The sequence below is a fragment of the Monodelphis domestica genome, chromosome 3 (genome assembly GCF_027887165.1).
Source record: "Monodelphis domestica isolate mMonDom1 chromosome 3, mMonDom1.pri, whole genome shotgun sequence".
Taxonomy (NCBI): domain Eukaryota; kingdom Metazoa; phylum Chordata; class Mammalia; order Didelphimorphia; family Didelphidae; genus Monodelphis; species Monodelphis domestica.
The window spans coordinates 326,683,081-326,827,259 of NC_077229.1; the positions used below are offsets into that span (position 1 = coordinate 326,683,081).

Genomic DNA, 144,179 nt, shown 5'->3' on the forward strand with positions numbered 1-144,179 from the left:
GAGAATCTTAGGATCCTCTTGTTCAGTGGTTCTCAACCTTTCTAATGCTGTGACCCAGCACTACAGTTCCTCATGTTGCGGTGACCCCAAACCAAAAAATTATTTTGGTGGCTACTTCAAAACTAATTTTGCTACAGTTGTGATTTGGAATGTAAATACCCAATATGCATTATGTATTCTCATTGCTACAAATCAAACATAATTTAAACATAGTGATTAATCACAAAAACAATATTTAATTATATGTTGAGAAATATTAATCCAGCAGGAGGCAGCCTGAGTGCTGGGGTGGGAGGTAAGACCTGCCTGGGGAGGGGGTCCGCAGACGCTGCCTTCTTCTTCCTGTTGTCTCCCTCCAGCTAGAGCTGAGGCTTCACTTTGCTGGGGTTACTCAGCTCCATTATCCACTCCAGGAGTTATCTGCTTCAGGACTCATTCTTAACCCCTCAGGAGCCAGCGCCCAGGTGCTCTCTCTGGGTCTCTCTTTGAGTCCAGTCTCCAGGCAACAGGGTAAATCCATTGCCCCTCATAGGGGGGAGAGCTGCTAATAGGTAACTAATATTAGTACAATGTGTGGGCAGCAGGGTCCCCGTTCTTTCAGAGATCTTGCTGTAAAATAGTGTGATTTCTCAGCGGCTAAAGCCATCAGATTTGTATTTTCCAATGACTTTAGGTGACCCCTGTGTTTTGGTCATTTGACCCCTGTCAGGGTCGAGACCCACAGGTTGAGAACCACTGCTCTTGTTGATCTCCTATTTCATTCAAGGAATGGAGATGTTAACTGCTATCTCATCTAACTCTATGAAGAAAAAAGCAATTGAGATAAAGATGGAAGCCAAAGGGTGGGGGGGAGGGGTTTGAGGGGGACAAGAAAGGTTGGGATTCCCTAGCAATAGTCATTCTTCTCACAACCAATCCTAAAATGTGTTCTGGAATGGGCTATTAGTAAAATATTACGTAAATTCTTAAAAATCCAAAACAGATTTATCATTATAGTGGAGCAAAGTAATCAGGGTAGAGCAAGTTGAAGATGATTTTATTTATATTTTCAAAGAATATTACACAATTTAAAAAACCTGAAACATATATTATTTAAGATATGTGTGTATATTGGGGGAACCTTTTTGGGGGATTGCTTATTAGAAGGATTTATCACAATTTCTTTACTAGCAAATTCTCTGAGTCTATGTAAAATATCATTTTATGATGTTTTTTAAAAATATGCCTCCTGCAAAAAAAGTTAAATTTTAGAAACCAATAATAGTGTTGATAGATTTTGTTTTTCTAAGATTTGCATCTTCAGCTGGTTTGTAAAAACTGAGAATGTTTGTATACTTTTTCAGATCAGCTTGAGGCCTTTTGATATGAGATAGTCCATTCTTTCTAGGTGCACACCAAAGTCCTCAGAAATCCACAGCTATGCCATATTATTGAAGGTTATACTTCTGTGTCCCTTTACAAAAAAGAAGTTGCTCCTTGGCTTTGGAAATCTTGGGACAGAGCCGTTGGGAAGGATGGATATAGTCCAAGGGTGTTACTGGAATTAGGACTCTACAGGGCCAGGTTAGTGTGTAGATGGTTGTGGTTTGGCTTTTTTTTTTCCAGTTGCCTTTTTTCAAGTGTAACTGTCCCTACTTGAACCCCTGGCTCTCTGTCCTCTGTGTCAGGTAGCCTCTTGGCAGAAAGGCAAAAGTGAAATGAGTTTCATATTGAGGCTAGTTATTCCCAGTGACCATGTGAAAAGAGTACCCACTCTGAAGCCAGAGGGAATTAATTTTTTGATCCTGACTCTCATTTACTACCCAAGTCCCTTAACCTCACTGGGCCTCAGTTTCTACATATGTAAATTGAGAGGACTGGATTAAATAATCTAGGAGAATGGACTTGGAGCTGGAAGGAGCCTTAGATGTTATCTAATTTAATTTCCTCATTTTTTAGATGAGGAAACTAAAGACCATATATGCTCAGTCACTTGCCCAGGTAGTAATTAACAGAGAACCAGATTCCAGATTTGGAAACTTTTTTACCCTTAGAAATTTGAGGAAGCTTTCCAAATTGTGAGGCAGCCATGAGAGGAAGAAGAGAGAAGTGGACACACAATGAGGCCACATCTGTTTTGATACCAGCCTGAAATAAATTTTAGTTTAACCTGATAGGAATTTTTAAGCAGCTAACATGTATTATTCAGGTATTGGGAATACAGAGACAAAAACCCTATAATCTCTGCCTTCCAGTAATTTATTTTCTACTAAAAGAGAAAGATAGTGACCAGCAATAAGAAAATACAAACTACATATGATGTCCCAAAAGTATTAATGCAGCTTTAATATACTTTAAAGGTGGGACTTGAACCTAGATCTTCTTAATTCCAGTTACAGCTCATTACTATATAACTCCTTCTTTTAACCTTTTGTAGATTTAACCTTCACTAAGACTTTTGGTTTACTCTATACAAAGTGATTTCAGGGTGCTAATAATAAAAGTACTCACAATAGGGTAATCAGATACAACCTTGCATAGCATATGAACAGGCATAGAGAACACAACTGTAAATCTCCTTTGAAGAGCAGTCACAGGATTTCATAAGAGAGGCATGAATTAAGTAATACAAAATGTGTAAAACCCTTGGCCATATCTCATGAAGACCTGCCTAATGCATATTTGGAAAACTGCCTCTAAGATTATTAGCTTCTCTTTCATGGTTCTGCTTTGCAACTATAGCCGCCTACACAGGAGAGTGATTGGCTAGCTGGGCTAAGCTTTTTCTTAATCATCAGGGTCTTTCAAAAGTTTGTGCCTAAAAAGAAAGCCACCATATTCCAGGAGCGCCATTTTGGTCTAGATAGGAGTATTTTCCCATTGACTAGCAAATTGTTCATTCATTTATGGAATTATTCATTGTGACCAAGGGAATGAGGCACAAGGGAGTCTTTCTGGGTTTATTGCAGAGGGAGGGGAGCAAGTATGTCTGGTTCTTTGTACTCACTGGGAACCACCACCATGGCAACAAGTGGGGAGTAATACTTCAATCACACTAACATAAGGCATAAAGAATACAAAGGTAAATGGTTCTGGGGTCTAAAGGTAAACAATGTGGAAATGGGATTGGGGTGGTAGAGAGAAGCATTCAATGAGGGGAAGAAAATGGAAAAGGGAGAGGCACAGAGAGTGCCTTACATAACCATAACCATGAATTGAAATTTGGAATACTTGGGACATAGGACAGGAATTTGGGTTCTCACTTTTATTTTGGAGGGGAGACAGATTAACCCAAATCTCTGCCACCATGGAGTTAATTCAATAACATATCCACATCATTTCAAAGTTATCAACAACACCCTAGGGTTAGTACATTAGCATAACATTAGCCACTGGCAGACTGGGCAGTGAGCAGGACTGAGGGGCTCTTACAACAATGTCTTAGCTTAGTTTCAGGATGTCACTTTAATTATTTTCTGAGACAGTTTCTAGTGGCCTCTATGTTCCCCTAATAAATGAGATAGTTTGGGAAAAACTATTATGCTCTCTGAAATTATGGAACAGTCTTTATGTGACATTTAGGTTCCTATTTGCAATCTTACTTCCTACTATTGTTATTTTATGCTTGTAATTTACTATACTAACTAGAAGGGAACAGGCAAATTGAGGAACCAGAGGAAGATAAGATTTTCATACAACTAGATACAGCAATCTAAGGTCCTAGAATTTAAAGGCCCAAATTTTACATTTTCATGTTTGGAGAAGGGAAAATCTTGAGCAAGATACATTGGTTTCTCTGGACTTCCTCTATAGCCATTTGAGAAAAGAAAGATACTCCAAAAGATAAAAAATCTTTGCCTTCTTTTGTAGGAAAGGGACTTTAAAATTATATAACTGGAACTGAAAAGTACCTACAAGATTATCAATTCTAACATCCTTTGGTTTATAAATGAGTAAACTGAGACTCAGAAAAGTTAAATTAAATAGGTAGTAAGTTCTGGAGGTGAAATTTGAACCTAGGTCTTCTTGACTCCAAGACTCTTGTCCAATTGTCCATATCATTTTCATGATATTAACTTACACATTTTGGACTCAATTAATACTTAGCTAATATTTATTTAAAACACATTTCAAATTAGATGTTACCCTCCATCTGAGTGCCATGCATGGGGTGGTACAGTAGGAAATAAAATGGCACTGACTGCTATTTTTAGCATATGCAATTCTCTTATCCTTTCTTGGACATCAGTTTCTTCATATATAAAAGAGCTATTAGTAGTACTTACCATACTTCATGGGATTATTTTGAAGGTCAAATGAGGCAATATAAGTGAAAACATTTTGAAATTTTCATGTAACTATGCAAATATAAGGTATCACTTTAGAAATGGTTCCTCTTAATCTCACAGTTTTTGAAGTGCTAAGCATATTTTTCCTATCTCAGCAAAATCTCCTTTTTTCCAAGGGATCACTAATAGCCTTCTTTCAAGAATACAGTATGTAGAGTCAAAGAAAATAAGGTTATCCCAGCTCTGATTTTTACTACCCATATGACAATGAGGAAATCACAGCTCTCTGAAAGTCACAACCTCAGTCTCCTCATCAGTAATATGAGTGATTTAGACTAGAAGATATCTAATGTCCCTAAAAGTTCTTAGTCTTAAAAAGACCCTACTCCTTCTAGCAATGAGGAAATGAATTCCTGGTCTAGACGACTTGTCTTATCTATAGTTCCTTACTTCTGTCAGAAGGTTAAATGTTCCTTACATTAACTCTGTGAATCAAAGTAATATTCTCAAGATCAAAACTTTGTTTTTGCCCAAGGTAGTATCATAATAAAGACCTGAGATTTAATTCAGGTAGGGAACTGCTCAGAGAGAAAACATCTTCCAATTCAGACTGACAACAATTCTTCAAGTTAGCTTTAGAGGGTTACTCAGGCATAGAGAAGTAAAAAGATGTAGCCAAAGTCATTTGGTCATCATGTATAAGAGAGAAGTCTCAAACCTAAGTTATCTTGACTCTATCTACTCTTTACCCACTGTCACATATTCTAATCATTATCATAAGCATTATTAACTGGAATATTCTCCTTTCTTTCTCTCAGAATCCCTTTTTTAGTTCCTCTTTTGCTGTGTACCATGAATTTGCTTAGTTAGTTATGATACTGACTTATTCAGGCCAATCAAAAAGGTTCAAATCTTTTATTCTCAACATCAGAAGTTAGCTAGTATAGCATCGATGGTACTTTTTAAAAATGAATTTGACTTTGAAATTCAAGTGGAGAATATTGTGAACTATAAAAAGTAAGAAAAAGTAGAGAAAGGATCTGTATGCAGAGACTTCGGACTTACCAGTTCACTTATGACTCCATCAGTTTTCAGAAGTAAAACAAGATCCAAGACTGCTATTGGGCATCTCCTTGTAATCATTATAAGCTCCAAAGGAAATGGTGCTAGTGAATTGGCACAATGAATGGAAATCATAACTCATAATACAGAACCAATGTCCTGAGTTGTCCTTAATAGGCATCATGACATCTGAAATGTCATATTTAATTGGAAACATAATAATGACATTGATAGCCTAACAATTAACTGTCCTTTAAAAATTCTGCCATCTATTGTTAGATCTCAAGATTAAATTGACTACTGGCATAGTGCAGAGTACCATAATCAGGAAAAGGCATGTTTCTTACACTTGACAACAAACCAAAGCAAGCTAAATTATAACATTTCCTTGGCAAAAAGTTTAAAAATTGGTAATGTTTTAATTAAAAAATTAAATGGATTTGCAGTGGTGTTATTGTTATTATTGACACGACTGCCAACAATTTAGCTTTGGCCACAAAAACCAACAGTAAAAAGTTATTTTCTGTTAACTGACCCTACTCCTCAGTAAATTTGAACTAATGCAGAAAGTGTCTTTTTAATATGTATTTTCATGTGCCATTATGTCAACAAAAATTTGAAGTTGCTCATTTCTATATACAATGAAAGGTGTATTCAGTCTGTTATTATAGAACAGATGAGTAAGTGAAAATGACGTAAATGAATAAAGTACATTTCCCGAGGTCTGTTGAGATTCACTGTAGGATTTTCATGGTGCTGATTACCAATGGAAAGTAACCAAAGTCATGTAGACTTAGGAATCAGTAAGTCATAATTACTCAGTATTCATGAAAAGACTGAGCCACTTCTGTGCAAGGGTTCTATATTCCCTATTTGAGAGTGAAGGCAGCACACTGATGACATGATTATGCCACAGACCAAAGATCAATTGCAAGATATATTTTGCTAAACCTAGACAGCAACAAAACATAGCTTCCATAAATTCACAGACCAATTCATGGCTAAATATACATTTGAGATACTATACAAATGTTTACATTAGGATTGACAGAATTGAACTCTGAGAATTGCTTCTGACTAGATAAGAAAGGTGATTATATCTGTACTTTTTGAAAGAGAAGTTTTCATTGTATTTGAAAATCACTGCAGACTACTAAGAAGAGGAAGCACTCTAGAATACTAACAGTGCATTGTATAACTTAAATTTATTTTTTAATGCTTGAATTCCTTTAACTTTATTCCTACCCACTTGATTTAACAAAGAGAGCCAAGGGCAAGCTTCAGACAAGTTGTAGTAAGCCAAAAGTGGATCAGGAAACTTGGTTTGATAGAGTAAAGGCAATTTGTTCAACACATGGGAGCAGTGGTTCATCGTGTTAATAGATGCTCTGTAAGCTGAATTGTTACTAACAGATAAGCTATTAATTTAAAAAAGAAATTGAATCCATCTCATGGGATTTGTGGAAGGAATAGGTTTCTTACATATTCTCTTCCAGATGCTCTTTTTAGCTTGAGGCAGTCTTAATTTTCAAATATTCCAAATGTATAATTAAAGTTACAGTTTCACCTCGAATTTAAAATATTAAATCTTGAACAGACCTGGGCAGGCTGCTGCTTTGGCAAAAAGAGAAACGTGTATTGAATTCCTGTGATTTCTCCTTCAGTTGTTAGGCCTGCCATCTGGAGAGCAGTATACTTCCTTCTTCAAATCCAGCACACCTACTTCTTCCTTTCTGGCACCATCCTGGCCCTACTGTTCTAACTTCCTTCACATAGTGTTGTTGAAGCCAGCAACTTGTAGATGATTTTTCTTTTTTCCAGTGTCAAGAACTTTGTGTTACTCTGGATTTAGTACTACATACTTCCTGTTGTTCATTTTTGTGACTGAAATATTTCTTCCCATTGCATGAAATCTTTCTAGAGTAAAATGTTGACACATTTATTTGTATTTCTCTTTATATTCATGCCCCATTTGCTTAAATATGACAAATTTTAAAATACATTGAGTTAATTATTATTGTTTTTTTAGTTCAGAAACTTTCTCCAACAAAGTAACCACTTAGAAGATCTATCTTAAGGAGTTGCTTGATATTGAGCTAAATATTAAGTGATTTGTTCATGATCATACAGAGAGTTAGGTGTAGAATCTCTATCCAGATCTTTCTGACTCTAAGTCTCAATACATGAGGTCCTGTTGTCTCATTTACTAGAATAGAATTTTAATATTAAGGCATTTATGAATTGGTTTAATTTCACTTTAAAAATAGCATCTCTAAACCTCAGACAATCTGAGGGTCTCAAGCTTTCATTTTTTTATTTACTGACTTCTCAATTCCTGCTATCAATTCAACTGTAGACCTTCTATTGCCTGTATTACTAGAATCTAAGGTCCTTGAGGGCAGGGATAGCATCTTATCTCAGTCTTATTTTCACTCACAAAATTACTATGTCCTACAGTACTTAGCTTAGCACTGTGTTCTATAGACATTTGCTATTTTTGTCTATTGCAGGTTGAAGACTTGTGAAATTTGTTATGATTTTAAAGAAAATATCAATTTGTTATATTCAAGGATGCTTTATTTTCAAGTTAGCAATTTTTATATAACACTAATTAGGATGTTAGCTATTAACTGAATAAACAAACAAGTAGGTTAGGAACATAATAATTTACACAGATGCAATCTATTAATTTTCTGTTTCTTATCATATCTTATCTACTTATAGGAAAATTGCATTAGTCTTCACACACACATATACACACAAATACTAATATTCCTTCTTTACCACTTATTCTTGAAGCCAAACATGCATTTCAGCTGGATTCAAAAGTATGCCCTCCCTGACTTTTTCATAAATTCCATCCAACCTAGTCTTGTTTGTAGTCTCCATGGAAGTAAAATTTTCCCATTGGCAATGGATTGGTACCATTATCAAATGTATAAAAGCCTATATATTGTTTTTATGTGGGTGCGATGAAGAAACTTTCTTTGATCTCTACTTGGAATATTGAATTAAAAGATCAAATTTTTTGGCTCAACTTGGACCATGCATTGGCATATAAACCAAGTAAAATGCCTTAGTTTCAATTGTCTCATTCCTGAAAGTTTTGACCAACTTTTAACATCAATTTAGTTGTAATAAATAATTTTTCTCATATTTTTCCTCTAATTGACCCATATTAGTGTCCCAAATGTCAGAGCCATTTAAAAATAGGACCAATTATTATAGTATTATATGTTAGAAAAAGTACTGTTTCTCCTGATTAGAGAACTGCAAATAAAAACAATTCTCAGGTACTACCACACATCCTAGCAGATTGGCTAACATGACACAAAGGAAAATAATAAATGTTGGAGAGAATGTGGCAAAATTGGGACACTAATACACTACTTTTGGAATTGTTCATTGGTCCAACCTTTTTGAAGGGCAATTTGGAAGTATGCCCAAAGTGCTTTAAAAGAATGCCTGCCCTTTGATCCAGTCACAGCACTGCTGGGTTTGTAACCAAAAGAGATAATAAGGAAACATACTTTTACAAAAATATTTATAGCTATGCTCTTTGTGGTGGCAAAAATAAAAAAGGAAAATGAGGGAGTATCCATTGATTGGGGAATGGCTGAACAAATTGTGGTACCTGATGGTGATGGAATACATTTGTGATGAAAGGAATGATAAACTGAAGGATTTCTATGTGAACTGGAAAACCCTCCAGGAATTGATGCAGAGTGAAAGGAGCAGACCCAGGAGAACATTGTTCACAGAGACGGATACACTGAGGCACAATCAAATGTAACAGACTTTTCTACCAGCAGCAATGCAATGATCCAGGACAATCCAGAGTAACTTATGGGATAGAATGCTATCCACATCCAGAGAAAGTACTGTGGGAGCAGAAACACAGAAGAAAAAGATAGGATTGTCAAGTGTTTCAACAGGAATATGATTGGGGATTTGATGTTAAAATATCACTATATTGCAAATATGAATAATATGAAAATAGCAAAGGGATTGCTTATAAGCTCAGGGAGGGGGGAGGAAAGAGGGATGAGAAAAATCATGAATCATGGAAAAATATTCTAAATAAATAAATTTAAAAAAAGAAAAAATGTACTGGATTGAGAGTCAAAACAGGAATTCTCAGTTCTGGCTCCATTACTTGGGCAGTTAACATCTGTGTAATATTCTCAAACATACTTCCAGTCATCTTATTTGTGTTACTATTTAAAAAAAGGGGGGGGGATATGTATTTCATTCACTAACCTAGTTCTTTTTCTTAGGGAAGATTTTGTCCTTTTACTAATTACTGTTCTTTAGGATTCTACCCAACCTTGTCTCCAGAACTCAATTACATTAATTCTTTTAATACTAACCTGTCTTTTTCTTTACTTACCCTGAATTGACTCAGGATAATAGATTCGCAGTGACAAAGTTAGAGGGAACCTCATTTAGCATCTAGTACAACATTTAATCTAAATGTCAATTTTCTGTATGATATTAATGACAAGTGGTCAACCAATCTTTGCTCAAAGTGACTACCACCTTAGACAATCCATTCCATTTTGGAATACCTCTAATTGTTTGTGTTTCCTTGTATTAAAAATTTGCCAACTTCTAGTCACTTTTCCTAGTTGCATTCTCTAGGAACAAGCAAAACAAGTACAATAGCCTTTCTCTGTATGATAGCCCTTCAAATACTTGAAGATATGATCTCAGTAAATCTAGTTTTGGGGTGGAGAGGTGGAAGGAGAGAAAAACTAATTCTTTCAACTTATCCTCATAAACCATGATATTGAGGGATCTTTACCATCTTGGTAGCCATCATCTGTACATACTTCAACCTATCAATATCCTTCCTTAAGTGTAGTACCCAGAAAAAGATATAATATCTAGAAGTGATCTAACTGGGAGAGAGTATGATCAGCTTGTTATTTCCTTAGCCTTGGATGCAACACTTCTCTTAATGAAGCCTAAACTTCATTTTTGTCTACTTTTAGTCCAGGTTCTGGTAAAGAGCGTTTCCATCTTCTCACCAAAGTCAGCTGGTACACTTGCTCCCACTTCCTCTAGACTCTTTTAATAATCATTCTCTATTCATCTGCATTCTTTAAGTTCTATCTACTAGATGCTCCATGTTGGCTACACACATCTCTCATTAAACTCTATTACATTGTTGTCTTATATTTCTCTTCACCAGCATGCCCAAACTTCTGGGAAAAATCTACACTCGGCATATTTACTTACTCAGTTCTCACTCATTTTCCAACTACTTCTAATCTAGTATTCAACCTCTATATTTCTCTGTAATTGCTCTCTAAATTACAAATGGTCTTTTTGTTATTAAATCCAATGTTCTTGTGTCCATCCTTATCTTTCTTTGCCTCTCTGAAAGATCTGATACTAATGAACAACTCATTTTAGATATTTCCCCCTCATTTTTCTTATACTGATTTGTCTTGGTTCTCCCCCTATTTGTTTGATTTCTCCCTTTGTATTCTTTGCATCATCATCATCATATATGTCCTATTTCAGGACTAGGAATTTACCCAAGGACTCTGTCATCGTTCTTACTCTCTTTTCTGCCCATATTCTCTGTTGATGAACTCAAGAGTACACATGGGTTGATTATAATTTCCCTAAAAATGATTCCAAGACTTCTATAATGAGCCAGAGTTACCTGTGGTCTAGTCTCATCTATAAGAATATTATTAAAAAACATTCTTGAAGCATAAAGACATACATGGATTTAAAATCCAGGGCTAGAGTAGAATCTTTTATGTTTCATCTCAAGTAAAAAAGACAGGAATAGCAATCAATCTCAGATTGATTTTTTTTTGTGCTGCTTACAAACTATATACTCACAAGTTTTAAAAAATCTGTTACTGTGCTTATTATATTATATGCATATATTTATATTCACGAACTTTTTAGTCAATCTTTCTTGCTGTTGCTCACATACAACACTCCATCCTCCATATTTGTATCTTTACAGAGAAGATTGTTCCTGTGCCTGGAATATACTCCTTTAGCACCTCTACCTCTTTGAATTCCAAACTTCTTTTAAAGATCATTTCAAGTTCATAAAAGGAGCCATTTCTAATCTCAACTGCTTTTGTCTCCCCTAGACCTTAATTTACCTAGGATTTATTTGTATATGAAGCAGCCACAGCATAATAGAGATCTTGCTTCAGAGTAAGGAACTAGGTTTACTCTGTATAGGGAGTCTGATACTGAAAAAGTCACTTTATCTCTCAATGCCAGTGGTATCAAACCTAAATAAATATCCAATGAACCTACGAGAAAGAATGCTATCCATATCAAGAGAAAGAACTGTGAGAATAGGAATACAAAGAAAAACATGATTTTACTTTTTTATATGGGCATAGGATGTAGGGCTTTGGTTTTACAAGATTACTCCATTAAAAAATGGATAATGGGGGGCAGCTAGGTAGCTCAGTGGATTGAGAGCCAGGCCTAGAGATGGGAGGTCCTAGGTTCAAATCTGGCCTCAGACACTTCCTAGTTGTGTGACCCTGGGCAAGTCACTTGACCCCCATTGCCTAGCCCTTACCACTCTTTCTGCCTTGGAGCAAATACACAATATTGACTCCAAGACAGAAGGTAAGGGTTTAAAAGAAAAAAAGAAAAGAAAAAAGACTGGTCACAGCCAAGACATCAGGGGCTGGGAAGATAGTTTCAGGACAAAATGCTTTAAAGCATATGCTACACAAATAACATCACAGAGCTACCTGCCCTCACTCAGGCTCCAGACAAGAAAGGGAAGATACTACCATGGCAAAGACCTGTGAGCTAGTAGCTAAGAAAGAAATGACCAACTATATGCAGGAACCCAAATCTACTAGTGGCCAAAGGAATAAGCAATAGCAAAATAAGCTCTTGAACATGGATAATGTCTATGGAGAAAAAGAGCAAAATACAGAAGCAACAGCAGAGAGTGAAAAGCAAGCAAACATATCCAAACTTTTTTTTTTAAATGAAAATTGGACACAAGCTCTTGAAAAACTAAAAATGGAGTTCAAGAACAAAGTAAGGCAGATAGAAGAAAAATAGGAAGAAAAGTGGGAAAATGAAATGAACATAATATAAAAAGAAAATAACAGTTAAAAAACAGAACTACCCATATGGAAAAAGAGGCAGAGAAATCAAATGAAATAATAAGCAAATTGGAGACCAGAATTCACATAAAGGAAATCACATGATTATCTCAATAGATGCAGAAAAAAATTTGCCAAAATACAACACCCATTCCTATAGAAAACACTAGAAAATATAGGAATAAGAGGGCCTTTCCTCAAAATAATAGAGTCAAGATCGTGGCAGTTCCAGGGGTTTGAAAATCAAATCTAAGAACAGGACAGAGCTAGGGAACCCTCCTGCTAGACTCAACTTAAAAGGTATGCCCCCCGAAGTGCAAGCCCAAAAAAGCCTGAACTTCAGAACATGTGGGTTTAAGGGAAAGGAAAAATGTGGCATTTAAAAGAGTGGATGCCATAAACTGTAACAGTTAAACTGGTTGAGGGGCTTAAACTGTAGTGATTAAAATAGTGGAAGATATAAATTGTGATAGATATAAGAGTGGGTGAGTAAATTGTGACTGCAGGAAATGTGTTTTCACCACAGTGTCTTGTTTTAAATCAAATATTTAAGGTGGTCGCCAGGGAAATATTCCCAATTATGAATATACCCAAGTCAACTGGGTTTTATAGAGATTTTTAATTAATAATACAATGAGGAATCAAAGAAAAGAGATAGAGAGAGAAAAAGGAAATAAATGAGAAAAGAATAGGCTGGCCCAGGCAGCCCTGGCCAACCCAGGCCTAAGCCCTAAAAAAAAAGATCAGTCAGTCCTAATCACTCACCATAAGATCTGTCCAAGCAAGGATTCTAGTGACACCAGGCCAGCATCATCTCAGCTGCTTTCACCAGCTCCATCTGAATGTTTCAGAATGAGTCTCTTGAGCTCCTATCTGAGCTCCTATTTAAAGGGCAATTTCTCCTATGTCACCTCCCCTAAGTCCTTACATCTACCAATCACAGTAGATGTTTTCCAAAGGACAGCCCATTCTTAGTCCACACCTAAGAAGGTGTGGATTTTTGAGTAATTCACAACAGGAAAGCTCTGAGTAAGTTTTTTCCTCTTTGCTCCTTGTAAGTTCACAAGTTGCCTCACCTTTATAGGTACTTATCACCCCTTTGTATTAATTCTAAAAATAGGCATGGCTTAAGTATGGGTTTAAGTACTTTTCATTGTTCAGCAAGGAGTTTTTCCCCTAAAGCAGGCTTAAGTACCGGTGGAGTAGAGGTCTTCACATTTCTGATCTAAGGAGAGTTCTCACTGTCCCCATGTTCCCAATAAGGAATTGTCCCAATGAAAAATTCCCCAATGGGGAAATTTTAACATTCACAAGTCTGAGAAATTTCAAGATTCACAAAAAGGAAGGTCCCCCTCTGCCACCTACAGTGCTGAGCCTCTAGTGGTGGCTGGAATTTCTGGGTGGGCAAGGACACTAGTTTGGCACAGCTGTGCCAGGCTCAGAGGTTGAACACAGGTGTTATAGAGGCACCTGGAGGAGAAACACAGAGCAGGCCTAGTCACAGCCAAGATACTACATCTTGCCCCCTCCCCCTTATTGAGGATTTGGCCTCAGGGCACAGCCTACTTTGCAAATCAAATCCTCCCTGGCTCAATCTAATCAGTAGGGCAGATAAGAAGCCTTCAGAGGGAAGGGAGCCTCAAGCTCCAACACCCCTTCCCACAGACTAAATTGAGAGCCTTGCTAACTAAGCTCCAATGGCAAAGGCTGCAACAAATTATAGGCAAGTGAGAAGCCCAGCTCCTTTTCAGCTACTGCAGTCAGCTGGGGAAGATTTGACTTCAGGGCTCATTAATACTATTAGCCTAACCTGGTCAATCAGCAGAGCAAAGAAAAAGCCCCTTCAGGACAGAACAACCCAAACCCACAGATTTAGCAAATAATGAAAGGAGCAAGACTACAGGCAATTAAATGGGGGAAAAGAAGGGGGGAAATATGAGTAAATAGCAGAAAAAGAAAAAAGAAATTACAACCAACAGCTTCTATCCAGGCAATGAACAAAGAGCAAATGGAACAGAGGAGGATCAAGGAATACCAAGCAAAAATACAGAAATTCCAGCTAATTTGACACAGGATTTGGAAAAACTCAAAATACAATTAAGAAATTAAAAGAGGCAGAAGACAACTCAGAAAAGAACTTAAAAAGCAAAATAAGTCATCTGGAAACAGAAAAAATTGTCTTGAGAGCCAAAATTAACCAGCTAGAAAATGAAGCAAAGGAGAAGAAAGATCAGAAGGAGAAGGATGACCAAAAAGCCAAGGATGAAATTTAGCCTTTAAAACTAGATTCCAACAACAAAAAGCAAATGACTTCACAAGGCAGCATAAAGGTATAAAACAAAATCAAAAGAATAAAAAAAATGAGGAAAATATGAAACATCTCATCCAAAAATGGAAGATCTAGAAAACAGGTCCAGGAGAGACAACTTAAGAATCATGGGACTACTGGAAGATCATGACAAAAGAAAAAGCCTGGACGTCATTCTACAGGAAATTATCTAAGAAAACTGCCCCAACATTCTAGAGCAAGGGGGAAAAGTGGAGATTGAAAGAATCCACAGATCACCCCCTGTACTTAATCATCAATTGACAACACCCAAGAATGTTATAACCAAATTCAAGAACTATCAGACCAAAGAAAAAATATTACAAGCTCCTAAGAAGTCATTCAGATACCATGGAACCACAGTTAGAATAATACAGGACCTGACTGTATCTACACTAAATGACCAAAAGGCATAGAATATGATATTCCAGAAAGCAAGGGAACTAGATCTACAACCAAGAATCAACTATCCAGTAAAACTGACTATATTCTTGCAGGGGAAAGTATGGTCATTTAATAAAATAGAAGACTTCCAAGCACTCATATTGAAAAGACCAGACTTGAACAGAAAATTTGATGCCCAAACACAGAATTGAAGAGAAACACCAAAAGGTAAGTAGGAAAGGGGAAAAAAAAACAAAGCAAAACAAAAAAAACCAAAAAAACAAAAAAACCCTTTTTTTAAGGGACCCAATAAGTTAAAATTATTTATATCCTTACAAGGAAAGAGGATATTGGTAACTCTTAAAAATTGTTATTATCACCTGGGTATGTAGAAGAATTATACTTAGAGGGAACAGTGACAAATTGTATAGGATGAAATGCAAAGACATTATATATATATATATATATTTTTATATATATATATATATATATATATATATCAAGGTTAAAAAAAGATTTTAATACTAAGAGAACTGGGAAAAGATACAAAATAGGTAAATTTATATGTCATAAAGAAATTCATGGCAGGAGTGGGGGAGAACACCAATATACTGGAAGGGTAAAGAGTTGGGAATTGGAAATACTTAATTCTTATGCGCATTGAAATAACTCAAAGAGGAAAGCACAATCAGATCCATTTGGACAGAGAACTGATTTGGGCCCTATAGATAAGTGAAAGGGTAAAAAATGGACTGGTGGGAGTGAAGTAATACAAGGGAGGGAGAGCATGGGGGGAAGATTAAAAAGGCCCTAAAGAAAAACAATAGGGGAATAAGAAGAGGTAGGTGAAGAGAAGAAAAATAAGGGTGGGGAATAGGGGGACTGATTAAAAAACAAAACACTGATGTAGAAAGAAATAGTGAAAGAAGAAAGGGCAAGATTAGGAGTAGAAATCAAAATGTTGGGAAATACACAGCTGTTAATCATAACTCTGAATATGAATGGAATGAACTCACCCCCAAAATGGAAGCAAATAGCAGAGTGGATTAGAAATCAAAATCCTGCCATATATTGTCTACAAGGAACAAACATGAGGAAGGTAGACACACACAAGGTAAAAGTAAGTGGATGGAGAAAAATCAATTGGGCACTAACCGAGAAAAAGGCAGGAGTTGCAATCATGATATATGACAAAAGCCAAAGTAAAAATAGATCTAGTTAAAAGAGATAGGGAAGGTAATTACATCCTGATAAAAGGCAGTATAGACAATGAGGAAATAGTACTCAACATGTGTGCACCAAATGGTATAGTATCCAAATTTCTAAATGAGAAACTAGTAGAGCTCAAGGATGCAATAGATAGAAAAACTATATTAGTGGGAGACCTGAAATTTCTTCTCTTAGTCTTGACAAATCAACTCAAAAAGTAAATAAGAAAGAAATAAGAGATGTGAATGGAATTTTTGAAAAATTAGAATTAGTAAATATGTGGAGAAAAATAAAAAAGAACAAAAAGGAATACACCTTTTCAGCAGCACATGGTACATTCACAAATATTGACCATGTACTAGGACATAAAAACATTGCAAACAGGTACAAAAGAACAGAATTAATAAATGCAACCTTCTCAGATCACAATGCAATGAAAATAATAATTAGTAAGGGCACATGGAAAGGGAAATCAAAAATTAATTGCAAATTAAATAATATGTTCTCCAAGATCAGTTGAAGAACAAATCATAGAAACAGTAATTTCCCTGAAGAAAATGACAATGATGAGACATCGTTTCAAAATGTATGGGATGCAGTCAAAGCAGTTATCAGGGGGAAATTTATATCCCTGAGTTCATATATTAACAAATTAGGGAGGGCAGATGTCAATGAATTGGGCACTCAAATAAAAAAAAAAACTAGAAAGTGAACAATTAAAAAATCTTCAGATGAAAATTAAATCAGAGATCCTAAAAATTAAAAGAAAAATTAATAAAATTGAATGTAAAAGAACTATTGAATTAATAAATAAGACTAGAAAATGGTACTCTGAAAAAACAAATAAAATGGAAAAAGTATTGGTCAATCTAATTTAAAAAAGGAAAGAAGAAAACCAAATTAATAGTATCCAAGATGAAAAGGGAGACCTCACCTCTAATGAAGAGGGAATTAAGACAATCATTAAAAACTATTTTGACCAATTATGTGGCAATAAATATGACAATCTAGGTGATATGGATGAATATTTACAAAAATATAAATAGCCTAGAGTAACAGAAGAAGAAATAGAATACTTAAATAACCCCATATCAGAAAAAGAAATTGAACAAGCCATCAAAGAACTCCCTAAGAAAAAATCCCCAGGACCAGATGGATTCACAAATGAATTCTATCAAACTTTCAAAGAACAACTAATCCCAGTTCTATACAAACTATCTGACAGAATAAGCAAAGAAGGAATTCTACCAAATTCCTTTTATGACATAAACATGGTTTTGATTCCAAAGCCAGGCTTGTCAAAAACAAAGAAAGAAAACTATAGATCAATATCCCTAATGTATGTAGATCCAAAAATCTTGAATAGAATACTAGCAAAAAGACTCCAGCAAGTGAACACGAGGGTTATTTATTATGATCAGGTGGGATTTAAAGCAGGAATGCAAGGCTGGTTCAATGTTAGGAAAGCCATCCATATATTTGGCCATATCAACAAGCAAACCAACAAAAATAACATGATTATCTCAATAGATGCAGAAAAAGCCTTTGACAAAATATAACACTCATTCCCATTGAAAACACTAGAAAGTATAGCAATAAAATGGCCTTTCCTAAAAATAATAAGCATATATATATATACCATATATATATATATATATATATATATAATAAGCATATATATATATATATATATACCATCAGCAAACATCATCTGCAATGGGAATAAACTAGAGGAATTCCCAATAAGATCAGGAGTGAAACAAGGATGTCCATTATCCCCTCTGTTGTTTAACATTGGACTTCTCTATTAGAAGCAATGCAATGATCCAGGACAGTTCTGAGGGATTTATGCGAAAGAATAAAATCCATATTCAGAGGAAGAACTGTGGGAGTAGACATACAGAAGAAAAACAACTGCTTGATCACATAGATCAATGGGGATATGATTGGGGATATAGACTCTAAATGATCACCCTAATGTAAACATCAACAACATGGAAATAGGCTTTGATTAAGGACACATGTAAAAGCCAGTGGAATTGTGTGTAGGTTATGGGAGGGGTTTTGGGGAGGGTAAGGAAGGAACATGATTCTTGTAACTAGGGGGAAATGTTCTAAATTGACTAATTAAATAAAAAATTTTAAAAGAAGGCATTTCTTTCCATCCTTGATCTAGATAGTAATTTAAATTCAAAAGTTTTATATTTCTGACCTTTTACTTTAAAAAAAAATAATAAGCCATAATAAATGATTAAAAAAATAAAACCAATTGCAAGTGTCATCTGTAATGGAAATAAGTTATATGCCTTCCCAATATGATCAGGAGTGAAGCAGGGATGTCAATTATCACTACTACTTTTTAATAGTGTATTTAAAATGCTAGCATTAGCAATTAGAGAAGAAATAGAAAATGAATGGATCAAAGTAGGCAATGAGGAGACCAAGCTATCACTCTTTGCAGATGATATGATGGTCTATTTACAGAATCAACTAAAAAGATACTAGAAATAATCAATAATTTTAGCAAAGTTTCAGGGTACAAAATCAACCCACATAAATCATCAGAATTCCTAAGTGTTTCCAACAAAACCCAGAAGCAAGTGTTAGAAACAGAAACTCCATTCCATTTTTTAAATTTTTTATTTAATTGATTATATTAGAATACTTTTCTATGGTTACAAGATTCATGTTCTTCCCCTGCCCTCCACCAAAACCCTCCCCTTGCAAACACTCAATTCCTCTGGGTTTTACATGTGTCATTGATCAAGACTCATTTCCTTACCATTGATTTTGCACTAGGGTGATCATTTAAAGTCTATATCCCTAATTATATCCCCATAGACTCTTGTGACTGAGCTGTTGTTTTTCTTCTGTGTTTCTATTCCCACAGTTCTTACTCTGAATATAGATAATATTGTTTATCATAAGTCCCTCAGAACTGTCCTTGATCATTGCATTGCTGCTAGTAGAGAAGTCCATTACATTTGATTGTACCACAGTGCATCAGTCTCTGTGTATAATGTTCCCCTGGTTGTGCTCCTTTGACTCTGCATCAATTCCTGGGGATCATTCCAGTTCACATGGGATTCTTCCAGTTCATTATTCCTTTGAGCACAATAGTATTCCAATACCAACAGATACCATAATTTGTTCAGCCATTTCCCAATTGAAGGGCATCCCTTCATTTTCCAAATTTTTGCTACCACAAAGAGCAGAGCTATGAGTATTTGGTATAAGTTTCTTTTTTTTCCTTATGATCTCTTTAGGGTATAAACCCAGCAGTGCTATGGATGTCTCAAGGGGCAGGTAGTCTTTTAGCACCCTTTGGGCATAGTTCCAAATTGGCTTCCAGAATGGTTGGATCAATTCACAACTCCACCAGCAATGCATGCATTAATTTCTCAATTTTGCCAAATCCCTTCCAAAATTTATTACTTTCTTTGCTATCATATTAGTCAATATGGTAGGTGTGAGGTGATATGTCAGAGATGTTTGATTTGCATTTCTCTCATTATAAGTCATTTATAAGAGATTTAGAACACTTTTTCATATGTTTATTGATAGTTTTGTTTTCCTTGTCTGAAAATTGCCTGTTTCTTTCCCTTGCCCATTTATCAATTGGGGAATGGATTGATTTTTTGTACAAGTGACTTAGCTCTTTATAAAATTGAGTAATTAGACCTTTGTCAAAGATTTTTGTCATAAGATATTCTACAAATTTGTTGCTTCCATTTTAATTTTGGCTGCATTCATGTTGTTTGTACAAAACCTTTTTAATTTAATGTAATAAAAATTACTAATTTTACATTTTGTAATTTTTCCTAACTCTTGCTTTGTCTTAAAATTTTCCTCTCCCAAAGATCTGACAAATATTCTATTCTGTGTTCACCTAATTTACTTATAGTTTCCTTCTTTATATTCAAGTCATTCACCTATTCTGAGTTCCTCTTGCTGTAAGGTGTGAGATGTTATTTCAAACCCAATTTCTCCCATACTGTTTTCTGATTTTCCCAGCAGTTTTTGTCAAATAGTGAAATTTTGTCCCCAAAGCTGGGATCTTTGGGTTTATCATAGATTGTCTCGCTGATGTCACTTACCCCAAGTCTATTTCACTGATCCTCTTTTCTGTCTCTTAGCCAGTATCATATTGCTTTGATGGCCACTGCTTTATAGCACATTTTAAGATCTGGTACTACTAGGCCACTTTCCTTCACATTTTTTTTTCATTATTTCCCTTTATATTCTTGATTTTTTGTTCTTCCAAATGAACTTTGTTATCGCTTTTTTCTAATTGAGTAAAAAAGTTTCTTTGTAGTTTAATGGGTATGGCACTAAATAAGTAAATTAGCTTGGGTAGGATTGTCATTGTTACTATGTTAGCTTGTTCTACCTATGCGTAATCAATGTTTTCCCAATTATTTAGATTTAGTTTTAATTGCATGGAAAGTCTTTTATAGTTGTGTTCAAATAATTCCTGTGTTTATCTTGGCAGATAGATTCCCAAATATTTTATATTGTCTAGAAAGATTTTAAATGGAATTTCTCTTTCTAACTCTTGCTTCTCTTTCTAACTCTTGTATCCTGCAACTTTACTAAAGTTGACTATGTACTGCTTTGGCTGCATACCATAGATTTTGAAAGGATGTTTCATCATTGTCATTTTCTTCAATGAAATTATTAATTGTTTCTATGATTTGTTCTCTAACCGATTTTGGAAAATCATATTATTTAATTTCCAATTAGTTTTTTATTTGCTTCTCCATGTACCCTTACTGATTATTATTTGTATTGCATTATGATTTGAAAAGGTTGCATTTATTATTTCTGCTTTTTTGCATTTGTTTGCCATGTTTTTATGCCTTAGTACATGGTCAATCTTTGTGAATGTACCATGTTGCTGCTGAAAAGGTGTATTCCTTTGTGTCCCTATTTATTTTTCTCCACATATCTATTAACTCTAATTTTTCTACAAATTCATTCACATCCCTTACTTCTTTATTATTTATTTTTTTGGTTTGATTTATCTAGATTTGATAAAGGAAGGTTCAGATTTCCCACTAGTATAGTTTTCTACCTATTTCCTCCTTCAGCTCCACTAGTTTCTCCTTTAGAAATTTGGATGCTATACCATTTGGTTGAGACCATGTTGATTACTGATATTTCCTCACTGTCTATACTGCCTTTTATCAAGATGTAATTGCCTCCCCTATCTCTTTTAATCTCTTTTAATCATGTCTATTTTTACTTTGGCTCTGTCAGATATCATGATGGCAGCTCCTGCCTTCTTTTTCTCAGTTGAGGACCAATAGGTTTTGCTCCAGCATTTTATTCTTTCCCTGTGTGTGTCTACCTGCCTCATGTGTGTTTCTTCTAGGCAACATCTGGGAGGATTTTGTTTTCTAATCCTCTATGCTATTTGCTTTTGTTTTATGGATGATTTCATTCCATTCATATTCGGTGTTATGATTGTCACTTGTGTATTCCCTAATATTTTGGTATCCTCTCCTAGTTCTACCCCTTGTCCTTTTGCTATAACCTTTTACACCAGTGGTTTGCTTTTAATCAGTCCCCCTAATCTCCACCCTTATTATAGTTCCCCTTCTGCCCCCTCCCTTTTTGTTCCTTTCTTCTTATTTTTTTAGGGTCTATTAAGTTTCCTCCCCTTTCTCTTTCCCTCCCTTTTTTATGCCCCCCAACCCCCCCCCTTAGTTTTTCCCTTCTCACTTTCCTTGTATGGTAAGATAGAATTTGTTACCCCAATGAATCTAGATGCTCTTCCCTCTCAGAATTTATTTCACTTAGAGTAAGGTTTAAGTATTATCTATTAGCATTCTCTTCCTCTCCTCATAATAGTATTCTTCCCCTTTCTTTCCCATGCATCTCTTTGTGTGATATAGATTATCCTATTTATTTTATTCCTTTAAGTTTCTCTTGGTGCCATATTCTATTCCCCCTTCATTTTTATTTTTTTGTATATCATCTTAGACCACTTATTACTGCAATCTCTACCTATGAATGATTCTTCTAATTACTATAATAATGAATATAATTTTGGAGTTACAAATTACATTTTTTCCATATATTAATCTAAACAATTTGAAACATATATTAATCTAAACAATTATTGAAGCACGTAAGGAAGAAAGTTTAAATTAAAAAAACATTTTTTTCCTTTCCCCTCTCTTTCTTATTTACCTTTTCTTGTTTCTCTTGATTTTTGTGTTTGGATATTACACTTTCCACTTATTTCTGAGTTTTTCTTTACAAATACTTGGATATCTTCTATTTTTTTGAATGCCCATACTTTCCCCTGGAAGTATATAGTCAGTTTTGATGGGTAGGTGATCCTTGTTTAAAAACCCAATTCTCTTTCCTTTCTGAATATCATATTCCAAGCATTGTGGTTCTTTAATGTAGAAGCTACCAGATCTTGATTAATCCTGATTGGTACTCCTTGATATCTCTTTTTGACTTCTTATAAAATTTTCTCCTTAGCTTAGAAGCTTTTGAATTTGGCAATTACATTTCTGGGAGTTGTCTTTTGAAGATTTAGTGTAGAGGGTGTTCTATGAACTCTTTCAATGTCCATTTTGCCCTCTTATTCAAGAACATCAGGGAAGTTTTATTAGATAGTATGATGACAAGATTTCTGTTTATTTCTGGGTTTTCAGCCAGACCAATGATTCTCAAATTGTCTCCTCAAGACTGGTTTTCATGGTCTATCATCTTGTCAGTGAGATATTTTATGTTTCCTTCTATTTTGTCAGTCTTTTGACTTTATTCTTTATGTTTTGTGACACAAAACATTTGTGACAATGTTTTGTGACATTAGTTTCAAATTGCCCAATTCTGGTCTTTAAAGACATGTTGTCTGCTATAATCTTTTGATTTTCCTTTTCAGTTTGGTCTATCCTGTTTTTTGTGACTTCCAGCTGTTTAATTTGGTTTCCAGTTGGGAGCTACTGTCTTTTAAACTGTTATTTTCTTTTTGAATTATTTCCTATTTTTCTTTTCTTTCTTTTTTTTTAACCCTTTCCTTCCATCTTAGAATCAGTACTGTATATTGGTTCCAAGGCAGAAGAGTGGTAAGGACTAGGCAATGGGAGTCAAGTGACTTGCCCATGTTCACACAGCTGGGAAGTGTCTGAGGCCAGATTTGAACCTTGGACCTCCCATCTCTAGGCTTATCTCTCACTCCACTGAGCCACCCAGCTGCCACTTTTCTTGCCAAAATTCTCATCTTTCTCATGAGTTCTGATTTAAATTTTTTAAGACCTTGTGGCAAATTTACATTTCTTTGGAATGTTTGGATGCATTTATTTGTTTGTCCTCTTGTTCTGCTATTTCCTCTGTAGTGTGGATTTTTTCTTCATAAAAATTACCCAGACTCAATGTCTTCTTCTTGTTCTTCCTGGTGTTGGGAAGTTGTTTTTCCTGGGCATTGTTTTCCGTGTCTATACTGGTTTTTCCTTCCCTTTCCAGTCATAAGTCTGATTGAGAAGGGCAGATTATCTGGGTATGGAACTAAGAAGCATGGATTTTGTCTGAGGCAACCTCATGAGACTCTGCAGCTTCTACTGTTTGCCTCCCTTCTCTGTGCTATCTCCATGCCCAAGGTCTGCGCTCTTCAGCCAACTGAATTCTCAAGTCTAGCTGCTCTCAGGGGTAGGTCTTCAGTGGTCTCATTCAGCTGCCAAATACCTAGAGGTGCCCCTTTCTTGCTAACTGATTCTAGTGCACTGGCTCAGTAGGTGGGATGGGGGAGGGTTGATCAGTTTGCATTTTGGTGGAAGCTATTTCACCCCCTTATAGTTTGGAAATGCCCAAATCCCATGTACCTTCAATGCTGTGCCCTATGGTAGACTCCCTTTGTTTATATGAATTTGTTTTTTGGGGAGGACTTTTGAGATAGTCTGTTATTGGTATCCAATAAGGAGAGGTAGAGTCCTGTGTCTACACTGCAGCCATGTTTACCAAGAAGTCTCGAGACACTCTATTTAAAATCACTCTAGACAAGATAAAATACCTCGGAATCTACTTGCCAAGACAAATTCAGGAGTTATATAAACATAACTACAAAACACTTTTCACACAAATAAAACTAGATGTAGACAATTGGAAAAAAACACCAATTGCTCATGGGTAGGACAAGCTAATATAATAAAAATGACAATCCTACCTAAATTAATTTGCTTATTCAATGCTATAGCTATCAAACTACCAAAACACTTTTTTATAGAATTAGAAAAAAAATATTACAAAGTTCCTCTGGATGAAAAAAAGATTAAGAAAATCAAAGAAACTAATAAAAATGTGAAGGAGGGAGGCCTAGCTATAAAGCAGTGATCATCAAAATTTATATGGTACTAGCTTAGAGATAGAAGGGTGGATCAATGCAATAGTCTTGAGGTAAATGGCAGTAGCAAGATAGTGTTCGATAAACCCCCAAATCCCAGCTTTTGGGATAAGAATACACTATTTGACAAAAAATGCTGGGAGAATTAGAAAACAGTATGGGAGAAATTTGGGTTAGATCAACATTTTACACCCAAGACCAAGAATAATTTAGAAGGGGTAAATGACAAATATAATGAGGGAAATCATAAACAAATTAAGTGAACATGGAATACTATGCCTGTCAGAAATCTGGGAAAGGAAGGAATTTAAGACCAACCAAGAGTTAGAGAAAACTACAAAATGTAAAATGAATAATTTTGATTATAATAATTTAAAAAGTTTCTGTACAAGCAAAACCAAAACAACCAAAATTAGAAGGGAAACAAGAAATTTTGGGGAAAATTTTATAAAAATAACTACTGGTAATGGTCTCATTTCTCAAATTTTAAATCGCTAAGTCAATTGTACAAAAAATCAAGTCATTCCCCGACTGACAAATGGTCAAAGGTCATGACTAGGTAGTTCTCAGATAAAAAAATTAAAATAATCAATAAACACATGAAAAAGTGTTCTAAATCTTTATAATTAGAGAAATGCAAATCAAAACAACTCTGAGTTACCACTTCACACCTAGCAGATTGTCCAATATGACAATAATCAAAAGTAATAAATGTTGGATGGGTTGTGGCATAATGAAGATACTAATGCATTGCTGGTGAAGTTGTGAATTAACCTAGCCATTCTGGAAGGCAATATGGAATTATGCACAAAGGGCTTTAAAAGAATGCCCACCCTTTGATCCAGCAGTACCAAAGACATAATCAAGAAAAAAAAATACTTGTACAAAATATTCATAGCCATGTTCTTTGTGGTGGCAAAAAAACAACAAGTGGAAAATGAAGGGGTGTCCCTCAATTAGGGAATGGCTGAACAAATAGTGGTTTATGATGATGATGGGATACTTTTATGCTATAAGGATTGATGAAATGGAGGATTTCTATATGAACTCGGAGAACCTCAATGAACAGATATAGAGTGGAATGAGTAGAACCATAAGAACATTGTACACAGAAAGTAAAATGTGGAATAATCCAATATAATGGACATTGCTACTAGTGGCAGTGCAACAAGTCAGGACACTGCTAAAGGATTTATTGTGAAAGAATGCTAAGCACATTGATAGAAAGAACTATGGGAGTAGAAATTCAAAAGCAAATATATATGACATCACTTATCATATGTATATATGCGTATGTGATTCGGGGTTTAGGCTTTTAAAAATCATTCTATAGCAAAAATGAATAACATGGAAGTAGGTATCAAGTGATAACATTTGTACAACCCAGTGGAATTGCTTGTTGGTTCTGAGAGAGCAAAGGGAAGAGGGGAGAGAAAATGAATAATGTAAACATGGAAAAATATTTAAAAATAAAACTTACAAAAATTTAAAAAATAGCTAACCTTCTGTTTCAGAATCAATATTTTGTATTTTTCCAAGGCAGAAGAAAAGTAAGGATTGTCCAATTGGGGTTAAGTAACTTTCCCAGAGTCACACAGCAAAGAAGAATCAGAGGAACCCAGTTCCTCCCATCTCCATACCTCTTTATTCACTGAGTTGCCTACCTGCCCCTACTCCCTCCTCTTTAGGTAAAGTCTCATACCAGTTATTTCCCTTCAAATATTCAGTGATCCCTTTATCTTTTGGATAATGGACTTCCTTCCTCCAACCTCTTAATATGTTCTTTTTCCCTTATCCCTCTTTAGATAATTTTAATTTTCTTTTTCCACATTGAAATTACTCTAGTTCTTGAATTAAAAGGAAGGCTTAGTTCTACTTAATTACTGATAGAGAGAATAGGCATTCTTCAGACTCTTTTAGGATGGAGTCCAGTCTGTACTTCAAGCATAGATCATTTCTTGCCCATTGTCCGAAAGACAAATATTCCTTACTCTTTGGAGGTCACTGAGGTCACAAATTTTCACTAACCACCATCCTTTCTGTAAGCCAAATCCTCAGTGATTTGTTGTTCTAACTTAATTAGAAAGACTTTTCACTACTTTTGAAATGTTAAAAGGTGGGGTGGATATTTGTTTATTTTTTGCCTTAAGCAATAACTTGAAATTTTTCTATGACTGAAGATATGAAAAGCTTATTTTTCTTTCTGAATTTTGTAGTTCTAGCTAACAAAATTAGAGAGGCAGGGCACAGTGGATAGAAAGTTGGCCTTGGGGTCATGATGACCTGGGTTTAAGTCTTGCCTTTGGTACATACTGGAATGAGTTATTTAAGTTCTCAGTGAAAACTCTATAAGAATACATGTTGAATGACTGCAAATGCAAATTCTGTATCAGATTGTTTACCATCTCATGGCGGGGGAGGGATTGAGGAAGGATTATGGGAAGGAGGAAGATAATTTGAAAATCAAAATTCTAAAGAAAATGAATATTTTAAAAATGTTTTTACACATAATTGGAGAAACAATATTATATAAAAAAGGAAAATGACCAAAGAAGTTAGTCTAGTCCCTCATCTGACAGAAAGGAAAGAGAGCCTAAGAAAACTTAAATGACTTCCCAAACACATATAACGGAAAAGTGGAAGAATCAAGACTGACTAGTTAGTGTTTAGTATTGGGAATTAATCCATTAAACCATGCAGATTTAGTGCATGAACTAGAATCAGGGAGACACACACACACACACACACACAAATACATGCTGAAGAACAAAGGCGTCATGGCCCAAAACACACCTAATTGCAACTGAACCAGAATAAAATGTAATTTGGAAATATTTAACAAAATAGACAAAAATACAATAAAGCATACAGAATAATAGCATATGTTGGGTTTTTTTAAGTCAACATGTGGCCCAGGGGGATTCTAATGTATGGTTCAGTGGTTCTCATTTCTATTTGAGTTTAACACCACTGCTGTAGAGCATTGCCAATCAACATTAGTTTTCTTACTAGGAAACTGCCTATCAAAGCTGTCATGAGTCTGAGCCAAAGACAAAACAAAAGAAACAAACAAAATCTCATGCATTTAAGTTCTAGGATGTCACAGATAATTGCTTTCCCTTTATGTATGATTGTACTTCATACACATTGTTTACTTATGCTCAATCCACCGATGTATTGCATTTTCCTGGATTAATGAATGGCTTCGATTTATGTTCCAATATTACACTTGGTAATTTTGGAGGGGTTCCTAACTATAATTTCATCAGTGTAGGAGATATTTGGTGTGGAAATGCTTTTCACTGATGTAGACTAGACACTTGTCTGTAATTTCAGCTTATCTGTTTGGGTTACTGAGAAGTAAAACGACTAGTTTATGTATTTATCCACAGCTTATATGTATCAGTGCCAGGATATGAACCCAAAGTTTCCAGATTTCCTGCTTCATATTATTCCTGTCATTTGCTTGAGACCTAATGGTGAGGAATAATCTTAATTTCATTTCTTTTATGGCATTTCTATAGTGTTTCGGGAGTAATTTTCGATAACCAAACGCATTTATAGATTAAATTTGTTTTATGATTTTGCCTTTGACTGCCAAATCTTTGCTTTACAAATATTGCAAATATTCCTTTAAAATATACATGACACATTTTTGGGCAAAAATTTAACGAATATTAATTGTTTCTTCTGTTAAATATGTGTTCTTTAAATTTACTTTTAATTTACTCTCTTATTACAGATTATTTAACATCACTTGAGTATTGTCAGCTCTTTCACATAGGAAAAAGCCCCTTTTGGAGAATTAAATTTGATGTTGAAAGTTTGGACATTTTTCCTTTTTGAAAGTTCTGTTTCCAATAGTCCTCTATATATTTTAAAAACATTCTTGTGCCAGGTAGGTGTCTCAATAGATAGAGATGCAGGCCTGGAGAAGGAAGTCCTAGGTTCAAATCTGTCCTCAAATATTTCCTAACTGTGTGACCCTGGACAAGTCATTTAACTCCAAATGCCTCGTTCTTACAATTCTTCTGCCTGAGAACTGATACTTAGTATGGATTTTTAAAATAGAAGGTAAGGGATTTTCAAAATATAATAAATAAGTCAATAAAAGCACTCTCTAATTTAGATCCACTGAGAACTACTTTTCCAGATCAATGTCTTCTAGAAAGAGAAGAATTCATTTCCAGAATGCAGTTGCAATATACTTTCTAAAGCTATAATTATCATTTCTTAAGGCTTGTCTTCAATCCGGAAGATTACTTACTACAAAGAGTAAAAATATATTCTTCTTTAACATGGAATAGATAGTTTTGATCACTTTCATAGTTCCCATTGCTAAGTAGCAAATTTTAGTTATACACCTCTTGATGAAGCAGTGATTACCAAAACCAGGGATATTAGTTCAGTCATGATATAATTCTTTTCATATATATATATATATATATTTTTTTTTTTTTTTAAACCCTTACCTTCCATCTCGGGGTGAATACTGTGTATTAGTTCCAAGGCAGAAGAGCAGTGAGGACTAGGCAATGGGAGTCAAGTGACTTGCCCAGGGTCACACAGCTGGGAAGGGTCTGAGACCTGACTTTCAATACACTGAACTACCTAGCTGCCCCCTCTTTGCACATATATTTTAAATAGAAATATGAGAATCAGAATAACTGATGAATAAACTGCATTTCTTGGAGATACTATGAAACAAAATAATTTTGGGATAGAAGCTGACAAATAAACACTTGATAGGCTGAAATGTATGACTTTTATTACAGATAATAGATAATCACTGGATAGAATGCTAGACCTAGTGTTAGGAAAACCCGAGTTCAAATCCTGTTTCAGAAATTATTGTGTGACTCTAGACCAGTCAAACTTCAATGTGTCTATTTTCTCATCTATAAAATGGAAATTTAAAAAATCAACTACTTCTCAGGGCAATCATGAGGATCAAATGAGATAATATTTGTAAAACTGCTTTTTAAATCTTAAAGTAGTCTATAAATGATAACCTTTATTATTATTATTATTATAGCAAATCTCATTTTGAAAAGTTTGTATGATTTAAGAAATGTAGCAGGTTTTTACTTTTTCAGGACTTGGAATATGAGCCTGGTGATAAACTTTTCATCTGTAATTGGAGGAATAAATAAGTTAATATCAGGGCAATTAATTCTTCAGAGGAACTCACAATTTTTAAAAGAATTAAGACCAAGAGAGTTTACAATGAGTTTCAGTAGAAGCATTGACCATGATAAAATCAGATATTTGAATAAAAAATAATTAACTAATTAATAATAATCATTTATTAAATTTGTTATTAGGCATTATGTTAAACCCTAGAGATTCAAAAGCAGAAATGAAAGCTTCTGCCCAGAGGGAGCTTGCATTCCATCAAGAGATGTACTAAAATATAACTTCCACTAGTAGTTTGGCATGTAAGATTTCCTTGAGTTATATTTGAAATCATCATTTTGTTTATTGTATTTAATTAGTCAGATTCAGTGTTAATATATCGCAAGACGATGTAGATCTGGGTTCTAGCTTTCATTCAACAAACATTCAGTGCCTATAATGTCCTATGCACCTCTGTTTTCCAATTTTCTGAGTGTTTGTGAATACAAATGAAGTGTCTTCCATAATGCTTCTGAAAACAGGATTAAAACTAGTTATTTTTCAAATAAATGTTTACATTAAAACTTTTTTTGGGTTGGGGAGAAGACTTACTGAGTCCATAACATTTCTTCTCTAAGCTCGTTTGTATTTAGTAATTTCTTGTTGATTTTCAACCAAGTTCCAGGCATGTGAATAGTAACCACAAATTTCTTCAACCATTGTTTTAGTGAGAACTCTAAGAAATATAAGGTCTTCATAGATCCATTACACACTTAAACTGGAATAATTTCATTCCAATTGTAATTAAAACAAATTGTAAGTGATATTTAATAGGAAATTTCAAGTCACAGATCTACAGAATTTGAGAGCTGGTAGGGATATCAGTGGCCATCCAGTTCAAACCATGCAATTTTAGGATAATGACATTACATAATAGATATATTTTAAAGAAATTCTAGAAAAAAAGGAGAAAAGGGAACCATAGACAAGTTTTATTCTTTCTTGCACAGAACTAAAATCTACATCAGGCAAAAAAGGAAAATTCATTACTTGGTAGTAGAAAGACTTGCATTTTTGCTGTATTTAAAACTTGTTTTTAATTTTTTTTTCAGTTTGCAAATTAAGCATTGAGGTAATGTCCTCAATATAATATTAATCTAGCAATGAATTCACTAGAAATTAATGAACAGGATACAGCCAGTTAATTAGCATTGATATGATTCCTGCAGTGATGGAACTCAACAAATTTTAGGCAGGACATCTTGCAGGGGGTAGAAGACAAAAAGATATACAATACAAAGACCATTCAGGGAACTTTCAGCTTAGTGGAGGAAGTCAACACACAAAAAGGTGAAAAGTGTGATGGTTTGAGGTTGGGAAGGAGGTATCCCAGAGAGTCGAAATGATGGTGGAGTCAAATACAAGCAGCGGTAGGTTATGAAGAATTCCCAGGACTTCTGAGCCCTTTTTTAAATAGAAGCTTTGGAAGGAGTTTTTGTTACTTGCTCCAGTCCTTCAATAAGGGATATAGAGGATACTGGAGTACTCTTATTACCAGTACAGATAGATGAAAACCCTGCTTGATGCTGAGTTGCCTGGTTATGAGCTTTTTTCTGGGTAGGGGTGTTAGGGTGTGCAGGGGCAATGGGCTGCTGATGGTAGATGAATCCAAAAAATGCAACTGATGGGAAATGAATATCAAAGAAGGTGTACTTACAAGGATGATAGTTGGAAGAAAATATAAATATATATTTACAAATATATAAATATGCACAAACCTGACTTTGAACAATGAGCTTTTTTTCTGGGAAGTAGAAAAAGCATGCACAAAAACTCAGCAGGAAGCCAAAGATAGAGCCATCATGGGGCTAATAAAATAAAATATAAATAAAAAAAATAAAAATAGAAAATAGAAAAGTAGTTGCAAATGGGGTCCAGAAGTAGGAACTATAGTCACTAACCAAAGAGTAATTCCTTCTCCATTCATTGTGAAAGGAATTGCTTGTACACAGTATTGTTTATAAGTGCATGTCAGTAGTGTCCTTTTTTAATGTGATGTGAACTTACTGTGCTTCTGAGACAGAATGTGCCATTCTAAAAATTAAATGTTATACAAATTTCCCCTTGATATGTGACCAATGAGATCACCAGGTTTTAAAATTATTTATTATAAGGGAGGCATACAAAGAATACAATTTTTAAAAAGGGGTCTGGTATCATTGAATCTTTTATTTTATCTTTCATTATTGGATCTTTCATTGTTGGATCAAATTTATAACCAAATTATATTAACAAGAAAACACTTTTAAATTTGTCTCGTTCATTTCTCCTTAGATGAACAAATGGATGCTTATTGTTTTGTGAGAGTTTATGGTAGATGGACAGAGAAAGACGATTAGACAGAGAAAGACGATCAGACAGAGAATGAGAGAGTGTCTTAACCACAACCCTGTGCTGGTATCCTTTTCCTGTGCCTCAGCATTCTAGCACTCCTTTTTGTGTCTTCTTTCATTAGAATGTGTTCTCTGAGGGTAGGAACTATCTTGCTTGGTTGTATTTGCATCCCTAGTGCTCAGATCATATCAAATATTTAATAAATGTTTCCTCCATCAATATATCTTTTATTTTATTCCTTTTATTTTTATGTCTGTTTTTTTCTAGTATCATAATACTACTACATTTAATATTCTATGGTCACTATACCTTGGAGGTAAGAACTCTGAATGGGAAGGAAAGCAAAGCCTATGTACCAGATCTAGTGATGTGGCTTGTATACAAACAATTCTAAATAGCATTTAAGTACAAAAAACTCTATGTGAGCACAATTCCTAGTTTATATCAGAGTGAAAATAGAAGTAGACAAAGCTGGGTATTTCTTGGTAAATTGCTTAACTTTTCTGCAGCTGTTTTCCAAATGCCCTTATTTATAAAATGAGAATAATACCTATAAACATGTGGTACAGTTGTGGTAGAGAGATTATTTTGTAAGCCTTAGAGAACTGTGTCATTGTGTTTACGTATATGTGTAGCTACATGGCACAGAACTTTAGTCCTCAGATACCAATTCTTTTCATATATATATATATATTTTTTTTTTTTAAACCCTTACCTTTCATCTCGGAGTGAATACTGTGTATTAGTTCCAAGGCAGAAGAGCAGTGAGGACTAGGCAATGGGAGTCAAGTGACTTGCCCAGGGTCACACAGCTGGGAAGGGTCTGAGACCTGACTTTCAATACACTGAACTACCTAGCTGCCCCCTCTTTGCATATATATTTTAAATAGAAATATGAGAATTGGAATAACTGATGAATAAACTGTATTTCTTGGAGATACTATGAAACAAAATAATTTTGGGATAGAAGCTGACAAATAAACACTTGATAGGCTGAAATGTATGATACCAACCAGCTGTGTGACTCTGGGCAAGTAACTATACTTTTGTCTGCTTCCATTCCCTAATCTGTAAATGTTGGGGTAATAATAGCATTTAACTCCCAAGGTTGTAAATATCTATATCTATATCTATATATATATATATATATAGAGAGAGAGAGAGAGAGAGAGATTGCTTTGCAAATCTTAAAATTGCTATATAAATAACAGCTATAATTATTATGAATGTACCATTTTAATGTCTTAAAACTCTGCTAAATGTGTCACCCTAGGACCCTTCAAGGGAGAAAGAGTATTATAGGCTTTGAGTTGTTGGAGGGTGCTCCTGCATTTGATAGGTAAAGGGGGGTGGATCAGGAGGTGTATGGGGAAAAGGGTGATTTGTTAGAGTAAATGAGACATCTACAAAGTAACTCAGGTTATTTGGTTCTATAATCTCCATGTATCAATAGTCCTCTGGATTTCCAAAAAAGGAAAATACTTTAATTCATAGTTGAGGCCCAACATGTGCTCTAAGTAGTTCTAATCAGTCCAGAGACTCTCAAAGGCAGTGAAATTAAATACACTTACTGGTTTGATCAGTGATTTTATCCCTATAGGGAAGAAATTTCTTCTATCCAAGGCAGCAACTTCTCTGCAACTTGCGGTCTTAGAATTACCTCACATTATGTATAGTATTAAATATATATGTATATATATATATATACATATATATACTCTCTTATTAGTCGACATTGATTTTTCACATTTTTAAAGATTAAACTTCAAAGATAAGATCAAAAAACTAGATAACGACTGTAAAGAAGAGGAAGAAAAAGAGATAAAAATGACAGAGGTAAATCCAAGTTTATGACTTTTTTTTTTTTTTGTTCTAATTTGTTAGGAACTATACTTGCTTTTGTCTTTTTTGTATTCAGCTGCCCCAAACTGTAAAATGAAGGGCTTGGTCTAGCTAATCTTTAAGGTCTACTTGGGATCCTTTTAATGTGGTTGAGAAGCAACACCAGGCATGGACATTTCCAGAGAGTTGGACGCCACAAGTGCTGTGCCCATCGTGGAGGAGGAGAAGAACATTCTTGCAAGAGAAGGATGCAAATATATGTATATATATACATAGATATCTATATACATAGATAGATAGATAGATAGATAGATAGATAGATAGATAGATAGATAGATACATATATATATACATACATACATAGATAGATAGATAGATACATATATATATATATATATATATATAAATTCAGCGTTCTTTCTAGAGTTTAGCGCTTTAATTTATCAACTAAATAACAATGAAGTAGTTTTTAAAAAAGGTTCCCAGTAACACATTCATAGGGACACACACCCAATAGCGGGACTTAATAACTTTTAAATGGTGCCAGGCACCCGGGAGAACCCTGGTTAGAGATCTGTTGGGAGCAAAAGGCTAATGCACATGGAAAGGAGTGAGAATCCTCAATCCCGGGAGACCACGTATCCCAAGGACTGCCCCTTACAATCCCCCTCCTTCATTCAACCTTCTCGGTCCAGATCCTCTTCCTTTCTCCTCACCCTGCAGGTTACCAGAGCAGAACTAAGTGACTAAGAAAGCTTCCCAAAGTTACTATGTTGTTGGAGGCTAGAGTACGTTCCGTGGCGAGTTAAAAGGAAGAGAGAGGGGACTTTCCCTCTTTACCCCCCACCCCACCCAACAGGGTCCATCTAATCTCCTTCCTCTATCCCTCTAGAGGACACTCAGTACCCGCCAGTTTTAGTGCTAGTCTGAGCAACATCTATCCAGGGGAGGAGCACAAAGGAAGAGTAGCCTATGGCTGCAGAATTCTTTCTGATAGACCCACTTCTCACCTCCCCCTCTCCACTCCTCTTCCTTCCCTTCTCTCTGAACTCCCCCTCCCCACTGCCAGACCTCCCACGCTTCCTCCTTCTAGCCCCACTGCCAGCCCAACCAGTCGGAAGCTACGAGAAGAGGTCCAGCCCCGCGAAGGCGGGAGTGATCTCCTAGCTCCGAGAGGCTGGCAGTCAGGCAAGCGGACGGGCAGGCGGGCAGGCGGCCAGCGCCCGGGTTGGAGGTGGAGGTGGAGGTGGAGGTGGGGGTGGGCGAAGAGGGTGAGTGCACGTCACGTGCACGTTCCCCAGACCCAGGATAAATGTCCCAGAGCAAGAAGGAACCCGGGAGAAGCGCTCAGAGCAGGGGCTGGGAACCGAGCAATCCGAGTGGAAAGAAAGACAGCGAAGTGTTCGAGCCTGCCCCAGCCCCTGCTTTGCTTTCTCTCCGCGGCCCCTCGAGAGATAAAGAGCCCAGAAGGCTGGGGCGCCCACCCTGGCAGCCGAGCCAAGCAGTCCCCGCTCCACCCCGGCTCCTGACTTTGAACTTCCAAGCGCTTTCCTTCCCAGCCAACTTCTTTCGAGGCTGCCAAGGGGGCAGCTGAGGGCGCTTCTTTCCTTCCGGGCGAGTGCAGCAAAAAGCCACTGCTTGGGCTTTCCCTGACAGAAGGCATCTTTGATCACAGTCATTTGTGGACCTTCAATTTGGGTCGCTAAGAAATCGGAAAACTCTACTGTAGTTGGGGGAGGGCAGGCAGACAGGCAGGCAGGCTCACAGTAGTTCAGCGTCCTAGCTCTTAACAGTGGACTTCACGCTGGAGAGGTAAGGGCTTTTTTTTTTTTTTTGGCCAAGAACTCTACGGACAGTAGGAGGTAGCATCTTCTCACACCTTCTTGCTTACCTTTAATTTCTACATTTTTTAAAAGGTAGTTAGTTAATCTATAGGGAATTAAAGGCAATGGAGGATACAGTCCTTGAAAAGTAGGAGATTCTCAGGAGTTTTTCTCTCCTTGGGAGAGTCGTTCTCTGGCTCTTCTTTTGTCTTGTTCTTTCCACTTTGGGTTGGTTATCCATGAAGTGCGCCCAAGGGAGTACGGGAGGAAAGAGGGCACCAGAAGTCACCAACTGATTTAGAGAAAGCTTGAGCTTGCGACACCTAGGAGCCACTGGCAGATTCGTGTGCGGACCATGAGAAAGGCACACACTTTCCAGGGAATAAGGATTTTCAATTCTTTGGGGAGGGGAAAAAACAAACAAACGATACACGTGGGCAGGATGCTCTTTGAATTGGTAGTGGTAGTTGTAGGTAGTACAATTCAAATCCAATATGCAAACGTATGTAAAAAAACTGCATTATGAATTTATTTAGAAAGAGTAGAGTGATAGCTTCTCACCACCGTGCTCCAGAAACGAAATGTGTTATTTTTTTAATAATTGTCACCAAAGGCATAGACTTTAAAAGTTCCCTCAAAAACCAATCCACCCAATCATTGAGTTTCTTTATCTTCAATTTTTCACCTTCAAAACTTTGCATCAGCAATGCCAATATTTCATGTAAAGTTGATATGATGGGACTTCTCAGATTTGGGTGCATCTTTAAAATGAATGTGAGAATGTTCAGTTTTTACTGTTGATCTTAGAATGTTATAATTTAAATATGACCTAAAACGAAACTAATTTGATTGGTAGTGCAGATAATCCTATCTTGGGTTTCACTTGTACCATTACCACCATTTTGAGTTATCTGAAGTCTTAAACTTAAAACTTTTATTTCTTCTAGTTTTTCACCTATTTAATTTTTAACTTAATGTACACAATTTGGAACATAATTGCACAAAAGCGCTTTTCTATATATACGTGAAATCTATGTTATATAAAGTTATAATAATGAAGATAGCTTATTTAGAAACCACAAATAATGGATGTCCCTTTCCCGGCAATTTATAAATCGTTTTCTCTCTTTTTTTTAATAATGAAAATTAATTTCATCCTAAACTTGTACCTTAATCACTTAAATTTCATTCATGCCTTTAGAGACAAGGAGTGGAAGGAAGACTTTACCTTGGAGTTTATCCTAGGGGAATACTGAAGTCATTCATGATGAAGTGTGCAGCACAAGAGTGGCTCAGAATAACTGCATTGCTATTCATTGCTAATACTATTCCAGCAATGATTGTTCCCAATGCTACAGTTTTGGAGAAACTTTTGGAAAAGTACATGGACGAGGATGGTGAGTGGTGGATCGCCAAGCAAAGAGGGAAAAGGGCGATCACAGACAATGATATGCAGAGTATCTTGGACCTTCATAATAAATTAAGAAGTCAGGTGTATCCACCAGCTTCTAATATGGAATATATGGTAAGGACATATTGGGAGTGGTTTTCACAGAGAAATGTTCATTGATGCTTTCTTTCAGCACCACAGTTTAATGTCCTAGTGGTTATTTGCTAAGTTACACTTTGTAAGAAGTATAAAAAGTTTTCTATGGTAAACTCTCACACTGATTTTTTATGTTAACTTTTTATGGGTTTCTGTTATTTGTATTAACTTCTTAAATTTAAAAATGAATAAGCTTTATCTGGCTAAATTATTTGAGTCCTTTTTATGAGAAGATACTGTCCAGTTGGTCCATTTTCTTTTTACAGTTCAGAGGCATCATCCCTTAGGAACTTAAAGTAACTAGAGCACTTGAAAAGATTTAGGGCTATATAATAGGGGAAAATATACTTCTTGATATAGGTCACTAATATGAATGTTCTGGTAAAAATTAAATAGATTTATTAGGAATGTTTATCTAAAGATTTGACACATTGATGTTTTTACTTCATATCTATAGTGTCTGATTTGCAAATATTTATAATGTGAGTATACTTTAGATAAAGCAACAAGTATAGAACCATATATTCAAAGAAGCTTTCCCCTTTTTTCCCCTCCAATTGTTTTAACTTATTCCCAGAGCAAAATAAGAAAGAATAGGGAAGTAGTTTAAATTTTTAAGGCCCCAAGGGTACACAGAAGTAAGAAATTGATTGGTATCCTAGTGACTTAGAACATTAAGCACTTATTGAACATTCCATTAGCAAGGGATAGTGTTAACAATAGAAATATATGATAAGACGTTTTAAATATCGATGATGTTTAAATCTGCTTTGAAATCATTGACCAGTGGGTTAGCTTTGGGTGACCTTTTCAAATTCTAAAGGTAAAGATGTTTAAATCATTTGCAAACATCCCAAAATGATCTCAGAACTAATTTCCATGAGTTCTTAGGATTCAAATATTCATTTAGCCAATTATGAAGGAAGGCTTATTCTTTTAAAAAATAATAGCATTTAGGTTCAGTCAAAAATGATAAACTTACTTATTTCAATGTATTGAAAAGAAAACAGAAGCCAAGGTTATTTTTTTATGGATAGTATGTGTTGCCTCAAATTTATGTTTCTTTTGTGAATGTTAAAGCACACCATTTCTTTTGTATTTCATTGCATAATTCCAAATAAGCTTCTCATTGGAAAGAAAAACAGAAATACTCTTTTTTAATTTGTACCATATATGCTTCTGGGCATCTGAAGAATGAATTGATTTCTAATTAAAACAAGATTACAGGCTGGTGCAGGGAAAGGGGAACTTTTTAGGAAGATATTTAGAAAGATGATCTCCAGATTCTCAACATAGTTTGCAGCTTTACATTGCAGAAACATACAGAAGTTATAAAAGAGTGTAGTTCTCTCTATTTGTATGTATGTGTATGTTTTATATCAAAATTCCAAAGTTAACAAATGCTTGTTGTAGGAAGTTTGTTATAAAAGTTTAGATATCCTCCTTGTTTAGTTTAACTGGTTTATCTTAGCCTTGAAGTGGAGATCCAGAAACCAGACAGGATTTATGTTATGTTGCCTCTAGATACTATTAACACTGGAACCATGACTTGGCCATTGACTTGACTACAGAAGAGTTCATTGGCAAAATAAAGTAAGAGACTAGGTTTTAATACTGAAATATAGTTTCCAGATTATAAATTTAAGGGAGAGTCTGACAGATAAATCATGCTTCTGTTTTGATATAATACTAAATAACCTATGTAACTATAGTTGTTGATCAATTTTGAAAAATTTTTCTTAGTTATTTAATAATTTGTTTATTTAAAAGTAGGTTGTTATGATTCCATTTTAAAAATCTACTGCAATGTACCTCATATCATTTATTTTGGCTTCGTGACCTACTTTTAATCTTTTGAATGGCTACTAATATCACTTATTTTAGATAAATGTAGGCCTTTAAACACATTTTTAGTCACGACTGATCAGCAACCACTAGTAGTAAGTTGAAATAGAATTAGCAAACACAACATGTTGGGAAGAATGGAAATTATTTGATGCTCTTAAAAGGCTGTAACATAATTGGAAAGATTAGCCACTTTGGATTTTTTTCAAATTATACTTAAAACAAGGGGATAGAGAGAATAAACTACATAATCAGAAAAGGTTTCTTGGAGGAGATGGGTTTTAGGTTGGGTTTTGAATAAGGGGATGCTAGATGGTTAGGGAGAAATGGAAAGAAATTCAATAAATAGCCAAGTTATAAATGATTATGTATTTTGCAGTGCACAGGAAATACATTTACTTATATGGATCAGAGCAAAATTAAGAAATTAAGGAGAGCCTTTGGATGACAGTGATGATGGATGCTCTGGACCAACTGTTGAATGTTGAATGTCATGGTCTAGCTGAGGAAGAAATATTTTGAAATAGTGTGGAGAATGGATTGCATTGAGAAATTAGAATGATTAGTTGGTCTCAATAGCTATAATTCAGATGACTTAGTTACCATGGTATTCGATGGAAAGAGAAGATAAAAGATTTTGTAGAGAAAGAATTAGCAGTGACATTGAATGCAGATGATAAATGAGAGGGAGATGGTAAAGAGATTTAAAAATTATGAACTTGTATGATAGAGATGATATTTGTGCTATAGATAGAGAAAAAACTGTTTTAAATTTGATTTGTTTTGTGGATCCATAGAGCTAAGCTATGAGTTGTAAACCTATAATTACATAAATATAATAAGCTTAAACTCTAAAGATGCACATTTGAAAATAATTTGAGTTCAGATTTTAACACCAAATTTCTAAGTCATTCCCTTTTCCCCAACCTGCCAAGAACTTAAAACAATTATAAATTATAGATTTGTTAGAGTTCAGATAATGGGGTAGGCCAGAATCTAAAAAAATAAAAATTGTTAAATTATGGCAGGTGTACTAAAGTGGACAATTGCCCCTGATAGATCTGCTTATCCATCACTTCTAAAACCCTACTGCCAGACTCCCAATTGGGAAAGATATTGACTGGCATATATTCCACTCTCTCTCTCTTTCTTCTGTGGCAGACCTGCAGGAAATGGGTTAGAATTTTAGTATACCATTTTTCAAGTATATACTGACATCTGACTCCTAATCCACTATTCTTTTTACTAGTTAACTTTCTATTGTGAACTAAATAGACAGTCATGTATAAATATTTGTCGGATTGAATTGAATTCAGCCCAGGGTCCATTTTGATAGATCTGATGCTGCAGTTGAAACTTAAGGGTTTCCAAAGTTATTGTGAACATCATTTCCTACTTACCCTTCATGACTCACCAAGCAATCCTTGAAGCTTAGGGATGGCAGAGCCTGGTGAGGTTGACCTTGACATGTGCCAATGTGGGCAGTATCCTGCTTCTTGCTTAGTGCGGCATCTGCTCAAAGCTGTGAAAGTTTAGCCTGTGAATTACCCTGCTTCCTTTCATCAATTCAGCCTCTTTTGACACTATTTATCATTGGTGAGTTTCTCTTATAAGACAAAAGCAAAAATAAACTATTAAATTATGCCTAATCTACATCTTAGAGTTTTATTCTTCATTTACTAAAACATACAAAACATTAATTGAATCTTTTAATGGGTTTTAAAATATTTTATGGTTTTATTAATATATTTTGGCATATTCCTAACAGTTTTCAGAAATGAAATATTTATACCTCCCATAGAGGTTTAATTTGATATATGTGTGTATGTATTTGTGTATATATATATACATGTAAATAAAACATCAAAATAATATTTCTTATTTCACTTAAATATTTGCTGGATGCCTACTACGGGAAAGGCACTGTGCTCTAGGTAATTACTGTTACTAACTAGTCAGAATATCATTACAAAAGCCAACAAAATTTCATTTTATTTTTTCTAAATGGAAATTAATTAGGTTTTCTTTGAAGCTGTCACTTTGATATCTGTTGTTAAGTAGTAATGTAGGTATAGGTCCTTTAAAAAAAACTAAACCTGTTGAACAGGATTTAAAACTCTCAAGAACTGCAAAAGAAATAGTTTCATTTTATGAAACCAGAAGACTTTAAGTCAAGGTATTTTCAGAATATATTACATTGTAAGGCAGATGGTAGCATAAGTTGGCAACACTGTGTGATTATAGCAAAGTCATGTTAGACATCATAAAACCCTAAAAATGGAATGAATAGGCCTGAAGGTAAGTTCCAGTTTTTCAAGTTGGGGACAATAATTACTAGGCAATGAGAGAGATTACTAGACTGGGAAAGTACAGGAAAGAAGTAGGAAAGCCACAACAAGAGAGGAAGAATCTAGGAGTGAGAAGCATGTTGCAAATGCTTTGAAAGTATTCCCATTGTTAGTATTTGCATGCCATTAAGCAGCCCATGATCTTAAACTCTTTCTTATAAAAATATTCTTAGTTAAATTATTCTAAAACATTTCTCAAGGGTATATATTGGCATTTTTTAAAATGACAGTTGGAGGAAATATTGGATTTGCTTTGAAATAGTTACTTAACATTCAGCTTTACTAAAATGAACTTGTCCATAAAGAAAGGAATATTTTTAGCTTGAATTATTACATTGAGAGGAAGCATGACTTACTGGTTAGAGAACTAGAACTGGAATCAAGATGCTCTGGGTCTGAGTACTGCTTCTGATACCTGCTACCTGGAAATCCATGGGCAAGTTGATTAACTTCTGTATTCTAGGTAACTTCCTAATGCTATAAATTAGAGATAATTTACAATTCTGTATCTGTAGAGGGAGTTCCCCACGACTGTCAAATTATCCAGATTCCCTTCCCCCCTATTCCTCAAAAACAAAAACAAAAAACTCACAATGACACTTCTTTAATTTCCTTCAAGAAATTTTTTTTGCATGTCACATTTACATTATCAAGATTCTCTCTATTTCTGACTCCTATAATTATTTAATCAAATCAGTAATGTGTCCACAAAATATATATTTTAAAGGAGAACATCTGAAATACTAATATTTCAAATATTTCAGGGATGTCTTGTAAATGATATCATAGTTGCTACCCCCTAAAAGAAATGCCTTTACTGGAAATGACAATGACATTGTGGTTGAAATTGTGTCCATTAAGATTTTATAACTGCGTTGATTCACTTTAGGAATTGACTCTTTGAATGTATAGTCAATATCTCAATTAGAGAAGCATTACTTTTTCCTTGTGCTTTGAGAGTCAAGATTAATTATGGTAAAGAATATATTTTGGGAGGGCATGGCTGATCCTATTGATCCCATCTTGGTATTATATAATTCAAGGTTTGGTACATATCCCCAAATGACTTTAGTTTTCCTTTGTAAATCATTATGGCTTTGTCATTATGAATTTATCCAATCCTTTCTGGAATTTATATATTTCTTTTGTGCAACCTCTTAGGAGAACACATTCTCTAATACCTGTTATAGAAGTAATGATTATTTTTATTTTTTTACAGAATTGCTATGTTAAAGTTTTTTTTCTGTTAAAAAGAATTTAAAATCTTTTTGATTATCAGATTTTTTCTTCTTAAGTCTGCTAACTCACTAAAATAAGAGAGTACAGAATCTCTGTGCCATATATAAGCATAGTCAACATTGGCCATATCCAAAAATGTGTTTTTCAATCTGCATCTTAGTCAATCATCTCTCTGTCAGTAGTTGGGCAAAATTATTTAGTCCTCAGAAATCATGACTGATCATTTCATTAATCAAGTTTCTTAAGTCTTTCAAACTTATTAGTTTTTATAATATTAATGCCATATTATATATTGTTCTCCTGGCTCTGTGTACATTTGGCCTTAGAGTACTTTGCTTTAGAATTTGCTATTATGGGATTTGGTTAATAAGAATGTGGTTATCATTTCCATGCAATTCTAGACATAGCAGGTGCTAACTCTAATTGTTGAGACTGAAAAATGATAATTGAGATCCTCATAAAATAGATTCTCTTGTCCCTTGGCTATTTTAGTTGTCTTTTTATGGACATTTTTTGTTTGTTTTGTTGTATCTTGAGGTATGATAGGCAGAAGAGCATAATTTGTATTCCAAAAGTTCATTATAGCAAAGATTTGCCTTTGAGAGGACCTAAGATTTGTTTATTTACTCCAAACATGTGAAGCTTCCTATTAGAGAATTTCCACTTATGATAGGAGGCAGATTTGGCATAATAAAAAAGATTCTGGATTTAGCATTAGAGATCTTCCTTTACTGACTGGTCCCTGAACTACTATTCTAAACCTCAATTCATTTTCTCATTTGTAAAATAAAGGCCTAATCTCCAAGGTCCATTCTAGTTCTAATGTCAGTGAACCAAGGAAAGGATTATAATGAGCCTCTTTATTGGATGTTATAATTAATATTACTTCATATATTCTAGAGAAAAAAACATGTATTGAGGGGGATAGGAGAGAAGAGGAAGAGAGGAATAAGCATTTATGTAGAGCCTACTGGTTGCCAGGCACTTTACAAATATTATCTCATTTGATCCTCACAACATTCTTGTAAAGTAAGTGTTATTAATTCCATATTTCATGGACATTCGAGTTGATGACTTATGTCTGTGTAACTGAATGAAATGTTTAATTGAATTCCTAACAAAGAGTAGGTTATTTCAGTTTATCATGTGATAATGCTTTGCAAGAGTGTTTGGTATTTTTTTTTGTTGTTGTTGTTGGTTTGGTTTTTTTTTTTTACTTTGCCAGGAAAAAGTCACAATCCTTTTCACTATATTTATTTTAAGGCACTTTCAAGGCTGTTAAAAGAAAGTAAAAAGGGGTGGGGCAGGTAGGTGGTTTAGTGGATTGAGAGCCAGGCCCAGCAATCCAAGAACCTGGGTTCAAATCTGTCCTCAGAAACTTCCTAACTGTGAGTCTGGGCAAGTTACTTAACTCCCATTACCTAGCCCTTACTGCTCTTCTGCCTTGGAACTGATATAAGAAATTGATACTAAGATTTTAGGTAAGGGGGAAAAAAGAAAAGAAAAGAAAAAGTAATAATAAATAGTTCATATAAAAAAATTAGAACCCTGAATGTGCATTCTCATGAGTGGTTCTTTCAGCAGAGATTACATCCATAGAGTAATGAATTATTAAGAAATATGGAAGTAAATAAAGTAGTTATGACTCAGTTGATGATCCATGCTTATAATAAAGTCCATAAGATCAGTGATCCAAGGATCTGGGGTGTATTAATCATGGGCAGGTCCCAGTGTAACCATTCCCTCCATCAAAGTATATTATAAACTATGTGTCTTAATAATTAATTAATTAAATAAATAATAATAAATAAAATGCCTTAATAAATAATTCCTAGAGAATTGTTTTAAAGACATGATAGTTACAACCTAACTTGGATCATACATGATCAGAAGTAGAATTTGCAACCAGCCTAACAATGTTAACACTGTACCATACTGTCTTCCTCAGGTCATTAATATCTTTTTTTCTTAGAAATTTCTTAGAAAGGAATGAGGAAAAGGGAAAGGAATGGATGTTTTGTAAGAATGTACAATGTCCCAGACACTGGGATAAGCATTTTACAATTATTATTTCATTTGAACTTCACAAAAACATGGGGAGGTAGGTGCTATCATCCCTATTTTTACCATTGAGGAGATTGAGAAAGAGGCTAAATAACTTGCCCAGAGTTACATGATTAATGTCTGAGACCAGATTTGAGCTTAGATCTTTCTGTTCTAGTGTTCTACAAATGGAATTCCCATCTATCTCTAGAAAGAATTAGAATACACCAGAATCACAATGGCCTAGAGATTATGTAGTCTAAACTCCTAGTTTTGAAATATATAAACTTAAAACAGAGTATGCAGTTGTTGTTTAGTTGGGTCTGACTTTTCCTGAGCCTTTGGAGGTTATATTGGCAAAGATACTGGAGTGGTTTTTCATGTCATTCTCCAGCTCATTTTATAGATGGGGAAAGGAGGCAAATGGGGCTAAATGACTTGCCCAGGATCACACAGCTAGTGACTGAAACCAGATTTAAACTCAGGAAGATGAATCTTCCTGACTCCAGGATCAGCATTCTAAATTCTTTGCCACATAGCCACTCCAGAGAGGGCATATGCTACATCTTCGCCTTTGCACAGATTTTGGAGGAGCATTTTCTGTCTCATTTCTCATTCACTGTTTTCTACTTTGTCAGGTTTCCTGAATTAGTGCTTATAATAATGCATGGATACTATTCTTAATTATTTTAATGCATATTTTAATGGGAGCTTACATTTAATGGAGTCATCAATTGCTACAAGTGATGAGTGGCAAACAGCATAATGCTTATACCTCAAGTACCTCTTTGTGTTTAAAAAGCAATTATTTATTAGAAGAATTTCCTTTCTGGCCTATCATTGTGGTTTTTCTTTCCCAAGAGAGTGTCACTAACTAGGAGAAAGCATGTTTTCAGGTGTTTTAATGCTTAAGGAAATTATAAAAAAATGCATTATAAGAATCAGTCATTTCCCTCTATCTTTAGTACAATAAACTTCATCTTCAAAGTCAAGTCATTGACTGTGAATTAATTCTCTTTGGTGTAGATTTCTAGGACAGTGGTGGAATCTTGCCAGAGGTATTTTACCCAATGTGGAAATAATATTTTCACCACAGATGACTTGTTGGTCATGAAATCTCATAAGATTTTGCTGCCAACAGAAACATGTGGGTGGTGTATACAGGCCCAGGGCCATCTTGGCCTCTCTGCCAGTAGGATTTTTTTTCCCTCTGATGAGGATTCCATCCATAGGCCCCCGAAGTCTTAGCATTCATCTATGGAGCAAGGATATAGGATGTTTGAGCCAAATGGAGTTGTCAATCATGTATGTATTCACATTTCAGAAACCTGGTCAGTTTTGGGTGAGTACAACTTAAAAATGTCCTCTTCCAGGAGTCTAGTAGTATTTACATGTAAATATATTTATTTCTTTTATTATAGTAGTTTAAATCATCAAGGAACTTAAATGTAATAGGGTTCGATATTATATAGTTGTTATTTGGAACAACACAATTCTGTCACAGAACTTGACCCAGTTTCTATATAATATTATTTCAAAATGCCAACTAGTGAAAACACTTGAGGAAAATAAAATTAGTGACAGTATTCTCTGTAAAAATAAATCTCTGATCATAGAGAGAGTTTAAATATATTTTTTAAGATAAGACAACTAATTTAAAAGATTCTTCCTGTTAAGGCTATCCTTTTAAATCAACGAATATTACATTGTGTCAGGAATTATGCTAATGCTAGAGTATATAAAGAAAGTAAAATAACAATAAAAGCAAGAACCCAGGCTTTTTCTCAGAGAACATCCTTTCTAATGGAGAAGTGTATGAAAGATATGAAATATCAATATTGCCATCATTCAGCTAAATTATTATTAATTGGTTTTCATTATAAATTAAAATACTATAACAACACTAGCTAAGTACCTCCTATGTGCAGAGCACCATGCCCAGTGCTGGGGGTACACACAGTTTAGATAAGACTGGGCCTAGCTGCCATGTAACTTAGAACTTGGAAGGCGGTATGGGTAAGAGATGTTATGAATTATTTGTATCCGTATTTGTTTATACTTGCATTAGAGAGTAAAGGGCCATATTTGCAAGATCCTATGGCTGGTGGTTGTGGAGAGGTAAGGAAATTTCTTGATTGACTTCAGCAGGAGGAAATCAGAAAAAAAAGGAAGATGGTGTTTTATGCTAACTTTTGATGATATGTCAGATTTCAAAAATTTAAAGGCAGCTAGGTGGTGATGTCCTGGAGTCAAGAAGACTAGTTCAAATGTAGCCTCAGACACTGACTAGCTGTGTGAATTCCTGCAATGTCACTTAATCTCTCTAACTCAGTTTCTTTAATTCTAAAATAGGGATGATAATAGCAGTTAACTCCCAGGGTTTCAAAACTGTTTAACTCACCAATCAGGTTCAAACTGTTCGGATACTTTTGATAGAGGTAATCAGTGATGAAGTGAAGCTCAAATGTGAACTTTCCTTCAGGGCCAGGCACAAGGACACTAAAGAGACTCTTATTCTAAACATAAAATATTAATTGAAATATATATGGATAAATAAAGGGTTTCTAATTCTAAATCCACCCAAATAAACTCCCTGGTTCCGCAAGGAACTGCTTTTCCTGTGTTTCACAGGCTACACTAATCCTCCCTGATCTGACTGGCCCAAATTTATACTACCTAAATAAAAACTACCAGTAATATCCTTATAAATCTTAACTTCGCCTTCAAATTATAAAATAGCAAAGGCTAGCTGGTTGAGTCTCAACAAGAATCAAGTTAAGACTCTGAGTCTGTCATAGTCCAAACCAAAGACCAGGTTTTTCTTTGGTCTTCTCAGAGTTAAACAATCTATAAAACCACAATAGATATTCAATAGTGTTTCCCAAGTTCGGAAAGGAAAACACTGAGCTCCTTCAGATCTTTCCCTCAGAGAGAGAGGCAAAGATGTTACCTCCTCCAGCCCTGAGAGAGAGTCTGTGAGAGTGTCTGCCAACTGTCAGAGAGCAACTCCCAACTGCCAGAGAGAGTAATTGACACAGAAAAACAGTTATAACTCACATCTGAAATTAACATGCTCTCTCAGCTCTGCTTTAAACTCCAGTTCTTTTCTCAAGCCAGTGACTTTACTTCTTATCCCTAAACTAATAAAACAATACTTATTTTCTAATATCATCCTTACAGTTGTGAGGACAAAATGAAATAAGACATCTTTCAAATGTTAAAACATGTTGTAAATGCTACTATTAAACTTTACAGAATCTTAATTTTTAAAATGTCATTTTCTACCTTTTTTTCCTTCCAGTCCTCAGAATTCATTAGAGTGTGATCTGCCTTTTAACATGTTTTAATACTTTTTAATTTATCCTCATTTTCTGATTTATATGACTATTTCTTTTCTTTCCTCTTTCCTTTTTTCTTTTTAATTATATTGTGAACCAGAAAAAAGGAGCAAATTTAGTAGAAGTCCCATTACTGGAGATTTTCCTTTAAAATTTTTTTAACCTATAGTTTTCACTTTTGCTTCAACTATTCTAGTTGAGACTCTCAAAACTTCTTTCTTAAGACTACTGTAATGATATACTAACTGGGCTTGACTGCTTCCCAACTATATTCCCCCTCTAAATCTTTCTTAACATGACTAAGTAACTTTATAATGCTCTCTCATCTAACCATATCAGTTCACTCTTCCTGAAAATTGTTGGTAGCTCCCCATTGCATACTGAATGAAGCATAAGCACCTTATTATAACATTTTAACCCCTCCTCATCCCCTCTTTTGACTTCATATTTTATCTTATAGTATTCCCTTCATGCATTCTGTATCCTAGACAAACTGAACTATAGTCAGCCTTAACACTGTTCTCTGTTCTCAAGATGTCCTTTCCTATCCATCTTGAATGGAATTAACTCTTTCTCTTAGTCCAGCTCCTTTCCTTGTTGTTGAATTTCCTTCTTTCAAGATGAAACTAAAAAACAGCTAGTGAAACACTGGATAGAGCACCAGACCTGGAATCGGGGAACTTGGTTGAAATTTTACCTCAGACACTTTCTTTCATTTTCCTTTATACACCCTGACTGAAGGTAATTTTAGCTTTCTCAATTGGCTTGTAGCAACTAGTTGAGAGATCTTTAACCTTATCACATTTCCCCTTTTTTTCTTTTCAAATATAGGCTGCTTCCTCCCCTATTAGATTGTGGTCCACTGAGAGATATGGTAATATCAGACACACACACACACACACACACACACACACACACACAGAGCACCAGTGATATCTAGTGTTCATGGTACACTAAATCAATAATATTACCTTAACTCCTCTGACGAAAAATAGAAGAAAAGGAAATAGTTACACGAATCATTATATATATATTAACATATATAATATATATATTGATATAACTATATATATATATATAAAGTGATATCAATTGTAGGAGACAGGAGAGACCATGTAGTCCAAGCCATTAATTTTTATAAACCCTTACATTTTGTCTTAGAATTAATAGTAGGCATTGTTCCAAGGCAGAAGAGCAGTAAGGGCTACATAATTGGGAGTAAATGACTTGCCCAGGGTCACACAGCTAAGAAGTTTCTGAGGCTGGGTTTGAACCCAGGACCTCCTGTCTCTGGGCCTGACTTTGTGCCCATTGAGCCACTTAGCTGCCCCCAGTCCACTCGTTTTAAAGATCAAAGATAGTCAATGTGTTGGGATCAAAGTCACACATGTAATAAGAATCCTCGGAGTTGACAAGAGGCCCTGACTACAGAGCCAATACTCTTCTCACTTTACCACTTTTATCTTAATCCATTGAAAATTAAAATATTCGGGTCTTTTCTGGTTCTTTGGCCAGCCAGTAATGACACAGGATAGGAATTATTCTGAATATTTTATAAATAATGTATTCTTATCAATGACATTGAATGTTTTATTGATAAAAATTATAGATTTCTAGATAAAGGGTCAGCAAATTATGGTATATAGTTTTTGTGAGATGAGTGAACTGACAAGTATTTATAATTTTTAAATTTTCATAAAGTTATATTTGTGTAAATCTATATGCCATATATGTGGTATTTATAAGTAAAGTTTTATTGTATTTAAAATAAGAATGATGATTCATAAAAGGAGTCCGAAGTGTGACGGGACAGGAAGAGAAACAAGAAAGTGCAGTATCACAATTACTGGTAGCTGGAATTTCAATGTGGAATTCATGAGGAGATGTTGACCAAGTATCAAATACTTCAGAAAGGTTGAGGCTAGCGAATACTGAGAATCATGAGATTTGGCACTGAAGAGATCATTGGCTTATAAAACAACTTAATCACACAAGCATATGTTAGGTAAGATATGGTAAATAAGAAGTTCATGTAAAAAAAAAAGGTTCCTGAAATTTTCAGAAACTCAGTGAATTAGTTAGCATAATGTGGTCAGGAAAGGCAAGATGAAATTTCATTAATAGATGTATAATGCTTTCATTGAGAGGAATGATCACCCCACTGTTCTGTCTCATGAAGAGACCATTTATGGAGCATGTACCCAATTTTAGATACATTTTGGAAGGAATATGAACAAATTGGAGTATACCAGAAAGGAGTAAACTCGGTAGAGAGTAAACTGGAAACTGTGGTATAGGAAGATTGACTGATGGTACTAGAAATGTTGAGCCTGGAGAAAAGAAGACCTAGACTGGCTATGATAACAATCTTTATACTGTTAAAGAAAATCTTGTGGAAGAGGAATTAACCTTTCTTCATCAGAGATTATAAGGGGAAATTAAGACCAATGGTTAGAAGTTACAAAATAATAAAGTATGAATCAATATAGCAAAATACTTCTTAAATATATTTGGTTGCCTCAAGGTGGATAATGAGTTTTCACTGGAAGTCTTCAGAAAAAGGCCATATAGACAGAAAGCATGATTTGAGTAAGAACTGGACCAGGTGACTTCTAATGATCCTTTTAGCTTTTAAAATAATTCTCAGTTATCATTGAATAAATCATTAAGTATTACTGAAGTATTAAAATGAGTCCATGATCACTCTTAGATTATTGAGGGATAAAGACACTTGCCCAAATTCCCTATCATTTTATTTCTAAAATATGATTAATTGATTACCTCTCCCTAGTCACCTTGGCCTCTGATGAAACTTTTTGTTTTTGTTTGTTTAACAGTAACTTGAGGTTTTTTTTTTTTCTTAATGGAGACTTATCCATAGCATATATTCAGAATTTACACATTGTGTTAGATTTATTCTACTTACCTAGTTATCATATATAACTCCAGCTTTGAATGTTTAGTATTGTCTTTAAATTATAGTTAATCAATCCAGTTATTAGATTGCAGATTTAACTTGAGAAAATCTAGGAGACTGATCATATTCAAAGATAGTTTAGTGGTTACTCTACAGCAAGAGAGAGGTCTTTATTTACTTATTGTAGTTATATCATTGGCTTTGTTTTTTTCAAAACTTTTTTTCTATATCTTTCATGAAGACATGGAAATTATTATTATCAAATTTTCAAATGTCATCAATTCAGGAAGAATAACTGAATGAATCAAGAGGCCTACATCCTCCCCCCAATCTAAATGAGTTTAAAAAATTCTGAATTTACGGTAAAAATAAATCTTACATATTATAATATGTTGCAAGCTTCCTAACTCAGAGAAAAAAGAGGTGATCAATGGCTATTCTATGTGGTGAAGTTAATAATAAATGAATAACTAAGGTTCCAACTGGGTAACTTGCTTAAGGACATAAAGAGAAAGTAAGTAGTAGAACCATAATTCAAACTGAGGTCCTGGGACCCCATGTCTAATGATCTTTCCATTATACTGCACTTCTACCAGATAGCTATATAATATGTAGTTAAATGGCTGTAATGTAGAAATAGAAGTAGATTTAGTTCATCTAACTCCAAAAAGCAGAATTAAAATTTAAAAAGTGATCGTGATTTAGGGTTAATATAAAGAAGATATTTCTAACACTTGATATAATGGAAAGCACTGTACTTGGGGTCATATGTTCTGTATTTTTTTCTTAGCTTTGTCACCTACTATAAATAACTTTGGGTAAATTATTTCCATTTCCTCAACCTCAGTTTCTTTAACTGTAAAATATAGATATAATGATTTCATCACTCACTTTTAAAGGCTGTCTCAAGAAAATATTTTATAAAATTGTCCAACTTTTTGGCTTTTTGGAGTTCATTCCTTTTAGTACAGTGTTTGTTTTTGCTAGCCTGTAAGATCACCATACTAACCATTTCATTGGATGAGAAGAAGAAGAGTGGAATGGGAAGGAAAGAAGTGAAATATAGTTATAAGGCATAGAATTAAGGGAGTGCTGGAACAAGCTAAATTGATGAGCCAATCACTTCATTTTCATTGTGATTTTTTTTAAATTAGCAAACACTATAAATGAGGGCTTGATTTATTGCTTTGTTGATTGTCTAGACTTAACGTGATGCAGAAAATTTTAATAATGCAGTTTAAATTCAAATGTGCTATATTTACAACTTTTTTTTTTCTTCTGAAAAGTTATTAAACTTCTTCATAGAGCTTGCCCTTCAGGGATTTTATATTTGACCTAGCTGTACAGGCAGCATAAATGAAATAACAAAACACACAGAACACTATAATTAAATGCTCAAATATGTAATTTGAAGCTGCACTTGTAAATTTTTTTCATATAGATAACTTCCAGGTAAGGAAACTAGCAATGCAGGTCAGCTCCTTATCTAAAATTCTTAGGCAGTTGGCTTGAACATTAAGAAATTAAATAACTTGTCTGACACATATCCAACATATATCAGGATAAGAACTTTTAAGTCTTTCTGATTTTGGTTTGTTGTCCATCATAGCATATTACCTCTCAGCAACATATAGTGAAAGTTTATATGCAGAGGACAAAGTATTAATCGAGGCCTAAAGAAATAAAAATAAGGCTTCATGAAGGAAATGGGACTTGGCTTGGCCTTCAAAAGATGAATAAGATTTGTAAAGTTAGAAAGAGAAGATATTTAAGATGATAGGACTGTTATAAGGGAAAATACATGGAGATATGAATAATAGTGGCATGTTTAAATAACAGTAAGGAGATTAATGTGATGGGGTAAAGCTCACATTTTGGGAAATAATATAAAATAAAGTTGGGAGTATAAGGCTAGGTTATGATCAGTTTTGGAAGTTGGCTAGAGGAGTACAGTTGAAAACTGGGAGGAACTAACTTTTTTGAGCCAAAAAATAACATGATGAAAGTTGCATTGAAGGAAGAATATTTTGCTGCAAAAAGAGGAAAAAGATGATTGAGGAAAGGTAGTTATGAGACTTTTGTAGCAATCCAGAAGTGAGGCAATGAACATCTTTACAACAATAGAATACATGGATATTGGGTATAAAAAGAGCCTTAAAAATTACTTTTCATCTTGGAAAGAATACTATGATTTGGTTCCAAGGCAGAAGAACAGTAAAGGGTAGGAAATGGGAGTTAAATGGCTTGCTCAGGGTCACACAGCTAGGAAGTGTGTGAGGGAAGATTTGAACCCAGGATCTCTCGTTTCTGTGTCTGGCTTTCAATTTAGTGAGCCTCTCAGATGCCCCTGTAAGAAGGAAACAATAGCAGGTTGTAGCAACTGGATATAGTGAATGAAGTTCATTAATAAATTGACAATAATGCTAAGATTCTGTTCTCAGGGATCAGGAGAATGGCAATGCTCTGGGCAGAAATAGGGAAATGGAGGGATATGACATTTGTGAAGGAATGATGTTTATCACCCTCTCAAATCTTGTGAAATGTTCATGTGGACATTTTTAATAAGAAGTTGAAGAATAGAACTCAGAAAAGAAAGATGGATTGTTTAAATGTAGATTTGAGAATAGTTTAGAAAACAAAAACAAAGCAGAGACTGAGATAAGGGATGGGGGAGAGAAGAGAAGCCAAATAAACTAGAAAAGAAAATAGAGAAGTAACTTTCACAGAGCCAGGACAAGAGCCAAGATATTGTGGTGTTGTGGAAGCCAAGTACAAAAAGAATATTAGTATTAGTGGCAAATGTAGTCAAGAGGTCAAAGAGAGGAAAGATGGAAAGATGTTAGCTAAGAAATAGTAGAACTAGATTTGGAACTGATTGGATAAACTCATTGCTTTTATCAGCTCTGAGGAAGGCCCTTAGCAATGTGCCCTATAGATGCCACTTTGACCTTGTCATGTTTTAAGTTTTTTTTTTTTTTTTAACAAGTGATTTGAGTAAAGGTATAGGTAGTGTGTTTTAAAAGTTTTCTGATAACTACAGCTGTCGGAAAAGTAGCTAACATACTGCATGATAGGGGGAAGAAGGGAACTGGAAGGGAATAAGCATTTTATAGCACTTACTGTGCACCAGGCATTGTATTAAATTTTACACATATAACTCATTTCATCCTCACAACAACCCTGCTAAGTAGTTGTTGTTATCCATATTTTACAGTTGAGGGAACTGAAGTAATAGAAGTTATGCAATTAAATAGGGATTTAGTGAACTCAAAAACAGTTTTGAGTGCTGGACATTGAAAATATTTTAGAGGAAATGATTGTTGTTTGTTCTTTGTGTAGAAGACTGATGACCTGTGATGTCTTGATTTGTGCATAAATTAGATTTACTCTTTTTTTTTAACTTTTACCTTCTGTATTAGAATTGATACTGTGTATTGGTTCTAAGGGAGAAGAGTGGTAAGGGCTAGGCAATGGAGGTTAAGGGACTTGTGGTTATGCACAGCTAGGAAGTGTCTGAGGCCACATTTGAACCCAGGACCTCCTGTCTCTGGACCTTGATTCTCAATCCAATGAGCCACTCAGCTCCCAGCTCTCTTATAGGCTCTTTGCAGTCTGATGGTAAGACAAAAAGTCAGGATGATGACCCTGGATGAAGTGAATAACCTAAAGTTATTGAATTTAAAATCATACTCAATATATAAAATGCTTATAATATTTATATAGTTCATAAGCCGTGTATTTAATAATACATATGGTTTTAAATCTTGCTTTAGATATCCAACAGGCACTACAAAACTATAAAAAAACTCATTTTTCTATGTAAAATCCCTCAATTACTAGTAAATGCATGAGAGCTAATAAAAAAGAAATCACTAAATAATCGACTTTCATACTTATCATGGTAAAAGTAACTTATGTTATGAACTAAAATTATATTAATTATTTATATTTTTATGTTCATTTTTGTGCACATATGTTTCTATTACAATGAGACCTTGGGATAAGTATTTTATATCAAATTTGTCAACAAAAGCAGAAAGATTTCTTTTGGTTTGCCTTTAATAATAACAACCAGCATTTATACAGCATGTTTAGGATTTAAACTTGCATCCTCACAGCAAACTGATAGGTAGTTGTGATTAGTTATCCCATTTCATGGATTGGGAAGTTGAGGCAAATAGACATTAAAGAACTTTCCCAGAGTCACCCAGTTAGTAAGTGTTAGAGGCAGAATTTGAAGTGAGATATTCCTGAATCTAAATCTAGCTTTCATATTCACCTTGCTGCTGAACAACATGAGTGAATGGAGAAACCTTGGTAGCCTTTTAAAAAAAATGTAATTTTACATAATTTTAAATTATTTTCTTCAAAAATAGACTTTAAAAATTTAAATATTTTCATTAAATATAATTCTGTACATCCACTTTTGAAAAAAACCCAACAACTTGCATTTGGAACATTTAGTGACAGTGCAAAAGATGAGAGGATAGGGTCTGAGCATCATCAATGACTTCTGACTAAACTCCCAAATTCTATGTATGCAAATCCACGTAACTTTCTTTTCTACCTATAGACATGGGATGTAGAGCTGGAGAGATCAGCAGAATCCTGGGCAGAAACTTGCCTGTGGGAACATGGACCTGCAAGCCTACTTCCATCAATTGGACAGAATTTGGGGGCACACTGGGGAAGGTAATTTACAAAAAGAACTTTTAGTTTTATAAAATGTGAATGTTTCATATACAAATTTATATAAATACATTTATTCATGCTAACATAATCTTGGGACCAAATTTAAATTAGACCAAAAAATTAGTAATAGCAGCAGCACCTGAATAGTTCCACTGTTAGATGGCCATTGGTATTGAATTAGTGACAAAAACGTCAATTTTTGAGATATATTTATAGTTTTCTTCCGGAATCTAGCTGTAAGCCTGTATTAAATGACTCATTATAATTTATTGTATATTTTCCCATACTTAATTTGGAATTTTAATAAATTCTGATTTCATTTATATAGATACAGACCTCCAACATTCCATGTTCAAGCATGGTATGATGAAGTGAGAGACTTTACCTATCCTTATCCACATGAATGTAACCCATATTGCCCCTTTCGATGTTCTGGCCCAGTCTGCACACATTATACCCAGGTATGTTTATTGGCTAGTCTGACACTTTATCCCCATGGTTGGATCAATGTTATTCTATGAGTGGCAATGGAATTCACTAAAAGGAGAGAAGGGAATTAGATTTGGAACCAGGAAATTTAGGTTCAATTCCCAATTATACCACTCCAAAGATCTTCAGAGATTATTTATTCCAGCTTTCTAGTTTTATAAATGAGTACTTTGAGCGCAGTAAAAGTGAATGACTTGTTCTGGGTCATAAAGATAGTAAGGGAGAGAGCTGGGATTAGACCTCAGTGCTTTGACTCCAAATTTAGTATTCTTTTGTTTGCCACACTGCCACCATCTTGGTCTATCTAAAAGTTCAACTCTTGATTTCAATTTAGTTTAATTTATTCATCTATAAAGCAAGGCGGTTAGAGAGAATGATTACTAAGTTCCCTCTAAGTCTAAATCTTATAACCCTATTAACTGAAGATCTTCATCTTATTTATATTTCTAGGAAAAAATATCATATGAAATTTTTGTTTTCTATTTGAAGTGATCCTCAAATAAAAATGGTATAGGCTAGTAAACTATGTCTAAACTTATTTAATGCCATTGAAATATTAGAAATGTGATTTAAAATGTATGTATCATGAATCTGTGTTTAATGCACATTTCTTTTTTATTATTGTTCATTTACCATAATTGGTATTTTCATTTATTTGTAATACTTTTGTAAATGCAAACATTTTTATTGCTTCTACCCCAAAGAGTATAAATAAAATTAATTTTAAAACAAGTTTAGACATGTGATGGTCACAATATACCAACTTTCCTTTATAATGGTTCTGATGAGTTTGATGTCCAGCATTTTTTTTTCTAGACTCTTTAATTATCAGATAATTTTTAAAGTAGGCAATCAAAACCTACTTTTCTAAAGGCCAATCCAACCCCCCCCCCCCATTCCATTCACCATATGCAGAGATAAACAATTGAACCAAAAAACTGTATTTGAAATGAGTATCAATCTCTATTCTGAGAGAAAAATTAAACAAGCCTTTCTTTCTCATTAAACTGAGGTGAGGAAGTAGGGTAGCTTAATGCAGCATAAACTCTCAAATATGATCTTTCATTGGTTTTACCTGTGTTTTTTCCTTATTACAAGGGAGGGTTCAGAAGGGTCAGGAATATTTCAGAAAATGATCATTGCATAAACAACAAAAAAAGAATCAATAAAACTTTCTGAAAGGTAATAAAATTAGAAGAAACATGATTTAGTAGAAATAATAGTCAAGAAACCTCTATAAATATATGTGTGTTTCTCTACAATGTATCGCAAAGATATTAGTTTAGTTTTAATCTATTAAAGCACAAAAGTACCCTGAAACTGTATAGAAATGCATACATACATGTGTGGCTGTCTTGCTGTTTGTCTCATGGATAGATATACACGTGTGTGTTGGGGGGTGTGGGTGTGGGTGTGGGTGTATTTCAGTTCTGCCACTAATTAGTTTTGTTACCTTTGTCAAGTAATTTCTTTGTAGGTCTAATTTTCTGATCCATAATATAAATACATTTGGACTAGAACACCTATAAAGCTTCTGTTTTAAATTTGGTGGCCTATAAATTAGGAGATTAATGCTTAATATGTTTTTTTTTATTATTTTCCTTAACAGAAATGTATTTGTTTCTACCTCCTCTAATCCTAGAACATTCTGATTAAAGGACAAAAACTCAAGGGCTATACTTAGTGATCCACTTGTTAACTAATCTAATATTATTATTTTTTCCAGTAAATCTTGGCTAATTGAATCCATCAATCATTTATTAAATGCCTACTTTAGGTGTTCATAATGGCACACTGTGCTAGGTCTATAAGAAATGCTATCTATTGGTGGATTTGATTCAAGTTTCTGATTATTTGGGCTCTTCAAAAAATAAAATATTGTCAGTCCTTTTTTAATAAATGTAGCCTTCCTTTAAAGTTCAATAGAATAAGAAAACAATTATATAAGCAGTTAGAGATGCTTCTTATGAAACTTAATATTTTGTCAACATTGCTTCCATTGATTTTTCCCTGAAAAATGTTCTTCATTGATTTAAGTAGCAAAATGTGCTTTATCTGTATATACTAGCACCTGTAGCCAAATCATTAAAAAAAACCGTATCATTCACAAAAATCTTCTGTGGCAAGTCTTTAATCAGTCTTTTTCCTTGGACATAGAGATAAAAGTTTTAATAATCATACCTTCATAACAACTTTTGCAATTTACAGAATATGCCTATCTGCTATTTTATTTCCTTATCAGATCAACCCTTAGAAATAGGTACAGAGATATCATCATTCCCATTTCACAAATATGAAAATTGAGGCTCAGGAAGGCTAAGGGACTCAAACATCAAATATAGCTCTAGAGTAGCAATCAGGATTAAATAATTAATACATGATTGCTTTTCCCACATTCAGACTTCAGTAATTCATTCATAGAAATGTTGGTATTCTTTATCTAATTGGATGTAACTTTGTTTCCTGTCATGTAGGTTGTTTGGGCTACAAGTAGCAGAATAGGTTGTGCTATTAATTTGTGCCACAATATGAACATCTGGGGACAGATATGGCCTAAAGCAGTTTATTTAGTGTGCAATTATTCTCCCAAGTAAGTATAGAAACAGGAATGAATTTCTAAATTTATGCTTAAAAATTTGAAAATGCTTTCATTTGTCAGACCACTGTTCTTAGCTTGTACTCATAAAATGTTTTCAGTGTTTTCATATCACACAGGTCTTAAAAGGGAAGTGTAGTTATTACTTCTCAAACTTCAAACTCCTAGTTTTAGTATCTTAAGGAGAATTTGAGGATGTAAAATCCATGAATACAGAGATCATATTTTTGGTCTCTTCTCTTTTACTCAGTACATACTATGCTGCATAATTATTCATTCATGTTAATGCAATAGAAGTAAGTGGATTATTTCACAAGGGACAGATGTAAAGAAAATTTGGAAAAGAGTTCTGTACATGTGACCCAATCACATAATTTCTAATTTAATTCTAAGGTAAGCAGATTTTGTTATGAGGAATAATAAGTATATAGATATATGCTCACTGGCAAGGTTTAGTTCTGTGGTACATAATTGGCATATACATACATAGATTACTTTAAACATTTCCAAAGGTATATATAGGATAGTTATCTATGTTTTATAATTATTGAGTGAAAGAATTAAAGTATGAACTAATTGGCAGAATATAGTCTGTTGAAATTTGGAAGGACTTCATATATTAGTTTGTTCAAATCTTTTCTCAATTTTGATATATTAAATTTTTAGTAAGTTATATTTTCTTTTTTAAGGGGTAACTGGTGGGGCCATGCACCTTACAAACATGGTCGACCCTGTTCTGCGTGTCCTCCCAGTTTTGGAGGGAGCTGTAGAGAAAATCTTTGCTACAAAGGTATATTAATTACTATTACTATTTTGAGGTTACTTTTTTGTTGTTTTATTTAAAATAAAATGAAATTTGGACTTTAATATTTTTAATTAACATGAATGCCATAAAATGACCAGAGCAACAGTAAAGTCACTGTATGGGAAAGTTTTGTAAAATAAACACTTTAATCTGTAAAATATCCAAGTTGTAATAACTGTGTGAAATCAATGGATGGAAATTCCCCTGGCTTTTCCAAATGGCCAAGAGAGGAAATATATTTACATGCTTCAAAAAGTCAGAAGTTGATGTTTATTTCTTTTTAATATCAATTTTATTGTTAATTTTCAGTCCTCTTGCAACATTACGGAATTGGGTTAATATATTATGAATCTGGGTGGTTTGACTTTTTGCGAGTTGAATTCCCAAAAGTTCCTCAATATACTTATCAGATTGTAGATTTTGTGCTCAGCATCTCATGCAGTGTATATTTGTGTATAGAGGCCAAAAAATGATTATATTTCTCTTTGACTATATTAGTGTGGAAATGTTACAAGGAATATGTATATTGTATATGTATATGTTGAAATGTTACAAGGAATTACTATAAAAGGTTTGCTTTTTAAGGAGTTGGGAGATGTTCTGAGAAAAGTAAAGTTGGCAAAAACAAAAAGTGTTAAATTTATCTAATAAAGGGTGATATAAAATTAATATGTTAAAATTCATTTAAACTAATATTTTAAAAGATGTGATATTTGTCAACATAGTGGTTCCCCTGGGTCTATAACTTATAGCACAGAAGAGATACCTGTTGAAGAGGTTAATGAATTGCCACAGTCACACAAGGGGAAGTAGAGGCAGATACTGGAAGCTAGTCATTTCTGATGCTAAACTTAAAACTGCTGTCCCACCTTCTCTTTCCCTGAAAAATAAAAAAATAAAAAAAGTTAACAGGTTAAGTTATTTCAATTCAATTAAATACACATTTATTAAGTGGCTGCTGGTACTGTGCCAAGAAAGAAATAAAACTCCCCTTTTCCTTCAAGAATTTATGTCTTACTGAATGATTTGCGAAAATATTCTTTTCTATCTTAACTCCTTTAAAAACACAGAGATAGGGGGCAGCTGGGTAGCTCAGTGGATTGAGATCTAGGCCTAGAGATGGGAGGGCCTGGGTTGAAATCTGGCCTCAGATACTTCCCAGCTGTGTGACTCTGGGAAAGTCATTTAACCCCTATTGCCTAGCCCTTACCACTCTTCTTCCTTGGAACCTGATTCTAAGATGGAAGGTAAGGGCCTAAAAAAAAACCAAAAACGTAGAGATAGAATTTACACAACTTCAGAAAAAACAGTCTAAAATATAATTAATAATATAATCACTTTTATAAGTAAGAAAACTAGATAATATATATATATATGTGTGTATTCTGCATTTAGCATTTTTGCTATTCGCCAATCATTAATAACATTAAGGCATGATTGACTTCAATAGATAAATTTGGATTTGGATTTTGGATAATTTTTTTTTCTTTCTCAGAAAACAGAAATATCTAATCCTTTTCTCCACAAACAAATGAGAACTTGCTTTATCTTCAAAGTATGATTTAACATATCCAAGACTTGTTTTATAAAGTGTTTATAAAACTGGTATTGTAATACAGGAGTGTTTAAGGTATTTATGGTTAGATTTCTTTAGTTAGAGGAACACAGTAAGTAGCAAGGAGTTTCCTAATCTCTTGTTTGTAATAATAAATATAATTTACATAGAATTTTAGTTTACAAAATCCTTAACAAATATCTCATGTTATCACAAGAGCCCTGGGAGGTAGACATGATTTCTTAGTTTATAGATAAAGTGAGGGAGACAGAGCTATGTGACAGGGCCATGTAGCTAGTAAGTGTCTGATGCAAGATTTGACTCTGGACTTCTTGACTTCACATCAATGCTGTATTCACAAAGTTACCTAGTTGCCTTTTATTTTTTTAGTAGTTATACAAGTTATTTATTATATTCTAATATAGATCATTTATAAATACAATTTTTTATTTTAATTTTTTAAAATTTATTTAGTCAATTTAGAGCATAATAATGGTTACAAGAATCACATTCTATCCCACCCTCCCCTCCCTCCATCCTTCCCGTAGCTGAAACAATTTCACTGGGTATTACATGTGTCCTTGATCAGAAACTATTTCCATGTTGTTGATGTTTGCATTGCGATGTTCATTTAGAGCCTACATCCCCAATCATATCCCTTTGTTCCGTGTATTCAAGCAGTTGTTTTTCTTCTATGTTTCTACTCCCATGGTTTTTCCTATGAATGTGGATAGTGTTCTTTCTCATAGATCCCTCTAGGTTGTTCAGGATCACTGCATTGCCACTAATGGAGAAGTCCATTACATTCGATTATGCCACAGTGTATCAGTCTCTGTGTACATTGTTCCCCTGGTTCTGCTCCTTTCACTCTGCATCAGTTCCTGGAGGTTGTTCCAGTTCACATGGAATTCTTCCAGTTTATTATTTCTTTAAGCCCAATTATATTCCATCACCAACATATACCACAATTTGTTCAGCCATTCCCCAGTTGAAGGACATCCCCTCATTTTCCAATTTTTTGCCACCACAAAGAGCGCAGCTATGAATATTCTTGTACAAGTCTTTTTCCTTATGATCTCATTGGGGTTTAAACCAAGCAGTGCTATGGCTGGATCAAAGGGCAGACAGTCTTTTAGTGCCCTTTGGGCATAGTTTCAAATTGCCCTCCATGATGTTTGGATCAATTCACAACTCCACCAGCAATGCATTAATGTCCCAACTTTGCCACATCCCCTCCAGCATTCATTACTTTCCATTGCTGTCATGTTAGCCAATCTGCTATGTGTGAGGTGGCACATCAGAGTTGTTTTGATTTGCACCTCTCTGATTATAAGAGATTTAGAACACGTTTTCATGTGCTTATTAATAGTTTTGGTTTCTTTTTTTTCTTTTTAGTTTTTAAACATTATTTTATTAGGTTATTTTCATACATTATTCATTGGAAACAGATCATTTTCTTTTCCTTCCCCCCTCCCTCCACTCCTCCCCTAACCGATGCATGATTCCACTGGGTATCACATGTGTCCTTGTTCCAAACCCATTTCCTTGTTGTTGGTATTTGCGTTAGGGTGCTCATTTAGCATCACTCCTCAATTATATCCCCTCCACCCCTGTAGTCAAGCAGTTGCCTTTCCTCAGTGTTTTTACTCCCACAGTTTGTCCTCTGCTTAAGGATAGTGTTTTTTCTCATAGATCCCTGCAGATTGTTCAGGGACATTGCATTGCCATTAATGGAGAAGTCCATTACGTTTGATTGCACCACATTGTCTCAGTCTCTGTGTACTATGTTCTCTATTAATAGTTTTGATTTCTTTGGCTGAAAACTGCCTATTCATGTCCCTTGCCCATTTTTCAATTGGAGAATGGCTTGATTTTTTGTATAATTGATTTAGCTCTTTATAAATTTGAGTAATTAGACCTTTGTCAGAGGTTTTTGTTATGAAGATTGTTTCCCAATTTATTACTTCCCTTCTAATTTTTGTTTGCATTGGTTTTGTTTGTACAAAACCTTTTTAATTTGATGTAATCAAAACTATTTATTTTACATTTTGTGATTTTTTTTCTAACTCTTGCTTGGTTTTAAAATCTTTCCTTTCCCAAATATCAGACATGTATCCTATTCTGTGTTCACATAATTTACTTATAGTTTCCTTCTTTATGTTCAAGTCATTCACCCATTCTGAGTTTGTCTTGGTGTAGGGTGTGAGATGTTGATCTAAACCTAATCTATCCCATACTGTCTTCCAATTTTCCCAGCAGTTTTTTTTTTTATCAAATAGTGGATTTTGGTCCCAAAAGCTGGGATCTTTGGGCTTATCATAAACTGTATTGCTGAGGTCACTTACCTCAAGTCTATTCCACAGATCCTCCATTCTGTCTCCTAGCCAGTAGCATATTGTTTTGATGACCACTGCTTTATAGTATAGTTTGAGATCTGGTACTGCAAGGCCACCTTTCTTCACATTTTATTTTCATTGTTTCCCTGGATATCCTTGATCATTTGTTCTTCCAAATGAACTTTGTTATGTTTTTTTCTAATTCAGTAAAGAAGTTTCTTGGTAGCTTTATGGGTATAGCACTAAATAGGTAAATAAGTTTGGGTAGGATGGTCATTTTTATTATGTTATCTCGTTCTACCCATGAGCAGTTAATGTTTCTACAATTGTTTAGATCTAGTTTTAATTGTATGGAAAGTGTTTTGTAGTTGTGTTCATATAGTTCCTGTGTTTGTCTCAGCAGATAGATTCCTAAGTATTTTATATTGTCTAGGGTGATTTTAAATGGAATTTCTCTTTCAAATTCTTGCTGCTGAGACGTGTTGGAGATATATAGAAATGCTGATGACTTATGTGGGTTTATTTTGTATCCTTCAACTTTGCTAAAGTTGTTGACTATGTACTGCTTTGGCTGCATACCATAGATTTTGAAAGGATGTCTCATCATTGTCATTTTCTTCGATGAAATTAATTGTTTCTATGATTTGTTCTCTAACCAATTTTGGAGAATCATATTATTCAATTTCCAATTAATTTTTTATTTGCCTCTCCATGTACCCTTACTGATTATTATTTTTATTGCATTATGATCTGAAAAGGTTGCATTTATTATTTCTGCTTTTCTGCATTTGTTCGCCATGTTTTTATGCCTTAGTACACAGTCAATCTTTGTGAATGTACTATGTGCTGCTGAAAAGTAGGTGTATTGCTTTTTGTCCCTATTTACTTTTCTTCATATATATATTAACTCTAATTTTTCCAAGATTTCATTCACATCTCTTACCTCTTTCTTATTTATTTTTTGATTTAATTTATCTAAATTTGATAGTGGTAAGTTCAGGTCTCCCACTAGTATAGTTTTACTATCTATTTTCTCCTTCAACTCCAGTAGTTTCTCCTTTAGAAATTTGGATGCTATATCATTTGGTACATACATGTTGATTACTGATATTTCCTCATTGTCTATTCTGCCTTTTATCAGGATGTAGTTATCTTCCCTATCCCTTTTAATCAGATCTATTTTTACTTTGGCTTTGTCAGATCCATGATTGCAACACAACTCTTGCCTTCTTTCTATCAGTTGAGGCCCAACCTTTAATTCTAACCTTGTGAGTGTCTATCCGCCTCAAGTGTGTTTCTTGCAGACAACATATGGTAGGATTTTGATTTCTAATCTACTCTCATATTTGTTTTCGTTTTATGAGTGAGTTCATCCCATTCACATTCAAAAGTTATGATTTCCACTTGTGTATTTCCCAGCATTTTTATATCCTCTCCTAGTCCTGTCCTTTCTTCTTTTGCTATATCCTTTTAAACCAGTGGTTTGCTTTTAATCAGTCCCCCCTTATCCATGCTCTTAATAAGCTTCCCTTTCTGCCCCCTCCCTTTTGGCTCTCTTCTTATTTTTTTAGAGTCTGTTAAGTTCCCCCCTTCCCTCCCTTTTTGTACTCCCTACCCTCTAGTCCCCTTAGCTTCTTAGTTTTCCCTTCTCACTTTCCCTGTAGCGTAAGATAGAATTCAATACCCCAATGGATCTAGATGCTCTTCCTTCTCAGAATTGATTTCACTGAGAGTATGGTTTAAGTATTACCTATTAGCACTCTCTTCCTCTCCTTATAAGAGTATTCTTCCTCCCTCCCCTTCCCATGTGTATCTTTGTTTGATAAAGATTATCATTTATTTTATTTCTTTTATTTTTTTTTCTTCAAGTTTTTTTTTATTTATTTTATTTCTTCAAGTATCTCGGTGGCATCTTCGATTCCCTCCTCCCTTTTTCTTTTTTTTTTTGCATATCATCTTATAGCACTTATTACCCCAATTTCTTCCTGAGAAAGATTACTCTAATTACTATAATACTGAATACAGTTTTTGAGAGTTACAAATAACATTTTCCCTATATACTAATATAAATAATTAGATCTTATTGAAGCACTTTAGCAAGAAAGTTTGAATTAAAAAACATTTTTCCTCTTTTCCCTCTCTTTCTTATTTACCTTTTCATGTTTTTCATGATCTTTGTGTTTCAATATCAAACTTTCCACTTAGTTCTGGTCTTTTCTTTACAAATACTTGGGAATCTTCTATTGTGTTGAATGCCCATACTTTCCCCTGGATGTATATAGTTAGTTTTGTTGGGTAGGTGATCCTTGGTTGAAGACCCAATTCTCTTGCCTTTCTGAATATTATATTCTAAATCTTGTGGCCCTTTAGTGTGGAAGCTGCCAGATCTTGTGTAATCCTGATGGGTGCTCCTTGATATCTGAATTCTCTCTTTTTGGCTTCTTATAAAATTTTCTCCTTAGTTGGATCCTCTTGAATTTGGCAATGACATCCTTGGGAGTTGTCTTTTTGAGGATTTAGTGTAGAGGGTGTTTTATGAACTCTTTCAATGTATATTCTCCCCCCCCCCCTTGTTCAAGAACATCATGGCAGTTTTCTTGGATAATTTCTTTTAGTATGATGTCAAGATTTCTGTTCATTTCTGGGTTTTCAGGTAGACCAATGATTCTCAAATTGTCTCTTAGTGTTCTGTTTTCCTGATCCATCATTTTTCAGTGAGATATTTTACTTTTTCTTTTATTTTGTCAGTCTTTTGACTTTGCTTTATTAATTCTTACCTTTTTGTAAGATCATTGGCTTCCAATTGCCTAATTCTGGTCTTTAAGGACTGGTTTTCCTTTTTGGTTTTGTCTATCCTGCTTTTCGTGGCTTCCAGCTGTTTCTCCAATTGAAGTTCTTGTTCTTTAAACTGTTATTTTCTTTTTGAACTATTTCCCACTTTTCTTACCAGAAGGCTTCCATATTTTTGATAAGTTCCAATTTAAATTCTTCAAGAGCTTGTGGACAATTTCCATTTTTTGGAAGGTTTTGGTGCATTTATTTGTAGTTCCTCTTCTATTTCCTCTATAGCCTGGGTTTTTCCTCTGTAAAAATTATTCAGGATCAATCCTTTCTTCTTATTTTTCTTGGTGTTGGGAAATTGTTTTTACTGGGCACTGTTTGCTATTACTGTGGTGTTTTTTCCTTCCCTTTCCAATTAGAAAGCTGAGTGAGATGGGCAAGCTCTCTATGTATGGAGCTAAGGAGCAAGGATTTTGGCTGAGGCCAGCTCTTGAGTCTCTGAAGCTTCTGCTATTTGCTGTGCCTATGTGTGTTATCTCCCTGCCAGCTCTCACAGTCTGAGCTCCTTAGCCTGCTGGGGCCTCAGGCTTAGCTTCTCTCATGGGTAGGTCCTCAGTGGTCTCAGTCAGCTGCCAAGGACCCAGAGGTGTCCCTCACTTGCTCCAGATGTACCCCTCATTCACTTACTGATTCTAGCTTGTTCTGGCTCTGACTCTGTCTTTGTAGGTGGGGTGGGGGAGGGTGGATCAGCTGGCATTTTAGTGGAAGTTTTTTACCCCCTTATGGTGTGGAAATGCCCAAATCCTACATACTTTCAATGCTGGGCCCTACTTGTAGAGTCTCTTCATTCATATGAATTTGAATTTTTTTTAACTTTTTGAGGTAGTCTGTATCAGTAGATGGTGAGGAGAAGAAGAGTCATGTGTCTAGACTGCTGCCATGTTTACTGGGAAGTCCCTAGTTGCCTTTTAAGAACATGCACTTCTTTTCTGGTTCTTTGTTCTTTTCTTATTTTCTTTATGTCCCAAATCAGTGATGTCAAATTCAAATAGAAAATAGAGCCATTGATCCATATGTAGGCATCCCTGCTGTCCTCATATTGAGTTGACTTTTAAAATGTAATATTATCTGTGATTTATTGTATTTATATTTATTTTGTGAAATATTTCCCAATTATATTTTAATCTGGTTTAGACTCCACTTGGGAATGTTATTCACCATATATAGACCATGGACCACTTGTTTGCCTTAAATATTTCCAATCACTGAGCTTTCTGATTTGTAACCCTGAAAACCATCATTCCCAGTAGGACTATTGTAGGCAATAAAAGAGAAGATAGATGCTTAAATGCTATATTGAAGCTCATATTTTACTGATTATGTTTATAGAAATTAAGTGTCTTGACCCTGTTTACAGTTTGTACACAGGATTTGAACACAAATTTCTTTTGGTTGATTGCAGTTTTAAGTTCTTTTTGTGCTTTACTATATTGTCTTTCAAAAACTACAGTTAATGTATTTTTTTCAACTTGTCCCCCGCCCCAGATTTATCTTAATCAGTACTTTAAAACTATTCTTACAAAGCAAGTTTCTATAAATTGATATAAATGTAAAATTGGCTTCTTATTTTTCTCTTTAATTTCTTCTACATAATAGAAGGCTCAGAAAGGCATTTCTCTCCTCGTGAACCAGAAGAAACAAATGAAATTGAACGACAGCAGTCACAAGTGTATGACCCCCAGATTCAAACAAGAGCTGATGACAGTAACAGAAATGAAGTTATAAGTACACAGCAAATGTGTAAGACCTTTTCATTTATATTAAAGAGAATGATTACATTGGATTTATAAAAGACTTTGAAACTTTCCATTAAATCAGAGTTCTTCTACTGATTAAGATCAAAATATTTTCCCAATTTTTTCATTTTGTTTAATTATTACCGACTTACTTATATGTCTTTTCACCATAGCAATAATTCATATATAAGAAAAAATACTTTAACATTTGGAGTCTTCTTCATAGAAGCTACCCAGTATATTGAATTCATGCTTGGCTTTGGCTGACCCATCTCCTTTTCTGGTCATACATGGACTTAATGATGGTTTTTACAGTAGTTTTGAATGGTATTACCCTACATCCATCCTAGACCCACCAGCTATCTTTCCTTTACTATTATGATTTTGATTCTTCTGAGAATGTGTTATTTCATTATTCATATCCATAGAGGATCAAGTGTAAAATATTAGTCATATAATTGAAACTTTAAGAATGCTATATTGAGTAACATTGATATCCATTTCTTAATTTTACTTTTCATTTTTCCAAATGGACACAGCTCAGATTTTAGATTCTTAGGTATGTTTTCTCTAAGAATAAAAAACATAATGAATATTTTAAAGTTTAGGTTTTATGGTAAAGAAAGAAAAAAAATATGTGATCAAGTATAAGTTTGTTTGGAAAAGAACCTGGGGTAATTTTGGAGCTCACAGTAGGAAGAATAGATAATTCAAGTGTTGCTCTAATGCCAATGTGATATAAAAGATCCATTATATCCAGTACATTAAGTACATTGGGTAGATCTTCCCTGAAGGGTTTATGAAAGGACCTCAACAGGGTAAGAAACCATAGATGAGTTTTGTAGGAGCTGTACGTATACTTGTAATGGTGATAATGGATGCGTTGGAATTTTGAAATGCATTTAACAAAAATTATTTCATTCTGACATCACAATTTGATATTGGACTTTTAATCCTTGTGTTTTATGCAAGATTGCATTTTTGGGGTTATAGAATGGACATTTTCCCAAGAGATTCATATATTTGCTCACAGACATTTTAATATTTCTAAGTGATCCTGTGCCCCAAAATTATAAAGTTCAACCTCTGTTATGTTATTTAAAATATTTTTATGATGACTTATTCTTATTTTTAGCTCAAATTGTTGCTTGTGAGGTGAGATTAAGAGACCAGTGCAAAGGAACAACTTGCAATAGGTACCCTTTATGTTTTATTCTTAAGATTTTATGGAAAGCAACACAAAATCATTTTGAAATGAAGGAAATTTAACTTCTTTTTAACTGTTTTTCTAGATATGAATGTCCTGCTGGCTGCTTGGATAGCAAAGCCAAAGTTATTGGAAGTGTACATTATGAAATGGTAAATATGATCAATGGAATTAACAATTCTATATTGAAAACAATTGAAATTATAGGAGTAGGAAGTAGGCTATGAGAAGGCAGAGATGTTTGTATACCTATTGCCTACTATAATCTCTTAATTAACATAAGAGAAGTTTCTATAAATATTCAGATACTCAAATTTTAAAAGTAAAAATTTTTTGATTATTTTGCTGTGCCAATCTCTTCTTCTTCTATCTCAAATTATTTAAAAGGAGAGTTGCATGTTCTTTTCAACCTTAAAATGGGATAATGTTTCATTATGAAAATAATTTCCCCAATAATTTCCCCTCTCCTTCCTCTCCAAGCAATCAAGCATCTGTAGAGCTGCAATACATTATGGAATAATAGACAATGATGGTGGCTGGGTAGACATCACTAGACAAGGAAGAAAACATTATTTCATCAAATCCTACAGAAATGGCATTCAGTCGATTGGGTGAGTGCAAAAACTATTGAGAAACAAATTTTCATCATAAAGTAGAAGTTATCATTTTGGAAAGTTTCTGTCCTATTTTAAATAGCTTTTTATTCATTTGCAAATTGAGGTATGCAAAAATGGGACTCTAAAGCAGATATATTTGTATGTAGGAGTATATGTGTTTCCATGTATGAGTGTGCACACATAGACTGGCTATTGAGAAATTAAAAAACTAGTTATAGGAGAGTCCCGAAAATATTAAAAAAGAAAATCAATATACTTTTCTCTGTTAAATACTCAATAACCCATTTTTAAAAAGGAGTTAGTAGAAAATAAATTAAAGTTTTCATTTTGAGGGATAGCTGTTTTCATTTCTCCATCCACAGTTAAAACACACATGATCTATATAACACTACATTGTAACCCATATTTATTATTAAAATATGCTTATTATGCTTATTTGATAACATGATACACTCATTTTAACAGATCTATATAAAATAGAAATCCATATGTTCGCTTTTCGGACTCAACTTTTGAACTCACATTCAGAAATTCATATTGAGAACAAGCTTCTTCTCAGACTTATGAAAATGTCCATTCTGAACTTCAGTAATAAATCATGATATTAAAAAATACATGAAAGACCTCTAATATTTTGATGAAATATTATGTCACATACTTCATATTTATATTTTTCCAAATTAAAAAATAATAATTATGTAATTTGCTTCTCAAGATGACAATAATTGAGTATTCAGAAACATTTGAGAGAATTTTCTTTCTGCATGCTAATAAGAAAGTCTATTTTCAAAAGATCAGAGATTCTTTAAGGGGTTCAAGTATTCTTTTGAATTTTCCACACATCATTTCAAGGTGATATTTAAGATGTTCTCTTGGTTCACTGCATATACAACATATCAGTATTCATGATAATGAAGAGTTGGTAGTAATGAATGATTTTATCATAATTTCATCTTTTATCAGAATGTCACTTACCCATAATTTGGAATATAGAGTATGGGGAAAATTCCATTTAAAATACATGTCATTTGGAAAATACACTCTTTGGGAGGAATTATGCTTTTTGGGTTTTGATTTTGTATTTTTCCAGAAAGAGTTTTTCACTTGGATCATAGTATTCTAGATTTAGAGCTAGAAGGGCCCTTAAAGGTCATTGTGTTCTTTATTTTAGAGATGAGGGAATAGGCTGAGAAAGGTTAAGTGACAAGGTCACATGGCTTGTAAGGATTGAAGGCAGGATTGAAATCCAAATCTTCCAAGACTACAAGTCTAGGAATGTTTTAAATATTGTATTAATAATGTGTGACTTAAAGTGCATAAAACCAGAAATTTCATTTGGAGTGACATAAATATTTTTTAAAACAATTATTTGGATACCATTTGAGTTTATAACTTATTTTTAGTGTTTTTGTATTTCCTTGCATCTGTTTTTGCCTAGTTAGAATTCTTTATACAACTGTTCTAGTACCCAAATTTTTTCCTTCCTCCCACTACCCTTCATTTTCAACTTGTACCCCACGTTTATCTAACCCTTTCTGGAATGCCAAGAAGGCCTAGAACCTGGACAAGGTGGCTAGTAAGGGGTGTTAAATGACCCAGGGAGTAGTACTTAAAGAGAGGATCTCATTTCCATAGTTTATGTCATTTCAGTTACATAGCTATCATTTCATCCTTGTGATAAAACAGTAAAAAGATTTCCATTACAGTAGGCTGGTGTTTTGCAGTAAGCTTTGGTTTCCTTTGGGATGAAAGTTCACAAATACAAGTTATTTTTATCCTGCCAAGCAGAAATTTTTTTTACATATTTGAAGTAAATTTTTGATATCTCATGAAATAATAAAATTTTGTTGTACTACAAAGAATCATCAATTTAGGGAGAACAAGATAATTCTAAATTTTGCAATTTAATTGTTTTTAATTATCTTTTAGGCTAAGTTAAATAGCATTGAGAATTCCTAAGCAGCATAGATGAGTTTTAAAATTTTTTCCTACCAATTACATGTACATGTAATAACAAATTTCCATGTAAGTTTTCGTAAGTAATATGATTGAACTTATCTCCCTCCCTCCCTCCTTTCCCTTTCCTCTCTTGGAGTTGGCAGGTGATTTGAACTAGGTCTATTACCAGGGAAAACATATTTCCATATTGTTCCTTTTTAAGTGAGTAATCTTATAAAACCAAAAACCTAAACCCAACTAAACTACAGTGAAAAATCATATGCTTTGATCTGCATTCTGACTCCATCAGTTCTTTCTCTGAATGTGGATAGTTTTCTTTGTCGTAAGTCCCTCAGAATTGTCCTGGATCATTGTATTGCTGAGAGTAATTAAGTTTATCACAGTTGATCATTCCACAATATTGCTGTCACTGTATACAATGCTTTCCTGGTTCTGCTTATTTCACTCTGCCTCAGTTCATGTAGGTCTTTCCAACTCTTCCTGAAATATTCCACACATGATTCCTTATGTACGTTCCATTACCATTATAATCCGGACTTTATTCAGCCATTCCCCAATTGGTGAATATCCCTTTAGTTTTCAATTCTTGGCCACCCCAAAAAAGCAGCTACAAATATTTTTGGGCAAGTAGGTCCTTTCCCCTTTCATTTTATCTCTTTGGGATACAAACCTAGAAGTGGTATTACTGGATCAAAGGGTATGGTTGGATCAGTTCACAACCCCAAGAGCAATGCTTTAATGTCCCAATTTGGCCAAGTCCCCTCAACCTTTATCATTTCCTTTACTGTCATATTGGCTAGTCTAATAGGTGTGAGATTATAGTTTTTTAATTTGCATTACTCTATTTGAAGGATTTAGAACACTTAGCTGAAAAACAAATGCCTTTCGCCATTTGCCAAGTGAGGAATGACGTGTAATTTTATAAATTTATTTTGTTCTGTTTGTATTATAGAAATGAGACCTTTATCAGAGAAAAGTTATATAAAATTTTCTTCCTGTTTGCTTTTTAATTTTGGTTGCATTGACTTTGTACTAACCTTTTAATTTAATGTGAACAAAATTATTCATTTTATATCTTGTAATAGTTCCTATCCCTTGTTTGGTCATAAATTCTTCCCTTCCCCATATATCTGACATGTAAACTATGTTCTCCTAATTTACTTATATTATCATTCTTTATGTCTAAATCACATGCCCATTTTGAACTTATCTTCCTATAGGATGTGAGACATTGATCTATACCTAATTTTTGCCATTCTGTTTTTCAATTTTTCCAGCAGTTTTATATCAAATAGTGAGTTCTTATCCCCCAAACTGGGTTATTTGTGCTTTTCAAACACTAGATTGCTGATATCACTTAACTCTAATCTATTCTATTGATTCACCAATCTATTTCTTAACCAGTACCAAATTGTTTTGATGATTTCTGCTTTGTAGTACAGTTTAAGGTCTGTTACTGATTGCTTTTCAGTCTTTTGGCTAAGATCAAGTATAACATCTGGTACTGCTAAGCCACACATTTTTTATTAGTTTCCTTGATGTTCTTGGTCTTTTGTTCTTCCAGATTAATTTTGTTATTATTTTTCTAATTCTATAAAATGTTTTTTTTTGTGGTTTGATGTGAATGACACCTGGATGAGTTTTTTATATGATATGTTTTACATATATTTTAATAAGAAACTTTATCAAAGGCTATGTCTATTAGCAGTATTAACAGTCTTAATACCTCTTAGAAAAGTATTGACTCATTCTATCTTTATTTTCATCTTTAGGAAATATCAGTCTGCTAATTCCTTCACAGTCTCTAAAGTAACAGGTTAGTTTTAACCAATTTTTAATGCAATTGATTTTTATTACTTTTCCTAGATACTTATTCATTTTTACTTGCATTTCTTTAGTTCAAGCCATCACTTGTGAAACAACAGTGGAACAGTTATGCCCATTTCACAAGCCTGCTTCCCACTGCCCGAGGTAACATTCTTGAAAACTTGATTCTTGTTTGTACATTTAAGATTGGAACTGTGATTTGATTAGTACAGGTAGCTGCTCTATGAGGAATTTTCATATAATAATATGCAGGTTGCAAACTTTTTGTAACTTATAGACTGAGAAAGTATCCTAGGCCATTTCTAGAGTTTAAGAATTATTAAATTATATTATATTATAAATATTATAGGAGTTCCTTGTACCTAAGTCATGTAGTAGATAGCTCACTGGGCCTGGAATTAGGAAGAGCTGATTTGAAATCCTGCTTAATATACTTAGTTTTTCACCCTGGTATGTAGCTAAATCTCTGTTTGTCTTAGTTTGTAAGATGGTGTTCATAATAACATCTACCTCCCAGATAAGTACGTGCAAGTTGAACCTCTTGGTATTTTGGGGTACTTCCCTAAAATTACTAGAAAACTAATCTATTCTATTCCTGTCATCCAAGAGCTAACACATAAATTGCATACCATGCATACATGATGCATTAAATTGTATACAACATGTTAACTCCTACATAGGACTGTACCATATGATGCAATATACTGAATGATTTCTCCACAAAGATACTCTCTCCTCTTTGGGGTTTTATGACATTTCTCTACTGATTCTTTTCCCTGTCAAACTTCCTTTTGGTCTCCTTTGATGGATCATCATCTATATCACAACTGTAAATTGTGTACCTTCAAGATGCTGTCCTCACCCCTTGCCTCTATACTCTTTCTCTTTGTGACTTCATTATCTTCTATATGTGGGCCAATCATCTCTGAATAGGTGATTCCCACATCTATATATTCCACCCCTCCATCTTGTGCTCCAGTTTTGCATCATCAACTGACTTTTGGATATTAAAAATTGGATGTCTTGCCTCAGACTCAGGATGCTCAGTACAGAACTCATTATCCTTTCCATCAAACCTACCACTCTTCCCCTCCTTATTTCTGCCAAGGCTATGATTATCCATTTAATCATCAGGCTCAAAATATAAAGTAATTTTCAGTTCCTTACTTTCCCTCATTCTAATATCCATTTAACAATTTTTCAAACTTCTTCATGGCAAGAACTATTCTATTTTTGTCTTTAATATAGTGCCTTGCACATAGTAGGAGTTCAATAAATGCTTTTGGATTGTTTTTTGGGGCATTATTTCTTGTTGTTAATTCAGTTGTGTCCAAATTTTTGTGACCCCATTTGGGCTTTTCTGCAAAGATACTGCAGTGGTTTGCCATTTTGTTCTATGGTTCATGTTACAGATGAGGAAACTTAGGTAAGTAGGACTAAGTTACTTTCTCAGGGTCACATAGCTAATAAGTATCCAAGGCTGAATTAAAACTCATGAAATGAGTCTTTTTGACTCTAGGCCTGGAACTCTTTCCAGTGCTCCTAGTTGCCTTCTCACAAAAACAGATATTACTACATGTTTGGTCTGTTTCTGAAGTTATTTAATTGCTGTATAAGATTAGTTATTTCAGCATCCTATCTTTAACTTGATTAATCTCCTGTATTTTTTTTTAATTCCAAAGCATCATCAAATTTAACTGTTACTACAAAATAACCAGAAATTATAAATGCCCACTATCATCCTCTAAAGCTTAGGTGGTAGAAAAAGATTATCATCTAGCATTTGGTAAGCACCTACTTACTATGCTACAGGTATTGTATTGGAAACTGGTGATTCAAAGACAAAAAAGAAATAGGCAGGAGCTTACATTTTAAAGAAATAAAAAGTAGTATTTGTGCAAAGGATCTCAGCATTAGGCATTTTTTTCATTAATGTATAATTTTATTTGGCACATATTTATTAAGTGTATATTATGTGCAAAGAACCTGGCATAATGTACATATAAGTATACTAATAAATATTCCTTGAATTAATTTCTATAGTAAATATCAAAGCCCCAATACTACATATGCTATTTATATGTACTGGTTGGAGATATTCTGATGAAGATGCACATATTAAACAGAACATTCTTATTCTACCTAAATGAAACATAGTACACAATTTTTAGTTATATTTCAGTTATTTAATTCATTAAGCATAATTAATGAATAGTAAATATCCTGAATTTTACATGATAAATTATAATTCTTTAAATAGATATGTTAATCTTTTGTATACCAAAAAAAAAGAGCCCATTAGGCCATTTCATAGTGTTCAAATAGTTAAAGAGATTGGTTTTCATTAGTGGTTGAAATATTTAAATCTGTCATCATGGCTTCTTTTCAATATCCTGTGATATTTTGAATTAAATTTACTTTAATTTTTTAAATGATATATTTTATCATAAATAAAGGCATTGTTTGAGTTGTAGAATTCTTCAGACCAAGCTGAAGAATAGATGCTAATCTATATCAATAAAGGGAGTTTTCTCATTTGGAGTTCCGTATATTAATAAAGTCACAACTCTTTCCCTGACAAAATGCAGCATACACTGAGTTCCATAAACCATATAAAAAAGGTCATCTTATTACTCAGGATTTATGCCATATATGTTACTCAGGTAATGTGAGATTCAGATAATGAGAAGATATATTTTAGTAGGTGATCATTCTTATTTCTCAGGCAGAATGTTGTGGGTAACCTTAGAAAACCCACCATGCTTTAGATTCTTCGGGGGGAAAAAATAACATCAAAAGAAAAGAAGACTCATGCTCTTTGGTACTTCTAACTCCATATTTGGGTGGGTGGAGTACCTTTTTGTGGGTAGCAGAGAAGGCATCAATATTGAAGACTGTCTTGACTTTCTGCATGGTTATAAATATTGCTTAACCACTGAAGTACTGTATAGCTACAATCAGTTTTATCTTGGACTATTTAGAGTACTCAGATGTAGTGGGGGTTTTGAAATCATTCCCAAAAAGCTAAATGTCTTAAATGATGGTGGCTTCACTGTTCTTTGATTTTTTTTAACCCCTAGTCATTCCCTTCCCTGAAAGCTTTCCTTACCTGTAATTTATTCTAAAGAAATACAAAATAAACAAGTGAAGGGGTAATTTTTTAAATGACAAATTTGGGATACACATTGAAATGATTTCTTCAGATTGCCACTTAGGCATTGTAGTCTTGATGGAGTAGAAACTTGATTTGCCCTATTGAAATTTGAATCTAAAATTTTCTTCAGTTAAAAGAAAACTTTATTATGAGAAAATCTAAGTTTAAGGAAATCAAATCATGTTTTATATTTTATAAAACTATCATTTATTTTATTTGTACAAATCCCTACCTGCTCTTTATAAGTAAGGAATGATAATAATTAAAAATGGATCCTCACCAGAACACCAAAGTTCTTAACTATAAAAGAGCTCATTGTCATGTATTTCTAAATATATCACAAGTCAGAATCATGTTTGCCAAATTATAACTACACAAAAGAAGAATCTAATATGATCTCACTAATTTTTAATGCAGGTTTCCTAATACTACTGATTTAATGCAAGTTTTCCTTAATCCTGTTTCCTAATACTGATTTAAGAAATTTGTAATATGCCAATATTGACAGGTTAAACTGAAATATAACTGTAATGAAAAAATCCAATTTGTTTTTTGGGTAAATTATCGCTTCTGGCTATGAGGTTCACTTTTAAGCAAAGGAGAAACAATACTCCACTTAAATGATGAGCACACATATTTTTGTAAGTGTGATGACTATACTAAGAACTATGTGCTGTGTCTTCTGTCAGGAAGTTTCCCTATAACAAGTCTGTTACAAAGGGATTAACATTTTTCTCAGGATATACTTCCCATTTTGTCTTTGAAAATTTTTACTTTTTAATAAAATTCTAAACTGTTATCTAGATTCAATTGTAATTTACTATTTTTAGTGATTTTTTTATATGTGTTAGAAATTCCCACTAAGAATGTGTTAATAAGCTATCACGAGTTTTGGGGTTCTTTTTAAACACTTAGATTCTGTTTTGGAATCAATATTACATATCAGTTGTAAGGCAGAAGAGCAGTAAGAGCTAGATAGTTGGGATTAAGTGACTTGACCAGAGTCAAGCATCTAGGAAGTGTCTGAGGCCAAATTTGAACCGAGGATGTCCTATCTCTAGGTTTGCTTTTCAATCCACTGAGCCACCACTGCCCCAACCAGTATGATTTGTAATTCAATTCAAGTTGTTTGTTTTTTTTAAATAGCCTTTGTTTATAAAGCAGACAAATGAATCCTTGCCCTTAAGAAGTTTAGATGAGTTACAGATTACAAAACAATCTCAATCTGAGGAGCCATTGCTTTCTTTTTATCTATTGCACACTGAACTATTTGCCAAGGAACTGACACTCCCCCAACTAAAGTAGATTTTCCAGAGGACTGAACACAAAGAGAACTGAGCATAGAAAAGCCAAGTTTCAGCTTCTGAATAATTTTACTCAAGGCCCAAAGAATCAGCTGTGACTTAAGAATATTAGTTAGAAATGATCTCCATGTTTATCTAATCCTGTCTGTATATCAAATGAGATAATATTTATAAAAAACAAAGCAAAACATTTCCTGCAGTACAATATTAGGTGCTATAAATGCTAATTTCCTTCCCTTCTCAGACTGGTTGTAACCTTAACTCAGATTACTCCCATTCTTGTAATTTATTCCCCAGCTAAGCTTCATTGTAGCCCTCTTTCCTTCTTTCAGGTCTTCCTTTGTTCTTCTGTCTCTATGCCTCTTTACTCATCCCAACCCTAAAATGGACTTCCCTAGCCCCTAGAACCCATATCCAATGCAATCTTTTCGTAAAACCTTGACACACCTTTCAATGTCAAGATAAAAGTGATTTCATTTTCAAATTTTGTGGAGCAAATTATGCTCAAATCACTATCTTTTCTATCATGATTTTTTGGTATGCTTTTTCTTCCCTATCACCATTATACTATAAGTTACCTAAGAACAGGGAATTATATCAGAGTTATTTCTGTATCCCCTGTGACTTGTCCTAGTAGAACTTAGTTTATTTGGATGAATAGATAATGAATTAGGAAAGAGAGATCAGTTGGCACCTCCTTTCTCAGCTATATTTTCCTAGTGGGACATTACTGGAGATATCTCAGAGTTTTTCCTCTACAAGTTTCCCAATAATCATTTTCCAATCTGAAGTGTTCAAAAATAAGGCATATTATTACATTTTTTTCTTTTAAAAATGCCTAAAAGTTTTATGTGTGCATGAATGAGTGTGTCTGTGTATTGAAGGGATATGCTATTTGAATCTTAAGAACGAATGTCATTCCTCTGAAGAAGAAAAAATATTTGAAAGCATTATCTAAAATATTTAAATTACTTGTAATAGTCTTTTGACAAAGTATTACTGATCCTTTTTAGCAATGTCTTTGGCATTCTAATATTGCTTTGATGTTATATATCTGTGCCTTTCTATGCAAAGTGTTTCTTTTTTTTTCCACTTTATATATTTCTCATTTGAAAATTCCAGATTGGGGCATGCCTGAGGAGTTTGTTTTCTCTTTGCCAGCCTGTTGAACTGAGAAAATACAGGGCATCTCTAATTTGATGTGATTAGTTGAGCACTGACAATGTTTATGTAAGCAGTAAAGACCTGGAAACACTTTTTAACCAGAGGCATATAACATCTCTAGTGTGTGTGTGTGTGTGTGTGTGTGTGTGTGTGTGTGTGTGTGTGTGTTTGTGTGTGTTTTGGTTTGTTTGTTTTCTTGGCCCAAAAAAGTAGAACTGGGCTGGGAAAAAAAGGAGCAAAAAGAAAGGTAAAAATAAGTTGAACAAATTTTTTCTATTGTCACATTTGCACAAAAAGGAATGATAAAGAAAAAGAAATATAGATCAGAGTTCCTTTTTGTATCTATGAACATATATTCATTATAAAATATATTTTTCAGGGTATATTGTCCTCGCAATTGCATGCAAGCGAACCCACACTATGCTCGTGTAATTGGAACTAGAATTTATTCTGATGTAAGTAGTCTAATTTATATAACTCTAAAGTACTTATACCTATGAACTGTATACCATTAATTTTTTGTATCTTTACATGGCAAGGCAAGGAAAACTTATAGGCTGATATACACTCATTTAAAACAAATGCATATTAGAGTTAGAAAATAAATATTCATAATTATTTTCTGATCATAGACACTATTCTCTTGCCAATGTCTTTATTCCTGAGGATTGAATTAAACTTTTTTTGGTTGAGACTAAGTAAAAATGTGGAGTCAAATTAAAAAAAAAAAATATATATATATATATTATATATATACCACTATTTTTTTCTTGTAACCTAGTTCTTCCCTGGCTCATGGAGAGAGATTTCTTGTGATATTATTGGAAAAGGAAAAAACTTCATTTCTTTGTGTTACATGCAAGGGAAAAATAAAATTTATCAAATATTAAAAATACTTTTAATGTCAATATGACGTTGTAGGAGCCTAGATTCCAGTGGACACAGCAAATTTAGTAACTAAGAAAAAACAGATAGATGAGGTATTTCGAAATGCATTGTGTAACTAAAGTTAAGAGTGTTTAACAGGGGAACAATCATGGCAGAGAAAAATATATAGGTTAGATTTCAAAGTATGGTTTAGCACTAAGGAATGGTCAATACATTCTAGATAAGTCTGAAAGTGAGGGATGAGCAAGCTTCATGCAGGGATTAGAAGGTGGTTTGCTCCTCTACAATGAAAAGTTTGAGCTCACTCCCAGATGAATAATATGAAAATAATTAATTTAGAACAGTAGAAGAGAGCTTGAACTTCTAGATGGAAGTGTCTTTATGACATATTCAGGGTTTTAAGTTGTTGAAAATCACATAAACAATCATTGAGGAAGATGATTATTGCTTTAATGAGTCATGAAAACCTCATGTTTCTTGGTGTTCTCAACAAGTCCTAGCATGTTAGAGCTAGAAGTTAGACAATCAATCCATTTCATTATATACAGATGAAGAAACTGACTGCCCCCAAAAGGGAAATAATTTGCCCAAGATCAGAGCTGGGATACAACTTTTGTCTTCTCTTGATCAATCTAGTACTGTTTTACTGTCCAGAAATAGTAGTCCTTGTTGTTTGTTGTCTTCTCTCATTCTCCATACAATCAGTTCCCAAACCTATCTGTACTGTCTTCTCACATTCATCCCTTTCCATTTCTACAGCTGCTGTCCTCCTTACCAGGACATCACTCCTTTTCCTGCTTCCCATACTCCTCTCTAAAGCAAAGCTCTTATGTTCCTCTCAAAACATCTTTAATGGGTCTCATTTGCTTAACTACTAACCTCTCAAGACATGAAAATTCTTATTTATCTACTCAGCCTAATTTTCCAAAAAAGATCTTTTGTTACTATCCTAATGGCCAGCATTTTGCTTTGCCCATACAAATTCTGTAAATACAGTGTCCTGGAAGTGTAGATGTATACTTTAATAACTTAAAAGTGCACTAAGACTTTTGGAATATCCTGTATTTGTTGAATTGAAGAATGTATTATCCTCAGAGAATTTATAGGGAGAAAATCTCTATAAAGTAAATATTCCAGGTAATTATAATTTTTGGAGGGGAGGGGCTGTTTACTTTGTACCTTATTTACTTGCTGTAAAACCTTTAGTAGATAAGCTGTTTTGTCCTTCACTTTGTTAATTTTTAAAAATTATATTGAACATACGATATAGTTGATAGCTTTGTAATATTTTCTTTAGAACTTGAAATATATGTGGAAACTTCTTTGAATTGCCATATAATTTGTAAATGACAAACGATTAATGCAGCAACTTGTACCATAGAAAAATAATCATTAAAATTATGGAAATTAAGAAAACCTAAAATTTATATATATATATATGAAATTTCTTTCTGTTTTAGTACCAAGTCTACAACAAAGAGTAAAGAGTAGGCAAATGGCTTGCTCAGGGTTACACATCTAGGACATGGCTGAGGTCAGATTTGAACTAGCTCCTCACAATTCCAGACCTGGTGCTCTATCCAGTGTGCTACCAGCTGCCCCATACCTATAACCATCAACAGTTTCCTAGATCCTTTGAAGATTAAGTGACATAAAAGGGTTCACACAGCCAGTATATTTCAAGAGGTAGAAGTTGAGACCAGCCCTTCTGGTGCTGAAGCTGACTGTCTCTACATTCCACCACCACCAGTAATAACAATATTAATTGCTAACATTTGTATAGCACTTACAATATATCTAACAAAAGTGCATTACAAATATTATCTTATTTGAGCCTCACAACAACCCTAGGAGATAAATGATATTATCCCTATTTTACAGATGAGGAAACTGAGGCATAAGGAGGTTGTGATTTACAAAAGTTCACATAGCTAGTATATGTCAAAGGTAGGAGTTGAGACCAAGTTTTCTAGTACTGAGGCTGATTCTCTATATACTAAACCATCTCTGAACATAATTGAACCCTTTCTTAATTACTCAGGTTACAATAATTAAACTTGAGTTCTTTTGCTAATCTGTGAGACAGGATATTTCTTAACCCCTTGGTGATACAGGGCTATTTATTCCTCCCTACAGACATTCTTCCTTTGCTTGATGTTTTCCATCATTTGAGGAGAATGAAAAAAAGTAGCAGATTGGGAACTGAAATGTGGGTTGTAGTTCCAGTTCTGCTAATAGCTAATAATATGATCATCTTGGGGTCACCTTTTCTGCTTCCTGGTCAATCAAAGAAATGTGTAGATTGAACTTTCTTTTTCCCTCTGCTCTCAGCTGTGTTCCACTTTCCATTGCATCCTTTCTCTTTGTTGTTGCTGCCATGTTTTTATTCATTATATTTGAGTATATACAGAAGGTGGGTAATTCAGCCACTCTTCATGAAGAAAAGTACATTTATGATTAACTAGGCTGCTTAGAAATCTTTTCAGGGTGTATGTATTTATGTGTTTGTGACTATTTTCTAGATAGTTAATGTAGGAAAATTTGGCCTCTGACTGAGTATTCCACATTACTCTACATGTTTAGTAAATTATTTCAGTTTGACATCTTCCATAAGATTAATTATGATTTTTCTTTAGTATGCCCATATTAATGTTTTATTGAAATATTCTCAGTTACTGATTCCCTAAGTAAAAACATTCCATTATAGATGTATCTAGTTCTTTAAGAATATAATTAATGAAAATCCACCATTTTCCTAGTATTCCAGCAAAACTATTTGTCTGTCCATAGTGTAAGCTCAGTTTATTTTTAGTTGGAAGATTGAGATGCAGAAATTGAGATCCTGGTAAATTTGAATATTCAATAACATGTTTTAAAAATGCCATTCACCTTCAAGGATGAAAGCTTCGCTTTAAATAAAGGAGCAAATGGCTAAGGGTGGAGAAAGGTGGTATGTTACAGGTAAAAGCCCAGAGCCCATAAGAGGAGGAGATGAAATTAGGTTCAAGTTCTACCTCTGGCCCTGATTTTCCATGTCCTTGAGTAAACCACTTAAACACTCTGGATCTCAGTTTCCTCATTTGTAAAATCAGGAGATTAGATTAGATAGTCTCTGAAATTTATTTCAGTTTTATATTTGTGTCCTTTTGAACTGAATTGCCTCTTTGTCATTCACTATATATGCAGATACAGTTCACACATGTAATTCTTGAGAAAAGATTTTGGATTTTCATTCTAGTTAATTGCAAATTCTCCGTGTTCAATATAAGGGAGTACCATTGTTTCCATTATAAATTCCTCATTGTTTTCACACTGTGCATCTTTGTTCTGGTAAAGACTGGGTATGAAGAGAAAATCTTTTTTGACCTTTGAACTTGTTCAGGAATGCACACCAGCTGCCCAGGCATAGGAGAAACAATTGCTTAAGAATACTTTAAAGTGCTTAAAGTTTAATGAATGGTATATCCAGGCACTTTTTATTGCCTTTGGAAAATGTTGATAATTCTCTTCTAACAGAACAGGATAAATCACGAAATATGTGTTGAATTACTGTTAATCCCATTCGTTATGAATTATATCTAATGCAAATATTACTTGAGTGAAGGGCTTAAAACTATGATTAAAATGCCTTTGCAGACTCATGATGCACATTTGTAGATAGTAGCCAGTTCACTGTGTTACAAAAGGGAAGAAATGATTAAGGAGCTTGGCATTTAGATTCCCTGATAGGTTAAATACCAAAAGATAACAGAAAGTAAGGTTGTGCAATTGTGGAAGAAATGTTTTTGTTAACCTGTAATGCTCATGAGACAGAACATATGTGCAGAAAGTAAAAAAAAAAAAAGCAGTAGTCTAAATCAATGAAATAAGGATTAAAAGAAGAAAAATGAGGACATGGGATGGGGATGATCTTTGTCTTGCTTGGGGGTGTTTAGGAAGTCTTCAAGAAAAGAGTACTTAGTTTTGTCTGACCATAGTCAGCTATACAAATATTTCAGTAGACTATTTCGAAGAAAGGAAATATTCAAAAATACTTTGAAGAATTTAAAGATTATTATTTGATCTTCACAGGAGTTCTTAATCTGCTCTCTGTGAATATGGTTTAAAATATTTTAATAACAATATTTCAGAATAATTGACTTCCTTTATGATTTTACAAATTCTAGTTTCCATATTTTAAAATATTCTAATAATGAAGGGATCCATATACTTTACTAGATTGCCAAGGTGTTCATGACACACAAAAGTCTAACCCCTGCTTTGGAAATAGGATATTTCTTATAGCTTTGAAGGGATTTGAAAAGCAAACACTTTCCATTCAACCAGTGAATGTTTTATTTTTCATATGAATTCTACCTCAATATAACTTTTTTTCCTATAATGGATAACTAAAACATTTATATTAAGGGAAATTATCTCTCTCTCATGACTTACTGTGGCTTTAAAAATTAACTACCTACTGACCAGTCTTCTGATGATGAATGTTTCCCTATTTTACCAGTCTGGTCCTTGGTCAACAGAATACCATTCTGTTTTCACACCTTTTCTTGATGACTTTCCAGCACAATAGAACCTCTTAGACATTGTGTTATGCTGGCATAGCCTTTAAGCACCCAGGACCACCTTCAGACCAGGATGAGTTATCAGAATAGGATGAAAAAGGAAGTGGAGAAGTCTTCTAGCCTTTCATTCTAAATCCCACTGTTCTTTACACAACACTGCTGTTTCCCAGAAGATTATATTGAGTTGAAAGAATTAGTAAAATAATTTATACCCACAACAGTCATTCAAAATTTTAAGAAAATGCTAGTATTATTAATGATAGTAACATTTAATGATAAATTCTAATTGAATATGATAAAATGATTGAAAAGCACCAGAAATGCTACTCTACTCACTGTAATTAATTACAAGACATATTCCATATTACATTTCAAATCAACTATTCAGTCAACTGCCATCATTAAAAATACAGTAGAATCTGTAGCTATTTTTCTTCCTTATTCAATAATAGGAAGTGCCATTTCCAAATGAAACATATTTGGAGGAAAAAAAATAAACAATCATAAACTGTGAGTACATGCAAAATGGACAAAGTAGGAAATTTTTTTTTGAATAACATTGGTTTGTATTAATTAAAGGTTCCAAGTCCCAGTGGGATGGATATCTTTGAAAGAAGAGCAAACCAACTAGCTTATTATCTGATTTCTCCTATCTATGTTGGCTCTATTTATGGACGGTAAACTATTTAAGCAGTGGTACCTAAACAGGGGATCATCTGCCTCATCATTGCAATCATTCCTTTGGCTCATTTGACCAGAATTTTCTTATTTGACCTTTTTCATATTTCCAGACATTAATTCTCAGATTGGCAGCAGAGTAGAGATAGATGATCTCGAATCTCATGTCACACATTGCATCTATGAATCTCTGTAATGTGTTGATTTATCAAAGCCCTTCAGATGTTCAATAGAAGTTGTTAGTTGTGTCCTTACATATAAATTTAAATTTACCACCAGTTATTTAGATGTAATATAAGGAAACAATTAGAAAATGGGACATATTAATACTTTTTTTTTCTTTCACCCTTTCAGGTATCTAGCATTTGCAGAGCAGCTGTTCATGCTGGTGTCGTTCGTAATCAGGGTGGTTATGTGGATGTCATGCCAGTAGACAAGAGAAAAGTTTATATTGCCTCTTTTCAGAATGGCATCTTCTCAGAAAGGTAACACCCATAATTATCACCTAGTATAATTTCTCTCTCCGTTAATAGGTTTATGTAGTTGATATGGCTTAAAGGTCAAGAGACTAGGGCAGTGTGTGGGTTTTTCATGCTTGTATAATAGTTGGCTCTTAAATTACTGGAGAAGCTGCAGTACCAGAACTGCCTGTCTCCTGTAAGCTTATAATTCATAACCTGAAAAGCTGATTACAAGTCAGAACAACTCTATTGTTAATTGATTTTTTATTTAAATGCTTTATTTAATTAATTAATTTAGAATCTTTTTCTATGGTTTGTTTATTGATTTTTCAAGAAATATTTGATAAACGTTTTCCTTTCTTTCTAGGATTTTCTAGATTGAAATTATTTAAAGTATATTAAATGAGAAGAAAACAGGTTTTTTTTTGTTTATCTAATTTTACTATAGGCTGTGTAACTAACATTGTGTGTGAGTGTGTATGTGTGTATGTTTAAATAAATGGTAAACTTGGTTTTTCTCAAGGCCCTGGTCACTCCCTGATGGAAAATTAAATTCTATTTTGCTTCACCAACTTGACTAAGGAACAAATTATGTGAGAATTTAGAAGTGAGGATGTTGTTCTCATAAACATTTATTCATACTCACTCATAATTCATGCATTTTTATTCTTTTGCAGCTTGCAGAATCCTCCAGGAGGGAAAGCATTCAGAGTATTTGCTGTTGTTTGAATAGGACAAATGAAATACACAATATTAAAAAGAGCACTTGGAAGGGGATCATAAAGTTTAATCAAAATGCTATGCTGTATTTCTAAATTGTATAAAGCTGTAATACTGTTGTATAGAAGACATCAACTCTTTGCAGCCCCCCAAAGTGTCAGTTACATGTAAATCTGGATAAATTCTGTAAAATAAAAGCATGGGATATTATTGGGAAAATATCTTGAATATGAAACAGTTTCACAGATCCTGTGTTAAATATTGCTATATTTTCTTAGCAGTTATTTCTATTATGGTTAATTACATAGTCATAAATGTTCTATTTTTCCTTGATCTGAATGTTATTATGTGGTGCTTTTTGTATGCCACTGATAGAATAAATCTAAAAGTATAAATGGATGAACTCAGAGAGATCACCTATTGCATTTAAAAATAGCCAACTCTGAAAATGAATAGAAACTGTGCTGTCATGATTTCCATTTTCCAAAGTCTGCTATTACTTACCTGAATAAGCTCCAGTGTTTTTCAAGTTTATTTCTGTACAGTTTTTCTCATCTTTTAGGTTTAGGCATGAGTTGAGTTCACACTTCATATTGATTTTTTTCCCTTTTTTTTGTAAGCAGATTGTCAATCTCAAAACCAAATCTACCTAAAAAGTTGATAAAAGATAATTTGATGCCTCAGAATCTTTCAAATCAAATACATAGCCCCTAAATGGACCATGTATTTAGTGGTAGGTGGAATAAAACAGCAGTAATGATGTAAACATATGCATAGTGGTCATATAGCATATATAGTAGAAACAAGAGTAAACAGACTGAAGATTTCATGTACTCTTGAAATTAAAATTGTACCTTTTTTGTTTTATATCCTGGCAAATACTCCTGCAGGCCAGGATGTATAGGGGCAAAATGTCTTAGGAAGATGAATTCATATAATTGCTTCACCATTGCCATTGATTTTCTTTATGGTGAATGGCCTCATGCATTAATTTTTACCATATTATGGTATATGAAAACATATAATGCTAATGTTATGTTTGTTTCTATGAAAAATGTATTGTGCTTTAAGACTAAAAAGCTGTTAAACTTTATTTTTGGTATTTTTTTTTCCTGCTTGTGAATTTACTATTTACTATTTTCCTCTTCCCATAAATATATTGACATTCTTCATGTTTCAGAGTTGGGCTTTTTTTTTCCCTATCCTTATTTGCTGCGTGGACTACCTCATATAGTTAAGCAAGTTTATTTAGGCTTAGCAATGATTTTGAATAAAATGAATAAGTGTTCTTGCAAATAGCAACTTCATAGGTATTTTCATCTGGTTTTATATTAACAAAAACCACACTGGAAAGGAACCAGGAGAGAGGTGAAAGACTCAAAAGTAGACTGTATTTTTTATGGCTGTAAAAAAAGTTGACTGTTTAGAAGAGTCTTAGTCATGAAAACTTTCAGAAATTGAACAAATGTGTGCTCGTCAGGTTAGTGGCATTGTGACAGAGGTAGTGGTATTGAGAGGAAAAAGGTGTTGAACTTAGGTCAAGTATGGTCAGAGATGGAAAAGGAAGAAGGTTGGATGGGAGCTGTGACTGTCCTTTGCCTATCTTTGCATACTCAGGAATGCATTAATGCTTATTGACCAACTGACTGACTGAATACAAAGTGATTTGAATGGCGAGATGGTTGCTGGAGAACAGAGTTACTTGCAAATTTGAGGAATATTATGCATGATAATGCTTCATAGAGTGTCCTTGGTAAGAAGAATTTCTAGCTAACTCATATTTACTCCAAATTTTTCACTGAAAATATTTTAGATGCAATATTTTTTTCTGAAGAAAAGCTATATTTGTGGATATATGTGCACACACACATGCACATATGTGTATATATGTATAGGTGTCTTTGTAAATTTGCTTCTCTGTCATGAAGCAAAAAAGAAATGGATGACACTCAACAAAAGGCAGTCATCTCTTTGATTACTCAGAATCATTTTAAGTATTTCACTGGTTTTAATACAGTGATGCTGTGGGAGGTTGAGTAGTTCAGAGCTGTTTTTCCCTACATTAAATGATGCTAGGCATCTGCACAGTTTTAGACACATCTTTTTCTTAATGTTTTTTTTTCTGTTTCTTCCATTGTAGTCAGACTTTGCCACTATTATTCTCCCCAATGTTTTCTGTCTTTAGCTCGTCCACTATCGCTATTTTCCAGCTGATTTGCTACTTCTAATTTGCTGTAGGCAGCAAAAACACATAACGAAATTTCTTTTCATTCTTAGGAAAGAAAGGCAGTTTTAGAATACCCTCTCAGATTACTTTCATCTACCTGGTCTTATTTTATGGTCTAATTATTTATATATTGCCTGCTCTATTATAATGTATGATTCTTGGGGAAAGGTGCATTTCAAAGTTTATTTTTCTTTATTTTTGCCTCTTCCTCTCTCTGGTACATAATATCATCCTTGGAGCATAAAAAGCAATCTGTTCTTATTGTGCTGACTGACTTCTTGAAGAAAGACAGAGTGAGGACAACAAGGAAGTGATAATTCCAATTAACTACACTACCTTGGTCAGACTACAGATGAAGTAATTTTGCTCAATTCTGCACATAACATTTTAGTGAAGATAAGATAAACTAGGTGATTTGGACAGAAATTAGAGAAGAGCCAACAGTATGAGAAAAGGAGTATATGCCATTAGAAGATCTGTAGAAGACACTGGAGATACATAGGATGTATCCTATAAAAAAGAGGTATTTAAAAATGTTAACTGTTAAAATTCTTGAAGAATTATCATGTGAGAGGGGAATATAGTCCTATTTGGGCCCACTCAAGGAGCCATAAATGGGTCAGTGGTGCTAAGAAGCAAGTTTTAGCCTGATGTAAAAAAATATTTTCTGACAGATAAAATTGCTCCAAAATTGAATGGTCTATCTTGTGAGGTAACGGGGTTCCTGCTCTCTGGGATTTCTCAATCAAAAACTGGGTGAAAGATTTGTTGGTATGTTGTAGAGGAGGATTCTTGTGTAATTATAGTTTGAACCTAGATTATCTTTGAAGTGCTGTCAGACTGAGATCCTGTGATTCTGTAAAACCCTCCAATTTCTTCCTGTTACAACACCAAATCTCTTGCTCACTTTCAAAGCACACAGCTATCTCAAGCACTCACCACTAATCCCGATTGCATGTTTATCAAACATGCCTTGCTTCTTTATCTTTTGTAACATTATGTCTAATGGCTCAAATCAATTTTTCCAGTTTGAATTTTAGACAATAGATCACAAGCAGGTTTCAAAAAAACAGTTCAAGTGATTGGTGGAAGCAGATACACTGCAAATGTTTGTGGCATTAGATTCCAAATATGGGAATAAATAAATAAAAAGGTTAAATTCTTCCTCATGATTAACTTTGTACATAAAGATTATTATAATAAAATCATTAGTTTTTCTCCTGAAGTGATCTGCTGAATTTTGTCATACATTAAAGAAATCTATTGCTTTTTTTTTTATTTAAAAAAAAGTCTAGTCAATTTCTGTTATGAAAAATTTTCTGGCAAGCAAACTGTGCTAAGTCCCCAATTCTAGATTTGGACCAGCTCAATGCAAAAAGAATAGTACTGTCAGAGCTGGCTTAATCACAAATGATGTCAGGAGATAACCCTACCCTGGCACTGTGCTGACTGATCCAAGAGTCAAAAAGAATAGCTTAGTGAAATTCTCTGATCCTCTTTCATTAATTTAGTACAAATTGTGTATTAAATTAGGTAATTTTTTTCTCTCCTTTCCTGTAATCTTTCAGTTATATTAGGGGGCTTAGAAATGTAGCTATTGTCAGTCACCACTGCTTGTTAAATGGATTCGTTAATACTTGACAGGTAATCAAGCAATAATATTTTTAGGAAAACTTAATGCTACTGAACTCATTCAATTATGAGAAACAAATATCTTTAATGGCTTAGAAGAGTTTTTCTTTCTTTTTTTTCTCATTCTGAATTTAAACATCCTAAAATGAGCACATACACATTATAAGAATAATACAAAATGAGAGAATTGTATGTGAAGCCATGAATGTCTATTCCATACTACTTGCCTTTTTATAAAATGTGTGTCTTTGCTTTCACTGAAGTTCTTTATTCTGGACTTAATTCTTTCAAAGGAAGGGGCAGCTGGGTGACACAGTAGATAGAATGTCAGACTTAGGGTCAGGAAGAGCCAAATTCAAATTTAGCCTTAGAAACCTACTAGCTGTGTGATTCTGGGCAAGTCACTTAATCTTGTTTGCCTCAGATTCTTCATCTATGAAAGAAGCTGGTAAAAAGAAATGGCAAACTATTCTAGTATCATTGTCCAAAAAACTGAAAAGGATTACCAAGAGTTGAACAAGACAAACAATTCAACAACCAAAAATGTGTACATATATATGTTATATAACATTTATATATGTGTGTGTAATTTTTATATGCTTATATGTAATATTGCTCTCATTATAGAATTTGGTTTCCTAGTTCTACTTACTTCACTTTGCGTCAGATTCTTTTTTCCAAGATTTTCCAAAATAATTTCTTTCATTCTTTATGGAACAATGATATTAAATTACATCAGTATTCCATACTTTCTCCAGCCATTTCTCAATTGATAGGCTGTCTTTCCTAATTTTTTTTTTCTTTTTACCTTTAAATGCTTCCTTTTGGGATAGAGAAGGTTTTTTTTTTTTCTTATGATTTTCTTTCTCAGTATTAGATTCTCTTAAATCTCATCTCCCTATTCCTTCCTGTTTCCCTGATGAGTCTGATGTATTTCAAACAAAACTCTGTTGGTGCAAAAGGCAGTATTACCAATAAATCCAGTCCTTATTATTATAAGCAGAATTTCAATTAAAAACTAAAAGTGCATTCAAAGGCAAACAAACTAAGATACCCTCTCTTTCCTCCCAGACTTTATTCAAATATGGAGGCTAGGACAACTGCAAGCCTCTAGGTGGCACAGAGACCTTGGGTCTTTATTTTCCCCTTTGGACTACCAGCCCTGGTATTGCTTCTTGGATGCAGAATCAACCTGCTGCCAGAATGGGTTGTTCTAATTTCTCCTTAGGGCAGTTGGTGGGCAGCAAGCTAGTTTGAACCCTGGCTTCTGGACCTCTAGAAGCTGACTCTCAATCTTTCAGAGCTCACAAGGACACAAACCAGTGACTTCCAGATTACTTAAAGTGGGAAAAGAATAGACAACAGAGAGAAGCAACAGTAGAACCACACACTTATGGACCACATACCAATGGGGACTTAAAATGCCTCATGCCTCTCTCCCCTCCTAGAGTCTTACAGCCATCCTTGACTACTTACCCAAAGGCAGTCAGGCAGGAAAGAGAAAACTTCTTGATTTGTTAATTCCTTTTGAATGAATTCTCAATTCTGTCTCAGGGATTAATTAAAAGGTTCCCCTTCATGTAGTCAGCACATTGCAAGCAATAACTACACATGCTCTGAAGTTCTTAAGTGGATTGTATTAGAAGGATGTATTTTATTGGCTAGTTCCTTCATTATATTTGTGCTCTCAATCTTGGATGTATTCACATTCCTCCATTTTTGTATATACTTCTCACATATGCCAGCTGGGAAAAATAATATGCTCTTCTCTGTTTCCTTATTTCTATACTAATGTATTTCTCCTACCCTTTCTTTATTTGCCCCATTAAAATCCTAATAATAGAACTAAGTCACTTCCAGGGCCCAAACTGGCCAACTAATTGTTTTATTATCCCTTGAAGACATTAAAATTCTAAAGACACTTGTTTCTTCTTCCCTAATTAGAATGATATGTGTTATAGTAGCTAGGGTTCCAGGCCTGTACTCAGGAAAAACTGAGTTCAAATCTGGCCTCAAACACTTAATAATTGTGTGATCCTGGGCAAGTCATTTGTTTATCCTCATCTGGAAAATGAATTGGAGGAGGAAATGGCATGCCGCTCCATTTTCTTTGGCAAGAAAGCCCAAAATGGAGTCGAGAAGAAGAATCAGACATGATTGAAAACAACTAAATAGCAAAACAATATTAGAATGATAACCCTTCATTTTCAAACAACTTCCAATTGCTCAGTTGAATGTATCTTTCTATGACTTGGTTCCTGTTTGTACATTTCAAAGTAGTTTCTTAGATCTAGAATCTAAGAATCTAAATCTAAACAATGAAATATTTGCCAATTCTTTCATATATTTTTTCTTTTTTTTAATTTCTTGCATCACTTCTTAAGGATATTAATGTAGACAATATTGGAAATATATTTTCCCTCCTATTTTGCTACATGAAATTTTTATGGCTTTATTAGCTTGTACTTTGGATTTGGGGTTATTTAGAGATATTCTTTATAATAGTCTTTTTCTTATTTTTGTGTATCTCTGCTTTTAATTCCAGAATTATAGATTTGTGACCATACTGAGGTCTAATCCTTTGGTATATTTTTAGATGAGGTGGCCAACCCTGCTTTATCTTGTTCTTGTACTTTTACCTGCTTTCAGAGTGTGTCTGCAATGACCCACACCAACTAAGTTTAGATTCCTTGAAATTTTGCAGTTCCAAATTGGATGTTCATCTATGTCATCTCAGGGCAGAGTGCAATGGATCTTGGTGTCTGGAAGTGTCCAAGTTTGGATAAAGGCCTGTCCATACTGGTCATTACATTTTCTTATCTTTCCATTGTCTAACCAGTTGGTTTCCAATGATCCTTCCCTCAGGATTTCCTGGAGTACCCTCCAATTTTTATAAGGGATATTTGAGAATCCTTGATTCTTTTAAAGTCTCTTATTGCACTACAAAATATTAACTCAGCTTTTCAAGGTTAATTATTCTTATATTGCCATATAGGAATGTGATATTGACAGAGTTCTCATTTAGAATTAATATTGCTAGGTTTTATGTGTACCTGGCTGTTTTTCATTACTATTTGAACTTCTTTTTTTAAACATAGAAACTTGATTTTTTTTACATGCCATTAACAAGACTTCTTTTGGGGATTTCTTTCTTGAAACAATCACTAGATTCTATTTTCACTTATTTTAATAGATCTGGGAAATTTTCCTTTATAATTTCTTGGAATATATTGTCAAAGACTTTTTAAAAAACTCATAGTCTATTGATGTCAAATATTCTGATTCTTAAATGATCTTTTTCTTTAATTTGTTTTCTAGAATGGTGGTTTTTTGATAGCAGATATCTTACTTTTTTATTCATTTCATTTTGTTCTAATATTTCTTGTTGTCTTATGGAGTTATTTATTTCTGTTTGATATAGTTTGATTTTCAGAGATTCCATTACTTGGGTAAGGTTTACTAGTTTAAGTTAAAAATGAAATATTTGCCAATTCTTTCATATATTTTTCTTTTTTTTAATTTCTTGCATCACTTCTTAAGGATATTAATGTAGACAATATTGGAAATATATTTTTCCCTTCTATTTTGCTACATGAAATTTTTATGGCTTTATTAGCTTGTACTTTGGATTTGGGGTTATTTAGAGATATTCTTTATAATAGTCTTTTTCTTATTTTTGTGTATCTCTGCTTTTAATTCCAGAATTATAGATTTGTGACCATACTGAGGTCTAATCCTTTGGTATATTTTTAGATGAGATGGCCAACCCTGCTTTATCTTGTTCTTGTACTTTTACCTGCTCTCAGAGTGTGTCTGCAATGACCCACACCAACTAAGTTTAGATTCCTTGAAATTTTGCAGTTCCAAATTGGATGTTCATCTATGTCATCTCAGGGCAGAGTGCAATGGATCTTGGTGTCTGGAAGTGTCCGAGTTTGGATAAAGGCCTGTCCATACTGGTCATTACTATTTTCTTATCTTTCCATTGTCTAACCAGTTGGTTTCCAATGATCCTTCTCTCAGGATTTCCTGGAGTACCCTCCAATTTTTCTCTCTCAACATAAATAACCTTGTTATCTAGATATTTAGTTGTCTCATGGAAGATGGGAAACAATAAGATAATTTGCTTTAAAAAAAGTAGTAATTTTGTTAGTGACACCATTCTGTTGCTCATAGACTTCTGACTGATGTGTTTGTCAAATTCTGATTTAGAAAAAGTCACTACAGTGTCTCTTTTTTTTCTTGATCACCATTTGGTCTAACACTTTTCTAGTATCCACCTTAGCTAACAGTCTTTCAGAGACTATCTGGTAGTTATATATTATAGACTAAATTAATAAACACAATAGAATTATCTGTTGTGATAGAAAATTGGAAGGCATCTGAATGAACTAATGAAACTAACACACCACTGTAATGAGTTCATATTTACGTAGAATACATAAAAAATTGGAAAAGAACATAAAACTAAGGACATTTATAAATCAATAATACAAAACATATTAAAGGCATAGGGAAGGCAGAATCAGGGAATGAGTATAACAGACAAAAATATTAGTATACAAGAAAAGGATTTTTGTTTTGTTTTTAGCTATTTTCTGGGAAGAGATGAGATAGAATTATTTAATGTTGTTACTATGAGAAAGCAAAATTATTAGACTTGTTTGGCTTTTATCTATCTACTTCAGATAAAAATGGGTGATGACCAACATCATAAAGAAAAGATGATCCAAGTGTGAAGTAGCAGGAAGAGCATCGAAATGCTTTAAATTAATTTATGTCTTGAGGCACAAAGTATTTTGAAAAATTCACATCAATATATTGTTACATTGATTTTTTTAAAGTGTATAGATAAGATTAAATAAACATTTTTGATATCTTACTCAAGTGTAAGAAAAGAGAGGCAAATATTATAAGTTTTATAGAACATATAAAAAGGAAACAAAGAATTTTTAATTTGTCAAATATTGCAGCAGTCATGTATGCAACTTTTTTTTGAAAATATGGAGAAAATAATATAATTAGATGCATTCAAAATGGGATAATGCTTGGGCCTATTCAGTTTAATAGATATATATGAGAATAAATACATTCAAATATATGCAATATCTTCCTATAGCATATATATATATATATATATAATTAATATATTTCTAGGAATCCTTATGTTCAGGTTAATGGTCCCATTTTTACTTAAGTCTGACCCTACTGGTTATGGTATGAAGTACTGGTCTGGACTTAATTTCTACCAGACCATTCATATTTCTTAGCAATTATTTTTTTTAATAGTGAATCTTCCCCTTATTTTGGGTTTATTGGACATTGTACTATTGTGTTTTTTTTTCTATATGTGACTTCTTTATCTTTTCAGACAAGTAGCAAATATTTTAAGTGATTACTCTTCAATACAGTTTTAAATCTGGTACTTTTAATTTTTCATTATTATTCTTGAGATTCTTGATCATTTATTCCTTCATATGAATTTATTTGTTTTTCTTAGCTCTATGAAATATTCTTTAGAGAGTTTGCTTTGCATAATACTGATTAAGTAAATTATTTTAGGTATTATTGTCATTTTTATTGTATTGGCTCAATCTACTATTGAAAATTAATTTTTCTCTAAATATTTAGGTTTGTATTTCTGCAAAAATGTTTTATAGTTAGATTCATATACTGCCTTGATTATTCTTAGAAGTCTTACTGCCAAACATTTTATACCTTCTGTAGTTGTTTTAGATTACATTTCTCTTTCTAATACTTTCTACTGGACTTTGTTAGTTTTATAAAGAAATGCTTATGACTTGTAAGGATTTATCTTAAATTCTACAACTTTGTTTTTATCTTCAGCTTCACATAATCTACAGTTTGATTCACATGTCATTCCTCTTTCTCCTATATCCATTTTTTTTTACCATCCCAGCATATTCAACTCACTTCCACATCCTCTTTCTTTTTTGTTTTTTAACTGTTACTTTCCACCCTAGAATCAATACTATGTGTTGGTTCCTAGGCAGAAGTGTGGTAAGGGCTAGGCAATGGGGGTTAAATGACTTGCCCAGAGTCACATACCTAGGAAGTGTCTGGGGCTAGATTTGAACCCAGGACTTCCTATTTCTAGGCTTGACTCTCAATTCACTGAATTACCTAACTTCTCTCCACATCCTCTTTCTATGTAAATTCTTTTAACTGCCCTAATAATGAAAATGTTCATAGAAGTTACATGTATCATTTTTCCATATTGAAAGGTAAAGATTTTAACATTATTGAGTCTCATGAATTCTTTTTCATGTTTGCCTTTCTGTCCTTCTTTTGGGCCTTGAATCTGAAAATTTTTTTATTCAGTTTTGGTCTCTTGAAAGTTCTCTATTTCATTAAAAATCTGTCTTTTGCCTTGAAAGATTATACTCAGTTTTACTGGGTAGATAATATCCTGTTGGAACCCCAAGCTCTTTTGCCTTCTGCTATATCATATTACAAGTCTCTTTCTCCTTGAATATGATAGCTACAAAATCTTGCATAATCCTAACTGTGTCTCCACAAAATATGAATTGTTTCCTTCTAGCTGTTTGAAGTATTTCTTTTAGATCTGGTCACTCTGGAATTTAGCTATAATATTCCAGAGAGTTTTCATTGTGGGAAATCTTACAGATAGTGATCAGTGGGTTTTTTCAATTTCTAACTTCACTTCTAGTCCTAGGATATTAGGGAATACATTCTTGATAACTTCTTAAAATATGTCATCTTGGCTCTTTCTCTGATCATGGCTTTCGTGTAGTCAAACTCCTCAAATCTATTTTCCTGGTCATTGTTTTTTCAATAAAACATTTCTAATAAGAAACTTCACGTCTTTTTTTTTCATTCTTTTGACTGTGTTTTCTCAATGTTTTCTCATGCCCCATGGAGTCATTAGCTTCCATTTGCCCAATCCAATTTTTTAAGAAATTATTTTTAGTGAATTTTTGTACCTCTTTTTCCATATGGCCAAATCTGCTATGACTTTTTATGCCTTTTTTTGACATTTGTCCTACTCAATTTTTAAATTGCTATTTTTTTTCAGTATTTTAAAGCTGTTAATTGCCTTTTCATAATTTCTTATATCACTCTCATTTATTTCCCTAATTTTTCTACTACATTCTTATTTGAATTTTAAAAATATTTTTAGTTCTTCCAAGACCTTTTGTTGGGCTTGTGTCCAATTCAGATTTTTCTTTTAGGTTTTGCCTGCAGCGGTTCTGACTGCATTGTCTTCTTCTGGGTTTGTGTCTTGATTTTCCTTGTTGTCATAGAAGCTTTTATGGCTAGGTTTCTTTTTTGATGTTTATTCCTTCTTCTAGCCTTTTTATTTCAACTTTGTGTCAAAGTTGAACTCAATTCTCACCTCAGAGTTGGGGTGGGACATTTTCTCAAGCTTTGGGATCTTTCACACATCTATTTTCAGAATGAGTGATGGAAATCCAAAGTTTTTGCTTCTTTCAGAGTAATGTGATCTGGGAAGATGTGTGTTGACTTCTCTCTTAGATCGCACTCTGATCCTTATCAAGAAAGGTCCTGTACTCCCTTAGAACTGTAATCAATACTTTTTTCAGGACCCCTGATTCCTTGGCACTTGAAACGATACTCTTCCACAAGTCTTGATTACTTGGGACCAAAAGTAATACTGCCTCTCAGTGTCTTTGAATGAAAATGCTCCTTTCCCTTCTTGATATAATGATTAAAAGGCAATGAAGCTACCTAACAATTGCACCCCCTCCAGGGCTCCCACTCCCTCTTGACCAAAGATACTCCTCCTCATCCTTGAATTTTGACCCATAAGTGAGTATAGGAGGTGCCAAATAGCATCTTGTTCTAAATCCAGTGCTAGCACAGAGATCCTCTATAATCTCTTTCTAATCTGTTGCTTTACCATCACTGGCTTGAGAACTCCTGAAGTTTCTTTTGCTTCTGTTTACCCCATCTAATTCCATCATTAGTATTTCATTCATGGGAGCTTCAGATCAGTTTCCTCTCCATCACTGATTGCTCTTTCTGACCTCCTAAATTGTCCTGACATAGAAAAATGTCTCAGAGACTTTTTTTTTGGCTTTGCCCCTTCAGATTTAAATTTGAGGCATTATTTTAAAGTAGGGGGAAGGATGTTGATAGAGCTCAGCTGAGTGTTTTCTCTATAATTGTAATGTTCTATCTCTATAAGTCTAAAAGTATACATATTTAAATACAATTGAACACATATTAAAACAAGGATGAATTTAAAATGAAGATTTTATGGAACTTGTAGCCAGAAAACCTAAGTATGAATTCAATCTTCTAGTAGTGTGATTGTAGACAATTCACCTGTCTCAGATCCTGTTATCTCATCTGGGAAATGGGGAAAATAACCCTTATATTACCTACAACACAAATGTAAATAAAATACTTTGCAAAGTTTAAATCAGCATACAAATGTATTATTACTATGAAATAATTTCGTTTAAGTCATTGAAGCAGCTAGATGCTTCAGTAGAAAGAGGCTTGAAGGCAGGAAAGATCTAAGTTCAAATCCAACCTCACAGACACTAGCTGTGTGACCCTGGGCAAGTCACTTATTTGTTTTTACCTCAATTTTCTCATCTGAAAAATGGACTGGGGAAAGAAATGTCAACTAGTTCAATATCTTTGCCAAAAAAATTCCCAAAGGGTTCAGGAAGAGTCAGATACAACTAAAACAAAAGAATAACAATAATAGGGCTATTTTGTAAAAAATTTCTTCAATTTAAGTTTAGTATTTGTTAAGCATTTGTTGTTTGTCCTTCATTTTGAAAAGGATCAATGACACCACAGGGTGATGTCTTGACTTGTATATAAATTGGATTTCAGTGTAGTAGTGTTACAGAAAATCATCAGCCTCATTCTCTTTCAGAATCATTGAAATCTAGTGGAAAGACTAAAGTCAAGATGCCTGGTGATGGTCCAGGATTCAATGGATGGCCTTGGCATCTTTAATGCCTGACTAAGCTCTAAATGCTCCATAGTGCCTGCTTTAGCCACTTTCAAGGTCTTTGAAATGTTATTCTCACCTTCCCATTCTGCCAAAGGAAGTCTTCATTTGGTTGGGATAGACATCCTACTCATTCACCATTCGGTCTGAGGCCTATTGGTTACCCTCAACCTGATTTAGCCCTTCTGCTGATGGTTTTTTTAGGGTGTGGCCACTAAGCATACTACAACTTCTTGGAACCATAAATGAGAGTTGGGTGACAAATAGACACCAAAGGTGGTTGAGCAGCCCTAAAAAGGGCCCAGCAAGTCTTCACACCCGAGGTGCTAGTCTTCCCCCAAATACCCCACATTTACAAGTTATAATTTATTGCATTTATTCCATGTTTTAATTAGTCAACAAAACCATAATAGAGTTTCAATGTGTAAACTTATACTGTGGGCTAGCAGGAGTAAGCTCACTTGTTAGAGGAAGAAGGATACAAGCTTTCCAACCTAAAGATATAAGATTTCTTTTATCTATCTATAAAATAAAAGAGAGCTTCTATTTGGATTTGTCATTATGTTGCTAAAAAAAAAAACCAAATAAATAAACAAAAACTGATTGAACAAAAAAAAAAGGAGTTTTGGAGAAAGGCAGGGAAGAAGAATGAAAAATCAGGGGATCCTATCCAACTCATTGGCCCTGTGGCCAAAATGGTCTTCATTAAAAAAAAAAAAAAGGACTAAATATGTGAAAAAGAGAAATCCCCAAAGGTAAAGCTATTCCATTTTGGACAAATGATCTAACTAAATTCCTAATGGAATAGACAGCTATTTTGGCAGTCTATCTTCCCTGCCTTAGAATCATTCCTCCTTCTATGCTGTCATTGTGATTCATATTGGACAAAACTCAGAATATGGCACTAAGCACTAGAAATGAGTGACCACACCAAAATAAGAACAGCCAAGAAATTGGAGTGGTTGAGCTCAATGTTTTTTGAAACCCAAAGATTATGAGTGCTACTCCTATGCCAAATACATTAAGCTATCTGGTCACCAAAGTTCCAGCATACTTGAGTGACCATAGATCATTCTCTAATGACATAGTGCTTGTGTTTATGACCCTGTTGCATGAAAAATGTCACTTAGTTTGGCTTTGTTTTTAGATTGATTTTTTAAAATCTAATGTTCAAATATTCCATGCATGACATTCATACTCAGTCCATTTTCAAATTACTTTTGAGGCCTCATGCAAACTTTGATTTTTAAGGTAAATGCATGTGGTATTTATAATCTGAAATACTAAGTTCTATTCATATCTTAGATATATTAAATTATAATAATTAACTTTTCTCCCCATAAGTCTGAGGCAATCACAGGCTTGTAAATAGAGAGGAACTATAAAAATCTGTAATCAGTTCCTACCTTTGATACATTCTGATTATGTGATCTTGAGAAACTCTCTTCACCTTTCAGATGTGTAGCCAGTTCTCTAAAAGATTAAAGTTAGAGGTGCCAGCATGTAAGTAGCTAAGTAGCAAAGTGAATAGAGTGCCAGACCTGAAATTGGGAGGACATGGGTTTAAATTTGACTTCAGAGTGGCTATTGGACTCTATTGGCTATTGGAAGGCATGTCACTTAAACCCAATTAGCCTTTGCTTCTCTTTTCTTAGAATTGATACTAAGACAAGTTAAGAGTTTAAAAAAATTAAAAATGCTAGCCTGAATCAAAGGAGAGATTTTCCTCCTCTAGGGATTCAATCCCAATGAACAAAGACATTTTCTTCTGAAATTACTGACTTTAAAAAATTACCCTAAAGAAAAATTATGGACCAGAGTTAAAGCAATTATAGCTTCATACATAAAATAAAAACTCAAAGAACATAATAGCATTTGGTATTAACAGCTGAAAAGTTCAAATCTTATGATACTCACTCAGTTCCATTCTAGCACCAACTTCCATGCTGAGGAGGTCGCTCAAAGGTTTCAGAAGGGTAACTTCGGTCAGATGCTTTGGGATCCACTCAGAGATTTCCCCACTATTGGAATGCTTGCCCACATAACCCACATCTCCTGTTCTCCCATTGTTCCATTACAACTCTGGGAGGGTTCCTGAGATGGAGGGAATATGTTCCTGATTCTTGAGGTGACTTTCAGCTTAGGAGACTTCAAGGCAGCAGGAACTCTGTCCAGAACCCCAACCTCATTCTCTCTATAACCCATGAGAAGTGATAGATGCTGCTTCAGCACAGTCAGAAAAGTAAAGTTGGGAGGGCTTGGGTAGGGAACAATGTACCTGGCTGCGCTAGGCCAGAATAAAAGGGAAGTGGAATCCAGCTGGGATCCAGCCTGTCCCCTCATGATCTCTATGGGGCAGGGATTTAAATGGGTGAAAAGTGAAATCACAAATACAAGAGAATGTTGAGATAGCTTTAAGGTCACAGTTTAGGAGTGGGAGGTGAGTTAACCAAAAGAAGAGGATTAAGAACATGAATGTTGGGCTGATCAACTGAATAGGGAATAACATCTATTACATTAACAATAGTAGCAGTCACCGGAGCAACAGCAATAAAAAAATGGAAGAAATGAAAGAAATAAGAGGAGTGATAGGAGTGGATGAGACCTGAAATCTCTTGGACTTTGGGGTGCATAAAAGGGGAGATGTTATCTGGGAGACAGAGGGGAATATAAGAAATATAACAATATAACACATCATAACAATGTAACACAATACAACACAACAAAACACAACACAGCACAACATAACACAATATAAAGTAATATAATATAACATGACATAACATAACACAAATCCATGGTTAAATGATCAAAGGAAGACAACTTTTGCTGTCTTTTAACAAAGCAACATTAAAGGAGAATAGAAGAAATGGAAAAGGAAGGGATAAAAATCAGAAAACAAAGAGCGAGATACAATTCAAGGAGGGAAAGATCTCCCTCTTCCCAAAGAACTCTAAAATGGTAGGTATTCTATAATGGAAGAAGATAGCCTTAAAAAGTATCTGAATTTTAGGGATTTGGTGCATATTTTCATTTCCTCTGAAAATGTTGTGCCTCCCCTCCAAAATATCCTGTTTCTAGAGACTTAAGAATTAAAGTTAATTAAATAACAAAGTAAAAGGAAGAAAGATGCCAAGAAGATACATCCACTGCTTTTTTCAGTATGTGATGCCACTGGTGCAAAAGGCTTCATAAATAGCCTTATGACCCAGGTTCTCATAGGCAGAGGCTTACTGTGTGAGTAGAAGAGGAAGTATATTAGATCTTGGCCTTCAACAGAAGCACAATTTGAACATGAATGCTGTTTGCAATGTTATCCATTGCCAGTGTTCAGGACATGCATCTTCCAGAACAATGTTGTTAATTCCTGGTGTCTGGGCACTGTCAAGCATCATTAGCTTGTATTAGACTATATCTATAATCATCTACATCTGTAATCTGTTGTATTTACCAAAATTGGTTTAAGCCAGCAGTTCTCAACCTCTCATTTGTAGCAATGAGAATACATAATGCATATCAGGCATTTACATTCCTAATCATAACTGTAGCAAAATTATAGTTTTGAAGTAGCCACCAAAATAATTTTTTGGTTTGGGGTCACTGCAACATGAGGAACTGTATGGCAGGGTCAGGGCATTAGAAAGGTTGAGAACCACTGGTTTAAGCTCTTTAGACCCTGGTGAAAGAATTTTTTATTCCTTTTATTTTGAGTTAAGCAATCAAGAACTAAAAGTACCCCTACTTAACACTTAGTAAGTCACTAAGTAAGAACTAAGTAAGAGAGCTCGCAAGTCACTTACTAGGAAAAAAAAAGTTCACACCCCCAAAGGTCACTGCCCTTTGGGCAGTGCTGGGCAAATTGGGAGTCTGTGATTGGTTCCTGTGAAGTGGGAGAGAGACAAGAAGTGACATAGAAAAAGGGCTATAAAAGGTGAGACCAAGGAGAGGTGAGGACTCTCTCTCTCTCTCTCTCTCTCTCTCTCTCTCTCTCTCTCTCTCTCTCTCTCTCTCTCGATGTACTCCACATTTTTTTAGTGACCCCTGACTCTTTGGATTTTGGCTTTCTGATTAGGTGCTTGGATTCTGGTGAGATTCACTTTTGGATTCACACTCTAGGTTCTGGAGGCACTGGGATTAGGATTTAGGGTAGGGTAGCTAGGTGATTTTTTTCTACCTCTTTCTTATATTTCCCAATTTAATATCTCTACCTTCCTGTAAATAAAAGCTGCTAACAGTCATTTTGACTTAAGAAATTAACTATTTTTTATAAATGGTGACCACAACAATATTTTTTAAAAAAATTCTTATATTTATCAAACGTGTTTTTAATTATTACACTGATTTCTCTCAAGACTGATAGCCTCCTCTTTTCCCCTCACATAGGATACTTCCTGATTCTGCCACTTGGCCTCTGTGACTTCAGCTAGTAGGGTCAACATTATATCATTGATGGGATTGTAGGTATTGGTGCTCTCAGGCCTTTTTCAGGCCTCTGCGCCCCCCAAATGTGTGAGGAAGAGAGAGTTCAGTTAGCCATGGGGAAGAATGGAGAATGTATACTTAACTCTTTCTCAAGTCATCTGTTCCTCTCAAGTAAACTGCTCCTGTCTAATCAGAAATAGAGAAAAAGGGAAATTTGATATGTCAGCATGTCCAAAAGAGGTAGAAGAGTTCAATAACTAAAGCTACTCAGGTAAACCTCTGCCAAAAAGTCCTGTGGCCTCTTTAATTTCTTAAGCCAATAGCCAACATAAAACCCTTTGTTTGCCTTTAAAAATCTTTGGCTTTGTCCTATATCTTTTCTTCTCTTTTACAGTTCAGTGACCCTGATCTTTTGGTTTTTTCTTGCTCATGTTACTGTCTAAAACTCCAAGAGTTTCTCAGGGACTGTTTTTCCTGATTTGATTGCTTCCCCTATCTTTGCTTCCTGCTTTCCCTAGGCTTCCTTCAGGTCTTTCTTCCTAACTTGCTTTTTCTGCAAAAATACTTTTAAGATGCCCCCCACCCCCATCTTGAATGAATTAATTAAACATTTATTAAGAAGTAGGAGCAAAGCACCAGAATACTAATCTTAGCACCTTCCCTCTCAGATAACACCCAATATATCCTGTATATATCTTGTTTGGAATTCATCATTTTGTTTTGTTTCGTTTTAAACCCTTACCTTCTGTATGTATTGACCCTAAGGCAGAAGAGTGGTAAGGGCTAGGCAATGGGGGTTAAGTAACTTGCCCAGGGTCACACAGTTAGGAAGTATCTGAGGCCAGATTTGAGCCCAGGACCTCCTGTCTCTGGGCCTGGCTCTCAATCCACTGAGCCATCCAGCTGACCCCTGGAACTCCTATTTCTTATTAGACTGAGCACCCTGAAATGAAAAACTTATTTTTACCTTCCTTTGTATTTTCCAAAGCTTAGTACAGTTCTAGGCATCATTTTCCAGTTCTGCCCAACTCTTCATTTCTGTATTTGGGCTTTTCTTGGTAAAGACACTGTCATAGTTTGCCATTTCCTTCTCTAGTTCATTTTTTGCAGATGAGGAAACTGAAGCAAACAGGGTTAAGGGACTTGTCCCAGTTCACACAGCTAGTAAATATCTGAGACCAGATTTAAACTCAAGATGAGTCTTCCTGACTCTAAATGGGGCATTCTATCCACTAGAGCACAGAGCTGCCTTAGGCAATCAACAATTATTTTTAAAATGCTTGTTAACTGATTATAGGATAACTGGGTGCTTTTGGACTAGAAAACTGAAGTACTGGATACATCTCTTGAAGGTAGAGACAATATCTTTGAACCATAATATAATTGAAGAGACCATAAATGACTTTAAGAGATACAAATGCATACTTATGTTCTACTGCCATTTAGTTTAGTCACTGGGGACATATAAACATACCCTCACATTTTCCATGATTATTTTGGTAAAATAGTTGCGCTTAACTTCTCACTTCTTTAAGATTCCTAAGACTGAGAGCCTTCCTTGGCCAAGACACATTAAAAGCCATACCCTGACTGCCTGTTCTTAATACAGAATATCCACCATTTTCCCCATCCATAAAACTCAGCAGGAGTGCTTTTAAAAACTAAATTAAATGGGCACAGGTACAGTACTCCCTTGTGAAGTGCCTCTTTGTTTTATTTCCCCTTTTCTAGACTTTATTAGAAGCTGGTGAGCCTCCTTTTTACTACGGTGCAAAAGCAGATATTTACTGGACAGCAGTTGAGGTTTTGCTACTGTTCCAGAACAGGATCCATCTTCTTGTGGTTCATATCTATCTGCCTGTTGGCACATTGATATTTCTAGAGGAGGTCCTCGAATGGTGCTGTAGGAAACTGCTAATTTGATTTTCATTATATATATCAGAGCCTCATATCAGACCAGGAGTTAGCTGTTGTTGTTCATTCATATCTAATTCTTCATGGCCCCATGGACCAGTGCACCAGTACTTTCCATGAGATTTTGTTGGTAAAGATACAAAAGTGGTTTGCCAGTTATTCATCCAGCAGATTAAGTTAAACAGAGTTTAAGTGACTTATCCAGGGTCACACAGGCTATTAAATGTCTGAGGTCATTTGAACTCAGGTATCCTTTTAGGTCCAATACTTTATCTACTTAGTCACCTATAGAATAATATAAAACAAGAAAATCTTACCACTCTCAGTGAGACTTATTATTGGACAATTTTGTCATTTATAAACATGTCTTTTTCAATTGACTATCCCTAAAACATTAAAAGATATCCCTTTTATTTTAAAAGGCACATGTTAAAAAAAGAAAAAAATATATATATATATAGGATAGATATATCAGAACAGGAGGTAAAGTATATATACTCATTTTTTAGAGGGTACCTCAAAATCTTTCAATTGTTATGATTAAAATTATCTCAAAATGATTTGGGGTTAAAATAGGTTTATTGATTCTATCAGGTTTGTTGGTGAGGCCCACATCATAACCAATAAAGTGATATAGATTGTTGTCCCTCAAAAACCAGTGATGATCTGAGCTGGCTTGATCAATAGATTTTTAGGAGCTCATTATTCAGCCCCAACCTTGATCATCTTTTAATTGGTTGTAGCTAATTAAGAGGTGATTCATCAACCTATCCACCCCTTCTTGTTCCCACGGGTGGACAGGTTATGTCCATAGGAAAAGACTTCTTGTCTCCATCATTTATTCACCAAATTCTGTTAAAAAGGAAGACATTCTTTGGGATTCCCAAGGACAAAAACTATGCAGCAGTCTACATGGTATCTCTGACCCAGATGCTAGACTGAGAAATACACAGTAATTCTCTCTAATATGTAGGAATATATTCTAGTACATATGTATGCATAGTACATACAGTACATAACAATCACCAAGTATTTGACAATGAAGAGATGATTTTCAAGCATAGAAAAAAATACCACTATTAGATCTCTTTCCTAAGATGGTCAGGGGAAAAGAGAAAAAAATCTGTAAGTTCTAAAATATTTATACTAGTTGTCTTTGTGGTAGCAAAGAACTGGAAATGGAAGGAATGCCCATTACTTGAGGCATGGCTAAACATGTCATGGCATATTGATGGCTATATGATGGAATATTATATTATAAGAAATTATAAATAGGTTTGTTTTTTAAATATGGGAAGACATGAAATTATAAAGAGTGAAATGAACAGAACCAAAAGAACATGATATACAGCAATGCAAATATTGCTCGATGAATGAATTGTATCTGCCACCTCCAGAGAAATAACTGATAAATAAAAAAGCAAGATGTAGTTTTATATATGCACATATATTTTTGTCAAATGACTCCTTCTCTAATGGGGGGAAGAAGGAGAGTTAAAGAGGGAGGAAGTTACTTAGGAATTTCAATGTACAAATCAATCTAAATAAAAAAGAAATTTCTGGAAAAGATCTCTTTCCTTCACCAACATATTTTGCTAGTGCTCATCTTCTAAGTGTACCTTCCATGTAATCTGTACATATTGGGTGTGTGCATAATTTTCTGCATGTTGTCTTTTCCCCTTAAAATGGAAGCTCCTTGAGGTTAGCAACTGTGTTTGTCATTTTTTGAATCCCATATTCATTATACAGAGCCTGGACCATAGTAAGATCTTTTTTGTGATATAAATGCACCATTTAATTAAGTTAGAAAATACATGGTAAAAGCAGACAAATCAGCAGAATGTAATGTAGACTAAACATCTTAACTGGAAAGGGTTGATATTTTATGCTTTTATAATAAACTTTTAATAGACTGAATTGATTGACTGTCTATTGCCTCTCTAGAGTGGCCTCAATCCACATCTCTTTCTCAAAAAGTACCTAAGGGATAACTTTCTACCCAAATAGGTAAACTGAGGCATGGGAAGGTGAAATGAGAAGGTAAAGGATAGATCCCCCAACTTTTACTTCTGTGCTCTCTATACCACATTATGTTAACTTCCTGGCCTGCTCTGGCCCCTAGCTACCCATGTTCTGGCACTAAGAACCTAGACATCTTTCTGAAAACATGATAGTTTGACAATCAATACAAAGAATAATCATTTAAACTGTAGAGATGGAATATAGAAAGAAATCACCAACTTCACATGTTAATTTTATAAATCTAAATTTATAAAGTAATGCCAAAGCTTTTATCTTATTGATTTAGTAAAAAAATAAACATAACAGCAAATGTAAACACAATAGGTGAAGTATATTTATGGGCTGTGGTTGAGATTCTGTTTTAATTGTCATGTATAGTATCATGTGTGTGTGTGTGTGTATATGTGTGTGTATGTAGGGGGAGGTACTTAGCAGATACTGTTAAATGATCTTAGGCATCCTTCTCAATTCATCTTCTCTGCTCCAAGCCACCAGATGCTAAAGTCCAGCACTAAAAGCTGAATACCCTGAGGCTGAATCACTAGTTGAAAAACAAATGTCAGTTTTTCAGATTTTGAAATTGTGAGCTAGGAAGTTCCCTAGAAAATAATGTCAGAGGTTAACAACTTGAAGGACCTTGGAGGTCTCAGGTCCTGAATTTACTGAAGAAGAAATTGAGTTTCCAGAAGAAATAAGAATGTATGACAGGTAAAAAAAAAGTACAGTTGGAATGCAAATACTGATTTTTGTTGCTAATTCCAGGGCAATCATTATACTGAAAGGCCCAATCAATACCAGTGTGCAACCTTGATATAATTCATTACATTTCAACAAACATTGTGCACAAATTTGAGGCATTATGCTGTGTTAAATTTGTGCTGGCACACTTGATTTTACTTGGACCTGATGAATTTCTGTTCAAGAGTAAAGAAGAAAAGAGGAGATTAAAGGAGAAGAAATACAAAGGGAAGGGAAGAGTGGAATTGATGGAATTCGGATGCTAAAATTTACCCTAAGAGCTCATGTGTTACTTGATTCTGTCATAGAATCATAGTTTACATCTGGAAGGGACCTTAGAAGGAATCAGGATCAATCCACGCAGTCCAGGGTTACATAGTTTCTGAGTTTCTCAGATGGGATCAAACTCAGGGTTTCCTGATTCCCAGTTTTGTACTCTATTTATTATGCCATGTGGACTTAGAGCATAACTTTGACGTTCATTAAATTTCCAAAGACAAAGAGAATGGAAAGCCTGGCTTAAAGCTATTTGGGATGGAGGAGTTGAAAATTAAGATTCTTTTCACCTTCACTTAAATAGAAATAAACTATTTAGTCAACTTATAGATTTTGAAAATCCAGAGAAATGGGCAGATGACAGAGTAGAAACTGACCTGGGGAAGATTAAAAAAATGATAGCATCATGTGTTTTGCAGAAATTAATGAGTTGCTTTTTACCTTTTTCATTGAGTTGAGTGATAAAGTGATCACAAGTAAGCATCAAAAGTATTTTCTGTCACCACTTTTGATGCTTACTTGTGATCACTTTATCATCTTCAGGACCACCACCTTAATTTAGGCCTTAAAAGGGAACATGGTTCACTGAAAAATAAATCACTGGATTTAAAATCAGAGTCCTTCAATATGTCTTGTTTCTTATTCTTATTACTTGTGTGATTTTAGATACTATACTTAATAGCTCTGGGACTCAGTTTCCTCAAATGAGATAAAGGAGGGATGGTCCGAATAGATGGTCTCCAATGTGTTGTGGTTTTTTTTTTGGCTCTAAATATGTAATTTCATTACATTGCTGCAATAAAACCTACAAAACCACCTTAACATTAATATTTCCAAGGTATTGGTCAGCTTGTATGATTCAGCCATTTTAAAATGTTCAGTAACTCCCAGCCACATATGGAATAAAATTTAAACTCTTAAGCCCGAAATTCAAGACCTATTATAGATTTTTAAAATCTTGTTGTATATTATTACTTGATTTCATTATATTAATAATGATGATGAGGATGATGATATTATGATGATATAAACTTACAAATAGGCAAGAAAATGATCACATCAATGAAATAAAGGAATTATTAAGTATCAAAGTATATATTATACATAGCTAATCACCTCTACAATGAGCTCCATCAGATAAGAATTATGTCTTATTTATTTTTCAGTTTTCCCACCAATGCAATTGTACTTATTACATGAGCAATACATGCCTTTCCAATGACAGTTGAATTAGATATGCCTCTTCTCTGTCTAATAATATATGTAGCCTAATTCTAAAGCATTCATTATGCAGTAAGATTATAGTATGCAATAAGATTAATATTAACAAAAATTTTGCCTTATACAGCACATTTTGTCAGAAAGCTCATTATCAAAGGTAACAAAAATATAGAATGAAATTTTTGAAAATTTATATAACATGAATTCATTTTCTTTAAAAAAAAATTAAACCCTCACTTTCCATCTTAGAATCAATACTGTGTATTGGTTCCAAAATAGAAGAGTGGACAATGGGAGTTAAGTGACTTATCAAGGGTTACACAGCTAGGAAATGTCTGAGGCTGGATTTTAATTCAGGACACCCCCACCCCAACTGTCCTAGACACCTAGTTCCCCCTGTAGGAATAGGGTTATAAGGGAACAAGAGACAGTGCAAATTGTCTCCAAAAAGATTAAGGGAAAGTTTAGCCACAGCCCTGGAAAAGATTCTGGAAAGTGAGGGCTGCTGAGGAGGGGCTTGTGAGAAAAACTGTTATTGCAGTGGTTTCTTGACTTTAAGCTGAAGAGAAGCAGCAGCTCTGGTTTGCTCTCCTTTACCTGTCTATTTGGAGGGAGTTGGAGGTTCCTGCTGCTGGATAACTGTGAAAGTGCCCTCATTTCCCTGCTGTTTAACAATGTGGCCAAGGTAATCCAAAGATTCTAGCATTGGGGCTTTGGGGGTTTACCTCAGGAGCCAACCCTAGCTTTAGGGAAGGACTCAGTCAGTTTTCAGTCTTTTGATAGCTTTTTTGGAGCTGAACAACATTCTGGGAATTAAGTCTAGGTAACTAGGTAGTTCAGGGTTTCTTAGCTAGAATAGGGAGCTGGTAGGAAGTTCTGGAAGACTTGAAGAGTTCTCTTGTGAGAGAGGTGTAGACGGCTGGGTTGGAGAGTTAGATCTTAGATTCAGGCACACCTTATCTTGTTTATCAACTTTCTATCCTTAATCTACAAATAAACAGAAATAGTATGTTTTTCTGAAGAGAGTCTCTTGGGGTTTTGCACTCACTGGCCCAAGGAAAGTTTCCTAGGTGGATTTTCACCATTAATCTACCTTGGCCTTTCCCTATTACCTTTTTCTTTTTCACCCCCATGGATTCACTTTCAACTATGCCTTTAGTTGGACCCATGATGACCTTAAAATGATCTTAGTTCTCAGATTATTCACTAATAGTGAGGTAACATTATAGTTTGAAATTGTATAGATGCTGACCCTATAATGAAGTTCCCTGATCTAACTAAATTATCTACTTTTTAGTCTCTCATAATTATACTGACTATTTTCAAATCAGCTGAAAAATATAATTCATAGGATCAAAAGACTCAAGTTGGAAAGAAGCATAGAGGTTATTTGGTTCAAACCTAGAACTTCCAAGGATCTACTAAACATATCCAACAAAGTGTAACAATTAAAATTATAGTTGAGACTGAAAAAAATCTAAATTTAAATGGTCACCAAGGGAAATCCCAAATAATAAAATACCCAAGTCAGCTGCCAAATTTTTATGGTCATTGAATTGCAACAGGAAGAAGAAAATATTAGAGGGAGAGGGAAAGTGGGAGAGAAGGAAAGGAATTTAACTCAGAACCACTCTGGCTAGGGTTGAGCCAAAGCGGGCATTAAGGCCTTGGAGAACCAAGGCAGGGAAAGGGGTCAGTCCTTATCACTCATGTGACCATTCTGAAGGAAAACCATCTGTGGGGTTCCTCCAACATCAAGCTCCAGCCTCAACTCAACTCTAGCCCTCTTCCCAGGATGTCCTGAGAACTCCAGAGGCTGTTCTCTACCTCACTTCCTGCATCTCATATGTGCCAATTCTGGCTCAATCTTGACTTAGGACCGCCCAGAGGTCTGTCCTTTTTTTGCACATGTCTGCTGAAGGCCATATTCTCAAATAATTAAATCTTGAGTTTGCTGCAGCCCTTCCTAATCTTGTTAAACTGAGTAGCGTGGAGAATATAGTTTCCAAGACCTGATTCTGTTATTCCAAGTATCTCTATTGTTATTGATTAGTAGTGGTAGTCTCTCGGTGACCGAGAATGACAATTGTCTTTGTGCATTATCATCTATTGATGTACCCTCATGTGGCTTTGAAATTCAAAGGCTAAAGAGCACAGTTTGTGACACATGGGGCATGGGACACCAGTTGTTACGGGAGGTGCGGTTGTGGCCTGGTGTCGGTGTTCACGCACAGTGGCAAGACATTGACGTCGCTCATCTTCAAAGGTGGTGGCGGCATGGTGAATGTGGGATCTCCAGCTGCTTCTGTCAGAGGCAGAGAGTTCTAGCTGCTTTGGTGTCATGCCAGCCCACTTCAAGTTGGACTTTAGCTGATCCTTGAATCTTTTCTTTCATTGGCCTTGTTTCCTGAGTCCAGTTGACAGTTCACCATAGAATACCTGTCTTGGAATTAGCTGTGGGTCCATGCGGATGACGTGTCCAGACCATCGTAGCTGGGTTTTGAGGACCAGGACTTCGATACTGGTGGAGTTGGCTCTGTCGAGGACTTTCTGGTTGGTGATACGGTCCTGCCATCAGATCCTCATGATTGACTGGAGAGAGCTTTGGTGGAATTGCTCCAGCTGTTTCATGTGCTTCCGGAACAGTGTCCATGTCTCACAACCGTACAGGAGGGGGCTGAGGACCACTGCGTTATATACTTTGAGCTTCTTTGCAGTGCTTACACCTCTGTGTTGGAGGACTTTGGAGTGCAGCCAGCCGAGTACATGACTGGCCTTTTGGATCCTGGCATTGATCTCGTGGTCTAGGAACCCGTCGTTGGCGATGGTGCTGCCCAGATACTTGAAAGTGTTGACGTTAGAAAGCTGAGTGCCATCGATTGTAATGCATGGCTGGTTAGTTGGCCTCCCTGGTGCAGGTTGGAACAGCACCTCTATTTTGCTGAGGCTGATAGTCAGGCCAAACAGTTTTGTTGCAGTGGAGAACCTGTCCACAATAGTTTGAAAATGATTTTCTTGGTGGGCCATGAGAGCACAGTCATCTGCAAAGAGAGCTTCCAGGATGAGTCTCTCTGTTGTCTTTGTTTTTGCAGTCAGGCAGCGAAGGTCGAATAGCGAGCCATCCAGTTGATATTTGATGTAGACGCCCAGGTCTAGATCCATCACAGCATGTCGTAATACTTGGGTGAAGCATGGGTTGAATAGCACCAGAGCAAGGACACAGCCTTGTTTCATGCCATTGGAGATGTTGAAGCGATCAGAAGTCTCCTCACCAGATAGGACTTCCCCTGTCATGTCGACATGAAAGAGCTGGATCAGTTTGATGAATTTTGCTGGGCAACCGAGCTTCCTGAGGATTATCCACAATACGTCCCTGTTCACTGTGTCGAATGCCTTTGTCAGGTCTATGAAGACAATGTAGAAACTTAGGTTCTGCTCAAGGCATTTTTCCTGCTTTTGCCTCACTGTGAAGACCATGTCGATGATGCTGCAGTCTGGTCAGAAGCCACATTGTGATTCAGGCAGGTTCTGCTCTGAAACAGATGACAGGAGTCTGTTGAGTATAACATGGGCGAGGATCTTTCCGGCAGTAGAGAGTAGTGAGATGCCTCTGTAGTTGTCACAGGCTGCTCGTGAGCCTTTGTTCTTGTATAGGGCTACGAAGGAGGCATCTCTGAGTTCTGGGGGCATGTCTTCCTCTTCCTATATGCTGGTCATCACTATGTGGAATGCCTGGAGCACCTTTCCATTTAAGGCCTTGTACACCTCGGTTGGGATCCCATCTTTACCGGGTGCCTTGTGTGCACTCATTTGTTTAATGGCTTTTTGGACTTCTTCTATTGAAGGAGGGACATCAAGTTGTTCAATGGTGCGGTTTTGGGGGATCTGGTCAAGGGCGCTTTGGTCGACTGAAGAGGGTCAATTGAGAAGCTGACTGAAGTGTTCTTTCCACCTGTTGCTGATGCCTTTTTTATCTTTTATGAGAGTGTCACCATCAGAGATAGCAAGGGAGTGGTGGTGGGTTTTAATGGCCCATAGACAGTCTTGAGGACACTGAAAAATTGTTTGTAGTTTTTCGTATCAGCAAACCGCTGAATTTCTTCTGCCTTTTTTTCCCACCATCGGTCTTGCATCTTCCTGATCTCACACTGAGCTGTGGCTTGGAGAGACTTGAATCTGTCCTTTTTAGGAGCAGAGTTTGGGTTATTTTGCCACTCCATAAAGGCTTTGTTCTTTTTGCTCAATAGGTCTTCAATAGCAGTGTTGTTCTCCTCAAACCAGTCCTGGTGGTTGCATTGTTTGGGGGCTAGGACTGCCTTTGATGTTTCCTTCACTGCGTCTCTGAACTGGTTCCATTTCTTGGTTGAGCTTCCAGTGTGTGGTCCCTTGGCAGACAGCTTGTCATTCAGGCAGGACTGGAATATTTGCAAATAAGATGGATCTCTAAGACGACTCACATTGTAAAATGTGCTGTCTGGGTGCATTTTGGATGGCGAGGTGCAATGCACATTTGAAGAGTCACTCTAAACAATTGGGAGTCTGTCCAGCATGCAGCTCCTCACATGGCTCTGGTGATCTTTACATCCTGGATGTCTCGCTGGCATACAATGATGTAGTCAATGAGATGCCACTGTTTTGATCTTGGGTGCATCCACGTTGTTTTATATTTGTTCGCCATTCTGAACACAGTGTGTTCGTGATGGTGAGTTTGAACTCTGAGCATTTGCTGAGTAGCAGTAGGCCGTTGTTGTTCATTTTGCCCACACCGTGTTTGCTGAGCACTCCTTTCCATCTTTCATGGTCCTGGCCAACGCGGGCATTGAAGTCTCCCAGTAGTATCAGCTTGTCATCTGTGGGTACTGAGTGCAGGATGGCACTCAGGTCAGAGTAGAACTGCTCAATGGTCTCTGTGCTGGTCAGTGTTGGGGCGTATGCACTGATGATTGTGGCATACTGGCCTTTGCTAAGAGGTAAATGGATCTTCATGAGCCTCTCACTGATACCCACAGGCAAGCCTGGCAGCTGTTTGAGCAAACTGGTCTTGATGGCCAGGCCAACGCCGTGGATTCTGTCTTCATTTGAGGCTCTAACTTTCCAGAAGATGGTGTATCCAGAGGTGGGTTCGCTGAGTGATCCCTCTTCTGGTAAGCGTGTTTCGCTTAATGCTGTGATGTCGATATTATATCGCGCCAGTTCTTTACTGATTAGAGCTGTTCTTCTCTCAGGTCTTGGGGTATTCTCTCTATCAAGTAATGTTCTGATGTTCCATGCTCCTAGTAGGAGTTTCTTTGTATTTTGTTTTCTTTGATTTCGACCTCTTAAAGGGATGACCTGCCAGCTGCGGTGTGCTGACCGGGTGTTTATAGGGCAGGCAATGTTTGGGACACCTTTTCTAGTCCCCTCCCTTGATTAGAGTGAGCAGTGCTGTCCTAAAGAGGGCTGCTCAGTCACCCAGGATGCTGCCAAAAGTCCTTGCTGCCCTACAGGGCCGAGCGACCACTGGTCCATGGGCCGCCTACGTGCAGGATCGTGACTACATCTTCCAGTGGTCACCTCCACCTGTTGCGTCGCCACTCCCCCATCGCCACAGGTCTTGAAGAGGGTGGACGGGGTTAGGATAGATGAGTGTGCACAAAGATACTTGTGCGTGAAGGAGATTTAAGTGGAAAAGTTGATGCCCAGAGACAGTCCCACTCTCTCTGATGTGGCCAGAGTCATATGGCTAGTAAGTATCTGAGGTCAGATTCAGTCATAAAGATCAATCTTTCTCATTCCAAATCTAGTGCTCTATCCACTGTGTCACTAAGCTGCCTTGCCTAATCTTGAACACTTTACCTTTCTGAAAAACAAATAAGATCATATTATCTTTTTCAGATTAGCTGGTATCTAGCCATACATCACCCTTCTAATATTGTGTATTTTATTTTTTGATCCTTAATGGGACAATTATCTCTTAAATTTCATCTATTGGATTTGTCCCAAATGTTCCAGTCATTCACGGGTTTTGGGATCCTGATTCCATAATCCAACATTCATCTATACACTTCTAGCTTTATATCACTTGTAAATTTGACGTGCATGACATTTATGATGAAAATGGTAAACAGCATGGGATTTAGGACAGATTGCAAGGCACTCCATCCAAGAACTCTTTTTAAGATGACATTTAAAATGACAATTTATTTATGCCCACTCTGCCGTTAAATTAAGTTTTGTAAGTTGTGTTAAAGTTTGGTGACCTAAAAAGCTTATAACTTGAAACAATGCTTGTTATTTAGTATAATGGAGTGTCTGGGGGAGTTATGATACCACAAGAGAATAAGTTATTATATAGATTGACAGGAAAAGTCAGGACATAAACTAGTCTTAGTTCATATTCCCAGTGTAAACTGACATAAGAAGTGTAAATGGAAATGTTTGAGATCATCAAAGAATCTAATAATTTGGAAAGCTATGGTAATGACTACTTTTAGAGAGTGTTCACAGAACACAAAAATAGATCTGGAAGTACTGAAGAGTATAGGTTTGGGGTCAATGTTTTTAATGACAAAGTGATTGATAGAAGAAATCTGCCTCCAGGGGTAGGGGTCAGAGGACAGAGAGAGGAGGAGACACATGAGATATCAAAGGGAAGTAAAGATGGTGGCTTACTTCTCTGTGTGAAGTTTGACATACTTTCACTGAATGGTAGCATTCTATTCAGAACAATGGAGAATGGACCTGAAGATGTGTAGTGACAAACTCAGATCCACCTCCATGTATCATGAATAATTCTATCATAAGCAAATCCTAGAAAAATTGAAATTCAATGTTCATATTGTGTCTAAATCTTTCCCCGCTGGTCAGTTTTCAAATGTAAAGTCAGACAATTGGAAAAGGAAAAGCATTTACTCAATGTCTATTACAGGCTAGTCACTATGGAGTGGAAAGCTTGCCATGAATTCTTAGACTGTGAAGACTCTTGTTCCAAAGAAATAATAATTGTTAACTCAAATACAATATTTTTAAGTTTGCAAAGCCCTTCTGTATATTATCTTGTGATCTTCTTGTCAATGCTGTGAATTAGATGTTATTACTAGTATATAACATGAAATCAGTACTAATTTTGCAGATGAGGAAATAAAGACAAAGAGTTTTAGAGAGTAAGCAACAAGCTGAGGCAACATTTCTACTTGAATCTTCTTGACTCTGACTTCAACTCTAACACTAAATTACCTCAAAAGAAGAAATAACTTTCTTCTTAATTCTAGATGACATTGTTCTCTCAACCTTTAACTGAGGGAATTTAACTGATTACTAACCTATTTATGAAGCCATTTGGAATCATTGATTCCTTGGGATGATGTGCAAAGAATAAACTTTTTACCTTGAAAGCAGAATGCTAGTATTTACTCCTTATAGACAAGCCTAGATTCCTTGTCTGAGGGACTACACAAAGTGTAGTCATCAAGCAATTGAAGAATCTTGCTAAACCTTTTAGAGTAAACAATGTATAACATAAGTACATAAGTATCATCACTGGAAAACATTTCTTAAGGAATAAAGAATAGATAGCACTCAATCCTTTAAGAACAGTGTATCCACAATACCCTCATTTCAGGCAGTAAGTTTAGTACACAACAATGATGGCAAACCTTTTGGAAACTTTTAGGGAACCTCTTTCTATTGCCCACCCCCCCACCCCCACTGTGTGCCTTGCCCCACCCTCAACCATGTGCCCCACCCCCTGACTTTGTGCAGTGCCACACACATTCCTACACTGGAGGGTGGGGCCGGTGGTGGTGCTGGAATACAGGCTGGCCAAGCCAGTGCCAAGCTTCCTCTGGAGAGAGTCTCAAGTCCCCCACCCCCTGCATTCAGGGGCGGGGCCAGACTCCCAGCTGGCCAAGTCAGAGGCCTACTTTTACTCACAGAGAGATTTCTGTGTGCCATCTTGGCAGGCGTGCCATAAATTTGCCATCATGGATATACAGCTTTTATAAACTGGAGCCTTTAACCAAATATATTTTTTAATCTTCTTAGGATATTGATATTGGAATCTCACCACCTGTCAAAATTTTAAGAATCAACAATGATGAATTTTGTATTTAGGTGCTATGGATTTATTTATTGAAATGCAAGGTATGAAACAAATATTTCTATTTTGTTGTTAAAAAATTTTTAAAAAGATCCTAAGGCCTTTTTTTAGTCCTGATGAAATGTGAAAGGACTAATTGAAAAGACAACCTGGTTGAAATTAAGACAGAGAAATGCAACAAGCTAATAATAATTATTTACAGTTGTATATTTCAGATTTTTAATGATTATTCAGTTTTTAGGGTTTCATTTCCCTTCCAAAGGCAACTGTTTCAAGTTATAGTTCCAAATTACATTCTCTAAATGAAATGAAGACTACTGAAATGCATTAGGAAGCACAAATTAGCTTTTACATATGAAATCAAATACAGATAATTTTTAGGTAATTTTGTATCCAATAACTTCTTTTAAAATGAATGAATATAGCAAGATTTGAAAGTTAAGACAAACTTTTATTCTTATAGAGGGTTGTCATTAAAATTCTATCAAAATACAGAGCCCCAAGTATTACTTGTTAAAAATAATTGCATACCTCTTGACAATCTCTGTAGCTCTTTTCAGTATTTCAAATTTGAAATCTAAAGGTCATGAAAATAGTTACATACAATCTTAACCAAAGAGAAATTCTCAATTTCAACCTTATTACAGAGTCATCTCTCAGGAAATTATAATGACATAGATAAGCACTTCACATTTTACCATATTGATCTAACCTTCTTATGAGAGAAAAAGCTTAATCTTTTTGCCCTCTATCATTTTACCTTAACTTCAAAGTAATATTTAGAAGAAACTTCTAATCCCTAATTTTCAAAATTATTTTTCTTCTTAGAAGTTTTCTATCCCTGGCTTAAAGACTATCAGAGTTTACACATCCTGTGCTCTCTTTCGGGTTGATTATATTTTATATTTCTTATATAACCAAGAGAGAAAGAAACCCTTAGGGACCTTTTATAAAGGAAGAGTTTAAATCAACAACAGCTAAGAGAAAATTCTGAGAAAGGTAAAGACCCTATAGGAGTTTGTTACTTTTATTGCATGGGGAGGGAGGTTGGAAGGCTCTGGGTAAGTCAACAGGAGTGTCTCTTTCATCTTTGGTTCAGCTCCAACCTCTTTTTTATCAGAATAATCAACCTCATGTGCTGTCAAATATCTCCACCTGTTTTCACAATCCTTCTTTTTCTGTTTGTTTGGTATCATTTTTTGGTGGAGGAAAGTCAATCAAAAGTCAGTCAGTTAATAAATATTTACTAAATATTTCCTAGTATGTTCCTATGTTAACTCAGGCAGATAGATACCTGCGACTGTAAGAAGGCTAGATAAAGATCCAGATTCTGGCTTTGTGAATCAGAATCTTAAAGTCCCAGTAACTAATTGGGGGCAACACTGAGCTAAAAACTTAAGAGTCTAGAAACTAGAAAGTCAAGATAGAGACTAGATAGTACTTACTCTTGTGCAAAGCATTGTGCTAAGAATTGGGGATCCAAAGAAATAGCAAAAGCACTCTCTGCCTTCATGGAACTTATGCTTTAATGGGAGAGATATCAAATGAACCAGAGCACTTAAGATAAATTGAGAGTAAATGTAAAGCAAACTTTTCTAGTCATGCTTGTCATTGATAATCTTATGGGTCACTTTTGTAGAAGCATTCATCATATACTTCAGCCTGATTTTGTCTACCACATATATCTCCAGAGACTTTTTAGTTTTTGCAATTAATTCATCTCACAGCATGTTGCTCTTATAAGTTATAGCCAATAAAGTATCACTGGAAATATTGATACTGAGGAGGTGGGCTTTTGCGGCAGCAAATGTGACATCACTGAAAATGAGACACTTTTCCCCAAAGATGTTCTGGCCATATTTTATTCAACTTTTCATTTCTGGTCTCAGTCCATTGTCTGTGTTCTACATTTGTTCCCAATACTTTTATTGATGGATTTAAGTTACCATCAATAAATTGTCTCTCTTTTGCTTGCACTTTATGTAAAAATTCTTCTGCTGCTCAAATGAACTTCTTTGGTGAAAATGTTTCTCCTTGGTTAGTATTTCACTTGAAATTAAAATTTAGTAAATCATTATAAAAGCTGTCTTTGTGCTCACAATTGTGTTTAGGGATATTTTTCTTTTGTTTGTAGGATACATTGTTCTGATGTCTCTTAATGATAAAGAGATGATTCATAACCACTGGTCCAAAGCCCATTGTCTTTCGACTCTTCCTATTGACAGAGATGAATGTCCTACCCAATATGAGGGGTGGGGTGGAGTTGGCATGACAGTGGAAGAACTTCGGCCTTCTTTGATTCCGTTTAGGATTCTGGTGATAGATAGACTAATAACGTCAGTTTTCTGGGGTCTGCATTCTAGAGCCTTATCTATAGAAAGTTACTCACAAGGTAAAACAATTCATGTAATCATTTACGTCAATATGCATAGGTTATAATCTATGTAATTAGAAAATGAATTTATATGAAAGAAGTTTTGGGGCCTTGAATGTCATACTATTTTATTGTTATTGATTTATATGAAGAAAATGTACTACATTGTTTTGTTTTGTTTTAATTAATGAAATAGGGGGCATCTTCAAAAAGACCTGAGTCAATGAAGTTGACTTCTTGGTTGATTCTCTTCATTTCATTTGGTGTCCTTGTTCACTTATATTCTTCAGTGAGAGAATATCCTATGAAGGGTGTAATTTGGAGTCTCCTCTCCTCTGAAGCTACATGGCTCTGTGTTTGTTCTTTTTCATGTTAAGCTTAGAAAGTCGAATCTTCTACCTTGTGAGATTGAATGTCTGGAGCATACCTCAGTATCCTAGTATTCCAAAGGATGGGTTTCAGAGCCAATGAAGCATAAATAATAATAGTTAACATTTAAGTAGGGCTTACTAGGTGGCAGCCACTGCCCAACTCCTTACAAAGATCAAGGTTATATATATATATATATATATATATATATATATATATATATATATATATATATATATATATATATATTGGGGGAACATGCCTCTGAAGTACTGGGGATATTGTTTGCCCATATTTTCTTTCCATACCTTTGTAATAAATATTTGTGTGAAATTGAAATTAAGCAATAATATGGAACCAATCACTAGTCCCTAACAATGGGGGAATTCAGCAGAGACTTAAGTCAATAATAATATAGAAATACTCTCTAGAAACTCTTCAGGATACCCTAAAACCCTGTGGGAATAATATAATAGCCTGATTCTGGACAAGCTGGCCAAAGTATATGCACTATACTTTTAAAACTAAAGAATGGAAGAAATATAGCTAGAAATTTATAAATGCATCACTTGCCTGTCTGTTTCTGTTGTTGTTTTAGCTTTTTTCCTTTGATTCCAAGTCTTTGCAACACTTTTGTGAAAATGTTTGAAATAAAGAAAATATTTAATTGAAATATCCTCATAAAGTACAAGATTCTATGTGTCTGAGTAGGCATAAAGTTTCCCTATGATAGGACACTGTTGTCTAGGGGTCTTATATAGAGACCATTTTGCACACACATATACACACACACCATACAATACTTCAACAAAGTATTCACAGGACTTCCTTACAATATATAAAAAACAGTTAAGGAAAAGAGATTGATAACATAGCCAGGCTGACAGTATTCACAAAATTCCTACAATCTCTCATTTATTACCTGAGAAGAAGATTTTTTTTTCTTGTTTTCCCCAAGATCAAGATTAGTCTATCCAATTAATCAAAGAGACTGCCTTTTGTTGTAATAGCTTAAGGAATTCTATTATTATTTCTATTCTCTTGTTTGTTTATTTTGTTTTTTTTTTCTTTGTACCAGTTCACATGTCTTTCCTTGTCCTATGAATTTTTCAAATGTATCATTTACTATTTGTTACAGGAGACTAGTTGCGATTGAGCAAGCAGTGATAGAAACTAATTGATGGCCAAGTTCTTAGACTATGTGCAATATTCCTTGCCTACTGCTGATCGAATATATGAAGGTTGGTGACCCTTCTTTTTGCTTGGAATGATGGAGAGGCTGGTGACATTGAGGAGGAATTTTTTAATAGGCTTAAGAGTCTAAAGGACTGATTTGGGAACTGGATTTAAATTTATATTAGAATGGATCAATCTACCTCTCCCTAGGCTTTTTGTGCTGCTCTGAAATTTTTTGCAGGAGAACAAATTACCTTTAGACTCTGAGGAAAGGAGGGATGGAATAGGAGCAGCAGCTAGTGGGGACAGAGTTCTAAAGTTCTTGTCAGCCAGGCTTGTTTGCTACCCAGTTCTAGACAAAGAAGAGAACTCAGTGCTTCTCTTTGCAGTTCTCCACCCCAATCCCAGTCCTGTACTGATTTTGAAATCTCTTATAGGATTCTTACTAACAGAGCAATGGCATCATTCAATACAAACAAAATTGTATATCTCAAATTGGTTTTCCTCCCCAGCACCAATATAATTCTTTACATGATTTATGTGTTTTCCCTTCCGTTAACTTGAGACATAAAATACTCCTGAAAGGAAAAAAAAAAGGACTATTTTTTCATTGAATTAAATAAAATCATTTTTGCCTCTCCATGTATAATCTCCCTTGGCATTAATGGCTATTCCCTGGCTCCTTTGGTCAATATGAGGAACTGTTTTGCTGTAGCACTCATTGTAGGACTGCCAGAGAAAGCCAGGTTGAAGATGTGCCCACCAAACATTTCTCCACGTCCTGATGCATTGAGTAAATCTGACTGGAAACATTGTCCAGTGAGTTGGAGCTCTTAGCTGGAAGTTAGGACTAGACATTTGAAAGTTGAGGGAAGAGAAACTGGAAATATTCAAATGAAAGTAGGGAAAGAAGTTCCCTTCCCTCACAGAACTATTTTTTCTTCCTCCTTTTTTTAAATCCTTACCTTCCATCTTAGAATTAATACAGTGCATTGACTCTAGGGCAGAAGAGCAGTAAGGGATAGGCAATGGGGGTTAAGTGACTTGCCCAGGGTAAAATTTGAACCTAAGACTTATCCTCTGTAGGCATGACTCCTAATCCACTGAGCCACTTAGCTGATTCATTTTTTCTTCTTCATAAAGAATTGATCAAATAATGATAATCAAAACTAACAATAATAATAAATTTTAAATTATGATTATTTTAAAAAGATGTATATTTCTGATAAATTGCTTTTAAAATGCTAAATATGCTTTACTTTATCAAAATGATTTCTAAGATTGAATCATTGGAAAAGTTGAATGTTTTCATGTGATTGCTACAGTAGTAGAAATATGACTACATGTTGTAAGGACAATAGACAACTAAGGTGCATTTCTTTCTTGAAAAAGAACTGAAATTTTGACATGAGAAGAAAGAAATGTGACGGATTGTTTTTTCCTATGGAGAGTTTGTGGATGGAAGCAGGCATTTCCCCCCTGCAGAGATTAGAAATGAGTTATCAAAGTCTGATACTACAAAGGAAGAGTAGTGAAGGGGAGTGATGAGATGAAGGGTTAACAGCCAGCAAATATTCCCAAGATCAGGGCTAAATAGGAGTTTCTACAATATTAGGTCCACTGCTAGAGTAGGTAGGCTAGAGTACCAGTTGCGATTGAGCAAGCAGTGATAGAAACCAAATTCAAGCAGGCATGACATTGGGGAAAAAAATATTCAGAGAAAAAAATGAACCCATTTGGAAAAGTTCTGGGAAAACTAGAGCACAAAAGACATGTTGGCTGAATGATGGGGAAGGTTTAAGATATCTGGTCACATAATTCTGAGGAATTTATGAAAAAAGAAGGTTATCCACCTACAGAGGAGGGAAAACCTGTTGGAGTAAAAATGCAGATGAAAGCATATGATTTATCATATTTTTTATTTGGGTATATGTTATGGGGCATTGGTTTCATAAAATTATTCATTTACAAAAATGAATAATATATATTTTGCATGGCAATACATGTATGACCCAGATTGAATTGCTTATCAGCTCTGGGAGGAGGAAGGAAAGAAGGGAGGGAGACAAAATGAATCATACGACTTTGGAAAATTTATGTGAAAATTTGCTATTAAAATAAAAATTCCAAATGAAAAATAAAAAAACAAAACTGAACTATAAAAAAAAAGTATCTGCTCACAGGGAGTAAATGTGTGACTAAAAATGAATTAATATTCCACATATTTAAATGTATAGGATTTAATAACAACAAACAGAGAGAAAGGGATTCCTTCAGTTGAGTGAGCAGAGAAAAGAGAGCCAGAGCAGAGTCCCAGAAGCCTGCCGCAAAACAGCCAAAGAAAAGCCCCAAAGCAAAAGCCCTTCCAGTCTGGGTTTCAGCAAATTTATAAACAAACTCACACCAGCATGCAGCACTGGGGCGCAAGAAAAGGGAACCCTGGGAAGAGTAAGGAATGCTGGGAAGTGAAGTCCCTAGGGTACAAAATTTTAAAACACACACATATTAGAGTGTGGTAAGGATATTGCAGTCCTTTTTAAAAAAAAATTCTGAGGTGCCATTGCTATATATAATTTTTTTTCATATTTAAAAAGTCAATTTTAATATCTTATAGGTCTTTTTATGCCTAACATTTGATATGTGACTGAGTCACTTCCTTTTTAGGTTCTATATATTTTAGTCATAAATTTATACCACTCTCCGTATACATTCAGGAGTGCTATGGAGCCAATTACTCCAGCTCTAGGGAGCTGAATGTTAAATTTCCAGTGTGGGAATTTACAACTCAAAAATTATCAAAGACTACAAATCAGAGCTTCTTTCTTATTTTATTGATTGCCTAGACTAAAGAAAATTAAGAAGCAAATGCAGATTAAGCTTTAAAGTGGTTTATATCCTTTTGGAGAATTAGTTTTTAAATAGATACCTCATCTCTTGTTCTTCAAATACCTAGTTTTTTTCAAAGTTAAGCTCCTATATGAGGATTTTACTAAATCCTCCAGGTGCTAATATTTTTCCTCTCCTAGGTAATCTTGAATTTGAATAGATTTTGAATATTTTCTATTTTTTAATATTTACTGTTAGTCATTTCAGTCATATCTGGCTCTTCCTGATATTATCTGGGGTTTCATGCAAAGATACTGGTATAGTTTGTCATTTCCTTCTCAAGTTCATTTACAGATGAGGAACTGAGGCTATCAAGGTTAAGTGGCATAGTAAATAAGTGTCTGACACAATTCTATATATTTCCAATTCTTTGCCATCACAAAAAAGTTACTGTAAATATTTTTTGTACAAAGAGGTTAGTTCCCCTTATCTTTGATCTCTTTAGATACTGGTATTGCTAGGTCAAAGAGTATGCACTATATCATTTGGTGTATATATGTTGAGTACTAATATTTCTTAATTGTCTATGCTACCTTTTATCAAGATATAATTACCTTCCTTATCTCTTTTAATCAGATGTATTTTTTGCATTAGATTTATCTGGCATCATGATTGCTACTACTGCTTTGTGTGTGTGTGTGTGTGTGTGTGTGTGTGTGTGTGTGTGTGTGTGTTGAAGCCCAATAGATTCATCTCCAGCTTCTTACCTTTACTCAATGTGTGTTTACCTGCCTCAAATGTGTTTCTTGTAAGCAATATATGGTAGAATTTTGCTTTTTAATACACTTTGCTATTCGCTTCTATTTTATGGGTGAGTTCATCCCATTTACATTCCCATGTATGAAAACTATCTGTGTATCCCCTTCCACCTTGATTTTTCTCTTTTAATCCAGCCCTTTCTCCTTTTATTTGTTCCACCCACACCAGTGTTTTGCTTTTAATCACTTCCTCCTTCCCCCTCCCTTTTAATACTCCCCTTCCTTCCACCCTCTTTTTTATTCCCCTTCTATTTCTGTGTAGGGTAAAATGGGATTCTATACTCCATTAATCTTGTTGTTCTTCCTTTTTTAAGCCAATTCCAATGAGAATAAGGTTTATGTATTTCCGGTCACCACCCTTATCCTCCCCCATTTACTGTGATCGTATTTTGCCCCTCGTCCTCTTTATTTGATATGATTTATCCCATTTTACTTTTCTTTTTTTCCATTTCTCTTAGTATAATCTTATTTTTTACACCTAGATTTTTTAATATATCATCCTGAACAACTTACTACAACATCCTCTATGTATACTTCTTCTAACTAACATGATCATGTTAACAATTTTAAGAGTTAAAGATAACATCTTTCTAAATAGGAATATGAACAATTTGACTTTATTGAAGCCCTTAAATTTTTTTCTTTTTATGCTTCTTATTTAAATAAATAAATTATTAAAATTTTATTTTACTTTTCATGATTCTCTTGAATTTTGTGTTTGTACATCAAATTTTCTGTTTGTCTAGTTTTTTCTATCTATTTCATTAAATGAACATATTTTCCTCTGAAATAATATACTCATTTTTGATGGGCACATAATTATTGGTTGTAAACCCAGTTCCTACCCCTCTCCATGCCCCTGAGGACATTCCTCATTTCCCCAGTCCTTCAACCCATCAGCCCAAAGGGAGCACTTCCTCCCTTCTCTGTCTGTGGTAAGGGTGGGAGGTTGAGGGGAGTGCACTGTGTGGTACTCAGTCTCCTGGGGGGGGGTGGGCAAGACAGTCTGGGCAGGTGTGGGGGTAGTGCCCAACACTCTGTCTCTAAAAGGTTTGCCATCATTGTTCTAAATATTCTGGTTCTTCAATGTGGAAGTTGTCAGATCATGAGTAATCCTGAATGGGGCTCCATGTTATTAGAATTTCTTCTTTCTGACTCCATGTAGTAGTTTCCCCTGGGCCAAAGCTCTTGAACTTGATTATAACTTTCCTGGGAGTCATCATTTGGGAATTTATTACAGGAGATAATCTGGATTCTTTAGATTTCTATTTTACTCTCTTGTTCAAGAATATCAGGGAAGTTTACTTGGATAATTTCTTGTAATTTGTTGTCTAGGCTTCTTTATTTATTTTTGCTCATGACTTTAAGGTAGTCCTATAATTCTTAAATTGTTTCTCCTACATCTATTTTCCAGATCAATTTTTTCAATGAGATATTTTATATTATCTTCAATTTTTTTTATCCTTTTGTTTTTCTATTGTTTCTTGATATTTTGTTGTCATTAGATTCTATTTGGGCAGTTCTAATTTTTAAAGAAGAAACTTCTTCCATGACCTTTTGTTTCTCCCTCCTTTCCATTTGGTCCATTCTAGTTTCATGGCACTCTTTTCTTCATTGGGTTGTTTTAACCTCTTTCTTTTTCTTCTTTTTTAATTCAATTTTTAAATTTTTTTTCCCATGCTTACCTGATTCTTCTTGTCTCCCTCCTGTATCCCCCCCCCCATTCCAGAGCTTTCAGGCAATTTCACTGAGTTATACATATATTATCATTCAAATCCTATTTCTATATTATTTATTTTTGTAATAGGGCAATCTTTTAAAGCCAAAACCCCAATTCATATGGCAATATATGCTTTCTTCTGGATTTCTACTTCCATAGTTCTTTCTACAGATGTGGATAGCATTCTTTCTCATAAGTCCCTCAACATTTTTCTGGATCATTGCATTGATTTTTAGGAGCAGTCAATCTCATTTGATCATTCCACAATGTTTCAGTTACTGTAAATAATGTTCTCCTGGTCTTACTTATTTTACTCCTCATCAGTTCATATAGATTTTTCCAGGTCTTATAGAAATCAAGCAGTTCATCATTCCTTATAGCACAATAGTATTTCATTACCATCATATACCACAATTTGTTCAGTTTTACTGCTTTTCCTAGTAAGTCCATTCTGTTTAAAAAAACAACAATACCTTTTTATTTGATTTTTATACCTCTTTTCCCAGTTAACCAATTTTGCTTTTTAATCTATTGTATTTTTGCATTACTTTCATTTCTTTTTCCCATTTTTATTCCCACCTTTCCTTGACCTGTCTTATTTGATTTTTGAATTCCATTTTTGAGTTCTTCCAGTTCTTGAGACCAATTCCCATTTTTCTTTGAAGTTTTTCATGTGGTTGCTTGGATCTCACTGTCCCATGTTGATTTTGTGCTTTGTTCTTTGTCACCATAGACATTTTCTAGGTTTATGAGTCTTTTTGTTGTTTGCTCATTTTCCCAGCATTATTTTGCTTTTGGACTGGGAATTCTAAAAGCTGAGGATTCTGTCTCCTCTTCTACTGACTCAAAGGCTTGGCACTGTGAGCTATTTTGCCCTGGGGCTAGGTATTCAACAGAGTACAGGTTTGAAAGGGACTAGCACTATGAACTTCAGATCCTCACTGTGGGCTGGTGCCAGGGTCTGGGATTTTAAAAGTTGGGTCTAAGGTGTTCTTTTATTGTTGTAGCCTGGGTCCTAGGATCTCAAATTTGGCCTATGCCATGGTTCAGAGCATGAAGTGGTGGTGGTGGGGTGGTCAGAGAGCACTCCTCTGTGTGCAGTTTTACTTCTGGTTCCCCCTTATCCCATGAAAAATCAACTCTTTCTGCCTACCTTTCAAGTTGAATTCAGTGGGAGAGTCTTCTCACTCTATTTTGCTGTTACTTTTTAACTCCTGTTATTTTGAGGCACTTTAAAAACATTAGTTTGGAAGGATTGTCAAAACATTTTCTACTTTCACTACTACTGTAGTGAAATATCCTCAAATCTCCCCCTCTAGGGACTCCCTTATGCTCTAAGGACTGTCTTTGCAAGGCTTTGTCCACTGTACCTCCTGGAACTCCAGAACAAAGCAATGTGGTTCTACTTCATAGGATAGAGTTACCCCCCATACTGTGACCTGACAAATGCATGACTCTACAAGTCTGCCTGACCCCTCAATGTCTGTTCTTGCCTATGTTTTGATGCCTGTATTGCTTTTCATTTTTGTGTTCATCAACCACGGAAACCCTTGTTGCGTTTGTATCATGTAACCTATGGAAACCCATAGAAACCCCTGATTGAGTATGTATTCTATAAAATACCCAGAGTCCCTTACCTCATGGCCCAGGCCCTAGAGAAGTAATCCTGGCTGGGTCTGCATGTGCATGTGAAATAAACCTTCCTCCTTACTTACTTCTTTTTGAGTGACAGTTGGGGTTTCCTGTATGACTAGACTGAAAATTCTACAACACTACTAAGTTGCTATCTTGGCTCAGCTGCCCTCAATGACAAAGAATTGGAAAATTAAGGGTTGTATATCAATTGAGGAATGGTTAAATAAGTTGTAGTATATGATTTAATTGTAATATTATTGTGCCATAAGAAATGAAAAGCAGGATTTCAGACAAATTTGGGAAGACATATAAGTGAATGAAAGTGAAGAGAGCAAAACCAGGAGAACATTGCATGCACTAATAGCAAATTTGTACAATGACTAAATGTGAATGACTTAGCTATTATCATCAATGCAATGATCTGAGGCAACTACAAGAAATCCATAATTAACAACATTATCTACTTCCAGAGAAGGAATTGATGGAGTCAAGGTAGACTGAAGCATATAATTTTTACACTTTATTTATAAATAAATATGAAGTTTTTTTCTCATTTATGATATGTGTTCTTTTACAACATCATGAACATACATGTATAATCTATATCAGATTGCTAGTTGTCTTAGGGAGAAAGGAAGGGAAAAGGAAGGGAAAAAAGGAAGGAGAGAATTTGCATCTTAAGATGTCAGAAAATAAATGTTAAAATTGTTGCTAAATATAATTTTTAAAATTACTGGGAGAAAAAAAAGCCCTCCTATACCATTGAGTCAAAAAAACTAGCAATCTTTTGACTCTTCTTTGGTTATTCTCTTTCTTGGTTCCATTCCATATTAAACAAAGCTCTGTTAAAAATTTCATGATCTCCACAATACCACGTTTGTAAATTAGAAAAATAACAGAAGGAAGTAAATCATAAATTTACAACTAGAAGAGACCTTATTCTCTTATTTCACAGAGGAGAAAATGGTAGTTGAGAGAGATTGAAACAATTTGTCCAGGGTTACACAGCCAGTAATTATCTGAGAAAATCCTCTGCTGACTTTAATACTAGTGCCCTACCCAATGTGCCACTTATGAGATTGAGCTCTACCTTGGTTCTTATTTCAGTATTATAATGTATTTTATGAAGGAATAACAGAGTGGAAAATATCATTGTGTGTATATTTATAACAGACATGTCACTAAGGAGTTGATTGCAAGCACACTCATGTTCAGAGCTTGCTAGGACTCCATAGAGGGAAAGGTGTAACTGAAGTCAGAATTTGTAGAGAAAGAACAGTTAGGAATGGTGTGTGTGTGTGTGCCTCTAGTCATGTACCTTTGGAGAAACTTTGATAATAGGGGTAGCTACCCTTGAGAAAAGCTAAGTGATTCTGTTTCAGTACCTAAGGAGCAGATTCATAGATTAAAGAACACACTTGATTTTGAACAAGAGAGACAATACAGATAAATGGAAAGTGGTACTGGTAACAGTGGCTGGCAGACTTTGCAGTCTTCATGACTTGACTCTAGATATTTATTAAGTGAATTGTTCTTTTATGGAGCAATGGAGAAATAATTTCTAGGGTTTTGTCCTCCCTATTACCCTAGGGACTTACAGTAGGAATTGAATGAGAGTCATAGTGGTAGGAACTCTGATAGTAATGAATGTATGTTTTGACCTACAAGTTTGAATAAATACTTTCTTTTTTAAAAAATCCCTACGTTCTAGCTTAGAATCAGTACTATGTATGGGTTTGAAGGAAGAAAAGTGGTAAAGACTAGGTAATGGGGGTTAAGTCACTTGCCTATTGTCACATAGCTAGGATGTATCTGTGGCCAGATTTGAGCCTAGAACCTCCTGTCTCTAGGCCTGGCTCTCAATCCACTGAGTCACCTATCTTTACCTGAATAAATACTTTCTAAAACAAAGGCTCTTAACCTGGGTCTATAGACACCAAAGATGGATTTCAGGGTTTTTGTGAACTTGGATGGGGAAATATAAATATATATGTAAATATACATGTGTGTGTGTGTATATTTATATATTTACAAAAATATAATTTCCTTTGTTTTATCTTTATTTTAATTTTTTTATTTAAAATTTTATTTTTTGTTACATTAAAGTTCTCAATACCTTACACTAGAGGGGGGAACCATTTGACAAAAAAAAATAGTGTATGGGTAATAACATGTCATAAATACTTCTATTTATCAAATCTTTCTTTGAAGATAAAGATCTTTGAAGATTTGAATAATCAGTTATTCTTCAAATAATATTGCTGTTACTATATACAACATTCTCTTGGTTTTACTCATTTTGCATTATGCAGGTCTTTCCAGGTTGTTGTTTTTTTCTAATTAACCTGCTCATTATTTCTTCCTGGGCACTTGTATTCCATCATAACCATTTCACACATTTTGTTTACCCATTTCCCCAAATTTCTGCATTTTAAATAGTCTTCAACAGTTTGCTGAAGTGATGCATGGCACAAAAATAATTTAAAAAATTTTTAAATTAAAAGTAAAAAAATAAATAATTAGCTTTATAAAGCAGAAAAGACATGGTGGATATCAAGAAGATTGTATTAATTTAAGCAGACAAACTCACTTTTCAAAAACATATAGAACATGGAATAGCCCACACAAAGGGTAGAGGTAATTAATGAATGGCAATTATTTGATAACAGGATTCTTGCTCTTAGTAAAGAGCTGCTTATGACCTATATGATCGTAAGCAAACTTTTTAACCTCCCAAATTCTCAGTTTCCACTTCTGTATAACATGATGACTTCCAGCTTTAAATCCTAGAAAACTATGATCCTGTGAAGTGTGCAGTTGTAATCCTAGTCCCAAAGCCCACTGGTATAAGATTCTTCTTTCTTATTGGTGGATATTAGGCTCCTCAGTGCTGGGAGGAGTTGGTAAGAGCAGGCAAACTCTAGTCATCTTGGACCTGTCTTTTGGTCACCAAGTGTTTGGGTTTCCAATCCTGTGTTCATTTTGGAAACTTCTGGATTCCAGCATCAAGTGAGAAGATGGAAGATGCCAACCCCACCTCAGGCTGCTTAAGGAAAGGACTAGAAAGAAGCTAACATGAGAGGAGTCAACAGTCTTTACCATGTTCCTATTTCTAGTTTTATTTCCACTGTCCCATCAATTATGCTAAAGTATATGTAGGCATAAAAAGGTGGTGGTAGTAAATAGAGGTGTTACATTTTGCTATATTTAATGGTGATCACCTGAGATGCAGGTACCCTTATAGGAGATACTTCAAATCTGCTGTTGGGAGGAGATATTTGTACCTGTCTGGGAGTAGTCCCTTTCCATTAGTTGCATAGATGGAATTGATCATGCCTTTAAATTTATTTGACTCTGACACCATTGCTCTCTTTCTAGTGGCATCCAAGAATACAAATCTGATTCACCCACAGCAGGGGTACCATATTTTAAGCCAGGTGGGGGGAAAGCCACCTTCTCTTTCCCCTTAGGTCTTGAGGAATGAGCTTGGGATTTTGCCCCCCCCCTTTTTTTTTGGTCTACCTTCAGTTCTAGGTGCAGTGGGATAATATAATGAACCCAGGAGTTTATGGTATGTCAACCTTGGAGCTGTACAGATATTACTGCCAACGCATTAAACAAGCTATGAGAAGCCAGGGTACATGATTCAAGATAAGAATATAGAATTGAAAGGCATGCTAGGACTTGCACTTAGAACTTTATGGGATTAATGTTAGGTAGGTATTGAGTTAAATGGTGAACCTAATCCTTGCCCCCTTCTCAAAGAACAAGGGAATCTAGGAGTTATGAAGTCTGTAGGTCTTGATGGGGAATGTTTGTATGTTTATTCTTGCTATACTTTTCAAGTAATTATTATTCCTATCTAAAAGCAAATTTGACTGCTAAGTGGAACCAGAGTGCTGGGACTCCCCTCAAATTGGATGAACACAATTGGTGCTTGAGTCAGTGATCAGGCTTTCAGTCAGTAAGGGACAAGAATAAAACTTGTTACATATAAATTTGTCCGGTTTTGAAAAGTGAAGTTCTAAAATAAAGCATTAAAAATGTCTCTTGTTCTACTGTGCTATTCAGGTTCATGTTTTCAAAGAATAAAGATAAAGATAAAGGACAAAGTTTACTTACAGAGGTTTTTGAGTAATTATCCATCAAGTCAAGAAATATTTATTAGATATCTATTATGTGACAAGCTCAATAGTAAATTGTGAACTTGGATCCATCTCCTATCTAAGATACTTTCTAGCTATGTAACTTCACATGAATTGATTATTTAACCATTCTGAAGCCCAATTTCCACATCTATAAAATGGATATGATAATCCACCTACCTCATAGTTTTATTATGAGAATTAAATTAGATAATGTATGTAAATGTATGTAAATGTATGTAAAAAACTTTAAAGTGTTATTTAAATATAAGCTTTTAGAGGATTATTCATGTCTATTTCCAGATTTATTCATTCCTAGGACAATATTTCCATAGTTCTTAATTGAAAAAAGAAATCTACCTTAAAGGTGGAAAATCAACACCGAAGAAAATATGGACAGGGATTGAAACTGAAATTACATTGGCACTGGGAATTCCAGGTGAGGCAACTCCCTTTGCCACTGGAGATGGGCAGCTTTTTCTGTAATTTACAATCTTAGAGAGTTATCTAGAGCAATGAGAAGTGAATTGCTGGTTTGAGGCTGGTTCTCTATTTACTATGCCAAGGTGCGTCTCTAGAGGTATAGGACTAACAAAATAAAATAGTTCAGGCTTGTAAAGCGTAATTGTGGACATGCTGTTCACTAGAGCTGAAACTTGGAATTTTATTTTCAAAGCCACTGGGATGTATACCACCTGCCCCTTCCCTTTTCTTCTCACTTTTCCTTAGACTCCTTTGCCAGACTTTTCTCTGGTCTCAAAGTAGGACAAATGTGATGTGACATATAAATGACATGAAATATATTGTGCACCTTTCCTCACTGTGCTGGGAGGCTTCCTTATTTATACCATTCTTCCCATTCCATGCCATTATTGGCAATGTTCCTGGGGCATGAACTTAATTTAATGGAAAATTACAACTATTTCCTTATAAAGCAACTTCTAAGAATGTGGCATTATAACATGAGCCTTGTTTAGTAGATTAACAAATGGGACTTTGTGCCACATTGAAGCAATTTTAGAAGTAATAGGATGAGCTGGCCATATTCATAATCCACAAAATCCTAGATTTTCTCTTGAGCTCCTAAAACACATAAGAAGGTTTGGGTTGGGAAATAAACTTAAAAAAATACATGAGGTAAAGGGGGAAAAATAATGGATAATAGACCTAGAATTCTTTCTCCCTATGCAGAGGTCTCATAGGTCATGGCCTTATGCCCTGCTTGGATTCTCTAAATATTTCTCCCAGCACTATTTTAGTGAGACATAAAAAGGAGTTGAAGAATGGGTAAGAATACAGGAGTAATCATGAGCTCTGGGGATACTATTTAACTTAATGTTTAAAAGAAGACCACATCGGTATCTTATTGCTACACATGATTTGAACTATAATTTCTGAGGTTAATAGCCTTCACCTCAGAATTATACCTTTGAAATTTTTGTATTTACTTTTCTTACATTCTTTTAGTCATATCCATATGTTAATTTGTTTTCATAGACATAGTACTGGATTTAGATTCAGGAAGATCTCACTTGGAATCCCATCTTGGAATTTTACCAAGAGGGAGTGAGGGAAAGAAGCTGCTTAATTTTTTGATCCTCAGTTTCCATTTGGGTAAATTCTCTACCTAACTTCTGGCGTTGCTGTGAGAATCAAGAATTAAGGCATAAAACTATGACATAAACTCTAAAGTTCTATAAACCTATCAGATACTATTCTTGATTGTATATTTATTGATCCTATATTTTTGTTCTTAGTATAGTTTCATTTCCAGGCTCTTCTAAGGAAGTCAATTGTAAAATATTAAAGAAGATTAACAGGAAGTAAGGGTATGAAAAGCACTGGGAAATTGTATTAATCTATTTATCTGTCTCTGTCTTTTCTCTCTGTCTCTGTCTCTGTCTCTGTCTCTCTGTCTCTGTCTGTCTGTCTTTCTCTCTGACACACAACATATAGTTTCCAGCCAGATTTCGTACATGAATCTTTGGCAAAAATTGGCCCTGTGGGAGTGACTTTGCTTATTTTTTCAGACACTAAACTTTATTTCCATGCATCTCAGCAAACTTTCAAGAAAAATTAAGTCCCATTTCAGTTGAATTTTGAGATTTAATGCACCATCTTTTGATATCAATGCAGAAAGAATGAGGCAGCCTTTTCTTCCTCTTCTCTTCCTCTGCCCTCGTCCTCTCTTTGTCTAGCTTAAAGCCCATTCTGTTTCTTTTGTCTTCTGTTCCATTATGTATTCCATGGGTCCAGTCCTCTCTTAGGGTATAAAAGAACGCTATGTTGAAAGTCTAAAGCTTGATAAAACTCCATGGTCCACCAATTACACAAGCTTGTGTTGGGGTATTTGTTCTACAAATGTGACCCAAGGAAGATTTATCTTTAAAGTTATTTATTCAGCATTTATCGAAGTTGCTGCCCAATCATATGGTTTCACTTAATACAACTGGCATAGATCAGAAATAAGAGGGCCTTTTTAAAACCGTGTTGGAGAAATGTTGGGTAAAAGGTTGGGAGGCAGGGAATAATTGTATGTGTGTGAGGGTGTGATGGAAGGTGAATATAATCCAAATCCCAAAATAAATATTTAACTTTTTACAGGATTCTATAGTAAAATGAATATGTTTACTAATAATGGCTTTCTGGAAATTCTCCTCTCCAGTGTTAACTGAGTGACAGTGTTGACAAAGTCATAAGCCCTGGACAAGATCAAGAAGAGAGACTAATTTGTGATGGCTCATGCTACAGGGTTAATGAAAACAAAATTATAGGAGTTTCTGAAGGTTGTCATGAAAATATTAAGAGACTGGAGTATTAAGAAGTTATTTTCTTTGCAAAGGGATGCATTTTACTCTTACTGCTTTAAAATGAGTAGTATGAAATATTTTGCATTTTGATTTTCCTCATTTTTATATTTCTAATCTCTCTTAAAAACTACTTTCTGAATTGATGGACATTGCTTTTTAAGGGGGTAGGGAATAGTTATATGGGGGATATCTATGTGGGGAGAGAAACTACTTTATACATAGGTATGAAGGATGATGAGGTTAATCTGTTACCTTCATGAAGTGGAAGAATCTATTTGATAGCATAGCCACAAACATTACCTTCTCTGTCTAGGATTGAATTGAGTTTTATAAAGAATAAAAAGGGTTTTAAAGACAAAGTCCTGTTCCCTATGACTTTATTTTAAGGGAAAATCTGCTTTCTGATCAGTTTTAGTATATGTTGGTAATTTTTTCCCTTTAAACTTGTATTTCCATGTTTTTCTTCTTTCCTATTTCTGATCCACTCTATTTTTTCAAAATGCTATCATATTTACTTATTTATTAAAGCTTGTCTAGTTAGGAATTCTTAGGAAACTCCCTGTTTTCCCTTTCAGTAGTTTTGATACTGTATTTTCATTTTATTTTTCCACTTATCAGGAATCCTATGTAGTCTTCTGAAAATTCCAAATATAAATAAAGAAGCTTTTGAATTAGTGATTTATGATATAAACATAATAATAAATGGAATTATGTCATGTATAAAGAACCTAAAACCATGAAATCTAACTAAAGAATCAATGAATCCCTTCATTTTTATTCTGGCTAACATTTCAAAGTGAGATTTACATTGGAAGAATTTACATCAGTACCCTCTGATTATGAATGCATTAGGAGGATAAAAGTGGAAAATTTAGTGTTTAATTTTTAAGTGTTTCAGTTCTCAACTATCTTTCTTCCCAGTTTTTAAGCAAACCTATATATTTTTGTCTATATCTTGTTTCAAGTCAAATTTTTCTTTCTACACAGAATATATCAATGAATAAATAAGTGAAATGACCAATTTCTATTTCCCATTTTTTCTCAAAATTTATACATCACGTTGCATTAATTTTTTTCTAATTGAAAATAATATAATTTTTTCTCTCTTTCATTTTCCTACCTATTATATATATATATATATATATATATGTATGTATATAGGGAGTGTTAAAGAGAAGTAAAGCATTTCAAAGGTCAAGAAAAAGAAACAAAATGTTTGGAAAAATCATGCTTGATTTTTAGATCTTAAAGCATAAAGAAGTGATTATATATATTAAAAGATCACATATTTCCTTTTACTGTCTTTCTCACTTGCCACCCTGGCACTTGTGCTCTTTCTGGGTAATTTTGACTTTTTGTATATACTTTTTTCTTTCAATTCTTTCATTTTTATAATTTAGAAAAAGTCCATGTTTTTGCCAAGTTGACATTCAGTATTTTCCCTCCTCATTTTGGTTGGTATAGTTTTATTATCGGAAGGAAGCCTTTCAACATTGTGTCATCAAGTGCCAATTTTCCATTCCTCCGTCATCCTTAAACTTGTTGTCTTTTCCACCAGTGCTTTCATCTTGCTCAAGTCTGCATTCCTGAAACCCATCTTCTTTGTGATTTCTCTATTTAATATTTCTTTCAAAATTCAGGAGGTACCATTTGACATTTGAATCACCTGAATTGTATCTGATTACATTTTTCCCAACTTGCTCTTTTCAAAGTTGAATCTTATTTCATAATAGACTTTCACAAGCTCTTTTATTTTTAAGTTATACTTGAATGTATGCATGGGTCATTAAAACCTCTCATATTTAAGATGATTATTTTTAATCCATTTCCTTTGGGATACCATAGGTCCTGATGTCTTTTCTTACCATCAACAATCTTTGAATTTCCATGAACTTCTCTGAGAAAACGAACCTGTTCAATAGTTGCCATAATTCATTCCCATTGATGTCATCAGATTAATAAACTTTTCTTGGATCTTCTATATTGCAAAGATCATGCCTACTGATAAATATTTTACCAAGACCAATTTATTTAGATGACATTTGTACTTTAAAATAAATCAACTTTATATTCAGTGACATTAAGCTGGATAAAGTCAAACATAATGATATACTTATGACCTCTGTGAGGTTAAAGAAGGAATAGGAATGGATGGCTTGTTGAATAAATGGAATGGAGAGAAAATGTATTTGGATTTCAAAGATATGTATGTTTTCATCAACTTCAAGAAAAAAGATAGGAAGAAACTTTCCTATGTTAACATTCATGATATTTCACCAAATTATAATTTAAATTAGGAAATCTTCTAAACCTCCATTTGCTGTAGAGAAGATCCCACTCTAAAGAGCTTGGCCCCTAGGGGAAACCCTTCTATTAGGGATGAAAGGATTCCCAAGATAAAAGGAAACAAGACAGGGAATCTTTTTGCTGATCATTGACAAAGATTATTGATTTTCTAAATGATCTGTATCAAGAAAAAGCCAATGGAATTTAGACTAAAAGATCATGTTGGTGCTCAAGTCTTCTCTTGAGGAAGATATAGCCAAAGATATAACTGAGTCGGTTCTATTGCCAAAACTAAGCAGCAGCTATCCAATTTGGATTAGGCAAACAAACCTTGGTGGAGTGAAGAGAAAAGCTGGAGACAGGATATAAGCAGAATGATAATTGATATCACTAGAAAAAATCAGTGGTCTTGATGTTTTAGAGGTACAAGATGATCCACCATCCCTGTGTCTAGGACACATTTTGTTTTTGTTTTGTGTTTATGATATTCCCTTCTATGTATATTCCCTAAGTATATCGACTGTTCCTACTGATATTGTGAATAATTGAGGGAAAGTGTACCTCAGATTTAAGGGGAGGATATTTATTGTCACCTTTTCTTTGATTATTGTTTAATTCCATAATTTTTTGTTTCTAAACAAGTGTATCCTTTTACTATATATTAAAGGCTAAAAACTAGAACTCTCTGCATTGACTTTCTACTACCAGCAGACCAAATAGAAAAGAAGAAATATCATTTTTAAGGTATTAAATTTATTTTATCCACCAATTACATGTAAAAACAGTTTTCAACATTCTTCAAAGAAGATTGTTTCAAATTCTTTCTCTCTGTCTTTTCCCCTCTACTTTTTTACTACCTTTGAGGTAGTAAACAATCTCATAGATTTTATATGTGCAATAATGTAAAACATTTTCTCATATTAATCCTTTTGTGTAAGGAAACAAATAGAAAACATTTAGAAAATGAAAAAAAAATTGCTTTGGTCTGGATTTAGACTTCTTTTTCTCTGTATTTTTTTAAAAACATGAGTCCTTTGTGATAGTTTTGTATCATTGTATTGCTGAGGATAGCTGTTAATCACAGTTGTTCATTGTAAAGTATTCCTGTCACTGTATAATGTTTTTCCAGTTCTGTTTATTCCACTGCTTCAGTTTGTGTAAGTCTTTCAAGGCTTTTCTGAGCTCCTCCAGCTTGTCATTTCTGACAATCCAATAGTATTTTGTTACAATCATATATTATATTTTCTCAGTCATTTCCCAACTGATGGGCATCCCCTCACCTTCCAAATCTTTGTCTCCCTAAAAAAAATGCTGTTCATTAATAGTTTTGTACATAAAGGTTCTCTTCTTTTTTATCACTTTGGCATACAAATCTAGTAATGACATTTCTGGGTCAAAAGGTATGTACTGTTTTATAGTCCTTTGGGCATAGGTTCAAATTGCTCTACTGGATGATTAAACCAGTTCACAATTTCCCCAACAATCCATTTTTGTCCCAGCTCTCCCATGTACCCTCCAAGTTTTTTTTCTTTTCTTTTTCTGTCCTAATAGCCAATCCTGTAATATAAAGTGGCACCTCAGAATTGTTTTAATTTGTATTTCTTTAATGAATAATGATTTAGAACATTTTTTGTATGACTAGAGAGAGCTTTAATTGTTCAATGTTTGAGAACCAAGAGCAAAGGGTAAATGTTTCAAAGTAGAAAATTCAGACTTGATGTCAGGAAAAACTACCTAACGATTCATATTAGACAAAAGTAGATTGAGCTTCTTCCAGGGGTAATACATTTCTCCTCTTTGAAAGCCTTCAAGCTCAGTAGATGGTCACTTGTTAGATACATTAGGTTTGCTATTCCATTGTCTAGATTGGAGTACAAAGCCACAGAGGTTCCTTCCAAGCTCAAATTTTGTCATCCTGAGAAAAAGTCACTAGTCAAATGTTGAATTTACATAATGTAGATTAAACTTTTGGTTTCCTTTTTCAAACAAGAGAAGGAAAACTGAATGAGTAGTCCCAATACAAGATGGTTGTTTCCTGGAAAACTCTCACTATTAGCAACTTTGGTTTTCTCACGTCAAAAGAAAATGCCAAAACATCATTCTGTGGTTTTGTCTTTTTAAACTTGAATCCCAATTTCCATCTTTCTGAACAGCAGGGTTTTTTTTTCCTTTCCTTTTTCTCTCACTCTGGCAATGCCTCCGAAGTCTGAGGTAGAAGGTCTTGAAAAAGTCTATCTTAAGTAGCAAGTGATAATAAAATTAAAAGTAATTTGCATGTTTTATTTGTTACCCATTTGTCTCATGAATAATCTTCTTAAATATTTCCCAACAACATGTTATGGCTTTATTGTTCTGGTGAGAGTTCAAAACACACAACTCATTCTAGCTGTTTGCATTTCTACATTTTTAGGCACTTTTAGACACTTTAATGGCCAGTGGTTTGTTGAATTAGATCATTTGCAAGTCACTTAAATATGCAGAATGGTGAACCTTTGCTTAAGCAAACATTATATCCCTATATTCCCTGTAGCTTGCCTAGGTAGGATGAAGTAAATAGTAAAACAGAAAAAAGCTACTGTCTGTGAACATGAAATGAAGGGAGAAAATGTTATGTATAATGTTGACACAATGTTTTTCCATGCAGTATGCTTTTTCTGGATTCTTCTGAAATTAGATTGTATAAAGAATTTATTAACCACCTACAGTGTTCTAGGCACTGAGGAAGGAGACATAGAGAAAGGCCTAAAAGTGTTTATGGGGACCAAGAGTGCTTCATTAAATAATGGGATATGCTGTTTGAAGTGAACATGATCCATTTAAAAATAGGGCCATTTCAGAAATGACACACACACACACAAACACACACACACACACACACACACACATATATATATATATATATATATATATATATATATATATATATATATATGTGAAACCATCAAACCCATGCTGTCTGACATGGTCATGTGCAAGTTCCAGAGTTGCAAAACAACTTTCTGGAAAAATAAGGCACTCATGGAACCCGATGACTTCTCTCTCTAAGGAATTGTCATGATTATTGTTCTCTCCCCAATACAGGAGAAATAATATTAGAGCAAATACTTATAGGATTAACACACATACATCCCACCTTAATACCCCCACATTATTACACCAAAAGATTATATTCACAGAATTAAAACCTAAAGATCATTACCCATTACCCCCTCCTTTCCCTCTCCACAGAGTTCCATTTACTCCCATTATAAGCCAGACAAGCCAAACATCTCCAAGTACCCAAGTGAAATGCAAGAAAACTGTGACTTGGAAATTAAGGAAAATCCCAATTCTAGCCTGTCTTAAATTACCCTGTAAACGTATACCTAGGTACAAAATGTTTTGTTACTCATCTCCTAAGTAATTGTGATTAATTGTGAAAGCTGACCAAGAGTAACAATGATTCTCCTAACTGGTCATCCCATAGGTTAGGGAGAACTAACCTCCAGATCACTATGTTTATGTCATTCATCTATTTCTGTCATAGCAACAATATTTCTTGACTATCTCCTTAGGCTTTGTGTCTGTTGTTAGGTTATATGGAAACATATATGCTGAGAAATGATTGTGTGCCAAGAAAGTATGTACTCACTGAACCTCACTGGTAGTATGTGTTAAAGATGGGACTTGAATTCAGGTCTTCCAGAATCCAAGGTCAGAACCTTATAGTTTATAGCTCAATGTGCATATAAATGTATTAATTTTATTTTTGAATTATGTATCCTTAAATATATGTGAATTTTAGAAAATATTAAATTATATGTCCATGTTATATATGTGCATGTGATATAATACATATGTGTCGGTGTGTGTATACACTTTTATGTAAGGTTGATTTTTTTTTAGCCAAAAAGGCCAAGAGTTGAACATAGGCCTAGTTAATTCTTTTCCATAGGGAAGTCTACTTTATATCTATTATATTTCTTAAGGAAGAAACCATGTGATTTATCATATTAATAAATTATATTCTTTAGACAAATGAGAACTTACTCAGCATCCCATCTCAGACAGTTTCCTACCATCTCCTTGCCTATGAACATGATGTTTCCTTATTCATGGAATATGTCCCTTAGCCCCAATTACTGTCTTTGAAATTCCTCCTTTCATTTTAGGTCCACATCAGGGGCAATTTCCAAAATTGAGATTTCATTAATCTCCCCTAGCTGAATGAATTTCTCATAGAACCTAAGTGATTTAGTGAGTAGAATGCTGAGTTAGGAAGGCCCAAGTTCAAAAGTGATCTCTCTCAGAAGATGTGTTACCCTAGGCAAGTTACTTAACTTATTTGTCTCAGTTTCTTAAGATGTAAAAATAGGCATTGTAATAACATGTACCTCATAAAATTGTGAGGATCAAATAAGATTCAATTTGTAAAGTGCTTAGCATAGTGCCTTGCACATAGTAGGTATTACATACATTTTTATTTTCCCTTTGATCTTTCTAGACAAACTTTCATGATTACTCTACCTGCACCTCTTTATATCCTCCCTCACTAGGACCTTGTATCCTCCTTGAAAGAAAAGATGACTGATTTCATCTTTCTTATTACAGTTCCCATCAAAGGACTTGTATATTAAGTGTTCAATAAGTTCTTGTTGAATTGATTGGAAAAAAATCTATTTTATTTTATAATGAAAAATGATAATTCTATATAAATTCTAACAATATCTTGATATCTGGCATAGAATAAGTCTCTTATTTTCAAATTACTATTCCAAAAAAAGGATTAAAATATTAAGATTATTGACCCTCATGATCAGTCTTATGGAAATATTTGTCAATACAAGTTCAGCAAGCATTGAATGCTTTCTTAAAATAATTGAATCAAGCTGGCTGTTTAGCTAGGTGGCTCAGTAGATAAAGTGGTGGACCATGAGTAAGGAAGAAATGAGTGTGAATTTGGTCTCAGACATTTACCAGCTGTTGATTCCTGGGCAAGACACTTAACTTCTGCCTTAATCCATTTTAAGAGGAAATGGCAAGTCACTCCAATATCTTTGCCAGAAAAACTGCATAGACAGTTGGAATTTGATTGGTCCACAGGGTCAAGGAAAATTGGACATGACTGAACAATGATACAAGGCCACATATCCGGAGCAAAGAATGGCTGTGGATAATAATATATGCCCCACTGGTAGCCTCAAGATGTTGAGGGAAAAGGAGGATATCCTCCTGGGTGGATAACTTGTGATGAACATATGGTAGACTATAGTTGAAATTTATATATAATAGGCAGACCTGGATAAGTTGTGATCCATGTCATTGGATGGAATATCAACACTATGAGATCACAAATGCATTTGAGTGCTTCAGTAAGTTTTTTTTATATACACAGGAAACTATTTAGGCTTTTCTCTAATATATCATGGAAATTGTTCATTAAAAAAAGTAAAAATTAATCTTGGAGATTTTGTACTAAATTCAAAAGTATTTTTTAGTAAACAGAAAGAGAGGAAGAAGATATTACCAGCCTAACTACCCAAAATCTCTGACCATGTTACTTCTTTTTCTTTGGGGCCTAGATTCCCATGGACCCTGGACCATTTCACAAGCAAGTACATGGGCACCATTTAACCACAATGTCAGGTCTGACAAGTTAAGTCCAGCCAAGGAGTACACTTGATTTCAGGAAGGAAATGGAGCCCTGGAGGCTGAGATCCCAATTCTGAGCCAGCCCTCTGTTGCACTGCTTGCCAGAGATGGCTTATATAGATAAGTGC

General features: G+C 34.7%; 1 protein-coding gene across 2 annotated transcripts; it reads left to right on the forward strand.

Annotated features, from left to right (window-relative positions):
- Positions 1 to 35,131: 35,131 nt before the first annotated feature.
- Positions 35,132 to 87,937, forward strand: CRISPLD1 (cysteine rich secretory protein LCCL domain containing 1). 2 transcript variants are annotated; one of them, XM_001367488.4, is made up of 15 exons: positions 35,132 to 35,880; positions 37,093 to 37,416; positions 55,741 to 55,859; positions 56,188 to 56,320; positions 58,823 to 58,938; positions 59,634 to 59,734; positions 68,078 to 68,221; positions 69,353 to 69,413; positions 69,510 to 69,576; positions 69,905 to 70,035; positions 73,773 to 73,816; positions 73,899 to 73,971; positions 79,829 to 79,904; positions 85,932 to 86,062; positions 86,716 to 87,937. In XM_001367488.4, exons 2-15 carry the CDS (start codon positions 37,156 to 37,158, stop codon positions 86,765 to 86,767), a joined length of 1,509 nt encoding a protein of 502 aa, XP_001367525.2. In that variant the 5' UTR covers positions 35,132 to 35,880; positions 37,093 to 37,155; the 3' UTR covers positions 86,768 to 87,937. The 2 variants fall into 2 exon arrangements, with proteins under 2 accessions (XP_001367525.2, XP_056680096.1); XM_056824118.1 differs by lacking the exon at positions 35,132 to 35,880 and having other exon boundaries at positions 37,100 to 37,288.
- The last annotated feature ends 56,242 nt before the right edge of the window (positions 87,938 to 144,179 follow it).

Coding starts and splice junctions, on each gene's coding strand:
- CRISPLD1 (XM_001367488.4), top strand. CDS start 37,156: ATGATGAAGTGTGCAGCACAAGAGTGGCTCAGAATAACTGCATTGCTA. Junction 59,735..68,077: donor AGAAAATCTTTGCTACAAAG/GTATATTAATTA, acceptor TCTACATAATAG/AAGGCTCAGAAAGGCATTTC. Junction 86,063..86,715: donor AATGGCATCTTCTCAGAAAG/GTAACACCCATA, acceptor ATTCTTTTGCAG/CTTGCAGAATCCTCCAGGAG.